Genomic DNA, 139,421 nt, shown 5'->3' on the forward strand with positions numbered 1-139,421 from the left:
GGCCCTGCCAAAGTGGGTGAACATTCGCTTCCCACCAGCGGGAGCCAGACACCAGGCCACGAGGCGGCCACACGATGGAGGAGGCGGTCCCGCTGGGCCACGTGGTCACCAGCCCCCCCAGCCTGGCTCGGCCACTCACTGTCTCTGGGGCTCAGTGACTTCTTTCCTATGGCTCCATTTCCTTATCTGTTCATTGGAAGCAGTTCCTAGGACGCAGCGAGGTGAGGTGGCATGGAGAGCACCTGCCGTGCCAGGGCTCCTGGCGGTGAGGCTGAACACGGCCACTGGGAGAAGCAAGCCCAGTCCGCGCCATTGCTCTTATCTGTCTGAGCCTGTTCGCTCCATGTGCCCCTCTCCTCGCTGCACCCTGGTCTCCATGGACAGACCAGAGTGGAGAGCTGCGGCCTCAGGGGCTCAGAAGGAGCAGGGAGCCCATGTCCACAGCCACGAGAGGGTGGGGAGACCTCTCCCGGGGGATGAGGGGGGCTGAGAGGCACACGGGGCCCACAGTCACATCGGAACTGGTTCCTGAGACCCACACTCTGCCCCCTTTAAGAAGCCAGCGCCCCACCCCCACATACCCCACACCTGCTCCCATCCCGTCTCCACTTCCATGAGAAACAGAGAAGCAGTCAGCCTTTGTTTTGCCAGTTCTGTTTCCACACACCCCTCCCATCACATTGGAAAACAAAGTTTCCCATCTTTGCGCTGATTTCTCAGCCTCCTGTTAAGCACAATAATAATAAGCTCCTCCAGGGCAGAGAGGAGGGTATGTGCCAAGACTGGGGTTTGGCATGGAGCCCATGCCTTTCAGGCCTGGTTACTGGGCGAGAGGTCGGAGAGATGGCAGAGGAGGAGGCCAAGGAGCCAGACATCTCCCCGATCCTTCCCCGGCCCCCTCTCCACTGCTCATGACCCCCATCCCCAGCTCCCAGGAGCCCCAAGTGAGCTGGGGAAGCTCACAGGCCCCTGCAGCTGACCCCCGGCTTGCCTGAGAACTGCCTCTTGTACTGGAATGTCTTCCCCCCCTCCCACCACCACACACACCATCCCACCTGATGCAGTCACCTGGCTGGCAGTCCCATGTTCTGCTCCTGGCGGGTAGAGCTATGGGACCCGGAAGGCAGGCCACACGTCGTGGGTGGGCCCATGGCCAGACATCAGAAAGGACTGTGCTCAGACTCAAAAGACCTGGATTCAAATTCCACGCTTGTGCCTGTCACTGAACACCATGAGCTTCAGTCTCTCGGCTCCTGACTTCACAGCTGTAGTGCAAGGAGGAGATGGGTGATGCTCTCAGGTGCTTGACACTTAGTAGGTATTTTTATTGCGTTTGCCAGAGGGCGCCGGGAGGTAAGTTTAACGGCCCTGAGAGGACATTTCAACTCCCTCGTCAGGGTCAACAGGGAAGATGCCTTGGTGATGGGGCTGGGGGCACGCTTCACCCCGTGGACGTGGACGTGGCCACCTGCCCGGCGGTCTGGCCTGGGAGAGGCTCCGAGGCTCTGTGTGCTGCGAGGGGAGGAGTGTTCACACCAGCGGAGAAGGAGCAGGGTCCGCACACCTGATTTTACACAGAGGGGAGGGGAAAGGAGGGGAGCTGCTGATGGAAGTCCCAAGTTGGGCCTCAAAACCCTAAGTCCAGGGAAGGGCGGGCCACAGGCCTTGACCTCCACTCAACGTCTGAGGACAGGGATGAGGACCGGTCATCCTGGTACTGCCGGCGTCAGGCACGGCGTCCAGCTCACCACGGGTGCACAGAACTGTGGGATGTGGGCACAGCTCTCCTAGCCTCCTGTTGTAATTAAGACTATTTTCTGGTAGAGGAAGGTGAGAGAGGACGCCTGCCGCATCTTTGGTCAAGGGGAGCATTGGAAAAGGATGCTGAACTAACACGAAGGGAGAGGGCTGGGAGCCATGGCGCTAGGGAGACCGGTTTCAGGGTAAACCAAGGTCTGGTGTGGAACTAACAGCTCTGGATTAGGACCACACAGTGATGGGGGAGGACACTAGGCCCACTCCCTACGAGAAGAGAATGAGTGAGGCCACTTTCCCCACCCCCGACCACCTCCCCTCCCCTCTCCCATCCTTGGTGGCCCTAAAAAGTTTGGTTGTTATCCAGTATGAGAGTGAGAATGGTTTAGAGCGAGGTCAGCAGACTATACCCATGTTTAAATAAAGTTTTATTGCGATACACTCACACTCATTCCTTTCCATATGGGTTAGCGCTGCTCTCGCACTATAAGAAGTTGCGGCAGAGACCGTGTGGCCTACAAAACACAAGTTGTTTGCTATCTGGCCCATCACAGGAGCAGCTTGCTGGCCCCGGTTTGGAGAAGGGAGAGGTGGGTGCCTCCCACCCTCGTGTCCCTCAGTGAGCAGGGAGCAGTGATTGGCCAAGCCCCCGTTTCTGGAAGTGGGATCCAGGCAGTTCTAAATCAAGCCAGTGGGGGTGATACAGACATTTGTGGACACCCCTGGCCCAGAAAGGGCCGAGGAGCGGGAACAGGAAGAAGATGGCTGGTGTGAGGGGTCTTTGTGGCCAAACACCCCCCCCAACCAGACACACACACACACACACACACACACACACACACACACACATACACATACACACACACATACACACACACACACACACACACAGACCCTGGCAGGTCAGCTGAGGCAGGGAGACCTCCTTAAAGAGGAAGGCCGTGAGTTTAGGTTTTTAAAAAGGAAAAGGGACAGCGTTTCCCTGGGAAAGGATGAGTGGAAAGAGCAGACGGGAGCCGGCCTGTCCTCGGCCCGAGGGCCCCTCAACCCCCACGGCAGGACCTGCCCGTGCCCGGTGCCCTGGCTCGCTGCTCACGACCTTACCCGGCCTGTGGGTCCCCAGCCACGGGTGGGCCCAGCACCTGGACAGAACCGCAGCTCCTGCTGCTGCCTTCTCACCCCTCCATCAAGATGACCTTGGTCCCTCAAACCCCGCACACCTGCTGAGCCCGCAGCCTCTCCCCACCCCCACCCCCACCCCCTACCGCCTCCACCCCAGGCAGCACTTGTCTCCTGGTCCTGTTCCCCCTCTGATCACGGACCCCCTCTGTCCCATCACCCAAACCAGAAACACTGGCACCCTGATGCCTCCCCCGCCCCCCCACCGCACGGGCAAATCGCTCTGCAAGTCCCCTGGGCTACTGCGCACACACTCCCCCAGCTTCAGACCGTGGGGACTCCGGCCCGTGCCCCTCGGACCCCACTAGCAGCTCTGCTAAACCAGCGGCTCCTCCAGGCTTCGCTCACCAAACCAGCGCCTCCGCCTGGGCTCCCCCGCGTCCGCCCACCCCACTTTCTGCAGAATATCCAGTGTCAGTGTGGAGGTTTGGGGTCAGGGCCTGGCCGGCCCCCCAGTGGCTGTGTGAACTCGAGCAAATGCAGCCTCCCAGGGTCCCCCTCATCTCTAAACGGGGGCCGAGCAGACCAGGTTGCTCCAGGGCTGAGGATCAAGCCCTGGGCCCGGGAACACCGCCGTGATCTCTAAGCCCTTCTCCTCGCCGGCGCGGCGCTCATCCTGTGCCAGGCCCCCCCCCCCCCCCGTGTTCACGGAACACAGAGGGCGCCCTGCAGGAACGCGGGTGTGGGGGGCATGCCACAGGGCCATGGTGGGGCACTTCCCAGCACTGTGCTGGCAGAGGAGCCAGCGTCTGATCCTGCCCAGGAGAGAGAAGGGGCCAGTGGCGGTGGCGGGGGGGGGGGGGGGGGGCTCTTTCAGGCACAGCGGCCAGCAAGCCCCGAGAGGGCACCGCTCACATGCCCACCACCCCCGGCTGATGGCCACGAGGCAGGCTGTGAAGGGCTCCTCGGCCGCGCAGGAGGGCCGCCCTCGCTCCCATCATGGACTCAGAGACGATGCCATGCGGATGGGCCCAGGGAAGCAGGAGACACGTGCTGGGAGGAGGGCGGGGTGAGGGGGCCTGCCGTCCTGCCTCAGAAGACCAGAGGAGCGGCAAGGCCAGACCTGTGCTCCAGGGAGCTCGTGTGCCCTCGGGGGGCGGGGAGGGGGAGGCCGCCCACCGGGCAGAGAACCACAGGCCAGCAGCCAGGGAGCTGTGACCGAGGGCAGGGAGGCCGCTGGTCAGTAATGCACTTGAGATGCTAAGGAAAAAGGAAAGACAGCAGACTCAGGGCAGGTCTCCCAGCCCGGGGGGCGGGGGGGGGGGGGCCGGGGCGGGTGCAGTGTCCACCGGAGGGCCAGCCCTGTGTCTGTGGGGCCATCAGGGCAAGAGGCTGCTGTAAGATAGCAGCGGGGAGAAGGAGAGAGTCCATTGCAGAAGCCGGGCGGCTGGGGGACAGGAAGGAAAGGATTATAGTTCAAAGGAAATGACATAATGATGGGGCAGCGAGCTGTGCTATGACGTGCACACGCGTGAGCTTTGCGGGGCAGGAAGCAGGTACTGACAAGGAGGAACACCGGGAAGAGAGAATGACCAAGAAGCATGAGGCGTAATCAATGTCCTGCCCGGATGGAAAAGGCTTGGGGGTAAGGAAAGGTGAGGACGTGGGCCAGTGGTTTGAGGACAGAGTTAGGCAATCGCTGCCCTGGGTTATTTGCCTCCTACACAACAAAGGTTCCCCAGGCCAGCGGGCGCTGGCTCGGGCCCCAGCATCCTTCCCTGGGCTGGCCCAGCGGCCTGCTGCTTTATTACCTTCCTGTTGTCTCAGAAGACCTGGCTGTGTCTGGTGTGGCTCTTAAAAATGTGCTTGGCTTTCTTCTTAAAAATAAACCCCCATCGAGGGATGAAAGGAAGCTCTGGAGCTGATCCAGAGGAGCCCTATGCTCAGGTGGGAGGGAGAGGCTGTGGAGAGGCCTGAGCAGGGGAGGGGGCAGGGCAGGGGCCGGGCAGGGGCCGGGCAGGCGGCTCTGACATAAGCACCAAATGAACAGGATTAGCCAAGAGATGTCTTCCGATGCCCAGACTCAGCCGGAATCTGTGATTCGGGAGGCGCAGAGGAGCGGTCCGGGCGCAAGGGGGAAGAGGTGTGGACGGATACAGCAAGATGCACGCAGCTACTTTTAGCTGGTAACACGAGGCTGCTATTAAAGTCTGCGTGGAAATTTAAAGCAGCATATGGTCACAGCTCCTATGTGCTAGGAGGCTGCTGCTGCTGCTGAGTCCCGAGGACCACAGGCAAAGCCGCCGTTGGGGGAAGCCCCCCCCCCCCCCCCCCCCCCCGCTCGGGCTGGCTTCCCACGTGGCCCACACTGACCGAGAACAAAATGCACGTGATGCACAATGGTCCCCGTGACCGCCCGCTCCTGGGCGGGATGCACAAGAGGCATCGTGGGTCCAGCTCACAGGCCGCGGGCAACCCCCTGGGACTGCCCGCCCCCACGGCAGGAACGTGTCGGCGCCACTGCCGCAGACCTCGGAGGCCAGCTTGTTTGGTCTACAGAGCAGTCCTTGAAGTAAAGGCCATCGCATTTGATCACAGCCAAGGGCCCGGGGCGCTGCTGAGCGGGGCTCCCGCGGACACCGGACACCGCGGCCGTGTGCTGGGAGTCAAGGTCTGGCGCGGCCGGAGCAGCCCCAGAGCTGCTGGTTCCAGGGCCAGCGCCCCCTCGCCTCGCGGTGGCTGTGACCCCTCCTGCCCACGCGGCGCAGACGGGGGCCTGCAAGGCTCTGGGGAGGGGCTTCAGCTCCCTTCACCGTCCAGATCTTTTCTCAGTGAACAGAACTCAGTGTGGGAAGAGCAGTCCTATAAGTCACAGTACAAATTGATTAATGCCCTAGAAATGCGACTGAAACCGCCGGCCCTGACGAACAGTGGGGCTTATGTTGTCTGCTCCGCTCCCCGCAGGAGCGTTCCCCTGAAGAGCTGGCGCATTGTTCGCACAGGATCCCAGGCCTGTAATAACGCCGTCGTTAAACCAAACAACTGCCCTTGGACCCCAGTCAAGGGAGTGACTCAGGCAGGCGCTGCTCGCAGCGCGGTGCGGTCAGAGGCTGCCTCCAGCGCCTCGGCCACAGCGTCCTCGGCGGAGTGGGCGCCCTGCGGCCACGGGGTGCAGGCAGCTGCTTAGGGGAGGGGCGGTGGGCCCCGTGCCATCGGACTTAGAACGAGGCAGCCTCTGTGCCCATCAGCACAGGTGGGGGCTGTGCTGGAGGAAGCCCCAGAGGGAACGGAGTCTGTCCTCACTTTCCCTGACGAGACAGAGCGGAGCGGGGAGCCCTGCCAGGCCCTCGCCTGCCCCTCGGTCCCGGTTAGCCTGCAGCCGCCTCCTGGGCCCAGCGTTTCTGGGAATCGGGAGGCCTGCACAGTTTGAGCCCCACCACTAGCTTCACCACCAGCCAGGGCCACGCGCGCACGCACCCACGGGCACCGAGCGCAGCTGACGCCGCCCGCCTGCGGCGCAGGCTGCCAGGAGCCCACAGCCCACGAGTGGGAACATATCCTGAAAAGACAAAGCACCCTTCAAACATAGACTAGTATTTTGTTATTTATGATCACAAAAGGGACCAGTAAACCGCAGAGGGGAACATAAGGCACTGACGGGGCAAGATGTGTCGTTTTCCAGACTTACACTGTCCGACGCTTTTTAACGTACATTCTCTTCAGTCCAAGTTCTTTCCCGGTAACTTTAAAAAGCAGACCATGGCAAGGGGCACAAGGCGGCCCGTGCTCAGAAAGGCCCGCCCAGGACGAGGCAGGTGCCTGCGGCAATGGGTGCCCAAGAGACAGTGCATTGCCTTGTGCACTGTTTTTTGAGGAATATCATCCCGGTGGAATGGAACATCCAGGCCAGTGTTGATGGCACTTGAGTAAGAATGCCCATCAACACAGGAGTGTGTTGGAAGCGGTGGCGCGATGGGAGACAGGATTGGAGAGGGAAGGTGTGGCACACTCACTGGGCGGTGTGCCGGCAGAAAGGCGAAGACCCCCGATTTGTTCTAAAACATTCCTCACGATCAAGCTCGGCTTCTGTTCTAGTGTAGTAGTGAAGTTTCAGTCCCGCTTTATGAAAGGTTTCTGAAAAGTCGTGTGTAAGTTAAGGCATTATAAACAAGTAAGTCTAGAACGCCAGAGAAGAAGGGATCCAGGAGCCGCGGCCTCACCGTCAGGTCTGTGTGTCTGCGGCGGCCGCCAGCGCCTCCAGCTCCGTGGTCCTCATCGAAAGCCCAGGGCAGGGAGGGGGGGCGGGCAGCCAGAGTGCAGAGCCCCAGAAACCGGCGTCCTGCCTCCCTCGTTTTCCAGGTGAGGAAAGCAGAGCACAAAGACAAAGGGGCTTTTCCCTTTCAACGAGGCAGACAAAGTTCTCCTCTGCACTGTGTTCGTCATTCTTGTCAAACGACTGTTAATTATATGTCAAAACTTTTTATAGCTTCAGACTGAAAGTTGGGTTTAGTGTGTCAAAGCCAGTGTTCAGAAGAACAGACCCAGTGGAGTCACCTTGGTGGGGCACCATCAAGACTTCACTCCTAGCCCAGCTTCAGGGCCCGCCTCCCCGGAGCACAGCCCGGAGGCAGCCAGCCCAGAATTCCCCGAGACAGCAGGCGGCCATCCGCCTGAGAAGACGCTGCTGCCTTCCCGGAAGAGGGGGCCCTGCCTGACCGGCCTGCCTTTCCTTTGGCTAGTGACGCTCTTGTCCGGCCCAGTGTCTGTCCATAAAGCCTTCCGTTTGCACACGTCCTCAGAAAACCTCGCTGCCTCGGCAGGACGCGCCCTCGTCAGGAGCTGGACAGAGCCAAGCAGGCCTTCTGGTCTACCACCAGGGAGGGGCTCACGGGAGCTCACGGCTCTGCCTCCAGGAGCTCCAGCAAAAGCCTGGCCTCCTCTTCGGCTCAGCTATGGCCGGGGGCCTGGCCCCCGGGGCAGGGGGTGAGGAAAAGCCGCATGCTCTAGGGGGGCGGCCTCGCCTGCTTCTGGCCACTGCAGGCTGGCTGAGACTGAAGCCAAACACCCCAAAAGGAAGCTGTCCCGGCCCTGCGGCCTCCCTGCACTGGAGGGCGACTAGCCTTCTGTGGGAACAGAGGTACGGCGGCCCCTGTGATCCTGGCCACCTGGTGGCCACACCTGCCTCCATGTGCAGACGGGAGCTGTGACTTGCCTCTGACCAACAGAACACGGCCAGCGTGATGATGTCACGCTGCTCACGGCGTCGCGTTGGCAGGTGCATTACCTTATGACTGACAGCCGTCATGGCGGAGCTGCCTGTGGGGAGGCCGCGTCAAGGAGCCATGGCGAGGCCCTGCAGTCCACAGCCAACCAGACCCTGGAGCCCTCGCCTCCACCCCCGAGGAGAGGAGTCCTGCCAGCCACCTGTGGAGCTGGAAGCGGTGCCGCCGCCTCAGGCCTTAAGGGGGGAGCCCAGCCCCGGCGCCCTGGTTGCAGCCCAGACGGGCTCAGCCGTGCCAGGGCGGCGACCCACAGGGTGTGTGAGATAACCAGTGTGTGCTTTCTAAGTCACACAGTTGTGCAGCGGTAGGTACCTAATCCACCACGTCTCGAAGGTGTCCAGTGTCAGAGGCTGCCCCTGAGATGCCCAAGGACCCAGCCAGTGCTGACAGCAGCAGAGCACATGCAGCGCATGGGCACAGCGGGGGTTGCCTGTGGGCACAGCGGGGGTTGCCTGTGGGCACAGCAGGGGCGTGTGTGGGCACAGTGGGGGGTGCGTGGGCACAGCAGGGGCGTGTGTGGGCACAGCAGGGGCGTGTGTGGGCACAGTGGGGATGCGTGGGCACAGCGGGGGCGTGTGTGGGCACAGCAGGGGCATGTGTGGGCACAGTGGGGGGTGGGCACAGCGGGGGTGTTGGGCACAGTGGGTGGGAGCTGTGTGGCACAGCACGGAGCCGCCGGCAGGAGGCAGCACTCAGACAGCCGATCACCACAGTGAGGCATCGCGGCGAGATTGCAGATCTTCTCCCTGTGGTTTGTCTCAGAGGGTGGCCGTCCGACCACCCACAACAGGAACCTAGATGGCATTGTGGGTCTCCTCCTTCCCCCACCCATCACAAAGTCTTTCTGATTTTACCTCTTAAATATCTCAACTCCAACCCCTCTGTTTCTCCTCAGCCCTCGCCCTCCTTCGAGCCCTCGCCTTTAAGTATCCCAACTGGTCACCTGGGAGAGGCTACCTGAGCTCACGCTCTCCAGTCTCATGCTCCTCTCACATGTTGCTGATGGAGATGAGTACCATCATGTGCCCTTTACTCACGGGTTGAGCACTGTTCATGTGTTCATACACGGACACTCATTAAATCTCTCCAAAGACCCAAAAAGAAAGTGCCCTTATCCCCATTTTAGAGTTGAAAATGATGCTCAGGGAGATTTAGCAACTCATCAAAAGGACATAGCCCTGTTGCTACGCCAAGGCTTGAGGTGCTCTATTCAAATCCCACATTCTTCCTCCCAGCGTCCCCTAAATGCAGCCAGCTGTGCGGCCAGCCTGGGGCGCTGCGTCCCCTGAGGAAGAGGCCCTGCGGGCAGCAGGAGGCGAAGGGTTGGACTGGTTCCTTGGGCACCTTGCCCTGCACCAGGCACCGCCATGGCCCCGTGCGGTCCACCCAGAACCTGACCTGCGGGTCACTCCCCGAAGGCGCTTCAAACACTGACCGAGTCCCACGCCCCAGTGTGCCCTCTGCAGCCCACGCCCCTCGGGAAGGCGGCCTCCGGGCTCCCTGTGGGGAGCTGGGCATCGCTGCCGTCATCTGTGCTTTGCCTCCTTCTCTCCTCTCCACCCTCAACACCTACCTTAGGATCACCTCCTCCAAGGAGCCGCCCTGCCCTTCCATCGCCCCCGCCATTCCGCACAGCAAGAGGGCGTCCTGCCAGCTACTGCCTGAGGCACGGCTGTGCCACCCGCATGCTGCCACCTGACCCTCAGCATACGTGTCTGTCCCCCAACAGCCCGAAGCTCCTTGAGGCCATGGCCATGCCACCCCGGGCGCCGCACCCAGGGCTCGGGCGGCAGGAGTGACCCCGGCGGCAGCACTCACGGTGCCGCAGCAGGCCTGTAAGCCGACTGGAGGCCAGGCAACGCCTATTTATCATGGAACACCCCCCCCCCCCCATCACCACTTCAGCACTCCCGGGCACAGGAGTTGCCACAGCCGCTGGATGAACACTTGCCGTCCAATGGCTCTCCTTTAGCCCACCGAGGAGTGTGCTAGGCTCACACCCTCCTCCCGGGGGGGAGAGTCCCGTCGCCCCTGACAGTGCTCACCTCCCCTCCCCGCCGGACACCCTCCTCCCCGCACTGTGGGGCTGCCCCGGGGAGTGGGCATGGAGAGGCCCCATACAGACAACCCTGACCAGCGTCCAAGTGCACCCGACAGAGGCAGAAGGGTGACCTCTAGTGGCCCTCGCCGGCATTGTCCGTCCATGGAGGAGCATTTCAGTGGGAAAAGATGCCACTGTCTAGAAAGAGCAGTTACTCGTATACGAGGATCCAGTCAACCACAACAGACTCATCGGCCACAGCCGCAGAGTAAATGTTAACTGTACCTCCTTATTATTGGTAAAAATACCTACCTCGTGTCACAGCAAATAAAGTAGATTTTTTAAATGTGTTTAAAGTCTATGGAACTTTCAATCCAAATAATGCTCTAACAAGATCTGATGAACATTCCAGAGAATGTAAATACAGACAACAGGTACAGCAGGGCATTGTTCTTAAAGGCATATTTTAAAATGACTCTTATATTTTAAAAAATCCTCCCCCCGCCGAAACCGGTTTGGCTCAGTGGATAGAGCGTCGGCCTGCGGACTCAAGGGTCCCAGGTTCGATTCCGGTCAAAGGGCATGTACCTTGGTTGCAGGCACATCCCCTGTAGGGGGTGTGCAAGAGGCAGCTGATCGATGTTTCTCTCTCATCGATGTTTCTAACTCTCTATCCCTCTCTCTTCCTCTCTGTAAAAAATCAGTAAAATATATTTTAAAAAAATCTTCCCCCGAAATAACCACTACTATTCTTCAATAAGAGGATTTGAAAGACATGTCTATTAAAACCAGGGTTAGGGGAGAAGTCTAAGGTACCATCTACAGACAGCCACGTCAGAAGCTGAGGCTTGTGGGAGCTGCAGGACAAGTAGGCACCACCACAGGGCTGCGATCCTACAGAAACCACGCAGTGGGCTGTACACATCAGCAACCCTCCCTACACATAGACGTTTAACCTTACATCATGCCATGTGCTATACTGTAGCAGAACTGATCACACCAGTCTTCTGCGCGCCCTCTAATCGGGTTGTCTTTTGTTTTTATTTATTTTTGTTTGTTGTTGTGGGGGGTTGTGGGTGTGCATGTGTGTGAGCATGTGTGTGTGCATGTGTGTGTGTGCGTGTGTGTGTGTGTGCGTGTGTCGGGGATGGCACGGGGCTTTCGGATGAACAGGTAGAGAAGAAAACAAGCTTAGTTCCTTTTGCTAAAGAGCAGTTCTACCAGATTACTGCCTCCCTGCCGTGGCTCAGAAACCAAGTTCATTACCATCGTGCATGGCGACATTCACGTGTACGTCGGTCCCTTTGGGTGTTTTCTGGACTGTGGCTTATAAACCCAGGGCCTCTGAAGTATTCTCTTCACACGCCCTGACACCCACTTTCGGTAACTGCCCGACATGCGACCTGGCCCGTGCCCTGCCCCATTCTCAGCCTGAGATGTACCCCAGGCCCCCCACAGGGAAGGTGCTCTGCTGGCCGTGGGCTGCAGTGGAGGGACAGCAAGCCGAGATCAGACCCCTCCAAAGCCCACAGAATCCGCACACAAAGCAGTAAAGCATGCCACGCCCATGGGTAACTACTGGGGGTTCAGGTTCACGCTGATGTGAGTGTCAGGTGCCCAGCACACCTGCCTCACACCCAGCCCGCAGGCCTGTGCTAGCCGCCTCGCTGGACGCCGGCATCACACGCACCGCTCAAGAGGGCTCAGAAAGCAAGTCCGCTTTTTATTTTATTTTTTTTTAATATATTTTATTGATTTTCTACAGAGAGGAAGGGAGAAGGATAGAGAGTTAGAAACATCGATGAGAGAGAAACATCGATTAGCTGCCTCCTGCACACCCCCTACTGGGGATGTGCCCGCAACCAAGGTACATGCCCTTGACCGGAATCGAACCCAGGACCCTTCAGTCCACAGGCCGACGCTCTATCCACTGAGCCAAACCGGTTTCGGCAAGTCTGCTTTTTAAATCTGCTTTCCAGGCACAGCTGGTGGCTCCTACCTCTTTGGTATATCAACTTCCTTCCCCCCATAAGATGGGAAGATGGCCAGAAACTTCAATAAAAGACAGCCAGGATAGCCCGGGGTGGGGGTGGGTGACGGGGGGCAGGGAGGGCACAGACAGTGAGGGCAGGAACCAGGAGGATCCAAAGAAAGGCAGGCGGGGTTGCCAAGGAAGGAAGTCAGAGCAGGGAAAGGAAAAGCTGGAGGGGAAACCCGGCTGCGGAGGGGTCAGGGCTGCTGCTCTGCTCCGCGCCGGGTGGGGCAATGGCCGCTCTGAGGGAGGAGCATCTTTCTAGGCTGGTGGCCCGAAAGGGGGGTGAACTTGGTTGGAAATTAAAGAGAAAGATTCCAGGCCGGATGAACTGCATGAGGGAGGGCGCAGAGTGACGGGGGAGCTCTTTGCAAAGTCTTTACCGTCCCCTCCGAGCGGCCATGACCATCTTCAGCTCCCAGATGCACGGGGTCACCAAGCCGGCGTGGGCAGAGCCAACATTCCAGCAGGCCTGTCTGGTCCCAGCCCGGCTGCTCCCTCCGGAGGGATGAGTGCTGCGCGCAGGGCGGGTGAGGGGACTGGATGTCAGGCGGTGAGGTCCCTGGGCTGAGAGCGCCCCACAATTCCCAGAGAGCAGGTTTGGGGAAAGGCCGGGTGGGGCACGGATAGGGCTTATCTTAAAGCTGCCTTTTCACAGCATCGAAGACCGTGACTGTAATGGAGGTGGCATGCTTATCTGGGCAGCTGCACCAATTGCCTTGCATGCTGGCTAGTCATTTGTCCTTACTTCTGTAGACAGCAGGCAGGGCACACTCTGAGGGGGGAGGGTGCCCTAAGCCGGCTGCTAAGGTGGGGTGCACACAGTGGATGGAAACAGGGAGAGACCAAGTGGGAAGACCACCGTGACCACCAGACCACCGAAGACTGGGTATCCCCAAGTGCGTGAGGACGGGAAAGAATTGGAGGGAAGGACGAGAGGAGAATTCAAGGTGAAAACTGAAAAGGTACCCTTTGGAGGGTTTCGGGGGCCGGGAGGGAGCAGAGCCAGCAAACATCGCTAAAAAGAACAGGGCAGAGAGAACGGGAAGGCAGCTCAGCCACAGCCCAGGCAGGGTGTCCGCCGGAGCAAACGCCCACTCCCAGGGCAGGAGGCTGGGCTGGGGAAGGCCCACACCTCTGAGAGGCACCAGCTCTCGGCCACTCTGCCTCTCGGAACCGGCCCTTAAAAGGCAGCGCCGCCCTGGAAGACACTTGAAGTGCTTCCTGGAGGCGCTGTAATTCTGCACTTGAACTATTTGGTGCAATTTAGCAACACTAGGGTCTACAACCAGCAGGCAGGCTCTGAGGCCCCAGCGGAGGGGCGCAGCGTGGCCTGTGCTGCTGCTGCCGGCGGGCGAGGGCGAGGGCGAGGGCGAGGGTTAGGCACACACAGCGCAGCGGGTCCTGGGGTGCTGATGTGGACCCCCCAGGAAAGCCCAAAGAAGTGGAGTGAGCCGGAAGCCCCTGGCGAGCGGCGGGACCAGCTGGCAGGGAGGATGCACGGAGAGGGGAGAGGGCGGGGAAGATGGGGAGGCGAGGGCTGCTGGCCAGGCCGGGTGGTATTCCGTAGCTACAGGCCATTTGCGGTGAAGAAGCTACCAGACCTGGGCTTAGAACGGTACTTTATTGTTTGTATATCATTCTTCAATAAACCTGAATTCTTTTAAAAAGAGCAGCTAAAAGTGAAGCCAATAAAGAAATGAGACCCAGACAGAGGAAAAAGGAGAACCAGACGAAAGGCACATCGGAAGCATCAGCAGCTGCTGTGAAAACTGAAAGGCCTGAGGACTTTGCAGCGGGAAGTCCGGGGTGGCCGCCCAGACACAGGAGGCACAGGGAGCCGGCCGCGGGCGCTGGTTCCCTGCCTGGGCCCGAGGTAAACAATGTGTTTTAACCATTAGAGACAAAGAGGGAGAAAGGAGAGATTCCTACACCTACACAATCCAAGCATCTCTGTGGGGAAAGCACACCTATTCATACACCGAAACGAACGTGGCCCTAGCGCAGAGCGCAGTTTGCACAGCGCGGAGTGCTGAGGTGGCCAAGGCTTTGGGCAGTGCAGCCAGCACTCAGCGCCTGAAGGAAGCCACCCCTCTGCCAGGCTCCGCACCAGGCCAGCCCAGCACCCCCCACCCCCCAGCAGCCTGAGCGAGAGGGCCAGCGTTCAGGGGTGCTGCGGAGAAGCCCGCCATCCGCTGTCAGCTCTCTCCCGGAAGCCGACGTGTGGCTACCGTAAGTCGCCGCCATGGCCCACTTTTACCATAATAATGCCACACACTTGTTTTCACCGGTAAATCAGATTTTAGAAAGCTTTTCCAGTTGTAACCACGGAAAATAGACAAGTACATTTTCCAATTTATCCTTTTGGTTCCTGGTGCTATACTGGCCTTGAGAAATACTTGTTTTAATTACTACAAATAATTACGTTTATTGTAAAATATAAAGTTGATAGAAGCTAACTTTCCTAAGGATTTTGGAACGTGAAGCTCTCAGATCCCTGGCTCTTCGATGCCTGGTGACCGCTCAGAGAAGGGCTGCTCCCCGGAAGCAGCTGGGCCTCGCCCTGCGCAGGGCCAGCAGCCACGGCCCGGCCTGGAGGGCTGGCTGCTCAGCTCGCCTCAGTCCCCGCTGCGCAGACACCAGCACGTGCTCTGTGATCCCAAGTGTGGCCGTGGTCACTCGGCAATACTTCCCACCGTCCTGTCGGGCACCTGGCTCCGTGGCACAGACTGAATGACTGAATGAGCAGCTAGCTACCCTGCGTCCGAATGGGCGCCAGCACCTCACTGGACAAAGACGGGAGTGGGGGTGTCACTGGAGGCAGCTTTCTCCACAGAGGAGACGAGCCATAGACCCAGGAGCCCACGTTAGTTTTCAACTTTTCACTACATCCTCTCCAAAGGGCCGCAAGAAGTGGGACGTCGGTAGCGAACACGTGAGAAGTCAGGTGGTCTATATTAGCGATATGCATGTTTTCAAACAGCCTTGCCGGGAGCAAGGCAGATGACCAACTCCATTGGCAAACAGGATTTTCCAAGCCTCGTGACAAAAAACAAAACATAAAATCACTGACAGCACAGGCAGGTTAGCTTGGATTGCTTGGCCACACTAAAGCTAGACTATCCAAAGTCGAACACATTTCAAAAAAGGATAAACAAGAAATTACTACTTCTCGTAGCAAGTAACAAACTCATCGCCCAAGAGATAAAAAACAAAAACATTTAACGGAGTCAAACCAGCCTCAGGGAAAACCCATGACACCCTCACTTTATTTTTGTTTACTTTTTAAAAATAGGTTTTAATTGATTTGGGAGAGGGAGAGAGGGACAAACTTCAATGTGAGAGGCGGGTGGGGCCACCAGTCAACACGCAAGTGTGACAGGCGTGGGAACGCTGAGGTCCAGACGGAACTGGCAGCTGAGAAGGAAAGAAGGGGCTGTAAAGGGGGTGATCCGCTTAGCGGGGTCCCCAAATCAGCAGCCTGAGCAGCAGGAGCGCGGAGCGTGGCTGAACGGTGAGCGTGCGTAGAGGTCTGTCTGGGAAACCGTCCCTCCTCCACCTGGGCTCTTAAAGCAGTGGTTCCCAAAGTGGGGCACCCCCCACAGGGGCACAATTGGATTTTAAGGGGACAATTCAAGAATGAGTTATGAACAGTGAATTTTTGGCATTTCTTATGGTTCTAGGGGCCTCTTATACAGTATATAAATATACATATACTAGAGGCCCAGTGCATGATTGAATCATGCACGTGTAGGGTCCCCTACCCGCTTTCGCTTTTCGCGGTGGTGCTGGGTGCCTGTCCGCTGGGGCACCAGGCCTTCCAGAAGCCTCCGGCTCGGCGGAGGCTTCTGAAAGGCCTGGTGCCGGAGCAGACAGGCACCCAGCTCCACCGCTTTTGATGGTCCGCGGCCGCTGAGGGGGGCTGCCGCGGACACCTGGCTACCCTGCCACTGAGAGGCGCAGCTGGGTGTCTGCAGCAGGCCCCCTCAGCGGCCGCGGATCTGGCCGTTGAGAGGCACAGGGGGCGGGAGTCCCGCCCCCTGCGCCTCTCAACAGCAGGGTAGCCCCCCTCAGTGGCAGCAGATCCGTGCTTCTCAATGGCCGGATAGGCCACCCCGAGTCCCGCCCCCCAGCCTCCCACTGCCCAATCGTGGGCGTAGCGGAGTGATGGTAATTTACATGTTACTCTATTATTAGATAGGATTGTGACATATTTATGCATTTCAGTTCTCTATTATATGTTTTGAAACTTTGCTATTTTTTCATATTATTTTTTAACAATTTCTTAGTGATTTCTTCCTCAGTACTTCAACTGTCCTTTTGTTCTTTTATTTTTCTCTTTGATGGATGCCATGTTCTTTGGAAGCTTGTTTAGACCAAGTTAATGGCCTTTTAGGCTTCCTCCACGTGGATAGGAGTTCACTTTTTTAATAATAAGAATTATATCCCACGGGGGAGGGGCATCAGAATTTTAGAGATGCTTAGGTGGGGCGTGGCCAACAAAAGGTTGGGAACCACTGCCTTAAAGAAACAGTGTCCAGAGTCGGGAGGCTGCCTAGCGGCTGGCCCGGAGTACACCTTCCCGGTTTAGGCACTAAGGGTCCCCAGCCCAGGGCTGGTTTTCCACGGTCACCCCAGTCCAGCCTGCTATTTCACAGCCCCACTTGTGTCCATGGAGCTTCCTATTCTGTAAGTTTATGGCTGGACAATGAGGTCACTGGATGTTTGAGGGAAATTACATCTTAAAAAATAAAGTACAGAATAAGAGAAAAAAACAAAAATTAAGCAAAGATAACTCTGGGAATTGAACTTTACAAGACTTAAGATCCTCAGAAAGTAAAGATATTAAATCCATAAGGCCAAAAACAGTTGCTATGAAAAAGGAACAATTAGAGACAAAGCAAGATTTTGTTCTCAACCACATACAGATATCAACCTAGGACGTGCACGAGCGGCTAACAGGAGCTCTGGAGAGAAAGCCCAGCCCGCAGAGGGAACTCTTCACAGGCTCCCAGCCACGCCTCCCGGAGCTGCAGGGCCAGAGCCTTCCCGGAGACTCCGCCGAGCGCAGGCGGGAGGGGGTGACGGGGAGGGGGGCGGTGAAGGACACGGGGACCATCCCGGAGCGGCCACACTGTGGACAGAGTATCCGCTGCCGCTCCACGGGCGGCACTGAGAGGAACAGCAGCTAAACAGCAGCAGGAGATGCTGAGGACACGCAGCAGAGCCTCCCAGGGCTACGGGGACAGAATCTGGAACCTGGAATCCTATTCCACGCAGACCAGCAGCTAAGGGCAAAGGTGACCACGCTGTGGGCGCTCTAAGAGACTCCGCGAGGGCACCCTGTCGGGAGGGCGCTCCAGCAACGTGAGGAGAGAGGCCAAGACAGGGAGGTGTGAGCCGGGAAATGCGAAGCAGCCCCGTGTCCGGTGAAAACCACCTGAGCCCAGCGGCTGTGCCGACCTAGACAGCAGAGGGTCTGAGCAGCCCGGCAAGCCGCGAGCTCCCAGTAGGAAGTCTCCAGGGCAGGACGAGATCCCAAGCAACAGGGAGAAAAAGTGGCGCCAGGGAATAGAGGGCACAAAATGATGCTCAACAAGAAAACAGCCATCCAACTTCAGAACAACACGAGAAGGGGCGCTGCGGGGGAAACAGTCACAGTGAAGCAGGCTGAGGTGTGCTGACTCAGGCCACTGACGGAGAACCCCCTCGACCGGACACAGGCGGCTCCCCGGGGTGGGGAGGCCAGACCTGTGCAGGGAGAGGGTGCTCGCCACGGGGCTGGCTCGCCACGGACCGCATCATAATCGCATCGTGTCGGCTGGTACTCGGCTTTTAGAATTCATCTACGGACAAAGCAGAAAAGCTTGAATTATGGCAAGAGAATGGAATATCCATGTCATCTACCTTGATAAGGCAAAAGTCAAAGTGTGACAGAGAAGGAAGAGCTGACCAAAGCGGGGAGGTGAGATCAAGAGGTGAGGGCAGGCGCCACATCCTCCCGTCAGCGTGGGGAGCCGCGGGATGCTGCCAACAGGCGATCGAGTGAGAAACAGAAGTTTAAATATAGTTTCAAAAAGTATTAATAGTCACCACGAGAGGAATTAAACACAGCGCTATCACTGTCAAAAATGGGATGGGAGCGAGGGGAGCAGTGAGCTAAACCCTCACCCACCACAGCAAGTCACCCCGGAATGTCTGCGACTGAGAACCAAGAAACCTTGGCGGCAGACGCAGACGTAGAGCCAGGGAGCCCCCACCCAACACCTGGGAACAGCCATGGGTCAACAGGACTCTCAGGAACCGGCTGCGGAGGTGAGAGCAAGACTAAAGGGCTCCCTCCACGAGCCCTCCCAGGCCCTTAGAATTCTAAAGCGCGTGCTCTTACCATTTTGATTAAATAACTTGATGAGTTTTTAAAATAGAAATATCAAAGTCAAGTTCACTACCATTAACACTAACCGCATATACTAGTCCCTGTCCACTGTCAATGTTCATCTGCTACTAAGCTTCTATGGTATTTCCTTACCATGTAATTTCTAGACCAAGGAAATGTTATATTTCAGGTGTCATTTAATTTAAATTTATGTATCATAATTCACCTAAGCTAAAGCATACAATTTCCCCACATCTTTAGGTCACTGAAATCAGGATGGATTCACCTAGTTGGCAGGCTCTTCTTTGAGGCACACACGTTAGGATGGTGTCATACAACCGATGGAGTCTTAGATCTGAGGAACAGGTACCTGCAGGTATTATATACCTGGGGTCTTCCCCGCATCACCTTCTGAAATCATGGACTGTGGCACCTCCTATCACTCTGCCCTTCCCGACTGCACTCCAGCACAGGCTGGGCTCTGAGCTTTCTTCTCCTGAACCCAGGGCCTCCGGCCTGGAGAGCTAGCTCCCCGCACCCACGGCCCCCCGGTCCCCGGTCCACGCTGGCCCCTCAGGTCATGAAGTTTCAGCTTGAATGTCATCTCCTTGGAGAAGTTTGCTGACCACCAAACTGAACGCAGCTCTACTGCCCAGAAGCAGTTGCTATCAGATTACCCGGTTTCATTGTCATCAAAGCACCGACCCTGACATTTTCATTTATCTGTCTCTGTCCTCACTAAAGCATCAGTTCCAGGAGAGCAGAGATCTTGCTTAACATATACCAATCATGGAATAATTTCCACAGCATGAAACATTTCATACCATCTTTTATTTCTTGTGCTTACTAAAATACCCTATCCAGCTCCTAGCACAGAGCCTGACAAAGCAGGTGCTCACCCATTTCCAGGATGAATGCTTTAGAAAATAATGCTAGGTATGGACACAACAGCGAACCATTTAGCGAGTAACTATGTTTCAAATTTGTAAATAACACTGCCTCATTTTTCTATGAAAAAGAATCTCATATGTACAAATTATTTTGTTAGAAAGATCCATTTCTGATTGCTATTCAGTGAAATATAACTTTAGGCATACACTAATAACATATACCAATCATGGAATAATTTCCACAGCATGAAACATTTCATACCATCTTTTATTTCTTGTGCTTACTAAAATCTACCTACTCATGATGGGAAATGATATCCAACAGGTGGCACTGAGAAGGCTAAAAGGCTAATTCCAATGTGACCCTGATGTCTGGGGGAGTGGGGGGCGGGGGAGGGCTAGCAATCTGAATCTGTGCCAGTAACCTAATGTACATCCTTGATGACCTATAATTAAGTCACTGCCCCTTTCTCCACAAACTGGTCTTGCAAGACCTGTTACCTAAATGCTCACATTTTACAAAGGCCATAAACCATTGAACTTTACAAAGACTTAAAATCCTCAGAAAGTAAAGATATTAAATCTTTACTGACAGGAGCTCTGGAGAGAAAGCCCAGCCCGCAGAGGGAACTCATCACAGGCTCCCAGCCACGCCTCCCGGAGCTGCAGGGCCAGAGCCTTCCCGGAGACTCCGCGGAGTGCAGGCGGGGGTGAAGGACCACACGGGGACCATCCTGGAGCAGCCGACACTGTGGACAGAGTATCCTCTGCCGCTCGTCTCCTGAACCCCAGGGCCTCCGGCCAGTGGCACGCCAGCCTGGAGAGCTCCCCGCACCCACGGCCCCCCGGTCCCCGGTCCATGCTGGCCCCTCAGGTCATGAAGTCTCAGCTTGAATGTCACCTCCTTGGAGAAGCTTGCTGACCACCAAACTGAACGCAGCTCTACTGCCCAGAAGCAGTTGCTATCGGATTACCCAGTTAACCCACAACCCCCGGGGGTATCAGTGCTGGCGCCAGGCCAGGCCCTTAGATATGGTCTCAAGACCCCCATCCCAACCCATGGGGCTTTTTGCAAAGCCCACGAAAGGTCTGGAAGTCCCCATCCATATTTGGGGGACAAAGAAACCAAAAAGGGATAAAAGAGGGGCTTCCACCATATTGGTTTGCTCAGACTTGGAGAGGCAAACTGCTCTGAGTCCGCCGGCGTAATAAAGCTGTGAAACTCCCTTTCTCTAAGCGTTGGTTTTTCTCCGGTCTTCTTTAACAGCACTGGGTTGAAAAGAACTAGGTTGTTTCAAGAGTGTGATTACCTTCTATTTTTTTAATTTTAAGAAGAAAGAGTAGTCATCTCTCCCAAAGGAACAATTGTTAAAATATACTGTTTGTATTTACAATTTTATTTCCCACAGTGCAGTTCAAAGAATGAATTGAAATAAAGTTTGTCTGAAGTTGCAGAAAATCACACAAGAATAATGAATAACTTACTGTCAATTTCTTTAATACCTGCATTTCACATGTATGACAAAAGGGTAAAATAATAAGGCTGAAATCCTGAAAATGTGTATTTGTCTGCTTTTTTTATTCAAAAGTCCATGATTCTTTGGGAAGTATACAAGATTTTTTTCCAGTCAAACCATAATTTCCACAAATTCCATATAACCATGAGTTTGAAAGGTTCCTGCTCCCCCACCCCAATTCACATTTGGCACCTGTGTGTGAAATGTCACTTCTGAAAAATGGGGGAAATGTGAGTACTGGGCTTTTATCACAGTACTCCTTTCCTGATGAAAAATTTTCTGATTGCTGAACGTAGAATATTGATTCAAGAAAGATTAACAATATCTCACCAATAAAAAATTCTTCTAACTAAGTATATAGCTGTCTCAGAAAAAAAAGTTAGAAACAGCAGCCAGTTCTCAGAGGTAAAAGAGCAATGGCTTATCCTTCCCAACTAATTACAATTTTAAATTCAGAATTACTCGGCAGCGCCAGGAGAGGCGGCAGGAGCCTGGCGCAGGCTGGCTTCCTGAGCTGGAAGGCAGTGCCGCTCTGGCATCCCCCGGACTCCGTGCCCGGCGAAGGTCTCCTGTGTGCAGAGGAGCGGCCGGAAGACAGAATGTGTTGATGGCCAGTGGAGACAAGGAGCCTAACCACTGGACTGGCAATTACAAGAGGATTTAGCCAAAGAATGTTTTAAAATCTCATGAGAAAAGTGCATGATGTATAAAGTATCCCAGTCTTGGCTCTTCACTCAGTCCATTAAAAAGAAGCTCCTACCAAACCCAGGATGCCACAGGAAGGAACAGCCAGCACAGACGCCCACTGGCCAGTACTCAAATGCGAAGAATACAGCTTCCATTTCTCTCATGAGAGAGGAGTTATGAGCTCCGTATTGACCCCTGCGGGCGAACTCAAGTTTATTTTTTAGCTATACTTCAAATCCACTGGGCATTGCCAAGAAACATATCCCCCCAAAATCTGGGTTTTTCAGCATCATTAGAGTTTCCTGGATTTTTCCGAGTAGTACTGTTAAGCCGAGAAGGGCTGGGGGAGTCTTATCCCACCCCTTCTCCCGAAACCTAATAAAATAAGACATTTTTATTTCAAAACAAAAGGTGCTAATGTTATGAAATTGGGGGGGGGGGGGAGATAAGACACTATGACAGTCCTCTTCCATTTTAATTAACATTGGACTATTTCCTACCTCTCGCACTACATACTTAGTTAAACTTCAGGGAGGGAGAGAGGGAGGAGGGAGGGAGGAGGGAACTGCAAAGCCTCCTGACCACATGGCCAGTCCACGCAAGGTCAAGGGCTTCTTTCTTCTGCCAGCCGCTGATTCACCAATATTTTCCCCATTGAAGAAGTCTGCGTGAAGAGGTTGGGGTGAGCAGGAAGCACACAAGTAGACTACAGTCTTCCCTCAACGACAGCCCTATGTCCTTAGTGGCAACTGACTCCGTCCGCCATCATGGCAACATCTCTTCACAGCAAGCAACATCTCTCCTTAAAACTTTTCTTGTTCTTGCTGCTTTTCTTGCCATTCTTGTCCTTGTTTTCTGACATCTTCTTTGCTCTGATTTCTCTCATTAGATCAAAGAACACCTGGGGTGAGGAGGAAAGGGTGAAAAGAACAGGAAGGAAAAGCCATTTAATGATTTTAGGAAGCAATTAGACCAAGCATAAAATCATACTCATTCTTATAAACTATATGCCATCAAAAACAAACCATCTAGAGCAAATAAGAATAAAAACATTAAAAACATATTCTGACTGCCCTGGCTGTTTTTCTCAGTGGTCAGAGCATCGGCCCAAGCATCGAAGATGTCTCGGGTTCGATTCCCAGTCAAGGCATGGACCTGGGCTGAAGGTTTAATCCCTGGCCCCGGGCCAGATGCATGCAGGAGGCAACCAATCAATGTGCCATCTCTCTCTCTCTCTCTCTCTCTCTCTCTCTCTCTCTCTCTCTCCCTCCCTCCACCCCTCCCTCCTTCCCTTCCACTCTCAGGATGATGAGGGATAAAACAGCATGAAACAGACCTACTACAGGTGGTGACGTCACAGATCCTGAGAGTGACAGGAGGCATCACACTCGCTAGCATGGCCAACCACCAGGAAAGGAAATGACGTCAGTGGCTGTTCCTGTTTAACCCTCACAAGGACCATAAGGAGGTGGGGATGTCATCACACATGACAGTCCCCACAGCAGGCCGGGCACATAGTTGGGGGTGGGGTCACAAACCAACAGAAGCTCCTGCATGTGAAAGTGGGGGACGGGAGGGAGACGTGCTGGCAGGCCACCCTCCCCATGCACACCCGCCCCGGCCCTAATTGTGAGGAACAACCCCTCCGCTGTTCCTTGCAATGTCAGCTGAAAGGGACTTTATCAAGAACAGACGAATCTCGTTCTTTGAATGTCAGTATGTTGTTTAGATACAGATTATCATTTGTCACAATAGTTTGGGTTTTGCCCTCTGCTACCAGCAATTGTGCCAAAGTACTGACTATACCCAAGCAGACAAAATATGCCCCAAAAAGAAACATCTGCCATCTTTCCTAGAGAAGGACGAGACCCAGTGGGGGCAGCGTGCAGGCTTGTCTTTGGCCGTTCAGACCACAGCTGCCTTCTCTGCCCAGCCCAGCGCCGCAGCAGGAAGTGAGCTGAGGCGTTCTGAGGGGGCCTGAGCCTTTCCACCAGCTCAGGCACAGAAGAGGACTCCCCCAAACTGGAGCAGGCTGGAGTCAGCACCCCACCCACACAGCACAGTGAAGCGCTTCAAACGTTACTGGTTTTCCTTTTTGTTCTAACAAATGGCGGAGGAGGGAAATGGAGGGTGTCCAACTTAAAAATGACAAAATAGTTCCTGGGCTGATCTTCCCAACAACCTCCCTTCCTGTAAATTGTTTCCCGAGGAACACAATGCCGCAGTCAGAAGCTCCTGCTGCTTCTTGTTTGGCAGGTCAAGCAGGTCCCGTGGAGGAAGGAGCAATGACAAGCTGCTGGGCGACAGCCCTCCCCTCCCCGCATCCCATCCAAAAACTGCATGGCAACAGAGTCCCTGAGGGGATAAATCGTCCTGGTTCCTTAAAACTAAAGTTTATGTCTGGACTTCCTGTATGGTTTCTAAGCTAGGAAACAATTGGATAGGAAGAAAGTGATTTGGCACAGCAGAGTCAGCTAAGAGTTGGGACAATAATAAAAGGAAAGTGGCAGACAGGTGAGCCCACCTCACTGCACAGACTACACCCGAAGAGCTCTGTGGCACCAATGGCTCCCTCTTCAGGAGAGAAGTCCAGGAGAATTTATCTCCAGAAGAAAGAGAAACAGAGGAAGCCGTATGGGGGGGTTGAGGGGGGAGGTTGCGGGGGGTTGGATGCTGATGCAGCGCAAGGCTGAGCAGACACGCCCACTGTGGCTGCGGAGGGCACTGGGCTGAGGCTTCACAGGCCTGAACCAGGAGCAGAACCAGGAGAGGGCAGAGGTGAGGGCACAGGGAGCACATCTGTAGCTGTCTCCTTTAGCTCTGTAACAACCATGTTGAACGTGTATTTTTTAAAGGCCTATCGATAGCAATCACTGGTAGGTGGATTTTCAAATTGTCACCGTTCATCAAGACCAAGATCATCCTTTCATTGGTTCCAGAGGTTTGAAAAGGAAAGTATGCTGATGGGAAGGAAGAGAAAAGAAATCCCTGGGGGGCTGACTCCTGAGGGCAAGCACTATTCAGAGGCTCAGTTCTAAGACAGAAGGCCTTGGCTCTGCCTGCGATGGCAAGATGAAAGGATACTAGTAAATCTAATCAATAACTCCATGAGTGCAAAATCACCTCGGGCCGAGTTTCTCGGGGGAACGCCCCAAGCTGTGCCTGGAGACCAGGCCCTGGGCTGGGAGAGCATGGGGAAGCTACAGAGAAGTCCTCACGGAACGCCGGGGTTATGTTCATGACTCAAAGCTGAAGAAACCATTTCACCACAGATTAATTAATACAAACAAGAGCTACGTTCCCACGGCATCTCAGCCGCTGTAAGGGAAGGACACTGAAGGAAACAAAAGGAAATGACTTACCCGAGGACCTGCGGCGCTGGTGCCACCTGCAGCATCTTCACAAACCATGCCCTCTTCTCCCGCCCTTCCCCTTCCGAGGCTGAGCCCTCGCTAAGCCCTCTAACGAGGCTCATGACAAAGTGACAGGACTCTGAGCTGTGTTAAACCCACGGTCAAACCCTCCCAATGCTTCTCATTACAGTAACATCGACCTGGAAAAATCCCCAGTTCCCACAAATGGTTCCCTTAAAACCAAACAGACGAGACATCTGGATTCTGCTGTTTCCAAGAAACTGGCGGAGAGCGCCCACCTTGTCCACGTTGGCCCGCGTCTTGGCCGAGGTCTCCACGTACTGCACGCCCCACGCCTCTGCTTTGCTCCGCGCCTCCTCCACCGGCACCTGCCTCCGCTCCTCCAAGTCCGACTTGTTTCCCACCACAAGCAATGGGATTTTATCTTCTTCAGCCTTCACGCGGAGGATCTGCTCCCTACAGCGTCACATCGGAAATAAAGCCATCCACAATGAGATGCTTTCCGAAGGCAGAAGAAGAAATGGCATTCTTGCGCCCTGTGCCAAAGATGCATTCCCTGGCCCAGCCTGCCATAAACTGGCCCAGGGTTTTCCAAGTCTGGTTCTCACAATGGCCTGGGGTGCTCATTGCAGATGCAGATTTCTGGGCCCCACAGTTGCCCTACAGAAGTAAGTACCTGCGTGGGAGCCTGGGATTCTGCGCTTCAACAGGTTCCCCAATTTATGCTTAGGTAAAAAAAACGAAAAAAACATAGGGACCTCTAGGATAAAAACAAGCTAAAGGAAGTATCTGCATACATAAAATGCTTAATAATTCCCCCGAAAAAAGATGGCATGATTTCTCTGTGAGAATAAAAGCTATGAAATCCAGTGTTTTTCATATTGAGTGTAGCAGTCAATTAGATCATGAAATCAATTTAGTGGGTCACAGCAGTAATTTTCCCCCTTAGAGAAAAAGAATATAAAGAAACACCGGAGGAGCCCCTGGTAGCCCGGTGAGCCTGGTCCTGTGCAACTTCTGCTGTATTACGTCTACATGTGTGTGTGCACCTGCCTTCCCCACCCAACCCCCAGGTCCATTTAGACACAATAAATTACAGGCCACAGAATGGGGACAGCTATGTTAGGCAGAAATTGTATTTAATGGGCATTAGTTTTCCACACAGTGTGGAAAAAAAAAAAAGGAAATACTCCAAGGCCCATGAAAAAGTACTTCAAAAACATCTTCTCAAAAAGAACTGCTACCTATAGCACACTAAATTTTACTTCCACTGAAAATAAACAGCTGTCTAAAGTTACTAATCAAAACCAAATATTTGAAAAAATTAAATATTCCACTTGTACTGTTCTGATCCAGTGGGGACACTTCTACATTCCAACACATCAGGGACCCTTCAAAAACGTACTTCATGGAGATTTGCACTGATTCGTATATGATATAGGATAACATTTCATAATAAAAATATTTGAAAATTTTTTCCATACAGTAGACTGAAGTACCAGATATCAAATTACTTTAAGAAAAATGAAAAAGAAGAAAAGTTAGAGATAGCTTGAAAATGCTATCCCCTACATTTCAACAGGGGTCAAAGAGCCTGCTACATTTAGAAGCTATGTGATCAATATAAACTATGAACAATAGAAACTGATAGCTTTCTGGCTCAGTCTTGCACAGGCAAGTAAATTAGCTCATTAATAAATATATTGATCCAAAAATGGGAGTACCAAGTACTGGTCTCCTGTAACAAAACCCATCTAGTTTATAGAATATATCCAGGGAAAATTTCAAAATAGAGTATATTAACCTTTTATTTTATGTTGGGTCTTCTAATGTGGAAGATAAGTACAGAAATGCTATGCTTTACAACTGCTAACAGGCATAGCGTAAAGGGCATGAGTGTAGCCACAACAGCTCAATCGCCTGAATCCAATGACATAAGGAACGGGAACAGCCCTGGGATTTGTCAGAGTTCAAGTCAGGAGAGCTAGCACCCCTTCCTTTTGCTTTTAGGGAGTCATCTGTGCTTTTCCTTCTAAGGATCCCTCTTCTCTAATCACAACCAAAACCCTTCTCCGAAGATGAGACGAGACTGCTCTAACCCTCTGAGAATAAATGAATGTATAAGTCGGGGGGGGAGGGTAACCCAGGGGAGACAGGACAGGGGTGGCAAGGGTGGCACCATCTATTCTCTGGAGATGACTCCAACTGTCCAACATTTCCTTTCATGGTGAGTCAAAGAGCAATGGGAAATCAAAGGCTTAGGAAAGGGAAGAAAAGAAGGTGGCATGTGCGTCTGTCCTGTTTTACCACGAGGAGACACAAAAACAGGATTCTGTAGCTGCACACACAGTTACGAACCCATGGGCTACATCCACATTCAGAAACCTCAAGGTGTGTCGGAGTCTAAAAAGTAATAGGACGTCTCACACTACAGTTTCAGAGAAGCGAGATGCTCAGCCTGAGGCCTTGCACTCTGAGGCCTCCCTTATTACCTCCCGCTCTCTCGGGTGCCCCGGAGGCCCCCCTGGCTTACGGAGGCTTCCTTCCAAATCTTAGCTTCCTCATTTTCACCTAAATTTCTGACCAAACTTGCTAAAGAATTAAAAGAAATTACCGTGCTTGCTTTTCTTTTTTAGTTTCTCTAGATCTGGTTCTTACAGGAAAGAGTCATCACGACAGATGTTTATGAGGAGGACAGATGAAAAAACTCAGTGTGTACAATGGGAAGGGAATGGGGGAAAGAGAAAGACTCCCTTCCCATTGGAATTCCTTAAGAATTATGACTAGGAGAGAAACCAAGATGGCAGCATAGGTAAACACCTAAACTGCAGCCTCACACAACAATTTCAAAACTACAACTAAAAGACAAAACAGACATCATCCAGAACCACAGGAAAGCTGGCTGACTGGAATTTCTACAACTAGAAGGAAAGAGAAAACCACAGGGAAAATCAGAGGAGCCGTAAAAGCCTGAGGTACGGAGACACAGGCGCATGCGTGCAGAGAGGACGGAGCTGGAGAGGACGGGGCGCTGAGTGCCTGGCTGGTGTTCTCTAGCGGGAAGGAGACAAAAGCTCCGGACTGCGCTGAACCCCAGCTCCGACTGCACTGAACCCCAGTTCCGGGTGAGACCCTGGGAAGCCAGATTCATTGGGGGAGAGACTAGACTGTCTGGCAGTGGGCGAAACTTGAGGGCGCCTTTCTCTCAGAGGTGCTTGCAGCGAGTACTGAGGGACACTGAGACCCAGGAACCTCATAGGGCGGGGCTGACGGGAAGCCAAGGCTGTAGGCTCCACCCTGAAACTCCGCCCCATCCAAGCTGAGCACAGAGGCTTTTGCAATTTTGCAAGTCTAGTTGAATAAGGCTGTCTCCAATCATAGACACAGCTGATCCTCACAGCCAATTGGCCTGGAGGTCAACTCCTCCCACTGATACCAACAACATTCAAGACTTAACTACAACAAAGCTGTATACACAGTCCACAAAGGTACACCAAGAGTGTCCACCTCAGGTAACTGGGGAGGCTGAGCCACTGGCTCATATAGGACACCTAGCACACAAAGCTACCCTACCAACTCAGGGAAGCAGCAAAAATGCAGAGACAAAGAAACAGATCACAAATGAAAGAAATGGAGGAAAACAAATTACTGGAGATAGAGTTCAAAACCATGGTTATAAGGTTTTTCAAGAATTTCCTAGAAAAGGCCGATAAATTTAGCAAGACCCTCGAGGATATGGAAAAGGACCAACTAGAAATTAAACATACACTGACTGAAATAAAAAATATTATACAGACACCCAACAGCAGACTAGAGGAACGCAAGAATCAAGTCAAAGATTTGAAATACAAAGAAGCAAAAACACTCAACTGGAAAAGCAAAAAGAAAAAAGAATCCAAAAATTTGAAGATAGTGTAAGAAGCTTCTGGGACAACTTCAAGTGTACCAACATCAGAATTATGGGGGTGCCAGAAGAAGAGAGAGAGCAAGATACTGAAAACCTATTTGAAGAAATAATGACTGAAAACTTCCCCCACCTGGTGAAAGAAATAGACTTACAAGTCCAGAAAGCGCACAGAACCCCAAACAAAAGGAATCCAAAGAGGACTACACCAAGACACATCATAATTAAAATGCCAAGAGCAAAAGACAAAGAGAGAATATTAAAAGCAGCAAGAGAAAAACAGTTAATTACCTACAAGGGAGCACCCATACGATTGTAACTGATTTCTCAACAGAAACTATGCAGGCCAAACAGGAGTGGCAAGAAATAGTCAAAGTGATGAATAGCAAGAACCTACAACCAAGATTACTCTACCCAGCAAAGCTGACATTCAGAATTGAAGGTCAGCTAAAGAGCTTCACAGACAAGAAAAAGCTAAAGGAGTTCATCAACACCAAACCAGTATTATATGAAATGCTGAAAGGTATCCTTTAAGAAGAGGAAGAAGAAGAAAAAGGTAAAGATAAAAATTATGAACAACAAATACATATCTATCAACAAGTGAATCTAAAAATCAAGTGAATTAAAAATTTGATGAACAGAATAAACTGGTGAATAGAATAAAATCAGGGGCATAGAAAGGGAGTGGACTGACAACTCTCAGGGGTAAAAGGGTGTGGGGGGTGCGGGAAAAGACTGGATAAAAATCGTACACCTATGGATGAGGACAGTGGGGGGGAGGTAAGGGAAGAGGGTGGGATGGGAACCAGATGGAGGGGAGCTATGGGGGGAAAAAGAGGAACAACTGTAATAATCTGAACAATAAAGATTTATTAAATTTTTAAAAAAGAATTATGACTAATGGCTCACTACTTCCTTATAACAAAATAAACACAAGGTATCGTCCCACATTTCAAATGAATGATAGCAGGGAATATTCCGCTCACCAGGGACCACACTGAGAAAAGGCTGGGGATTCAGCACAAGGGGCAGCCGCAGTTCCTGCCCTTAGGAATTCACTGTCTGAAGCACCATTTCATTTCACCGATTCGGGTAAAGATACAGCATCTCCGATGCTGAGTAAACTTGCCCGGGGTCACGAAACTGGTGAGTGGCAGGAACCCAAGCCCAGGTCTGCCTGCTTCTAAAGCCAGTTCTTTCCATTCAACTACGCTAAGTCCTTCCGGCGGCAGCAAACGGTCCCTCTGACTCACATCCTCCACTCTGCTGACCATAAGCCTCAAAACAGAGCAAACTTATTACTTTTCTAGCAACATTATAAAAAAGATATTTAACTCTTATCAAGCACTGTCTCTCAGCAAACGGCAGGTTCTTGAATGTATGGAGTGGCTTTGTCCCTCTCAGGGACAACAGTCTGAAGATAATTGATATTTAGAAATTATTATAAAACAGAGAAGTCCAAAGAGATTATAACCAACAGTGGACACTAATGTGCCAAGATTCAGAGTGCCAGGGAATTCTTTAGAGAGATTCTTCCTAATTACAAGCTCAGCGCCCCCACTGCCCCTTCTATGCCCAGGACAAGGGAAGGAAGGCACACGGACCTGAACTCGGCCGTGGCTGTGAAGGACTCGTGCTCGGTGATGGAGAACACGAGCAGAAAGCCCTCTCCGCTCCGGAAGTAGTTGTCGCGGATGGCTGCGTAGTCCTCCTGCCCCGCGGTGTCCAGAATGTCGATCTGCACTTCTTCTCCATCGAGAACCACTTTCTTCCTGTAACTGTCCGCTTTGGTAGGTTCGTAGTCTTCTACAAACTGAGGAGATAAACATCAGCAGCAGCCATTAACAAAGGTTGTAGGGAAATAAAATCTGCCAAAAAATAAATGTCAACATACGAGTGCTTTACCTATAAGCAACGCGTATTACTGGGTGGCTATAATGATTACACTATGTGTAAGACACTATAAACTAAAAATAACTTCCTATACAACACTTCTGTTCTTTATTGTTCAGTTCTACCATTTTTTACTTTGTTTTTAAACAGCAAGAGCAGAAATTCCCATCTTACACGTGAGGGAACCAAGCACAGAGCAGAACACTGGGCAGTATTGCTGTCAGTATTAACTTATAATACAAACACTGGCAACGTGAGAACAGCCCAGCTGGTGTGGCTCAGTGTTTGAGCGTCCACCCAGGAAACAAGAAGTCACTGGTTTGATTCGCAGTCAGGGCACATGCCCGGGTTGCGTGCTCGATCTCGTCCTCTCTCTAAAAATCAATAAAAACACTTTTTTAAAAAAGGGTGAGAAACAGGAGCTCCTATTTATAATCAACAGAAGTAAAAACTCATCTGAAAAGTAATCTGACAAGAAGTATCAAGAGACTTAAGTAGCTACACGACTTGACAAACTCCAAATGCGTCCACGATTAAATGTAAAAATAAGGCCGAGTACTAGAAGAAACATGGGCGAAATCCGTTTATTACCTTTAAGTAGGAAAAGCTGTTTTTATAACTATGACTCAAAATCCAGAAGCCAGGTAAAAAAAAATTTTGATAAATTGGACTATGTAAAATCTGTTTGTCATAACACACTATAAACAAAGACAAATGACAAACAAGGAAAAAATATTTGAAGCCATATTACAAGGAGCTATATATACAAACAGTCCGCACAAAAAGATCAACAATCCAATGGGGAAAAGTGGCAAAGGAAATAAACAATTCACAGAAAAGTACATGCATGTGATGTTAAACCTGCAAAAAGATGTTCTTCCTCACTAGTAAAGAAAACAAAAATTGTATCTACAATGAAATACCATTTTCACCTCCAACCAGCACCCCAAACTTGCCTGAGTCTGACAACACACCCTGGGGAGGAGGCGCCACGGGGAGGAGGGGTCTGGGGAGGAGGGGTCTGGGGAAGAGGGGCTCCAGGGAGGAGGGGCCCCGGGGAGGAGGGGCCCCGGGGAGGAGGGGCCCCGGGGAGGAGGGGTCTGGGGAGGAGGGGCTCCAGGGAGGAGGGGCCCCAGGGAGGAGGGGCCCCAGGGAGGAGGGGCCCCAGGGAGGAGGGACCCCGGGGAGGAGGGGCCCCGGAGAGGAGGGGCCCGGGAGGCGGGGCCCCGGGACACTGCCAATGGAAGCGGGACGGTCCAGTCCTGAAGGGGGTGAGCACAGCGGTATCTGACCGAGCTAGAGAAGCACTCATCCTCGGTCCTACCAACCTGCTCCTAGGAACCTCACCTACAGAAACACCTGCACAGGAACACACAGGGCTACTCACTGTGGCACTGCGTGTAATAGTAAAAGGTTAAAAACCACCCAAATGCCCAGCAATGGGAACCCACAGAATGGAATACTATGCAGCTATAAAAACCGAGGACGACAACTATGCACCGATATATAGTTATCCAGAATATAACAGTGTACCTTCGCATAAGAAAAATAGGGACAATAAAATATAAGACGTATATAATATACATATATATTAGTGTGTGTGTATGTGTGTGTGTGTGTGTGTATACACTAGAGGCCCAATGCACGAAATTCATGCATTGGGGGGGGGGTGTCCCTCAGCCCAGCCTGCACCCTCTCCAATCTGGGACCCCTTGAGGGATGTCTGACTGCCCGTTTAAGCCTGATCCCTAAACAGGCAGTTGGACATTCCTCTCACAATCTAAGACTGCTGGCTCCCAACTGCTCGCCTTCTTAATTGCCCCTAACCACTTCTGTCTGCCAGCCTGATCACCCCCTAACCACTCCCCTGCCAGCCTGATTGATGCCTAAATGCTCCCCTGCCAGCCTGTTTGCCCCTAACTGCCCTCCCCTGCAGGCCTGGTCACCCCTAACTGCCCTCCCTTGCAGGCTTGATCACCCACATTGCCCTCCCTTGCAGGCCCGGTCCCTCCCAACTGCCTCCCCTGCTGGCCTGATCACCCACAACTGCCCTCCCTTGCAGGCCTGGTCCCTCCCCTGCTAGCCATCTTGTGGTGGCCATCTTGTGTCCACATGGGGACAGCCATCTTTGACCACATGGGGGCAGCCATCTTGTGTGTTGGAGTGATGGTCAATCTGCATATTACTCTTTTATTAGATAGGATAGAGGCCTGGTGCATGAGTGGGGCCAGCTGGTTTGCCCTGAAGGATGTCCCGGATTAGGGTGGGGATTCCCTTGGGGTGTGGGGTGGCCTGGGCGAGGGGCCAGTGGTGGTTTGCAGGCCAGCCACGCCCCCCAACAACCCAAGCAGAGGCCCTGGTATCTGGGATTTATTTATCTTCTACAATTGAAACTTTGTAGCCTGGAGCGGAGCCAAGCCTCCTGTTCGCTCTGTGGCGGCAGCCATTTCTCTTGGGATTTATTTATCTTCTATAATTGAAACTTTGTGGCCTTAAGCAGAGGCCAAGGCAGGCCAGGGCAGGCAGAAAGCTTGGCTTCCTCCATTGCGGGGGAAACCCTAGCCTCCTGCTCTCTCCAGCTCCATGGCTGCCGCCATTTATGTTGGGATTTATTTATCTTCTATAAATGAAACTTTGTAGCCTTGAGTGAAGGCCTGGGCCCGCCAGGGTGTGTGGAAAGCTTGGCTTCCTCCATCGCCAGGGAAACCCAAGCCTCCCTCCTACTTGCTCCGTGGCCACAGCCATCTTGGTTGGGGTTAATTTGCATACTCCTGATTGGCTTGTGGAGGTGGCTTGTGGGCATGGCTTGTGTGTGTGGCGGAGTGATGCTTAATTTGCATATTACTCTTTTATTAGATAGGATATATATTACTGTGTATGTACGTGCCAAACAAAACAAATTTTAAAGCTGTTAAATAGAAAAACTGAAGCTAAATGAACCTAAATGATTATTACATGGGTAATGTAGGCACAAAGAGAAAGAATTCAAGAGACTTTAGAATAGAATATTTTATTAGAATGCATCCCACTAAGAGACTAAGGACAAAAAGTGTCAAAGGAATGGTAAAGAAACTTCCCTCAGTGCTTGTAATACTTAGTAATAATGATATTAATATTTTAAAGCTATTTTCTTTATATTGTATTGCACATTGAATAAGTTAACAAATGATGCTAGAATTCAAGCTATTCAGAAAAAAAGTAAATTAACGACAGCAATGTACTATTAAAATTGAACTGGAGTTGGTATTGTGGATATTCACATGCAAAATAATGAATTTGGACCCCCTATCACATACAAAAATTAACTCAAAATGGACCAAAGAGCTGATGTAAAAGTTAAAACTATAAACTCTTAGAAGAAAACTTAGGTGTAAATCTTTATGACCAATGCATTCTTAGACATGAATGCAAAAGCATATGCATCCAAAGAAAAAATAAACTGTACTTCATCAAAATTTAACAGTTTCATGCTTTCAATATTGCCATAAAGGAAATGAAAAGACAACCAACAGATGGAAGAAAATATTTGTAAATCAGACTCTATAAAGAATTCTTAAAACTCAACAATGAAAAGACAAATAACCCAATCTAAAAACTGTCAAAGGACCTGAATAGACATTTCTCCCATGAAGATATACAAATGGCCAAGAAGCACATGAAAAAGTCCTCAACATCATTAATCACTGGGGAAATGTAAATTAAAACCACAATGAGATACCATTCACAACTACTAGGATGCTATAATAAAAAAGGTGGACAATAACAAGTGTTGGTGAGGATGTGGAGAACTGGAACGCTCATCCACTGCTAGTGGGAATAATAAAAAGGTGCAGCTGCTGTGGAAAACAGCTTTGCAAGGTCCCAAAAAGTTATACATACAGTTACCACATGACCCAGGCAATTTCATGTCCAGATATGTACACAAGAGAATTTAAAACACATGAGTACACAAAGACTTTTGCATAAGCACACATAGCAATATTACCATAATAGCCAAAAAGTAGACACAATACAAATAGATAAAAGGATAAACAAAACATGGCATATCCAGATACTAGTCAGTCTTAAAAAGGAATGAAGAAGAATGAAGTTATTCATGCTACAACATTGATATACCTTGACAAACTATGGTAAGTAAAAGCCAAACACAAACGGTCACATATTATATGAGTGTATTTATATGAAATGTCCAGATAGACAATTCTGTGGAAACAGAAAGTAGATTAGTGGTGGCTGAGACTGTGTGAAGGGAAATGGAGAGTGACTGATAATGGGTATGCAGTTGTTGGGGGGTGATGTTCTGGAATTAGATAGTGGTGAGGTTGTACAAATTTGTGAATATACTAAAAAAAAAACATGGAATTGTACACTTTTAAAAGGGTAAATTTTATGGTATATGAATTATCTCATTTTTTTAAAACAAGAAATACTACTACAACATGGATGAACTTTCAAAACACTGTGCTACGTGAAAGAAGCCAGATATAAAGGTCACATATTGTATGATTCCATTCCTGTAAAACATCCAGAATAGGCAAATCCATAAAACCAGAGAGCAGCTGTCAGGGGCAGGGTGGCAGGGGAGCAGTAATGAGAAATTACTGCTGTATGTAGGGGTTGGGGCAGAACGAGTGATGAAATACATACAGTGGTGATGCTCACACCTGTGTGAATACACTAAAAATCACTGAACTGTGAGTTTCATGGTACGTGAATTATATCTTAATAAAACTCTAACTTAAACTGTTAAAGATTTAAAAATTGAATTGAAAATACCAACACGAACTTAAGGGACCTCTGAAGAAAACTCTTGAAAAGAGCCTTGCATTGCCAATTAGAAGCTACCAGCTCAGGATGTGAGGGCAATCTGGCTGCGAAATCTGTCACCCCATTGATCGCCAGGGTTGATTCGGCTGATCTGGCTGGCTAGGCGGGTGTCCCCCTCCTCCCTCACCGATCCATGTGCATCCCTCCACAGAGACAAACACCCGGCCAGCCCCTGCCCCCACAGTGCGATCTCTGATGCCTCAGAGCATCTCAAGTGCATATGTCTGAGCTTTCAAGGTTAACAACTACCAGAGCTGCACGGACTCCTCTGACAAGAGGAGTCAGAATGTCCCGATATGACTGCATACCTTTGTGCTAGGGCAGTGGTCAGCAAACTCACTAGTCAACAGAGCGGCAAACCGCGGCATGTGGCTCGTGAGCCGCAGTTTGCCAACCACTGTACTAGGGGAAAGGTGCTCATTATTAGAACACTAGTGGCCCGGTGCACGAAATTCGTGGACAGAGGAGGGGGGGACGGTTCCCTCAGCCCAGCCAGCACCCTCTCCAATTGGAGACCCCTTGGGGAATGTCCAACTGCCGGTTTAGGCCAAATCGCAGTCAGACATCCCTCTCGCAATCTCGGACCCCTGGCTCCTAACCACTCACCTGCCTGCCTGCCTGATTGCCCCTAACTGCCTCTGCCTGCCTGCCTGATTACCCCTAAGCCCTCTGCCTGATCGCCCCTATCTGCCTCTGCCTTGGCCCCCACTACCATGGCTTTGTCCGGAAGGAAGTCGGACGTCCAAAAGATGGCCAGTCAGCCCAGTCTAATTAGCATATTACCCTTTTTTTAGTATAGATAGATTATATAGGATAGGATTGCTTAAATGGGGGGGAGGAGCCTTTCTCAGCAGGAGGAGATGCTCTTGGCAGACAAAAATATATAATCCCTATATCTGGACTGATAGCCAGCCATATGCACTATACTGCCAAACCAGTCATTAAAAAATTGAACCGTTTTCTTACACCTTACACCAAACAGCTGTTGCCCTTAAAACCCCCCTCAGCCCCCACCTTAGGTTCTGCCTTCGTAGTTCACCCAAATTTGGTTCTGATTGGTCGGTTTCTATGCCAGTCAGCGTCAAAAGCTCTGCCTCCTAGGCAGCCATTGGCTCCTCGCAGTTCACCCAGATTTGGTTCTGATTGGTCGGTTCTATGCCAGTCAGCGTCTCCAGGCCTATCTCCAGGCCTGATCAGAGAGGCGGGGCTGATCAGCAGCCCCCATGGCTGCTGGCCAGGCCCAGAGAGAAAGAGAGGCGCGGCTGCAGGTGAGGCCCGGAGAGAAAGAGAGAGGCAAGGGCTGATCAACAGCTGCCATGGAGGCTGTGGATCAGACCCTGCTTCTCTCTCCAGGCCTGATCCACAGCCCCCTCAGCAGTCAGTGCTGGGTTGCTGCGCCCTCAGCGGCGGCAGTCAGTGCTGGGTTGCTGTGGCGCCTCAGCACTGACTGCAGGACTGATTTCCAGTGTTTGGTAGTTTGGACGTTACGGACCCTGGCTCTTTATATATATACTAGTAGCCCACTTGCAGGAAAATCCTGCAAGCGGCTGTTGCGGCCGAGTGCGCTGCCGCCGCCTTTGCAGCCACTGCGCCTGCACCCGCTCGCCACTGCCGCCCGCCCCACTCTGCCCCGTTCCACCCCGCTCCACCCCGCCCAGGCTTTCCCTCTGGCAGCCACCTTGCTTTCCACTTTTCCTCCCTCTTCCTTCTAAGTTGTCTTCAGTCTTCACTCCTCCCTCTCTCAGCGTATGCAAATTAACCGCCATATTTGTTGGGTAATTTGCATACTCGCCCTGATTGGCTGGTGGGTGTGGCTTTGGCTGATGGGCGTGGCTTGGACGTAGCGAAGGTGCGGTCAATTTGCATATTACTATTTTATTAGGTAGGATAGATTAGATCACAACCTTGACACGTTTTTCCACAGAATTAGGAAATCTCCAAAGTCATGTATCTGTTAAGATGAATCATACCACTGGCCTTGCAGGGTTGTGTGCGATTCAGTCCCAGACACCCAAGAAACGCAAGTCCAAGACAAACTTGACGCACACCCCTGTGCTGGGCCGGCTTTTCTAGCCACTCAAAGTCTGAAGTCTCCCCATCATCAACCTCACCTCACTGGAAACGGCAAATAGCTTCAAAAGTCTTCAAATATTTTAGGTCAAGGATAAAATGATTAAAATCTCCCTCTAATTTTCTCAAATTCAAAAGTAAAGAACTGTGGGACTGTGGCTCCTTCCATAATCCAATTTCCATGGCAATTCCACCATATACACAGGAATTTCTTCTGAACCACGGGGAAAGCATTGGACCAGGAACAGAGTGTGAACGGCCCATGTCACTTTAGACCACTGGCCTCCCCAAGTACAGACACAATTTCCTTTCCTCTGACACCAGGTTAACTAGCTGACCTTTCAGGCAGGAGCTGCCACACCGGCCACACGTCAGAACTGCCAGTGGGCTTTGTAACAAGAAAGATTCCTGGTTCCCAACTCAAGAAATGCTATTCAGAAGATATTTTTTAGAAGATCCTCCATGAGATTCTATGATCAGCTCGATCTGGGAATCACTGCTGAGGTCTCTTCAAGATCCAAAATTGTGATTCTGGAACTACACTGTCCATATGGCAGCCGCCAGGCAGGTCTGCAGTGCCCAGGAGCCTGGGTACTGGACATATAGGCACAGAACACTCCGTCACTGAGAAGGTTCTGCTAGACAACGCTGATGGAGCCATCGGCGAAAGACTTCCCCAAGCACACATCACTCCACTCTGTTCTTCCCTTGCTCTGATTTCATTTTACCGACTCTTCAATTACCGCTGCCTTCCAGTCCTCAAATATGTTAGTCTGTGAGAAAAATAGCCCAAGATTAAGCATAGCTTTCCTTTGCTTCTCTGAAGAAGCTAAAGAAAACACTGGACTTTTCAGCATGCATCATTTCCCTCTCTCTTGCCCTTCACACATACAAACATACATCATAGAAATGAACAATCCGGACGAGACTCCTGGTCTCCCAGGGTGTGCAGAGCAGAGCAGAGGGCTCCTGTCCCCAGAGCTCTGCCTCTGATCCAGGCTTCTCCACAGCGGCACCACGGACATCTGGATGGATAGTTCTCTCCTGTGCGCTGGAGGAGGTTAAGAGCATGCGTGCTAGTAGTACCTGCCCCCATCCCCCATATGTGACAACCAAAAATATGGGACATTGCCAATTATTCACTCTTTTTTGTTGTTGTTAATCCTCACCCGAGGACATTTTTCCCTTTTTTTTTTTTAAAGAGAGTGGAAGAGAAGGGGAGAGACAGAGAGAGAGAAACATCCTGACTGGGGCCAGGGATCAAGCCTGCAAACGAGGTACGTCCCTTGACGGGAATCGAACTTGGGACCCTTCAGTCCAAGGGCTGATGCTCTATCCACTGAGCCAAGCTGGCTAGGGCCAATTATTCATTCTTTTTTAAGAACATATTTTTTTTATCAATTTGAGAAAGGAAGGGAGAGGGAAAGATAGAAATATCAATGATGAGAGAAAATCACTGACCGCCTGCCTCCTGCATGCCCCCAAGCATGTGCCTTGACTGGGAATCAAACCACGATCTCCTGGTTCATAGGTCAATGCTCAACCACTGAGCCACACCGGCCAAGCCAATTATTAATTCTTTAGGGGGCAAAATCCCCTTCCCTCATTTCATTAACAAACTACACCTCTAATCCTGTCTCCTTCATCTTAATTCCTCTCCTCACCCTCTGTTCTTCCCCTGTTACAAAAGAAAAGCAAGGACTTTTTCCTAAGCAAATCAGGTTAATAAGCAAAAACAGACTCAGATTTCAAAATTTACATCTCTTCTTTTATGCAAAAATGTGTGGGCAAATTAAGGAGATTCTGCTAGATATGAGATAGAGAAAAGCGAGCATCAAAAACAAAACTTTCTCATATAAGATACAGCCAAGTATGACCCAGGAGAGATCCCCGGTAGGGGGCATGCAGGAGGCAGCCAATGGATGTATCGCTCTCACATCGATGTTTCTCTTTTCTCTCCCTCTCCCTTCCTGTCTCTCTAAAAATCAATAAAAAATCTCTTTCAGTTCAGCTGGCGTGGCTCAGTGGTTAAGCATCAAATTATGATCCAGGAGGTCATGGTTCAATTACTGGTCAGGACACATGCCCAGGTTTCGGGCTTGATCCCCAGTGTGGGGCATGCAGGAGGCAGCCCATCAATGATTCTGTCTCATCATTGATGTTTCTATCTCTCTCCCTCTCCCTTCCTCTCTGAAATCAATTAAAAAATACATTTTTTAATCTTTTTTAAAAAATCCATTGTAAAAAATTTTAATGACTGGCTTCTAACCAACAGAATATGGCAATGGGCATGAATGAGATTACCAATGATTACATGTACTTATGTAAGAAACTGTCATAGCTAAGCAGACAGACTTTCCTCCTGGCCTTGAAGAAACAGCGGCCATGGTGTGAACACCTGTGGAGAGGGCCTGGTAGCAGGGACCTCTAGGAGCTGTGCACCCCTATCCTCCATCTTCCAGCACCCAGGAAGGCTGGGAGAGGACCCGAGCCTCAGTTGAGCTCACAGCCACAGCTGACACCAAGGCAGCCTTGTGAGACCCTGGGCAGGACACCCAGCTAAGCCATGACATATTCCTGGCCCCTGGGAACTAGAGGTAGCAAATGCATTGTTTGAAGCTGCTGAATTTGTAGTAATTTGTTACAGCAATAGAAAACTAATACAAATAGCCATCACAGTACAGCAAAATAACACATTTTTATTAATTATCTGTCTGGCATACCTCTAGAATATGTTTCTACTTTTTTTTTTTTTGGTTGCTGTATATTCTTTGAGTATCTTATCATATGCCAATGATTTTGAAATATTTCCTATAAAGAACCTATACTAATAACAAATTGTCCGGGACGCCATCACGTAACGACTGTTCAGCAGGCTGCGTCCCCATCTCGTGCTCAGGCAGCTGTGAGGCCCGGGGTAGATAGGATAGGATACAATAGGAGGGGATAAGAAAGGAGAGGGAGAGGAAGGCAGGCCTGCATGCAGACAGGCTGAGAGGAGAAACAGAAAAAGACGCAGGAATGGAAAAGGTAAGGAAATGCGGGGCTGCACGCGGGAGGGGGTGGCGACTGCAGGGGGCGGAGCAGCTTTGCCCAGCCAGGAGCAGGGCGCAGGTGGCTTGGAGCTTGGAGCTCGGAGCCTCACCCAGACGTGGGAGGAGGGCGGTGGCCCCAGCGCAGGCCGTTGGGAAGGAGGCGTGGACAGTTCAAGGCCTTTCAGGCAGAGGCGCTCCTGCTCCACGGCAGCAGCGCCCAGGTTGCGAGGGCCTCCGCCACCCTCGCTGGGCCCCTCGCTGGGAGGGGAGGCTCAGCTTAGGAGGGTTCTGCTAAGGACACTAAGGAGGGTACCGCTTGCAACCCCGAGGGCTAGACCCCGAAGACACTGGCCAGGGTTAGGTTGGTGGCGCGTTAAGTGTACTTTGTTGACTAGAAGTTGGGGCGTCCCAGCAGGGAATGGGAGGAGGACAGCGGAGGGGAGGCCAGGGAAGGGGGGCAGCGAAGGCCTGGCCGGGGCTGGGCCCTGAGGGTTAAAGCCCCCCAAACGGAAGCTTTAATATCAAAGTGCGCTCAGGCGGGGCTGGAAGCAGGTCCCAGAGAGGAAAGGTTTAAAAGAGAAACCAGTGAACATGGGGCGGGGGGGGGGGGGGGGGGGTGTAATAATAGGGAAGGATGGAGAGAGGCAGGGTTCAGGCTCACAAGGGGAAGGCGAATGCGGGGGGAGGATGGAGTAAGAAGGAGACAGACACGGGAAATGAAGGGAGAGAAGGGAGAAAGGAGGGAGGGAGAGGGGCCAAAGGAGGTTCAAAGGAAGGGAAAGAATACAGGAAAGAGAAGGATGCTAAAATGGGGTGAGGCCAGGAAAATAGTTAAATAGCCAAAACCGGTTTGGCTCAGTGGATAGAGCGTCGGCCTGCAGACGGAAAGGTCCCAGGTTCGATTCCGGTCAAGGGCATGTACCTTGGTTGTGGGCACATCCCCAGTAGGGGGTGTGCAAGAGGCAGCTGATCAGTATTTCTCTCTCATCGATGTTTCTAACTCTCTATCCCTCTCTTTAAAAAATCAATAAAGTATATTTAAAAAAATAAAAATTTAAAAATATAAATAAATAAATAAATAAATAAATAAAAAGAAAAAACAGAATGCGAGAGTGAGGGGTGTTTAAAAAGAGTAGTAAGAAAATTAAGTACAGGGTGATTTTTTTTAAATGTAGTCGGACATCCCCTGAGGGCTCCCAGACTGTGAAAAGGGCGCAGGCTTGGCTGAGCGCACCCCCACCCCCACCCCCGTGCACGAATTTCGTGCCCCAGGCCTCTAGTAAAAATATAATTTAGTCTTTCCTATAGCCTAGTTGATCCAAATTTCTTTTTTATTAATAGTTTAGAAAGGTTTTTTTTCAGCTTCACAACTACTCGACATTACCAGTAATGAAACTTCTAGGACAATTATCAAATTTAGGATACCTCTATTGAGCTTTCCTGTAAGATAGGGAAGAACTTTCCAGACTAGTTTCTAGCTCCGTGTTTCCACCCTTGTTTCTCCTCCACCACCCACTCATTCAGTGCCAGGTGTCATAGGACACGCCCACACCAAGATACACCCCTGGGCTGCACTCAAGTCCCAGTGCCAGGTGCGTCAGCTCAGTGGGCGGGGGACTATTCCTGGAAGCCATTCCCACACTGGATGGCTGGTGATAACCACCACAGGCCAAAGCGACTCCAAACCACATAAACACATACCACCAATCCCCAACTAAACTGTCCTTAATTCCTCTTCCCTCAGCAAGGTCCCAAGAATGGCCATGGTCACTCCAACACCACCCAACAGCAGGGGAGGCTGGACAGACGGAAAGTCTGGTGAAAGGGGTGATGATCTTAATGGATGGTGGTTCCGACAGCTTTCAGTACAGTGTGTGTACAGTATTCTGTACAGTATGTGCCCATGTGAAATGTGGTCACATGAGAGGTCCCTGGTTTGAGCTCTAATCCAAACACTGCCTGTGGGATCAGTAACGGCCACCAAGCAGGGGCATTTGTGGCCACAGGAACCAAGACTGTGCTCCGCTCGACTCAGCATTACCCACCTCAAGGGATGGAAACCTGGGCAGGGATGGTGCAAGCTTTACCTGCTGTCTATCACTTGAGAAAAAATTACGTCTTATGACAGCTTAGCTGTCCCTTTCAACAGCTCCCAAAATCAACTGTCACGAAGCTATTATCAGACCCATTCTTCAGAAATCCCTGTACAAAGGTCTCTCCCCCGCTCTTGCTCCTGGCAGAAAGACAGCTCAAAGTGTAACAAGGGAAATAATGCAAGCAGGGGCCTCACATCCCTACCAGACTTAACAAAAATCAGCAATCCAGGGCGTTTGCTGGTTAGACCCCTTATGAAGCTATTTGGAAAGCACCTCACCACGAACTGGCCCATGATCCTCCCTGCACGTAGGTGGACGGCACACGCAAGGCTGGGGAGGGGACCCTGACCGCAGGCAGGAGAAGGCAGGGCTTACCTCATCGTACATGAACTGAAGCGTCAAGGCCGACTTGCCAACCCCTCCGCTGCCAACCATGATCACCTTGTGCAGGGCCAAGGAGCTCTGGCTCTTACTCTTGTTTGCAGCCATCCTGCTGGTTTGCTGAGGGAGCGACAGGCTGAGGAGCTGCCAATGCGGAAGACAGACATGAGAGGCAGTTTGTTTCTACCCAGCGCAATCCCTCCGCTCCAGGAACGCCTAACCCAGACATTCTCAGAATAACCCTTCTAGGCCCCGGGCCGAGAAAGCCCCCAGCCCTCGGAGTCATTCACCACACGCAGCCAGAGCAGCCAAGTCCAGAGAGAGCGGGGATGGGCCTGTCAGGGGGACGGCGGGGAGACGGCCTGCCATGAAGATCAACACACCCTCAGCACTGCCCCACCAGGGGGAATGCCCCGAGCCCGGTGCCCTACCTGCCCCAAGTCATCTGGAGCCACAGAGAACGCCGGCACTGGGACTCGCTCTCTGTATCCTCACTCCACCCCCCATCACACACCCCACACAGCCCTCGAGACTCGACACTCGGAAGTCACTGAAAAGGGTAAGTACATGTGTTTTTCTATAAGGACCCTTCATGAAGGAGAACTAAATTATTTACTTCAAGGATGTTTAAAGTGATGAACTGAGTTAAACTTTTCTAAAAATAACAATCTGATTAGTCAAAATTAGTTCAACTGCATCAGTGTGAGATAAAATGAGTGCCCCTGGAACTGTGGGAAGATAAGGTATTCTGAGTAAGTACATTTAATAGATACTACCTGGAACTTATTCTAACCCAAGTACCTACTTTTACTTTAATAATTTTATGGATAATCTATTTCCCATGTACCACAGAGGAAGGAAAAGGGCCTGGGCCCAAGTCTGGCTCTGCCATTTGTGAGCTGTGTGGCCTAGAACTAGTTATTCCATTTCTCCAAGCCAATTTTCTTACCTGTGAAAACCAGTAAGCACCACCTAGCGTGCAGGACTTTTCTGAGCATTAAAATAAGATAACACATGTGACAAACCAAGCACAGTGCCTAGTACACAGTAGGGACTTAATAAAGGCTGGTTTCCTTCCTATCTAACTTCTTTTTAAATCCTCACCCGAGAATATTTTTTCCATTGCTTTTTAGAGAGTGAATGGGAGAGTGGAGGCGGGTGGAGAGAGAGAGAGACAGAGAGAGAAACATCGATATGGGAGCGACACATCAACCTGCCGCACACGCCCCTTCTGGGGCCAGGGATCCAGCCTGCAATGGAGGTACATGCCCTTGACCGGGAATTGAACCCACCACCCTTTAGTCCACAGGCTGAGGCTCTAACCACTGTCCAAAATGGCCTGGGCCCTGCCTAATTTTAAGAGGATTTTTTTCTAATTACAATACATGAGCCCCTATTTCTATCACTTCTGACAAAGTAACTGAAAATAACCCCCTCGAAAAACAAATAAATACACACACCATGCACACAACACACATCACTGGGTAACATAAAACAACACTTCTAAATCGGCGGTTCCCAGGCACGGCCTGGGCTGGAACATCTAAACACTTCCCAGGTGATGGCGGACAACCTCCAAGGTGGAGAGGTCTTCAACGCACAACGGGCTCAAAAGGAAGAAATGCCCGCGCTGGGGAGAAACGCAGCGGTGCGAACGGACAGTCTGCAGCTGCTGTTGGTAACTTCGTATTTAATACACACACGGGAGCAGGCCAGCCCCGTGCCAGGTGGGCCTCAGGCCTGCGACCTTTTCTGAATGAGACTTGAGAAGCCAAGGCCTGGAAGCAGCACCTCTTCAGGCAAGGACTGGACTAGAAGAACATCTTCCGCCACCTGGGAGAGATGGCACGGAAGCCTGAGCCCCGACTGTGGACGTGGACTCTGAAACCCGTCACCACAGCACTCCTCAGGCCAAAACTCAACACAGAGTCACCGGCCGCACAGAGCTGGGGCGCGAGGCGGGGCACGAACACAGCCTCTCTGGGGGGCAACGTGCAGTGACAACAGCTCAGCGACTTCACAGCCAAAGCCCACGAGAGCACACCCCAGAGAAAGTCACCCCACACAGGAGGCAGCACACACAGCAGGGCTGCTCAGGCAGCTGTTAAAAGAAGTACTAGTGATCACTTTTAACAAAGACAAAATCAAAATGTGAGGAAAAGTGCATTACAAAAGACCAGGAGTTGGACAAGAAGCACTCTGAGTGTCTAAAATATTGTTTTAAGTATTTCAAATGAAACACATAGGGGAGGAAAAACAAACCCATCTTAGGTCATTGGCAGAGACTCCAAAATGAGACTGACAAAGACAGACTAATGAGAAAGCAAAGAGAAGAGAAAAGAAATAAACAAACAAGCTTATTAACCGTGCTCCCCGCACACAGGAGGGCAGTGAGGAGGGATCAAGGGGGCTGGCGCCTGGGCTGAAGGAGCATCTCAACAAAAGAAGGAGGCGCTTTGCAGAGAAGTGACAAGGCACGGGGAGGGACTGTGCACTGCAGGGGTGAACTTGGAAGGTAAGTCTGTGGGAACTAATGGGAGGTAAGGGCCATGAGCAGCCTACTGTGGAGACTCCCGGTGCTTTCCTTCTCTGCGCTCACTGGCATCTAGAATTATCTCAGGTGAGGCAGAATCGTCCTGCCCCTCCTGGTACAGGGGGGAGGATAGGCAGTTTTTCTTCGTGTTGCTTCCTTTCTCAATTGCCTTTATCTCAAAATAATCCTTATGCCAAAGTGGCAGATTTGGGGGTGGCATATTCTAAACCCCTTCAATAGTGAAAAGAAAATCTACAAAATATACAAAACTTTAAAAAAAAAAAATCACCTATGACCCTGCTACCCACAGATACTCACTATTAATAGGGTGTCTGCTGCCAGTATTTTAATCTATATATTTCTACTAGAGGCCCGGTGCACAAAATTTGTGCACAGGTAGGGTCCCCAGGCCTGTCCGGCTATCAGGCCAATCAGGGACTTCTGGCTGCCAGCTGGGGCCTTCCTTTGTTCTGTGCCGCCCCCTGGTGGTCAGCGCACATCATAGCGAGCAATCAAACTCCCAGTCTCCTGGTCGAACTCCTGAGGGGACACTTTGCATATTAACCTTTTATATATATAAATTATTTACTGTATTACTTTCCATATAAACAACTGTAAGCCTACTTTTGCCCCACACTGTATTTGTCTGTAGGCTTATACTGTATTTGCGTTTCCTGTCTTCATTGCTGAGACAGACATAAAAGCCAACCCAGAGGTTAAATGAGCACTTTGCTGACAGGCAGCATGCTCAGTCCCTAGTATTTGGGCTCTGGAATCTACTCAGCTTGTTTAGGTGAAACATTAAAAAAATTTGTGTTCCTCCAGTAACTGAATTTAGGAAACAGAGTGGACAATTACCACCTTAATTTGTAGAAATAAACAGGGTATAAAAAGAAAGTGGGGGGAGTTTCGACCAAAAACTCCACCTCGAAGATCATGATGGCATTACTTCTTGACCAACAGCCTTAACTTACTCAGCTTTCATATACTAAAAACTTGGGGGTGGGGGGAGTAAAGGTTTAGGGGTTTGGAAAAGGACCCAGGAGGCCTTTAAAATCAAAGCAATTTTAGGATAAAAGAAAACAATTACTATGATTCAACCTTCGAGTTTTCAAAGGTTTGCCATAGGGCCAAATTACAATGGTAAGTTCTTTGGGTAAGATGCACATTTACCAAGTTGAACATTTATAGCCACTGCCATTTGAAGTTTTGAACCTCCATTCATTTGAAACTTGCCTAATACTATATGACATCTTGTATTTGTTTTGTACTGTTTTTAACTCTTGAAATACTGAACTTTTTAACACTGTATGTCTTATTCCCTCCAACTGAGACTGTGAGCTCTTGGAAAGAAACGCCTGTATTATGCCCCTCACCCCATTCCTTACCAAGAGGGTCAACTTTGAACTGAACCTTGAACTCTTTCATTTTTTTTTTTTTTTGGAGCGCCCGTGGGATAGGCATTCTGAAAATGGACACAACATGTTTTTAGTGAAAAGCTAAGGGCCAAGAGCCCAGCCAGTGTAAACACATTCTTTCTACGTCTTCACTTTAATGACAAAAGATTGTTTAGATTTAGAAAGAAAAAGAGTGGATTTATTTTACAGCGTGTTAAAGTATTGGAAACGAAGCCACTGAGAGTTCTTTGGATGTTATGCGGCATCACGGTGCAAAGCCCAGGCCTCGCTGTTATCCTCAAAGCTGAACAACAGATCCCAGGTAATATAGCTCCCCCCACCCCACCCCCACCCCCACCACACGGGCACTTGAAGCTGACAGTTGTTTTGCATCAGGGTCCGCACCACCAGGCTATAGACCAAATGCAAACTCAGGGCTTTTCAGCGGACAGGCCCACAATGAGGAGTGGAGCCGCACGCAGAGGAGCAACCCCAGAAAGCAGTCAGACGCCGCCTTTCCAGCGTTCCGCTTCTGAGGATAACCCGCAGTAACAGAAGCGCATTTGTACATGCACAGAACTGTAAGCCCGAGAGACGGGCAGGCACACATGGACTGGGGACATTCAGAGCAAGAGAGCGAGGGCACAAACCAGGCCGGGTGATGAGAGTCCACCTGCGGCCAGGGTGCTGTGTGCTAGTGAGTATGTGGGCGTGTGAAATCTGCTCCGGAACCAGTGGCCGCGCAGTCTGGCCTGGTGTGGCTTCCAGGTCGAAGAGAAGCAGGTGGCTTTGCTCCCGGAATGTGAATGAGGGAGCGGAGCCCCGGCTTAGAGAAGACAAGGTTCCCTGGCGGGAACTCGTCATCTACGCCAAGGCTTGGACAGCATGAAACTCACTATCCAGCTTCCCGGCCCAAGCTTCGGACTGAGCCGGAAGCCTGCAGGGGGCACAGCCTCAATGGCCAGCAAACAGCGCCCTCGGGAAGTCGCGGTGTGGGCCCCGCCACGTCCCCCAGCTAGAGCGGCGGCTCCAAGGTCCCTGCCACTCCCCCAGATCTCTCCAATGGACTATTTGGGTTCTTAGCCAATAGCCAGCACTACATTCCATTTAAAAATAACACCCATGTGCACACCGGACCGGGCAGCTTCGCCCACCAGGCTTTGTCAGGAAGGACGTCTGTAAGACGTCTGGTCTAATTAGCATATTACCCTTTTATTAGTATAGCTATTTAAAACCTATTCAAGCATAGCTATGTAGTTTTTAATGTTTTTCACCTATTTATCTATCCATCTTATTAAACTGAACTTAAACCTTTTCTTGATGATTGAAGGATTGCCGTCACCGCAGAAATCAGCGCTGTGATCTGGGCCGGTCTGAGTGGGTCATGCCTGGGGCCCTCCCCCTTCAATGGGACCCACCCCCCACCCGTTTATCTGCCTCTACTCCCTTCTTTCCAGTCCCCTTTTCTAATTATGTACTTTTTAATAAGTGTCTTAAGCAATTAACTACGTAATTAAGCACATTTGAGCTGTGACCAAAATAGAATAAGTGGGATAAGGAGCAGGCCTCCCCAAAAGGCCTTGGTTTAGGAGGTGAAACTGCTTCTGGCCCACAGAGCTGAGGCTGGTGGCGGAGGCTGGAGCCTCCAGACCGGTAAGCTGTCACTCAGATTCTCTGAAGCAACCTTGCTGCTATGAATTCCTATAGCTGTATGAAAATGGAGAAATGATTTCCCAGGTGGGGGGCTTTTATAAACATGTGAGCTGTTTATAAAATTCTGAGCTGTTATTTAAAAAAACACAACAATTTTTCTAGAAGAAACCATAATAAACGAACTGAAGACTATTCAACAAACGCACAGATGTTGGCTGAAAGCTCAGAAATTGAATGACCATGGTGCCTGTTTCCAATCCACACACCGCTTCAGGCCACCTGACGTGATGAGGGAAGCAGGAGAGGGGCAGAGCGCCAGCCTGCCCACCCTGAACCAGTCCTGGACTGGACACTGGACGTGCTGGCCCCACACTCCTCTGTTATTGGAGATAATAAACTCATTTGTTTAAACTCCTGTTAGTCTACTTATTGTTTTCATTTTTACTTGTACCAAAAGCATTCCAGAAACAGTCTTTGTATTCAAGAAACTCAAAGTCGAGCGATTCAGGCAGATCAGTAAATGAACACAGGATACTAAATCCCACAGCTGAAGTACGCGAGGTGTGCTCTGGGAACACAGGAGAAACATCTACATTAGACTGAGGTCAGGGAAATTTTAAGGGAGCAACATAAGAACTGAGATTTGACTAAAGAGAGGCAAAGAAATACCAGGAAGAAAAGTAATTAAGGCTCAGGAAGTCCATGTTGATGATTTGTTTATTATAGATATGCCTAGCCAATATATGTGTTCTTAAAAATAATGCAAGTATCCTTTCCCCCAACATTATGAAAAGTTTCAAACTTTAAGAAAAGTTGACGGAACTGCACAGTGAATCCATGTTCCCACCACCTGGGTGCTACAATTCACATTTCACTCCATTTCCTTTATCACACACCCCGCCATCTGGCATCCCTCTGTTTACCCGTCAATCTTAAATTCTGACGCATTTCATGTAAGTTATAGACCCAGTACACTTCATCCCTAACTTCAGCATATACACCACTGTTTGCAAAGCAACTCTAATCCCCCCACTGCCTTTGCTAAAAAATTCAGAACTCTCTCTGAGGGGCTTGCAAACTTCCTGATCTCTCCAATGGACTATTTGGGTTCTTAGCCAATAGTTCTTAAAAGCCATACACAGACCTGGGCCCATAAGACCAAGTCCTGGCATAGCTCCTATAGTCAGAGAAGTCTTCTACAGGGGACTCGAGAAACACACCAACAGACACCCTTTAACATGTTCTACTCATCAACACACAAGCTCCGTAGCTTGATTCATTTTTGTCCCCAAAATACTGAAGTGCTACTTTGTACGACACTGTGGGTCTGTGCCCTTAGAAAACTCACCCTAAGGAAAGACAATTTCTCGCAATGATAAATGATAAAGACAGCACAAGGCATAGTGAAGCATAAGGAACTCTGGGAAAAGAGAATCAGGAAAGGCTTGAACATTAAACAAAAGTTCACTCAGCGGGTGGGCGTGAGAGAGGGGAGCTTCCCACGCATCAGAGAGAGCACATGCGAAGGCATGAAGCATCAGAGTGGGACCAGGCACCAGAGTACTGAAGCATAAGGTGCGGTGGGGAAGCGACTGGGTGATGACTCTCAAAAGATATGACATGTTCATCTACAAATGGGCCTAAAATGCTGTATTAAGAAATGTATCCTAGCCCTGGCTGGTGTGCTCAGTGGTTAGAGCTTTGGCCTGAGCATTGAAGGCTCATGGGTTTGACTCCAAGTCAAGGGCATGTACCTGGATTGCAGGTTTGATCCCCAGCCGGTAGGCAATCAACTGATGTCTCTCTCTCGCATTAATACCTCTCTCTCTCTCTCTCTCTCTCTCTCTCTTTCCCCTCTTTCTGTCTCTCTCTCTCCCTCTCCCTCCCTCCCTCCTTTACACTCTCTCTAAAAGTCAATGGAAAAAATACCCTAAGGTGAGGATTAACAAAAACAAAACAACAGCAGAAATGTATCCTAGAAAAAGTGAGGGGCCATTGCAAGGTGGGTCCTCTAGCCCAGTGGTCAGCAAACCGCGGCTCTGTTGACTCAGGAGTTTGCCGACCACTGCACTAGACTAAATGTTACCATGTAGTTGGAAGCTGTGAGGATTAGGCAATTGTGGCATATTGTATGCAAAGAGGTAAAGGGTAGTACATGACAGTGGTCGGCAAACTCATTAGTCAACGAGCGGCAAACCGCCGCATGTGGCTCGCAAGCCGCGGTTTGCCGACCACTGCTCTAGCCCAGCTTAACTTGTAAGGCATTGGATGGATAAGAATAAACACACACAGAGAAGCAAGGCACTCCCAACTAAGAATGGCTCGGCAGGGAGCTGGGAAATGCTTTTTAGGTAATGTTCTATGATACATTACCAGTAGATAACGCTCTCTACCATTTAGCATTAATTAAAATACCAGAACACATATTCACTTGAGAAGTAAAATTCTGAAAGCAAATCACAGTACATAAATCACGAAGCAGAGTGTCAGCAGGAACGGGTGGTCTTCAGTGAACCTTAGTCTCAGGCTAACCTAATCAGTAGTCTTTTGTTTAACAAACTGGGAGAAAATGAGTTGGTAGGTAGAGTCCAAATGCCACCTTGTCTGTATCACAGAGTTGTCACGATAATCAAATGAGAATCTGAAAATGTATCACATTTATTGACTTACGAATATTGTACCAGCCTTGCATCCCCAGAATAAGTCCCACTTGATCATGGTGTATAATCTTTTTAATATATTGCTGGATCCGATTTGCTAATATTTTGTTGAGGATTTTAGCATCTGTGTTCATGAGGGATATTAGCCTATAATTTTCTTTCGTTGTAGTGTTGAAGTTCCTACTATGACTGAAGTTCCTACTATGTCTTTAATCTGGTTTTGGAATTAGGATAATGCTGGCTTCTTAAAAAGAGCTTGGAAGTGTTCCTTCCACTTGATGTTTTGGAATAGTTTAAGGAGTCTAGGTGTTAGTGTTTCTTTGAATGTTCGGTAAAATTCACTGTAAATCCATCTGGTACAGGACTTTTGTTTGCTGGAAGTTTTAAAATTACTGCTTCAATTTCATCAGTTGTTACTGGCCTACTCAGGTTTTCTGATTCTTCCTGATTGAGTTTTAGAAGATGGTACATTTCTAGGAATTTCACCCAAGTTGTCCAGTTTGTTGGCATATAAGCTGTTCATAGAATTTGCTTACATTCCTTTGTGCTTCTGTGGTATCCATTGTTATATTGCCTCTTTCATTTCTGATTTTATTTGGGTCCTATTTCTTGATGAGTCTGGCTAGGGGTTCATCAATCTTGTTTATCTTTACAAAAAAACAGCTCTTGGATTCATTCGTCTTTTGTACCGTATGTTTTGTCTCTTTGTTATTTATTTCCGCTCTGGTCTTTATTATTTCCTTCCTTCTACTTCCTCTGGGCATGTCTTGCTGTTCTCTAATTCATTTAGTTGTAGGGTTAGATAATTTATTAGTTCTTTTTCTTGTGTATTGAGGTAGGCCTGTAGTGCTATGAACTTCCTCTTCGGACTGCTTTCACCCTGTCCCAGAGGTTTGGGGTGGTTGTGTGTTTATTTTCATTTGTTTCCGGGAAGTTTATAATTTCTTACTTGATCTCATTGGTAACCCTTTCATTGTTTAATAACATGCTATTTAGCCTTCATGTATTTGAGTGGTTTTGAGGTTTTTTTTATTGTAGTTGATTTTAACTTCATGCCATTGTGATCTGAGAAGATGCTTGGTATGATATCAATCTTCTTAAATTTGTATGGACTTGTTTTGTGCCCTAACATGTGGTCTATCTTTGAGAATGTTCCATGTGCACTTAAGAATGTATATTCTGTTGTTTGAGGATGAAATGTTCTGTAAATATCAGTTAGATTCATCTGATCTACTGTGTCATTTAAGGCCTCTGTTTCCTTGTTAATTTTTGTCTGGAAGATCTATCCAGTGATTCCAGTGGGGTGTTGAAGTTCCTACTATGACTGTATTGCTGTCAATCTCTCCAAGCCTTAAAGTCCATCAAGAGTTTTTTAATGTACTTGGTACTCCTATATTGGATGCATGTATGTTTATAAGGGTTATATTTTCTGGTTGAATCATTCCCTTTATTATTATGAAGTGGCCTTCTATATCTCTTGTTATGGCCTTTGTTTTGAAGTCTATATTGTCTGATATGAGTATTGCTACCCCATTTTGTTTTTCCTCTCCATTTGCATGGAATACATTTTTCCATCCCTTCACTCTCAGTCTGTGTGTATCTTTTGTTCTGAGGTGGGTCTCTTGTAAACAGCATATATATGGGTCATGTTTTCTTATCCATTTAGTCACCCTATGTCTTTTTTACTGGAGCATGTAACCATTTACATTTAAAGTGATTATTGATAGGTATTTACTTATTGCCATTTTTATTTTCTTTATGCCTATGATCCTCTTTCTCTCATTTTCTTTTTCTTCTTAAAGCAGTCCCTTTAACATTTCTTGTATTGCTGGTCTGATGGCAATGTACACCTTTAACCTCTTTTTGTCTGAAAAGTTTTTTATTTCACCTTTAATTTTAAATGATAGCCTTTCTGGATAAAGTAGTCTTGGATTTAGGCCTTGGGAAAGCGTAGAATTTTACCAAAAATAGGACAAAATAATGAAGATTGAAAATGGTATATTCACTTCAAGTAATGAAATATTTTTTTAAAAAAAAGTGATTCTGATTTGAAAATACATTGGATTTTAACAATTTAGAACAGAATAGGAACTCTAGAAACCAGAAAACAAGTTTTTAAAAATACTTTATTAAATACTATCAATACTTTAATTTTAAAACTAAATCAGGTGTGGAAGATTGTTAGTATACATATGGAGCAACGTTTTGTAGTCCTAGCTTAAATCATCCATAAAAACAAATGAATACGCCATGTTACATCATTAAGTTCCAGTGAAATGCTTATTATTTCTGATGTATACACTCATGGACTTACTACTTAAGTTTCCTGAGGATGGTTATTGCTGGAAGCAAAGATCAACAGTAATTAGTATACAAATTCGAGAAGGCTGAATGGACTTTGATATTCAGAAGGCTGAATATCTGAGTATTACTACCTGCTGCTGAATGAATGGCCGAAGGCAACCCCCCTAACCTGATGGATGGTCTTTTACTGTTTACTAAAAATTACCTTTGATATGCCTGTTTGCATTCCTACAGGGCAATTGTGTATTCTAGTAAATAAGAAGGAGATGGGCTGGAGATTCAGCAGAGCTTGGTCACTAGAACTAAGCTTTCTCTGGCTTCCCCATAATTTTCTAAATTTATATTTCTTGTCTTGTGTATTAATTTGCACATCAACTCTTTCTCCAGGCTTCTGAACCCAAGCCACGCGGGCCATGGCTTCAGTTATGAATCTTTACATTGAGAAAAAAAGTATAGGTTGTTCATCTTCTCTTGACAAAACCTAGAAATTCAATTCAGGACAATGTTTTAAAGATTTGCTTGAAGACTCTAAATCTTCCATTTTATGTGAAGAAGTCTCTATGACAAAATTCCAAATCTTCAGACTGAGTGCTGTCAAACCACACTTCTACCACTGTCAAACAATGGGCATATACTTTCATACGCTATTTTTATTTTTTGCCATAAATCACTAAAGCTTCTCTAAAATGCTCCCAACTCTCCTCCAAAATAAAAAAGCAGAGGCCTACTTTCAGTAATAACACATTAAAAACAGTAATAGGCCATTTGGGCAAAAGTACATCTGGTAAAAATGAGTTTAAGAAAAGATTTCACTAGAGAACACAATTTTTTCCAAATAGGAAATTTAAGAGACTGTCTGCCTAGCATCCCTTTTCTAGAAACTGCTCCCTTCCACCGCCTTCATGGTTATTCCAGGAGAGGTGAGAGGTAAGAGGTGAAGGGTGAGGGCGATAAGACGTGCCAGGTTAGTATGGCAGAAACTGAGTGGTCCCAAGGGGGCACTGGACCCAAGTCAGGTGTGGGCACCACACTGAGTGGGCCAGGTCCACGAAGGCTAAGCTGGGAGAGGGAGCCCCCAGGCAGAAGACTGCCGGCAGCCGGGCTGCTGCGGTTCAGACAGCGCAGCGCCCCCTCCGAGAGGAGGGCAGCTCCTCGGCCCCAGCTCGTTGCTGGGATTTCCCAGTGCCAGACTCCTGCTTTTTCAGAGATGCCAGCAATTTGGATTTTTATGTGAAATCTCCCCTTTTAAAAGCTAATAACCAAATCAATTTTCAAAAGCACTGTGAGCAAACAAAGCATGTCCATAGGCCGCTCATTTTTACAGGTTGGCAGCTATGGTGTATTTTTGGCCAAATAGTAAACGCTGAGCTACAGCAAGGAGGAGGGACAGAATCGGCCCATGAAGAGAAACAACACAATAGTCTTGGGCAGCACTCAGGTTGCGGATCCTCGGCCCCTTCCTCGGCTTGGTTTTTATTTCTCCTCCCAGCCAATGACACACTGCTATCCCCCGATAAGTCCCCTTTGTGGCATGAGCTCGCTTCCCTCGAGTTTCTATCCCTTCCAACCAAGGGAGTCCAACTGACTGTACTTACGGCTTTGAAAGTATGCATACAATTCAGTCCGGGGAGCCAGACCCAGGCAGGGCCCTGGGGGGAAATATGACACAAAACACTTCCTTCTGAATGAATAAGGCTTGAACTCTACATATGGCCAACTCCACTAAAGGTGTTTTCAGAGAATGCAAATATTCCGCCCCTTTGTATGGTTAGGGCTCTCGTCCACAATGAAAGAAACCCCAACTGAAAACAGCTTAAGCAAAAAAAGTTACTTACTGGCTCACATAACCACAGTAATGTGGTCCAGTAATAAAGCTTACGTCAGGCACAAGTGATGTCTCCAGAACCCAATTTTCTCTCCCTATCACAGTCCCCACGTCTCCAACCTCATGGCACCTAGTCTTACACCCCCCAACCCAAGCCTTTCGCAATCAACATTCACAAACTTCAGTGTCACTTTCCCTAAGCAGTGGTTCCCAGTGTGGGGCACACGCCCCACAGGGGGGCAATCTGATTTTTAACAGGGCAATTTGAGAATGAGTTATTAACAGTGAATTTTTTGCATTTCTTGTGGTTCTAGGGGCCTCATATACAGTATATAAATATTTACTGTGACATTTATGTATTTCAGTTCTCTATTATGTTTTGAAACTTTATTTGCTATTTTTTCATATCATTTCATATTATTATTTTTTTAACAATTTCTTAGTGATTTCTTCCTCACTACTTCATTCTTTGATTTTCCTCTTTCATGGATGCCATGTTCTTTGGAAGCTTGTTTAGACCAAGTTAATGGCCTTTTAGACTTCCTTCACATGAACAGGAGTTCACTTTTTGAATACTAAGAATTATATGTCATGGGGGGCATATAATTTCAGAGATGCTTAGGTGGGGCATGGCCAAAAAAAGGTTGGGAACCACTGCCAGAGCCTTCCTGGACCTCGGCACCTCAGAAAGGCCCCTGTGCACCAGCCTCCACTTCAGCCCTTCTGCTCCCTTCACTGCAGATCACTTGCAATTCCTTTCTTTCTCTGCTTTTCACTTACTTCTCCACTCCACCTCCATGAGGCAGGCACCAGGTCCACCTTCTCCTTCCTGTAGGAATATTTCCCTTTATGATCATATGAATCATGCTGCAACCTAAATAACATGAATCCTACCCAAACTATGGTCATCATAAAATCTAGTATATAGTGTAAATTTAACACTTGGATTCATCCATATCTTCTTTCCATTACTCACGGTCAAAAGCATAAAAAGTTTAAGGCACTATATGTTATTTCAAAAGCAAAGTTTGACAGGTAGGTAACATTAATTTTTGTTGTTGTTGTTGTAAGTCCTCACCCAAGGATTTTTTTCCATTGATTTTTAGAAAGAGTGGGAGGAGGAGAGAGAGAGAGAGAGAAACATCGAAGTGAGAGAGACACATCAACTGATTGCCTCCCACATGCGCCCAACCACAGCCAGGGATCAAACCTGCAACCCAGGTACGTGCCCTTGACCAGGAATTGAACCCATGACCCTTTGGTGCACGGGCTGACGTTCTAACCACTGAACTACACCGGCCAGGGCTGAGTTTTATTTTTTTAGTTTTGAAAATTTGTCACTAAAGAATTTGAATCTCTTAATAATATTTATTACTTAAATATTTATTTGAACTTACTATGAGGTTATCACTACCAGTTATGACACAGGCCCTTAAAACAGAGATTACCAGACCATCAAGTAAAGTTAAGTTTATTTATTAAACAAGTCTCAGAGAAAACAAAAAACTGTAGCCCTAGTGGTGAGGTATCTCAATACAATATGCAAAGTCCCTACAGTTTTACCAGAAAACTCTTCAAAGCAACCTAGTTTTTATAAGAACCTATCACTTCCCCCAAGGATTTAGATAAGGATTTCTGGCCAGCTGATGGCTATTCAATGGGCAGGTTTTTCTGACTGACCATCTCCTAAAGGAGCACAGGCCTCGCGTGGAGAGCCGACGCGGCATGGCCAAGCAAGGGAGCGGGGAAGTGGCGGCAGCCCCTCAGCTGCGGCTGCGTGGCCGCCCAGGGAAGACTCTGCCGTGGCTGGCTAGCATCTCTAACAGACACAAACTCGGCAGGGCTGCTGCGGGACCTGCTCTGTTTGGTAAGTTTGCGTATTTCCACTGCTTTTCATTAACTGGGGCATTCCACTAATGAAAGTCCAGGCAAGAATACTTAAGTTATCCCAGTTCTCAGAGTTTCTCTTTCTGTCCACTCAGCCTTCCCCACACACTTACTTAAAGGAGGAGACTCAATTTCCACTCCCCCTCACAGCTGCTACTGCTATTAGCATCGGGGAATAGAATATTTTCATACTCTCATACATGCATGACTCAGTTTCCATGCCTATCAAAATAAGGAAGTTGAATGATCTAAGGTTCCTCCCAAAACAACTTAAATCAGTGATGCTGTATGCCTAAGGAAATTTGTTTGCTATTTCAGTTCTCTAAGGAACATTTCTTTATCTGGTCTCCCACCAAAAGAAAAAAAAAATTAACAAACTCAAAAACAAACAAATCCAGAAAGCTCTAACGTTGCTCATCGAAAGCACCCTGCTTCTGGCTTATACCTCTACGACATGCTACTCCTCTGCCAGGGCTGCCCCGCCTCCTGATGAAGGGCCCTGTCATTTCACACTCAGCCGCGTGTTTCTCCCACCACCTTCCGCATCTCCCCCAGCACAGCTGCCTCTCCGCTCTCCACCCAGCCCCGGGCCCAGCAGCACACCTGTGCTCGCTCCCGTGAAGCAGAATTGCCTCCGAGATGCGGCCTGTCTCTCCCACCACACTGGGAGCTGCCCACCCATCCTTAGTGCCCAATGTGCTTTGGAGGTGCCCAGTACACGCTGAACGGAAAACCCGAGTTCTCCATCTAGGCTGTGAGGCCGCGAGAGACAGGTGACAACTGGTAAACTCTGGAAAGTTAATTCACTTTTATGATAACTTTCCTGAACTACAGGCAACAAGAAATGGAGGGAGGGGGTTTGCAAGCTCTGATATTCTCAAAATGTATAGTTTTTCTGCAGTGAAGTCCTTTCCCACCATGCCCTCCTCCTCAGTGGGTCTGGGGATCTCACTGGCCCTAGAGAGTTCTACCAATTTATACAAACTCCAGTTCCTCCACCGGCAGAGCAGCCTCGGGACATTAGAGCGACTTCATCTCTCAACAGCTGGAGGCTGAATTTGGAACTAGCATGCATGTCCCTGCTCCAAATTATTTATCCAAACAAAATCCTGTTTAGAGATGTACTACTATTTCTACTGCTACTAGGATCGCATGCACTCAAACAGAATCTGTGTAACTTCAAGATCACTTAGCTAACTAATGGCAGGGCCCGGATCGGAACCCCAGCAGCCTGGCTCCTGAGTCCACACTCTGAGCACACACTAGGCTGCCCCCTTAGTGGGCTGCAGTGGGGTGGAGAAGACCTTCAAACTTGGTGTGAAATACTGGAATGTCTATCAATGGATCAGAAAGCTCGTTACAGATTTTTAAAAATGCACAGGCAACTAGAGCACAAGTTTTAAAGCAAAGACCTGAGAGGAAATGTGTAACAAAAGGCAGTTATGGACCCAGAATATGAAAACAGGAACTTGAATAGATATTGGTACACCCATGTTCACAGCAGCATTATTCACGACAGTAGAGAGGCGGAAACAACCCAAGTGTCCACTGATGATGAACGGAGAACAAAATGTGGTATCCCCATACAATGGAACATTATCAGTTTAAAAAGGAAAGAAATGTTGACACATGCTCCAACATGAATGAATCTTGAAAACATTATGCTAAGTGAAATAGCCAGACACAAAAGGACCAATACCATGTGATTTCACCTATATGAGGTCATATAGTCAAATTCATAGCGATGGAAAGTAGAATAGTCATTGCCAAGGGCTAGCGGGAGGGGAGATGCGGAGTTAGTGTGTAATGGGCACAGAATTTCGGGATAAGATGATAAAAAATGTTTTGGAGATGGATAGTGACTGTATAACAATGTGAATGTACTTAATGCCACTGAACTAACTGTATAATTATAAATGGCAAATCTGGTGAATTTTGTTATGTATATTATAACAATTTTTTAAAGTAGGTATATACCAACTACAGTGTGGGACAAGAGGAAACACACCCGACTCAAAGTCTGGAGTCCGCTATTAGGAAACCTGGGCGAAGCTGCTTTTCTCGGTCTCAGTCTGTGTCCCCAGGGTTACTATGGAGGTGGAAGAAGAAAACCCTGTCCTAACACCTGGCTCTGAGTAAGCACCTACTGTTCTGTGGATATCATGCTGATACTGAGAAAGAAATTGGAGCCAAAGCTCTGCTAACAAGGCAGGAGGCGCTGCCAGTCCTTCAAGGAGGCAGAGGTCAGGCCCGGGGGATTTCTTTGCCCTGACAGCCGGGGTGACCCCTCCCGAGCACCACACTGGAAGGCAGAGGCCTGGCTTCTGGACCCCATTCAGCCCCTCACTCACTGTACTGACTAGGCAAGTCCCCTCAGCCCACTGGGCCTCAATTCGCCACATCTGCCCTGCCTGTCTCCCAGAGCACTGGGGAGGAACAAATGGGAAGGCGCTGCTAAAGAACAAATTCAGCTGAGTAAATGTGAAGGTCTAATTGGCTTTATAAGCACCCCATCTAACAGCTAGAAGGGCACAGGGAGGGGCTGTACAAAATGGGAGGTTTTTACAGGCAGAAAGCAGGTGGGCAAGGAAGTTCAAAGAGAGGATTATTCAGATGAGGTCACCTTCCTTTGGGGAAAATGTAGGGGTCTTGTCAGGCAGATGACCTCACCAGTGCTGACCAGGAAATTCCAGATTGATTGGTCTAAAATTCCATTCCTGGGAGAGGCTGGAACTGTAGTTAGGTTAAGTATTAAGTCTTGGTGGCGCCTAGCTAGCAAAAGTGACTCCATTTTCCATCTCTGGTTCCTTTTTAATAGTATTAAAGGCTTTGAGGGCCCCGAGAGCATTTTCAGTACAGAAATAAGAGTAGGAGTATTATCATCATCAACAGAGGTCCTTCAGACCCTCTTTCTTCTCTATCACCCCGAAGACAATGTCACTCGCCCTCAGAGGCATTATTGATGGGCATTTCATGACCTACCCTAAATTTCCCCCAGCAGGACCTGAAATTTCTCTAACAGAAACTGTCTTGCATTTCATTCTCTTCCCTGCTGTGTCCGTGTATGAGCCTTAGGGAGCCAGCACTAGGAAACTGTCACCTACCCAGCCAAGATCTGGGACGCACAGTGCTAGGTCAGGGTCCACCACTCTCTAGGAGGCCGCATACTGCAGAGCATCCCTCCACTGAGTCATCTCCAGAAGTGCAGGCATCCCCGCTCTTCCCTCTTCAGAGAGATTTCCACACCACAGAACTGCATCCACCCCAGATGGCTAATCCCACTGCTGCCCAGCCCTAAGTCCTTGGGAACACCAGCAAACTCTTCAGACCCTCCACCTCTTCTAAGAATGTCCCTCTACTCAGGCTTTCCCTGAGGCTTAGGTGTGCACATCTTAAGCTGTCTTTCCTCTCCTGCCATTGCCACAGGGTCAGGAGCGATAGGAGTCCTTCCTCTTTCCCCACTGTCACTTCCAATTCAGTACTTCTCTCAGTCCAATAATCTCCTTTCTTTTGCAAAAGCCCTGTAACTTTAGGGTTTGGTTAATACCCTTTTTCCCACCTTGCTGCTATCATCTGTGGACCTACTGATATTTGCTTCTGGGTCACAGACTTCCTTTCTACCCAACTCCTGGCATCTTCCTCAGTGACTTCTATGGTCATATGGATGACCTATCTAAAAGCCTGGTCTCTCTTAAGTCCTTGACCTTCTCTTCTCCGGAAACTTTTTCCTTCGTTCTACCTAACTCTGCTAGGGGTATACCATGAACTTCATCATCAGGGAGTTGCTTCCCCTAACCCTCCAGCCTCAGCCACCTCCTTCTAGGCCACTTGCTCAAATACCTACCTATCCCAATTCTCTGTCTTCTTCATACTTGCAAGCACCGACCTCCAAACCTTTCTGTGCACCAGCTCCCTCTGGGCTCAACTTCTCTCCTTAACCTTTTGCACTAGGATGTCGAGTGTGACTCGACAACTGTTAGCATCGGTAGCAGCTCTTTTTATACTCTTTGAATGTATCAATAATTTGAAATATAAAAAAATCCAAATAAATAAGTTTGTATGAAAAGAAACTCCAGTTTTTTATTCTACTGCCGCGCTTTGTAAAATCTGGGGTATTTAAAAAATTAAATCCCGAGTAGAATAAAGGAATCGAGAAAAAAGCAAGTGAGTGCAAAGGGTTAAGCAGCTTCAACCCCACAGTCCTCCCAATACAGTTGCCTCCCTTGCCCTTTCACCAGGCTTTTCAGCACCTGGGCCTGGCAAGCAACTGTAGCGGGAAAGAAAATCATGCGACCAGCCTTACGAACCTTCGCATTAAATGCATTTATGATCATAAACCAGAAACGAACATCCACTCAACACTTCCTAGAAATCTTACTGAGATTCTGCCCTACTCCCTCCCTACGCTCATTCTCCAGAAATGACCTTACTTCGTTTTTCCCAAACAGAAGCCTTTAAGCACGAACTCCCTCATTGCTCCTCCACCAAATCCACAAACCTACCAGCATCCATGCCCACCTCCTCCTTGTCTCTGGCTACATGGAGAGCATGCTCCTGCTCTCAGCAAAAGCCAAACCCTCCACACCGGCTTTGGACTCTATGCGGCCACCACCCCCAAGCCCAAGAGCGTCATTCCAGCCATTATCCTCTCTTCCTGCATCATTAGTCACTCTCTACCTCTCTACAGGATCATCCCCCAACAGCACACAGACTCAGCTATTTAATCTTCACCCTAAACACACACACACACCTTTTTAATCCCCACATGTCCCTAGCAGGTGACACAATTTCTATATAGCCCTGGTTATCTATACCAAGGCGTCTCAAACTTTAATGTAGATACAGATGACCTGAGAATCTTGTTCAAATGCATATTCTGATTCGGTGGGTCAGGAGTGGAGCCCAAGACTGTGTACTGCCAACCTAATCCAGGATGCTGCTGCTGGGCCCAGACCCCACTCTGGCAGCAAGGCGGATTCCTTCCCTCGCTACTCCTAACCGGGCTTCTCCCCCAGCATAACTTCATGGAAACTGGTCTGGTCAAACCGCCAATAAACTCTATGTTGCAAGTGCCAATGAAAACGCTTCTTTCTCCTCTTCCATCTCCTCCCCCTCCTCCTTTAAAAAAAGAGCACGTAGCAAGTGTGATAAAACTTTGCCTGGACTTTAGAAAACAGATAAAAACTCTTAAGACAAAGGACCTAGTGCTCATATACCTGTGCCTTGCCCCCTTATTTCCTCAGGCGTGTATCTGTGCTTTCTTTCTCCTAAGCTCTGAGGGTTCTCACTAGACTTGCAACCAGGGGGGTAGTGGGCAACAGGCAGTGGCAGCTTGTCCCAGGCTAACCCCCTGAATCTGTCTCCAAGGGCCCTCCTTTTGCCTCTGTAACTTGTTTCCCGAGTCCATGAAACGCAGCTGGCTCACTTCTTCTGCCTCTGTGACTTCTTCCTAAAGGGCCTGGGCAGCTCTGTCGAGGCTCACTCCCGTTTCTGTGATCTTGCCTCTTCCATCTTAAGCCTTTCCTCTGTTTTACTGTCCAGCTTTAATAAATGTAGTGTCAAAATCACCTGGACTTGAATCGTGAAATCTTTCCTGCACTAAGTCAATAATTCACACATTCCAGACCATGCCGGGGCATACCCACCTCGGTCCCAGTCCCTTTCCAGTGCAATTCTACTGACTCCATCTCCAAAACACTTTTAAATCCATCTGCTTTGTCCATCTCCTCTGCTACACCTGCGTCCCAGCCACCAACCACTGAACAGCCATAACTCCCTGACTGACTTCTCAGTGCCACTTTAGCTTCTCTTCCAACTGTTCTTCACAGAGCCCCGACTGCGAATTTTCTAAAAATGCAAATAAAAGTGTGCTGCTCTGGCCAGGGGCTCAGTGGTTGGAGCATCGTCCTGTACACCAAAAGTTGTGGGTTCAATTCCCAGTCATGGCACATACCTAGGTTATGGGCTCAATCACAGATAGGGGAGGCAACCAATCGATGTTTCTCACATTGATGTTTCTCTCTCTCAAATCAATAAAAACATATCCTCAGGTGAGGATTTTTTTAAAAAGTGTGCTTAAAGCCTGTAAATGGCTCACCATGAGTAAAATCCAAACCCTCTATTCACCATGGCCTATAAGACCCTACACCAAGCATGTCAAACTCAAGGCCCGCGGGCCACATGCAGCCCACAATGAATATTTTTGTGCCCAGCCAATATAACGGTAAGAAACGTTTTAATAAAAATTCCATAACTTAATTTTTACAATATCCTGTTATACATAATGACTGATTACTATAATCGTGTTGCATTCATTTCCCTTACGCGCCTTACGCGCCTTCCGTGCAGGCGCACCATTTACTAGTATCTCCACTAATACCAGCAGTGAATATTTTAGCAGCCGATTGCCACGTCATTAGTCTTGTACTGACTTGTTTGGTGTGCGCAACAGGAAATATTTTGCTTTCGGAGAACAAGAAAAATACGTTTGTGTTACGCTTATTAATCTGTGCAGTTATTCAGTGTCTGGTAAGTTAATGTTCAAGAAAAAAATATTAATTTTTATTAAAATGTTCTATTATTTTATGTTGACGATTACTCAATTTATTTCAGCTCTTTGTATCCAGCATGTCTCTATCGAAATAAACCTATGTTTCCATGAAAAGTGAAGCTTTTGTTTTTTTGTGGCCCACATACACTTAAACCTTCTTTATGTGGCCCGTGTTAGCCTGTGAGTGTGACATGCTTGCCCTACACCAACCATTCTCTAGCCAGCTTTGTCTTCTTCCAGCTCCGTGAGCTGCCAAGTGCTCCGGTCCCTTTCACAGGCTCTGCTCTCTTGCCTGGGGGAAGACCTGAAGCAAGAGGAATCAAGGTGCCATCAAGAAACTGAAATAAGTTTTTTGTGGTTGCCTGGAGCAGGAAAAAATGGCAGAATATGGTATGAGATGAAACTAGAGGAAAGTAAGGGCGCGGTCCTTTACCACGCAGTAAGTCCTACAGTTTAGGCGTTCTAGACTTTTTACTGAGAGCACTGGAGAGCCACTGAAGTGTTTCAAGCAAATAAGTGGCATAATTAGATTTGCATGCTGAGAAGACCATTCTAAATATAGTGTGGAAAACAGAGAGGTCTCGAGCAGATGTGGGAGATGCAGGAGGCCAGGCCAGAGGCAAGGGTGGCCTAGAGATGAGAGCGGACAGGGAACCTACCTAGCTTTTACACTATTTAGGAGGCTGCAATAGTGTGATTTATAAGAAATATATTTGATCTTGGGCCACAGTTCCTGGCTCACAGCTCCCCAAACCCTTGGAATGCCCTGAGTGATGAGAGCGGTGGGAGCATCTTTGGTTCTAATACTTAGTGTCTCCTCCTCCCTCAGTTCCTGAAAATGCCCGAGTCATAAAGGTGAGATGGTCTCATCCTATATAACAAAGAGGTGATATGCAAATTGACCATCACTCCAACACACAAGGTGGCCGCCCCCATGTGGTCAAAGATGGCCGCCCCATGTGGACACAATATGGCCGCCACAAGATGGCCGGCAGGGGAGGGCAGTTGTGGGCAATCAGGCCTGCAGGGGAGGACAGTTGTGGGGGACCCAGGCCTGCAGGGGAGGGCAGTTGGGGGGGACCAGGCCTGCAGGGAAGGGCAGTTGGGGGGGACCCAGGCCTCTAGGGGAGGGCAGTTGGGAGCAACCAGGCTGGCAGGGGAGGGCAGTTAGGGGTGACCAGGCCAGCAGGGGAGGGCAGTTGGGGGTGAACAGGCCTGCAGGGGGGGCCAGTTAGGGGCAACCAGGCAAGCAGGGGAGGGCAGTTAGGGGCAATCAGGCTGGCAGGGGAGCAGTTAGGCATCGATCAGGCTGGCAGGGGAGTTGTTAGGGGGTGATCAGGCTGGCAGGCAGAAGCAGTTAGGGGCAATCAGGCAGGCAGGCAGGCGAGCGGTTGGGAGCCAGCAGTCCTAGATTGTGAGAGGGATGTCCCAGATTGGAGAGGGTGTAGGCTGGGCTGAGGGACACACACACCCTGACCCCCGTGCACAAATTTCATGCACCGGGCCTCTAGTTATTCATAACAGGCCCCTTTCCACAACTGGGTTACTCTGCTAATGAAGTGACATTTGGAAAGCACCTAAGGGGGGCTGGTTGGCCCCTGAACTGGGGTTGGAACTTTCAGTCCCACCTGATTTCTGGGGAGCAGAGAGGCTGGGTTGAATCAGTCACCAGTGGCAACAATTCCTTCAGTCAGGACTGTGTAATGAAGCCTCCATGAGAGCCCACCCGAGGGCTTCGGAGAGTTTGCAGGCTGGGGACCCAGAACACTTTCTCGTGCCGCCACCTGGGCCCAGCCTCCTCGAGGACGGAGCCCCTTTGTTTGGGACCTCACCCTATGCATCTCTTCTTCTGGCTGTTAATTCATGTCCCTTAATATCCTTTGCCATGAATTGGTAATCTAGTAAGTAAACCAGTTTCCTCACTTCTGTGAGCTGCTCTAGCAAATTAATGGAACTCAGGGAAGGAGTTGTGAGAACCTCTGATTTATAGCCAGTCATGGGTCAGAAAAGTTCAGGTAACAACCTGAGCTGGAGACTGGCATCTGAAACCCAAGGAAGGGGTCATGGGAACCTCCAATCAGTAGCCAGTTGGTCAAAAGCACGGTAACAACCTGAGCTTATAACTGGTATCTGAAGTGGAGGGCAGTCTTATGGGACTGAGCCCTTAAGCTGTAGAATATGATGATGTCTCCAGATAGACAGTGTCAGAATTGAGTTAAATTGTAGGACACCCCGCTGGTGTCTGAGAATTACCGTACTTTCCGGCATATAAGACAACTGGGCGTATAAGATTTTCCTGGGTTAAAAAGTCATTTTATACGCCGGAAAATACGGTATATTGGACTATACTGATGGGATTAGATATAATGGATTAGATATATTGGACTACCATATTTTCTGGCGTATAAAACGACTTTTTAACCCAGGAAAATCTTATACGCCCAGTCGACTTATACACCGGAAAATACAGTACTTGGTGGTATGGAAAACTCCACCCCATATATAAAAACATATCACATTGGAATTGAATATAAAACCCTTTTAGAAGTTTTTAAAAACGTGGCAGAACTTACTGAACAAATATAATTTGAGATTTTTTTTTAAGGCTAACTATGCAAATAGAAGCACATTAGCTAAAACCCTCTCCTAATAACAGGATCAGCTAGTCTACAATAAATGACTGCCCACCAATCCTTTCCTGGTTTTTTAGGGGGGGAGGAAGGAAGGGGATGATGGGAGAGGTAGGATGAAAGAAAGGAAAGATATGAGACTATAAATTAGGACAGTGGATGGGAAAGAAGCCACAAACCAGAAGAAAGGAAATCAATTGTGCTGACTTTTCAGGTCTGCCTAACCAGATGGTGACCCTAAGCATCTTCAAGTGGGTCAGGATGAACAAAAATGATCCCAAGACTTCATTATCTGAAGTTACAGTTTAACATAATTTATGAGCTCTTGTCATAAATATGCTAAATTCGAAGGATATTTGTTACATGAAAATATTAGAGTCACAGAATTTTTAGAGATGGAAGAAACCGAGAGGTCATTTAATGAGGCTTCAGGCTCAGGATTCCTAAACTCTTCTTTCCACCTACAGACACTTCAGCAAGATTTCATCTAGAAGCTGAAAGAATGAAGCCTTTCTATCCACGTGGATAATTAAAATGTATCAGGGTTTCAAAAGAGAAATTAAGAATTGCTAAGCAAATAAATATTTATTGTCCAAAGATTTAAAATAACTGGGGATAGGGGGTTTGATTTAGGTTCACCAAGATTTTTTTCAGTTACTTTGCCAGTGAGTTTTCTTTTTCAAAAATACACAAATGACCCAGACAGCATGGCTCAGTGGTTGAGCACCGACTTATGAACCAGGAGGTCACAGTTCGATTCCCAGTCAGGCATATGCCCGGGCTCCAACCCCAGTGTGGGGTGTGCAGGAGGCAACTGACCAATGATTCTCTCTCATCATTGATATTTCTGTCTCTTTCTCCCTCTCCCTTCCTCTCTGAAATCAATAAAAATATTTTTCTAAAAGTACACAGATACACAGATGATTAATGACTAATTTTAAGCTGCTCATCAAGGAGATCATTTTGGCAATAAATTTTTACCAATTTGTTTTAGGATTTTAAAAAAACTCGGCTGTTCCATTTGGTCAAAGGATGAGCAAGATTTAAATTTCTAATTTCCTAACTTACTGCATATTTGGCTAATTAATTCTAGCATCTGACAGTGAAGAACCAGAGAAATAACAAAGTTTCCTGTATAAAATTAAAAGTTTCTAGAATAGTAAAAATTCCAGCTGTATTTTCATCTCCTACAGTACATACTTTAGTAAGCTTATAAAAGAAAAATGTTCTCAATAACATCTGGTCTAAACAACCTCTAAAAAGGAATTGTGGGAGCTGGCATCTAAGAATGCCAGCGGTCCTCAAGCCCCCTTGTGTAGTCAGTCCTCTCCCACATGGTACCAGGTTTGGTCTATGTGCCAGGAAAAGCTATGGTACATCACTTCCAAGATTAGATACCAAGAAACAGAAGTTTCCATCTTGATTATCCTCTCTCTTCCTCTCTCTTTGATCACTTGCTCTGGGGAAAACGTTAGCTACCATGTTGTAGAGCAAGCATGTCACACTCAAAGGCTAACACGGGCCACATAAACCAGGTTTAAGTGTATGTGGGCCACAAAGAAACAAAAGCTTCAATTTTCATAGAAACGTAGGTTTATTTCGATAGAGACATGCTGAATACAAAGGGCTGAAATAAATGAGTCATCATTAACATAAAATAATAAAACATTTTAATAAAAATTAATATTTTTTCTTGAGCATTAACTTACCAGACACTGAATAACTGCACAATAAGCGTAACGCAAGTAAACGTATTTTTCATGTTCTCCAAAAGCAAAATTTTCCTGTTGCGCACACCAAATAAGTCAGTACAAGACTAATGACGTGTCTTCATCTTTCTTTCCACTCTCACCCAACAAAAAGCTCAGACACCCTCTGGCCTACTGGCCCCTCTACTCTCAAAACATCTGAGAATATACACATACACACCCATACTTGTATTCCTAGGTACCAAAAGAACTGAAGAGCTAAAGGAGACAGCTCAGAGTCAAATATTATCTCCAAGGCCAGATACTTATCTGGTATTGGTTAGATCTGTGGGTCTGTGCCAAGCAGATAGCTGATGCTCAGTAAACATTAGTTCCCCTCTGCCTCCTTACCACCCCATCCCCCTCCACCTGAGTTCCATTTTCTCTAGTACTCTGCCTTTCTGAGTCAAACTCATTCTCAGCCACAAAAAGGACAAATCCAGGTGTCTTGCATATCTAAGAGCAAAGAGCAGGAGCTGTTTATTTAGAAGTATTTGGAGCCAATGAAAAGTGGGACTCATGCACATCTTGAGAAAAATACACTGGACATGTTAGAAGAGTTCACTAAGATCTCTTCCAACACAGCAGTTCTAGGCTGTTATATTGTCTCCAGATTTAGCTTTTAGAAAAGGTTTCCAATGATGTTCCCAAATTCGATATGCAAAACGGTGTCGTGCGGTTGGGTGATGTGGTACAAAGGATGATCTCAACTCTGGCTTCAAAATTTCCAGTCTCAAGCCATCTTCAGCCAAGGCAAGAGCCGTGAAGAATTAAGGCAAAGATTTAAAACCTTTTCACTTCTTCCACCTTCTACCAAGACCCATTTAGGTCCCATTCTTGTTTTCCTATCTTCATGTATCTAGGTCCCATAGTCCCTAAACATATCTAATAACTTCTATTCCCACTTTTTTCTACATAAAATCCTGAGAAAGGTTCTACTCCTCAGGCATAGGGAAACCTTGCTGAGATCTCAGATAAGAGTGCCTACTTTCCAGTGATAAATAACGTGAACAGAATCAGAAGGAAAGGCCCACTTGTGGTCAGAAGAAAGTAGACTGGCTGAATGGACTAAAACCACACCCATGAGATGCAGTACATCGCTGCCCTTATTCCCATCCCACCCCACTGCCACAAACACCTTCAACACTCCTTACTTCATTTAACCCTAAAAGTAGGACAACTATTATCACCTTCTTAAGCTGTGGACTCTGCAGCACAGAGAGGTGGAAGCCATCTCAAGATCACACCACACATAAAGTTTCAGAACCAGCATCACACCTAGGTCTTCACACCCTGCCCTCCAATCCTCCCAACAGTCAATGCTGCCTTTCACTGTCACCCCATTTCTGGGATCTTGGATATTCTAATTCTACTGCTCCAGGTTTAAGAAGCATTGCCGTAACCTGCTGCAAGCTTTGACATCCAAGAACCTTGCTGCTGGGCTTAGAACGGGGCTCGTTCACACATCTAAAAGATACGCTGTCCCCTCGGATAACCCCGTGCCCACTGCCCATCCCCAAAACTTAAAGAGAAATGAGGCTAGGAAACTGGGACAGAGTAGAAAGTTCAGTTCTACAAGGGCTGAAATCAAGGCACCGGTGACTCAAATGAACAATCAGTCAAGCCTCTTCCACGGGCAATTCTAAATCAGTCCGCCAAGCCCCAGAGCTTCTCCCCAGAAGACTCTCCCCGTTACAACATCCCAGTTACAGCGTTTCCAGGATTCCCCTGAAATTCGCACAGAAAGGACGCCGCTCCAGCAAGCAGCCCGGCGCGGCCACCTCTGCCAGCAGCCGTCCTGAGCCGAGGCGGGTGGACTCACAGACCCACAGGAGCGCGAGGAGAGGGTGCTGGCGCCTGGCCCAGGCTCACAGCTCAGTCCACGGTGCTCCTTCCTCTCAGAAGCCACATTGCGAGCCAGCCCCCATCAGAAAGACACTAAAGGGAAGGGGTGGGGGTGCAAAGAAACAGCTCCATGCTCATGTTCAAGACCGGACCCAACAACTTCTGGAGCACGGCCCCTGTTCAGTCCAAGTAGGAGTTCTGAAGGCACTTACAAGTTTTTGCAACACTTAGCTCTTCCCCTGCCCACAACGGCAACCGCGGGACTGAGGAAGTGGACATCCTGGGGCTGGAGGCCCCAAGGGCAGGAAGTGGAAGCAGAGGCCATTTGTGGGAAAGGGCAGGAGCGGCGAAAAGGGAGAGGCCGGGGCGCCGCCCCCACCTCCTCAGCTCCAAACCGCTCTAGGAGGCCCGGAGGCTTTCTCCAGGGGGATCCGCCCGGGCCACGGCTCCCGCGTCGCCCTCCGCCGGCCTCGAGGCGCGACGTGTCCGACCGCCGGCAACAGCCCTGCGCGGAGAGCGGGGCAAGAGGCCACCGAGCGCCGGGCGGCGCACCCCACTTCCTCAGCCCGCGCGCCCCAGACCGCCCCGAGGGGGTCCTGCCGGGCCGCACAGTCTCACCTGGGACACGTCCAGCGCCGCCTCGGCCGTGCGCAACCCGCACGCCGCTCTTAAACCCGCCCCGCCCTCTCCTTGGCCTCCGCCCCCGCCGGACCCCAGCAGTCCCCAGCCGATTTGTCATTGAGCTGCCGGGGATCGCTTCCCCACCCCTGAGCGCGCCCCCGGCGTCGCCTCGGCAACCCCGCCTCGAGAGCGCGCCCTCCCTTCCGCTCCCACTCCTGGAGACCACGCCCACTGGGCGCCTTTAGCCAATCTGAAGAGGATCTGCCAAGCCTCGGGAGGCTGGGGTACGCTTGGCCAATGATAAGCCGCCTCAGGCGGGAGGGGCGGGCTCAGCAACGCCGGCCCCGCCCCCTCCATTTCCTCCTCGGGGAGCCGGGCGCGCTGCACGTGACTGATGCTGCAGTGGAGGAGCGTGGAGCTGGTCTGGGGTGCGGGCGTGGACGGGCGGAGGGTGCTCCCCTCGTGGATTTAGGTAAGGGCAAGGCCAAAGCAGTGGAAAGCAAAAGGGAAGGACAGACCCGAGGCAGAACTCCAAGGAAAGTTACAATGCGGCTCGCGGGTGTGGAAGGGTCCCCGCGGCTGGGGCGGGTGGGAGGGTCTCCTGAGGAAGGACCTCCGCCAGCCGCCACGACTCGCTGGATTGATGACGACGTCCCATTAGCAGTAATGGAGTTACTTGACCAATTCCTGAAGGTACTTCACCCAGGTCACAGGTTAAGAATCCGAACCCCAGCCCTAGCCTTGATGCAGGAAGTGCAGTGGGAAGCTCATGGCCGACAGGTTTTTCTCCCACAACCTCTGTCATCGTCCTCCAAAGCCCGGGAAATTGCAACTTTCTATCAAATAGGGCCTCACCCCGGGTTGATTTTCGCAACTAACCGCCCCTTCCTGGAGCTGAATCCTCCCCCCACCGCCTCCGCAGGATCTGTGGCCCCACTGACCCCTACACACGCCTCACGGCACAACACATTGTATTGCCGTTAATTGTTTAAATATCCGCCTGTATAATCTTTGGGAAGGAAACTAGTTCTTGTTCAACTTGATATCCACAGCAGCTGGCACCATGTAATTAATTCTTTCGTTGTTGGTAATTATACATCAGGATACATGTGTATTATATGAGAAGCTTGTGCCTTGATTAGATTGTTATGTATAAGCAGCTAACAGATCCAGGCCCTCCATGAACAGCTGTATCAAAAAGCACAGAAGTTTGCCCTGGCTGGTTTGGCTCCGGGGTTAGAAAGTCAGCCCCTGGACTGAAGGGTCGAGGTTTCAATTCCCGTCAAGGTCAGGTATCTCCGTTGCAAGCTTGATCCCCAGCCTGGTCGGGTACATGCGGGAGGCAGCCAGTCCCTGTGTCTCACACAGATGTTTCTTTCTATCTCTACCCCTCCCTTCCACTCTCTCTAAAACTCAATGGAAAAAAAATATCCTCAGGTGAGGATTGGGAAAAAAAAAAAAAAAAAAGCAATAAGCTTAGCCTTAAGTAACAGGCTTAACCAAAAACATGTAACCAGAAGAAAGCAAGTATTCGGTTTTTACCCTTTTCGTATATATTGCATGCTAATTGTATGACAGAAGCTCTGCTAGGTACTATAAGGGAGAAGGGTAGGAGGCTTCTCAAAAAGGAAGCTCTCTGGTATTTATAACCTAGAAAAGAAAACAGACCCAAACCGTCTCCTGTAGAGTAAGGATTAAGTGCACAGGCTTGGAATCAGGAAGCAGGTTCAAAAGAGGCTCCACCATGTAACTAGCAATTACTTAGGAGGGTCCCCTCTGTAGCCCTCAGTTCCTCCAGCTGCCCAGTAGGAACAGCACCTCCCACTGCAGGCGTGAAGATGTAAATGAGATCACAGGTGCCTTTCTGGGAACTTGGTGAGTCCTCAACAGATGTTAGCTTGAATTGTGATTGCCACCAGAAACTGCGATGCACACTCAAGCCTGTTATAACCAACCTCGGGGCAGCATTTCCTTCCAAGGCCCATGTGGGAGTGTGCAACACGATCATAGTGCAGCCAAGCTCGGTGCAGCCTGGCCGAAAGGACCTGCGTGGCGCTGCCATTTTATCAAACCCACGTTTAGACAGGAGAGCCTGCAGCAGCCCGTCCAAGTGAGATAAGTGGTTCAGGGAACAGGAACAGGGTCATGGGCAGTGGGTAGGATTGAATTCCCAGTTACTGGGTGAGGCTGTGTGACCTACTCTAACCAATGACTTGAGAGTGGAGTGACACATTTTTGGACTGGAGAATTACTTGCCAATGAAAGGCACTCCAGAGCTCTCTTCTGTATAGTGTGACCACTGGGAATGTTTGGGAGTGTGGCTGCTCCATCGGCCTGGGACCTACCATGAGCACGCACCAACACTCCACCACCCGCCCGGGTGGACATTTAGCATGACTGGGAAACAAACCTTTGTGGTTTGCAGGCACTCAGGTTTGGAAGTTGTTTGGAATAGCCACATAGCTTAGTGTGCCGAGCTAGGGACACAGTGGTGAAAACTCAGAAGAACAGATAAATAAACCAGTAAACAAACAAGCAACTCCATAATTACAAACTGTGTCATTGCAAATGACTTGAGATTGGGTGGTCAAAAAGCTGTCTTGGCAGGTGACATTTAAGCTAGGACTTGGAGGATGAAAATGAATCAATCTCGGAAAAAGTTGGGAGTGAGGGGAGGAGAATGTTCCCAGCAGAGTAGTGAGCATGCACAAACTCCTAAGGCAGAACACAGCTGGTCTCAAGAACAGACAGGAGGCCGAGCTGGACTTCGGGGCAGGGGGAAGAGCCACACGAGAGGGAGGAGGGAGCTGGATTATGTGGGTGGGGGCTTCTAGGTTATGATAAGGAGATTGGAATTTATTCCATGTGTGAAGATATGGAAGCGGTTTGAGCCAGGAGGGTGACACACCTGATTTGGGTTTAAAAGGTCACTCTGGCTGCAGTGTAGAGTATGGGCTGTAAGGGGCAGGTGTGAGAGTGGACATTAGGAGGCTATTCCAGGGGTCCAAGCAAAGTGGGGTCCACAGGGCCAGAGGCTAGACGTAATAAGGCACAAGAAGATAACAGGAAATTTGGGGAGAGTGCGAGGGGAGAGGAGCGAGAGACCTGACCACTAACCCAGGGGTTTCTCCGGCCCAGTCCTGGAGGAAGCGGAGGCAGGGCTGGAAGTTGCCCCTCTCCCCCCAGGCACTTTGACCTCAGGGAGATGAGCACTCCAAAGCCAGGCAGGAGCGGGAGGGTGTGGGGGACAGCGGACCAGTTTCCTAGAGCAGCAGCCAGCGTTGGGGACTTCCTCCATGAGTCGGCAGTGCTATATAACAGCTGGTATTAGAAAGAACCTGCCACGGTCTAGCATCCTCTCTGGGCATTTGATACTTGGTGACCACTCAATTAGAAGATAAAGGAGGCTGCCAATCTGTAGATGGGAACAAAAAAGCCACTCTTGCCTACTGAAGGTTCTGGAAAAGATCTATAAACAGCAAAACTAGATGGTGTCCGTCTTCAGTGCTGTGGTCGTATTTCTTTTCTGTTTCTCCGGCCCTCGGGGTCCAAATGTTCTCTCTCCACCCCTGCTATCTCATCGTATTCTCAGTATATGGGCTCACAGGCTCATTCACACAGGCATAAACGATTCATGGTGTTGTATCGTAAATCATCGAATGAGATACAAGACGCCTTAATGAGCCAATTAATTAGGAGTCATTTATTGTGCGCGTCCAGAGGGAAGTGTTTCTTCCAAATCTCTGAGCCCCTCATACAGGAAGTCTCCCGTATTTATACGTTTCGAGCTTCTTTGTTTGCAGATATTACAAAGGGCTCTGTGTGAGTTATTGTTACAGACAGTTGTAACCTTGAATACATAATGAGTTTGTACTTGGCATAATTATTATCAGTATTAGTCTATTACATTGGATGGCTAGCTTGCAAGGTCAAACAGTTAAGTTTATCTTTTTCTATTATTTGAACTAAAAACAAAGTCGTTTTACAGAATAACAGACTGTCTTAAAGTGACAGAGTTTTTAATGACAGAGTTTACAGGACTAGGGACTATCTAACAATAGCAGAGAGTTTCAAACAGCAATTTTTATACAAGATGGAGGTTACTATGCTTCAATGGCAGGCAGCTCAGTGGGCACCCACTCCTTTCTATCATCCATTTGGTGAAAACCCGAAGACCTAGACCAGGCCAGTCCTTAGGGGAGGACCTGAGAGCCTCGATTCCCACCGCCCGGATGGAGAAGGCATTGAGCGCTCCTCTGCCCTCATTACCATCTTTCCGTGTCATCTCTGCAGCCCAGCCAGCCAGCAGGAACTACCCGGATGTTCCTGGGAATGGCTGCTGCCCAAGTAATTAGCTAGAGGATGAGCTTTCATCTTCCAAAAGAGTGTAATCTCCTTGGGAAACACGTGAGAAAAAAGGATTCACTTCTCTCTTAAATCATTGAACTAGCTGGACTTAACTTTCTGCCCTCGTGGTTTACAAAGCACTACCTCCCAGAAGTGAAGTCAGCCGGGTCTTGTCATTGAGTTTGAAGACTTCATTATTGCTAATCCCCACCACCTGCCAGCATTCTCACCTTCCTTCCGTCCGCCTGGAGACACGTGGGCACTGCTTCCAGAAATCACCATAAACAGCTGCCAGGGATCTGGTGCTCGCCTCCAGGTAACCAGATACCAGACCTGAAAGGTGACAGCTGCAAAGCACTGATTGTGAGAGAAAATGAGATTCGAGTGTGGAGTCTGTGCTGAGCTCTCTCCAATGTGAAATACAGGCTGGCCCCCAAAATGTACACACTGTAACAGCTGACAGCTCAATTTTGAAAATGAAATGTATTTTAACAAACACTGCCTTTATAATTATTCAAAGGGTGTGTATACGTCTTTGGGGGGACACCCTATGTTATCCACGGTCTCCCAGGAAGCTGGTCCCATCTAACAGCATGAAAGCACCTGGGAGCCCCTTCCTCTGGCCCAGCTAACGTTCTCCTGACTGCCTGGCAAAGCCTCTGGAAGCTGCCTCGACCACGAATGCAGTGGGGACTGGACCCCGCCACAGAACGCCTCCTCCACCTCCTTGGTGACTCTGTGGCTCCTTAGACACGGGAGCTCTTGCCAGTCCTGTCTCGGCGCCAGCCTTCCCTGGGGAACCACCTCTCTGTTTGCATCTCGCCCAGTTAGTGCATCCAGGCCCCCAGCCCGAGTGTTCCCCTGATGTGCAAACGCATGTGACCCCTGGAGTCATCCAGCTCTAGGCAGCTAGACAGACAGACAGACAAAGAGGACACAAAACGTGCATTAGGAAGAGAGATGAAAGCAGTGTTGGCTGAATCCCTCCCGCGTGCTGGACAGTTAGACATTGGCCTTTGCTCGCTTATGACAGTCCCTCACAGCAGTCCCTCAGAGCAGCTGCTCCTCTCTCGATGGATGAGGACCCTGGGCCTCAGGGGCTAACAGGTCACAGAGGACTCAGGGGAGGAGCCTGAGGCTAGACTCAGGCCTGACTCACTCTGGAGCTTGGCCTCCTACCACTGAGCCTTCCTGTGACGTCCTGGGGCCCAGGGTTCCCCAGACCCTTCATTCTCCTTCCCCTCCTGTGCCTGAGGCTGATTCCAGCGCCAGGGAGAGGCGTGGGCTTCATTCCAGCCCTTCTCTGGCCCCTGTCCTCCCCAACACCCAAGCCCAGGCCCCTGCTGCCCCCATCCCTGCCCCAGCAGCAGGGGAGGGGCAGTGACCCCCTGGGACTGGGCAGCCCCTCAGCCAATCCCCGTGCAGCCTCTGTCACTCTGCCCTTCCCACCCACAAATGTCAAGCCCTCCCAGTGACTTTTCATTAGCAACACTTTGGAAATGTGGTTTTCTTTTCATGGACAGCCTCCTCTCTTCCCTTGCAGCTGCTCAGGAGAGCAGGGCCAGGCCCAAGGGCGGGTCTGCCGAATGTGGGGGGGCTCCGGACCGGAAAGGGGTCCCTGAGCCAGAAGACCCTGCTTTGACAAGAAAGCAACACATCTGTAGAGTCACACACCCCGCCCCTCTCAGGGGTGTTGGGACAGTTCCCCTTCCTGGAATACGTTTTTCTGTGGAGTTTTAATTCTTTACAACGGCCAAGAAGAAATTTGGCAAACAGGACAAAATAAAGCAGCCCTGGGTTAGTGTAGCCCCAGGGGTAGGAGAGCTGCTTCCGCTGCAGGTCCCCATGGAGGCCAGGCCCCCACATGGGAAGTTCCAGAAGGATGGGGTGGCTAGGGTCACATTCCTGCGCGGGGGAGGGGCATGCAGGAAGCCTCCTTGTACAACCTGTGCGGGTTCAAGGCCTAGGGTCGTAAATCACAGGCAGCAATTTCCTCCGGGGGCCCTGCAGACCAGGCCTGGGGCCTCCTCAGCCCCGCTGCACCAACTGGCCAGAGGTCGGCTCCTGCATCGGCCCCGTGCCTGCCCTCCCCTCAGACAGGCAGGAGGAGAGGCCCAGAACTCAGAAGGCCCCAGAGATGTGTGTGTGTGTGTGTGTGTGTGTGTGTGTCTGTCTGTGAGGGGAGGAGGGGGGAAGGTGAGGCCGTGGGGAGCCTCTCAACTAATACTGGGGCTCGCCCTCTCCCTGCAACAATTCAAGCGGGCACCATGCCAGGCCCTGTGCCAAGCACTCTACAAGGCCCTCTGCCTCCTTCATTGCTGCACAGTCGAAGGGGAGGAGTGATTTCCATGTACAGATAGCTGTCAGGTTGAGAGGCCGGCCAGGCCTGGAGACAGGTGTGCCTGACAGCAAAAGCCACTCTTTACCCAGTCCCTACTGCCTTCCCCGCCAGGCCTGCAAGGCTGTGTGACCTTGGACAAGTCACCTCCCCTCTCTGGACCTCGGTTTTCTGGTACAGTGATAGTCTTACGTCTACACAGAGCACCAGCTGCCGAGCACCTCGGGGTCCTGCGCTCTAACCCTTTGAGAGGGAGACCACACCTTCCGCAGAGCCAGCTCAGCTTCCTACCTGTTGAGGCCTCTCAGGGTTCCTGGTCCCAGGGTTCCTGGTCCCATCTCATCACAGCCTGAAGCCATCTCCAGAAATTTCCTTGGAGGAGCAACTGGCGTCTAAAGGACTTGGCTAGAGAATCTCTCCCCAGATCGCTGGGTGATGAAACACAGGCCATCAGTCGGGGGCCTTGGGTCGACCAGAAGTCACACCTGATGGCTACTGTCAGCTGCTCGTGTTTAATATGAATTCCTCTAATCGTTTCAACACATCATAGTGCCTGCAACTGTGTTCCCATTGCAAGGCTCAGTACTTGTGGCTGGCTGGCTGGCTAGATGGATGAGGGAGTGGTCGGAAGAAGTGTCAGTAGGAGGCTCAGGGATGAGGATCACAAACTGGGGTGCCCTGATGAGGTCGGTGTGAGACAGACATAGGAGAGGGTACTTGGCAGCCAGAGTGCTTTCTGGGGGGAGCGGGGGGGGGGGGGGGGCGGGAGAGGGTCTCAGGAATACAGGCAGGAGATGGGGAAGGCGCATGCGGAGAACAGCAGGTCGGATCTGGAGCACAGCCCCAAAGGTGCTGCGAGTGCCAGTCTCCCGCTACAGGCTGTGCACGGTGCACAGAGCAGTGTCGGGCACCCGGCCCGTCTGACCCACATCTTACCCGCCGTCTGTACTGGGTGCTGGCTTGACCTCGGGTGTCTCAGCAGAGCCAGGACAGTCTGGGTCAGGGCTTTGATGACCAACAGAAAGATGATTTAAGTCTGTGGCAGGCCTGAGGCCAGCAAGCCCCAGGCCTGAAACACCCAGAGCATCCATCCACCTGCCCCTCTCTCAGTAGACAAAACCCCAAGACTACTATGGTTACCACATCAAATATCGATGCAATATTGGGGACATGCTTATACTACAAAGTATTCATTGTTGTCCTGAAATTCAAATTTAACTGGCACCTTGTACTTTCATTTGAAAAATCTGACGATTCTACCCAACCTCAGGGATCTCTGGGTGGACAAATCTCAGTGGCCCACCCATCAACACCGTCACAGCCCAGCTGCAGCTGGGGGAGAAGGAGGCCAGAGCAGCAGGCCAGAAACCTGGCCCCCCGTCAGAGGGACTTTCCCCAGGCGTGCAAGCACCCCTCTAGCAAGGACCGCTGGGGACCCAAGTGAGATAGTGTGTGGCTGGGCTACCCTCAGGGAGGAGGATGAAGGAAGGTGCCCCTCCAGGCCCAGCTTCTCAGGACTCACAGCCCTGCTTCTTCCCCCTCGCTCCCTGCAGCCCTTCTTCTAAGGAATCCCTCCCAGCCTGGGCCCGTTCATTCCCCCAGGACATGCCTCCCAGGGCGGGTGACCTTGGTGGACCAGCCCTACCTCCAGCCTTCCCCAATCCACCTCCTCTTCTAAGAAGCCTTCTCGGTGACTGATCTGTCCATCCATTTTCATCACCAGTTTTTACTGGCTCCTTGAATTCTGTTGTCTTGTGGGTACGAGGGCCCGCTACTGAAATCCTAAGACCCCTGCAGACTGAGTACCCAATGCTGCAGCTCCACAGAGGAACCAGCTCTCACCCAGAACATAAAGGTAATTTAAATCCTGGCCTGCCACGTCCCGGCTGAGGGGCGCGGGCAACGCATCAGGTCTCCGAGCCTCAGTCTCCTTTGCCTGCAAGGAGACAGCTGGTTCACAGAGGTTGATGGGGTGATTAAATAATACACTGCAGCCAATCAATTATATATATATATATACACACACACATACATATTCATATATAATATTGCAAAGGGCTTGGTGAGAGTCTGGCCTGTAGGAGCCTCTTGGTCCACATTCATTTCCTTTGTTTTGTTTTGAGTTCATTAATATTTCTTTTAAAGACCTAATTGGATTTATTTATTAAGTGATTCATGAATTGGGTAGCATTTAGCAACTAGAAGGGCCCTCCCTATTATAATTTTTAACTGTGGTAAAAAACACATAATACAAAATTCACCATCTCAACCGTTTTGAAGTGGACAGTTCTCTGGCACTAAATACTATCACATTGTTGTACCATCACCATCATCACCACCGGCCACCTCCAGAACTCTTCATTTTCCCAAACTGAAACTCGGTCCCTAAACACTAACTCCTCATTCCCCTCCCCCAGCCGCTGGCAACCACCACTCCACTTCCTGTCTCCAGGAAGGTGACAGCGCAGGTGCCTCATGTAAGTGGAGTCATACAGTTCTTGTCCTTTTGTGGCTGCTGCTTCTACTTGGCATCCTGTCCTCAAGGGTCACCCTAGTTGTAGCCGGGTCAGAATTGCCTTCCTTCTCGAGGCTGAGTGATAGCCCATTGTCCTTGCACACCACATTGTGTTTGCCCACTCGCCCATTGACGGACACGGGGCTGCTTCTACGTTTTGGCTGCTGTGAGTAATGCTGCTCTGGAGGGTGTGCCGATATCTCCTAGATCCCGCTTTCAGATATTTGGGTGCATATCCCGGTGTGGGGTTGCTGGATCATATGGCAGCTCTATTTTGAGGAACGTCCATAGCATTTTCATTGTGGCTGTACTATTTTATATTCCTGACGATAGTGTACTAATTTCTCCGCACTTATTTTCCATTTTTTTATAGTAGCCGCCGTAATGGTGGCCGTCTCTTCTATTTCAGGACCCTGTTCTCACCAGGCAATCTGTGGGGTTTGACCTGCAGACTGGAGTTTGTCCTGAGCTTTCTCCCTGGTCCTTAGGCTCCCTGGGAGGCAGGCGGACCACTTCTCTCCCTGGGGAGGACTCGGGCCTTGTGATTTCCAGGGATTATTTACAATTCAGTCCACCCTGACAGAGGGCAGGCCCAGGGCGCAGAGCTCTCACCACCAGCTAATCTCCCCGGGCTTTCTCTGGGGGCGCCCTTATCTGACACGCCCCGTCAGCTCTGACAGGGCAAGGACAAACAGGGCCCTGTGACTGATGGGAGGCAGGGGCCTGTGGCTGCTGCTTCCGTCCCAGCTTTCAGCACTGACCTGGTTCCTGGGCCTAGCTTCCCTCTTCCCATGGGACAGTGTTCCCAAGAGTCCCCACCACTCACCTTGGCGCCTGGAAGCTGACTGTTTCCTGACTCGGCCACACACACAGTCGAAGGCACGACACGCAGGCCAGGACGTGGAAATGGTAAGTTCTGATGGAGGGAAGGCATGGAATGATCTAGAACAAGACTGGGAAGTGCAGGCCTGTGTATATCTTTCTGCTCCTCCCATCGAGGGGGATGCTTCAACATGGCTTTGGAGCCAAGAGACCTGTGTTCAAATGGCAGCTCCATCCATACATGCTGTGTGACCTTGGCCAAGCCCCTTCACCTCTCGGAGCTTCTTCTATCACATGAGGATGATAACACCTGAATCGCAGGGCCACTGCCCAGCTTTGCGGGGCAATGTGGGTCTCCCTAGATGCACCCACCGGAAAGCCACTATTCATTTTTTATCCTCACCGAGGATATGTTTGTTGATTAGAGAGAGAGAGAAGAGAGAAAGAAACATCGGTGTGAGAAACATCCATCAGTTCCCTCTTGTACACACTCCGACCGGGGATGGAACCCACAACTAAGTATGTGCCCTGACTGGGAATCGAGCCTGCCCCTTTCGGTGTACGGGACGATGCTCCAACCAACTGAGCCACCAGCCACTATTTAATGTGGAGACTCTCCCTCTTCCAGCCCGACCCCCAACCACTGATAGCCCACACACATTTGGGCCATCGGTTGGAGGAACAAAACATGAGATTAAAGGATAACCGCCTTCCTTTTTCTGACAGGAGCTGGCTTTCTTAAGGGAAAAAACACCGGCTCTGCAGCACCACCTCCGCGCCATCCTTTCTTTGTGTTCGGGCTTCCAGGGAAACAACAGTCCCGTGGTGGTTTCCTCCCAGGATCCCCCACCCACCCAGAAATCCCCCAACAGCTGCCAAGCTCAGTGATAAGAAAAGCGAGCAATTTCCAGAAACAGGTCAGCACATTTCAGAGACCTGGAAGAGAAGCAACGCCTCTCTTGCCACCCCCCCAAGTGCGCGCTTGCGCGCGTGTGCACACACACACACACTTTCTCTCTCTCACACACACACACACACACACACACACACAGCCACCTGACCACACTCCCATGCACTGCGACCTCCTGAAATGCAGCAAGAAGCAGAGACACGGGCCAGATAAACTCTGATGAGGGTGACATGGTCTTCTCCTCCACTGCTTGTCGCGAGGTGGGGGGCGGGGAGGGTTGGGGGAGACTGTTGGGCGCCCGCTGTACATTGGAACTTAAAGACAGATTCTGGCGTGCCATAAGCACTCCCGTAATGATCATTACTGACCACAAACCAGCTGCCGGGCACTGTGCTGGGTATCAGGCCACAAGACTGAGCTAAGCAGACCGTCCTGGAATGCTGGGCTGGGACCCCAGAGGAGGGGAGGCCGCCTTTGCCCACCCTCCCACCCTGCCCCCCACCCCCACTTTGCTGGTCTTCAAAGCTCTGCACCCTCGGCCTGAAACTGCCTCCCTGAAGGAGCAGCGGCCACAGTGGGAAAGGAGTGAAGGGCGAAGTCCATGAGGAGAGCCTGCCCAGCAATAAACCAGGTGTGGATTGGATTATACTCATGAGCGCAAGGAAGTAGGGACGCACAGGGAAATAAAACCGGGGTCCGAGGGAGGGGCCTGTCCTCCTCCCTATCCAGGCCAAGTTCAAGAGAACGCCAAATAGCAAATCCAAACTTTCCATCTTTTGTTCCAGGAAAAGTAACGTGAGGCTCCAGGGCTCAGGGAGGCCTGGACCGGGGTCTCTGACTAAGCCTGAGCCAGGACCACCTGCAGGCAGCCGCCCCTGGGGTCGGCCCCCTCCCTCTACCCCCGCCCTCCAGTGTCTGCCTCTCCCACCCACGCCACACATAGTCCGAGTTGGGGTTTCCCCTCAAAACCTTCAGTGACTTCCCCACCGCCCCCTAGAGTCCAGGCTCTGAGCCACTGCAAGGCCCAGGTCACCAGCCTCCTCCCTGGCTGTTCCCAGCACTCCAGCCTCTTCCCCAGTCATGTCACACCCCTCCTTGTGCACTACTGCTTTCTCCTACTCCTACTCCCCTAGTGCTCTGTCTCCACTTGTCCTTCAAACTCAACCAGAGCCTTCCATGCTGCCCCCCCACCCCCGCCTCCTGAGAAGTAAGGTGTCCTCCTCCTGGCTCCCTTCTACCCAAGTGGCCAGAGACTGAATCTTACGTCCATATCGCCATGCCTGGCATTCAACAGGAAAAGGAGTGAAGCATTTATTGAGCATCTACTGTGTGCTGGCCACTTTCATGAAGGTCATCTCAAGTAACCTTCACAACAAACCCATAAGACGGTATTGTCCCATCTTACCGCTCAGGAAAGAGGCCTCAGAGTGAGAACTTCAGAGGACTTCAGAGCAAAGAGCCATCATAGTAGAGTGAAGCAGACAGCCAGGTGTGTCCTGAGAGAGGTGGAGCTTGAATTGGGCTTGAAAAACAAAGAGGACTCTGGCAAACACAGAGGAGGAAGAGAGAGGAGGGCATTCAAGGCAGGGTGTATGGAGAGAGACAAAAGCCCAGACTGAAGAAGCCCAGAAGCAGGGCTAACTAGTTCTGATTAATAGAGGGATTGGGGATCTATTTAGGAAAATCCATCAGGAGCACAAACGGGATGACAGGTAGAACACCTGGCCTGCCAGGGAAACGGGGGGGTTTCTGAGCGGGGTAGACGGAGTCAACCCTGTTGAGAGCCTCCATGTGGAAAGCACTCCCCAGGAGGAGGGGGTAACATGAGACGCCCTGGCATCTCAGCCTCCAGAAATGGCTCTGAAAGCAAACGCCACCTGGCCTCCAGGTCTCCCTCTCCTCCTCCCATGTGAGGGCCCTAACTAGGCTCCGCTGCGAGTGGGGTCAGTGTTCCCCAGGGAAGTGTGTGTGCGTGTGTGTGTGCGTGCGTGTGCGTGTGCGTGTGCGTGTGCTCGCACGAGCCCATATACTAGATAAACCAAATGTAGGCTGTTTGCCTCTTTCTCTGAGACCCACTGGAGAGCTGCACACAGCCATGGCTCCCCAGAAGCCGGGGCCCCTAACGCTGCAGAAAAAGCCCCGGCCCACCAGGCGACGGGGAGCACTGGCCCTGCTGCCCTCGGAGAGCTCCCAGCAGTCGTCGGGGAAAGGAGAACTAGCAGCCCCGAGACCAGGAGGGTCACCTGTCGCGCATTGGCTGCCAAACCCACCCAAAGGAAATGACCCTAATAGACAGCAAGGCCCCAGATGGTACAGTTTGGGGGTGGGGGCACCCCCAACTCCTGCTCACCGCACTTGTTCCAGAGTGATCAGAGGGGAGATGTGGTCCATGCTCTGCCCCCCCCCCCCCCGGTTCCAGGACTCCTGTGCACCCCAGATTCTGAGTCTGAGGTAGGCCAGGCCAAAAGCTGCCCGCTGCCTCTGCCCACCAAGGCTCTCCCAGGCACGGGCTCTGACCCTGGCTCACACCTCAGCGCTCGAACTGACCATGTGACTTGGCACTCGGAACTGCCAGTGAGTTGAACCGGGCTGCTGCTTGGTGTGCGAGGGAAGTGGGTCTGGGGGGACTCCGCACCTCCTCCCAGCCGCACCTCCACTGCCCCTGGGAAGGAGGATGGGACCTCGAGGGAAGGAAGCACCGCAGGGGCCGTCCTACTTGGCAGCAGCCAGTGCTGAGCTGCAGACACAGCACGCAACCCGCTCTTCTGTCTTAACAAGAGACTGAAGGTTTGGTCAGACAGATCTCCCCCCAAGCCCCACATTAATTGGTTTTTGGATTTTACAACCCAAACTGCCGAGTTGGAGCTCCTGGGTGTCCCCAGGGGCTTAGATGCGGAGGCCGTGACCCTGGAGCAGAAGCTGTCGGACACCTGGGCTGCGCCGCCTGTGCAGGGAGCCGGGAAAAGCAGCGCCGGGGGCTGTGCCCGAGGCGCCCAGGCTTCTGCGCGCAGGGAGGCCCCACAGGGCGAGCCGTCAGCCTGCCGCCGTCCTGGCGGCCGCTGCTGGGCACATGTGTTCCGGGTTATCTGCCCAGAGGGCAGCTGCACCTGGGCTGGGCGAGCTGCGGTCCTCTGGGGCTCTGAAGCCTCTGGCCGCCCCCTGGGATGCCCCGGCCCAGCCTGGCCCCACAGCTCCTTTCCTGTCAGCTCCACCGGCAGAGCCAGGCAGAGGAGGGCAGAGCCCTCTGCCGGCCCCCTTCCCCGTCTCTCCCTCTTTACGCTGCCTGGGGAAGAAGGAGTTGATCATGCATTTTAACTGTGGATCCTGCAACATGCTTGGAGCATAGTAGGTGCTCAATGAAGCTGCTTGCTCCACACGATGTTCAAAGCTGGACTCTGCAGTCAGACCGCCTGTGCACTGGCTCTGCTCCTTCCTAGCCGTCTGAGCCTGAACGAGGCACTCACCGCTCTGAGCCTCGGGGTCCTCGTGGACAAACGTTTGGACAATGACTGTACCTACTTCGCAGCCTGCAACAGAGCCTGGTTCACAGGACATGCCAAACAGGTGTTCAGTATTGTTTCTCTTAAGAGAGGAATCCAGCTGTGTCCAAATGAGGGGTTAGGACAAAATAAAGGCTCAAATCCAGTTTCAGGGGGTGGGGACACGGGCACCCTGGGTCTCGCCCTGACCACTGCCTCTTCCCTCTCCGATGCCATCTGGAGTCAGGGCCCAGGAGCCAGCCCCAGCGCACTCCCGGGGGACTCTGCAGGAGGTGTGCCCCCGCCACACAACGGGGCGGTTTTAGCACAGACGCCAACAGCAAGCACCTCTCCCACCAAGAGGCAGTGAAAGCCTGCTCCTCCTCCGAAGCTGAGCACAGCCTGGGGGTCTGGACAGAGGCTGGAAGGCAGCTCTGGAAGCCCTCGTTCTAATCCGAGAGCGGGAGAGGTCGGCGGGTTGGTGAGGAAGCCTTGCGTCTGGCAGCCAGCATTCCCCAGACTCTGCCGCAGGGAGTCGGCTGAAGGATAAAGGCTGAAGACAGCAAGGCCGCTACAGTCAAACCACCTTCCCAACCAGGAGAACGGCTAACCGCCGGGTAAGGCTTCCTGCACGCCAGCACTGGGCGGCACTCCAAGCCGGCCCTCGGCCCCTCACGGGCTCCCAGCAGCACCCATTGTACCGGAAAAGCAAACAGAGGTGCGATGACCACGCCGCTGGCCTGAGAGCTCCCAGCCAGCAAGCAGCGAGGTGGGACCCAGACTCACAACTCCACACCTCAGAACAGGCAAGCAGCCACCGCAGGACGCTGGGCCCGGAAGCAGCCTCGCCAGCAGCCAGAGGGCAGGACAGAAAGCTGGGGGCACACGACAGGGTGCTGGGGGCTGGAAGAGGGGCCTAAGCTGTGCCCTGCCAGCTCTGCTGAGGGTATCTGCTCTTAGTGAGGACACAAAGCCTGGCGCCAACGCCCGCTGTCTGTGCACAGGAGCCAGACCCAGCCTGCTAATGCCCTGTCCTCTCCATGAAAGCGGGGAGAGGGATAAGGGAGGAGGGCAGGGAAAGAAACGACCTGGTGATCACACCCAGACTTCCACATGGAGAGATAAGGACAACACAGCCGCCACTGCAGAACCCAGCTGGCTGACTCTGTGCTGTCCACGAATTTCAACGCTCTGACCAAGGTCACCAGAAAAGGAGAAAACCCAGCAGCTCAGGAGTGTCACCCCTCACTGCCCTGCCACCTGGCCACCGGCCTCACCCAACATGCTACTGCTGGTGGCTGTGATCAGTGAGCAAGGACCAGAGCAGCCTCTCACTCAGGGACCCCATGCTCAGGGGTGGACAAGGTCCCCTCCAGCCCTCTTTTCAAAATCCTAGTCCTGGGCACTGCCCGCTATTACATTAGAAAGGGGCTCTTATCCTCATCTCTCTATTCACCCAAGATCAAGACACAAATTTTTGGAATGGTTAGGAATTGCTTATCTATACTAATAAAAGGGTAATATGCTAATTAGACTGGGAGACCTTCCGGACAACCCTCCGGACGTCCTTCCGGACAAAGCCGCAGCGGCCGCCTGAGGCTCAGGCAAACAGTGGATGGCGGCTGCCGCTGCCCAGGGCCAGCCGAGGCTCAGGGAAGCAGGGGATGGTGGCTGCGAGCTCAAGCAAGGCACCGATGGTGGCTGCCCAGTCGCCCAGGGCTGGCCCAAGTCTCAAGCAAGCAGCCCAAGGCTCAGTTAGGGGGCGATCAGGCTGGCAGGGGAGCAGTTAGGGACATCAGGCTGGCAGGCAGAGACAGTTAGGGGTGATCAGGCAGGCAGGTATGCAAGTGGTTAGGAGCCAGAGGTCCTGGATTGCAAGAGGGATGTCCAACTGCCCCCAAGGGGTTCCAGATTGGAGAGGGTGCAGGCCGGGCTGAGGGACACCCCTCCATGCATGAATTTCATGCACCGGGCCCCTAGTCTATATATATATATATATATATATATACTAGTAGCCCATTTGCAGGAAGAATCCTGCAAGCGGCCACTGCGGCCGCGTGCGCTGCCGCTGCCGCCGCCTTTGCAGCCACTGCGCCTGCACCCGCCCGGGCTTTCCCTCTGGCAGCCACCTTGCTTTCCGATTTTCCTCCCTCTTCCTTCTAAGTTGTCTTCAGTCTTCACTCCTCCCTCCCTCAGCGTATGCAAATTAACCACCATCTTTGTTGGGTAATTTGCATACTTGCCCTGATTGGCTGGTGGGTGTGGCTTTGGCTGGTGGGTGTGGCTTTGGCTGGTGGGCGTGGGTTGGGCATAGCGAAGGTGCGGTCAATTTGCATATTACTATTTTATTAGGTAGGATAAAAGCCTAAGTGTCTGTCCAACCGTCCAACTGTAGCTATGATGTGCACTGGCCACCAGGGCGCAGGTGCTCAGGAGCTGCCATGATGTGCACTGGGCATTTAAAAATAAGCGGCACTGCAGACCTGGCACCAACAAACCAACACTCGGCTTCCCCCAAGTGGGACACAGGCCTCACCACCACCCCAGAGCGACAGCCCACCAAATCGCAGCCAACGCTGCCAAGATCCCATGGCAAAAAAATGGTCGCTGTGGGCGCTGGGTAATGACGTCATGTAGCAACGCCCGGCTTCCTCTCCCTAGCAACTAGCCTCCTTGGAGTTTCTTTAGCCCAGGAACAGGACTTGCTTTATAGCCAGGGGCAAACATTTTATACTTTAACCAAATGTCTGTGAAGCGTTTTCCGTGCCTCATCTCATTTGATCCTCACAGAAGTCCTGGAGTAGGTAGATAGGAGACTCGGTGGAATCCTATTTTCTGTTCATTAGCCGGAAAATGAGATTTAGAAAGCTTAGAAACTTGACCCGACTGAAAAGAAGTAAGACATGGTGGACCTTGAAAATGATTTCAGGTTTTCTCATTGAGCAGAATATAGTCAAACACTGCTGCCATTAAATATTTTACCCTTTGTTCTCCTGCGTGATCTACAATAATAATCTGCTTCATGTTGATATACTGCTGTGTTGCTGACAATTACCTGAAAGAGAAGTTGGGGTGCTTCACTGGGCTGGAAAAAGTTTAGCTACATCCGAATGCAGGTCTAATCAAGCAAGTTTATTCTCTCTCTATAAAAGGCTAAGTTGACTCGCGCTTGCATGATACATATAAAGCTCTCGCTAGCGCCAATCGCACGCGTGTGTTTCTATCTGTCATTGTTGATCATGAATTTAGTTGACACTTCTACTATAGAGAAAGGGCGAATAGCGATATTAAAATATTTCTTCTAATTAATTTCCTTTCAATGTGCACGAATCCATGCACCGGGACACTAGTTTAGGAAATAATTCTTTAAAAACAACTTCTAACCAGCTGTTTGGTAGAAACCCTCCAGAGTTTTTCCTAAACATACGCCCAAGTGGGTGTTACTCCTCTGGGTCCCTGCACTATTGGGGGACGAGGGAGTGCGGCACAGGGTGCCTGGGCTCCAGTCCTGGCTCCGCCCTGCAATGTGGCAGGCCTCCCCACCACGCTAAATAAACATGCTCTCTTACTATATCGCTCCATTGTCGTCACTGTCCTATGTAACACTGAAAACTGTTCTCCGGACCCTTCCCAAGCCCCTTCCAGCCCCAACGGGGAAAGTTGGGCCCTCTGTTTACTTCTAAAGGTGGCCCTGTTTTGTTTTGGTTTTGTTAATAATAAAAATTAAAAAATCCTAGGTATTCTCTGTACCTCTGCCCCACACCCCCCTCTGAAAGAGCCAGAGAATAAACCACAGGTCACTGGGCTGAAACCAATGAAAAGCCAACTGGCATATAATTTATGACACTCCCTTTTGCTGATACATCTGTTGTCCTGGTACTAAAGGTGGCAAACCATTTTTACTGCTTTTTACTTAGAAACTGTAAAGCCAAATCTCTTTCTTCACCGCCCTGCTCCGTAAAAGCACTTGGAGTTCCAGAAATTGCCGCCTTCCTGGGAGGTCAGGTAGTGCTGGGCTCGCTGTGGGAATGCCCTCGCCGCCCTGACGGCCCCCAGGTAGGCCGGGAAGGTTATTGCTGTTTCGGGCAGTTGGGGGAAACTCCGGACGGCAAACGGTTTTTATGTGAGGAGAGGAAAGTCTGCGCCCAGCAGGAACCCCGCAGGGGTTTTCTTTCTCGGCAAGAAGTGGGTACGTGAGAAGGAAGGGATTTCTGGGGGTAGGCTGCAATCCCACGATGCATCTCCAGCCTCAAAGACGCGTCTTCAGTTGGATTGGCTGACGTGGTTGGTAAAGCGCCCCAGGTCTCCCCGCCGCAGCGGGCACCCCGCCGGAGCTTGGTGCTCGGCTATTCCTGGACGTGGTCCCAGCCGCGGAGGACCCTCCCGCTGGGATGGAAGCCGCGAGCTCTGGGCCAGACCCGCTCATGGAAGACCTGCCCCCGCACGCGGCACGGGGTCTCCGATGGGGAGAGAAACATGGACTGTCAGGCTCAAGGCTTTTGGGGGGCCACGGGCTGAGGGCCCTGAAACCTGGCTGCTCACCGCCATCATCTGGGGCTTTAAACACCTGGGGTTCCGGCCCCACCCTCGCGGACCGGGACTCGGAGGACTGGGCTAGGCCAGGACCGCCCGTGGGCCAGCGGTGCTGCGTGTGCACCGGCACTGGAGGCCCAGCCCTGTGTATCAGGCAGAACCGGGACCAGGGTGGAAAGTGCAGCCTCCGGGTCGCTGAGCTCAGTATGTAATTTAAGTCCTTTAGTCATAACCCATCGGACCCTAATGTAGACCTGAGGGCGGCCCCGCCTCGTTCCCTGCCAGGCACTCTTCTCTCCAGCAGCAGAACAGAGAGAGGGCAAGAGAGAGCGAGGAGAAGGGGGAGCACACTGAATGTGCCAGGCCCTGTACCTCCATTATCCCAGCTCTATCCTGGGAAGCAGACATTATCCCCATTTTACAGATGAGAAAACCCAGCTCAGAGAGGCTGAGTCAGTTGGTCAAGGACACACCGCTGGTTAAATGACAGTCCTAGGAGTTGAATCCAAGTGGTTCCTTCTTTGGCTCATGCTTAAACACGCCAGGGAACCTCTCAGCATTGGTCTAGTTTTGAGTCTGTTACAGCCAACAGCACAGCCTTCTCCCAGGTCACCCAGCTGGCCCAGTCTTCACCCTACCGCTTATTGCCAATGCTTCTTTGTTGTGGTTTTCAGTTGGCTTTTCATTGGTTTCAGCCCCGTGACCTGCGGTTTATTCTCTGGCTCTTTCAGAGATGCTCAGTGTTTCGTGTTTGTACCCTTTGGCTGTGCAGTAGAGTAACGAGCCCTTGGGAACAGGGGCCACAGGGCCTTAGCACATGCCAGGTCCTAGTGGACAGTCTGGCTACAACAGATGAGTGACAAATGAATGGCTTGAAGCATGTGTGTGGGCCCCTGAGGCTCTCTCAGTTACATCTCTCCATAAAGGCAATGGCCCAAACTCACAAGTCAATGGCTGCCCCTGAGGCAGCAAGGAGTCAGGGTTTGAGGAACAGAAGGGAGCTGGTCTGGCCACAGAGGCCCCACAGTGGTGAGATGAGGCCAGAAAGATGGGCTGCGGCAGGTCAACCAGGGCCTTGAAGGGCAAAGTAAGGTGTTTGAATTTTGTGGTAAGAAATGAGAAGTCACTGAAAATCCGACACAGGGAGCGTCGCCCCTGGGGCCTCTCTGGCCCCGTGTGCTGTCTCCTGCACGGCAGACACACGGCCCCTATGGCAAGAACCCTGCTGTTCCTGGGCAACCCCAGGGCCTGGCTCCGAATGACACGCAGAGGGCTTCATTGAGATTATTTGGTTTTGTGTTTTATTGTTTGCCACTTTGCACCAGTCAATCTATAATAATAGAAGGGTAATATGCTAATTAGACCAGACATCATTCCGGACGTCCTTCCTGACGAAGCCCGGGTCAGAGGGAAGCAGCCTGAGTCCCGGATGCCTGCCGGCAGCCAGAGGAGGGAAGCCCCGGTCCCAGGTGCCAGAGGGAAGCCGGTGCCGGCAGCCAGGGGAAGGAAGGCCTACTCTTGCATGAATTTTCATGCATCGGGCCTCTAGTAAAACAATAAAAGGAAACCAGAGTGAAATTAGGGTTAAAATGTTACAAATGTCTGTTTCTGCCCCAGTAAACACAGCATTCATCCATGTGGCACTATCTTGGTTAGAGCAGGACTGAAGATTACCTTTGTACACAAAAAAAATATTTTGCTGAGTTCATTAACAAACAAGAATGGGAAGAAAGCTTAAATTACACATGCAAACTGCTCAAAATATTTTAGTGCCAATTTATGGTAAACGAAAACAATTGATACTTGATTGCCTATCATTCATTTAACAATACTCTATAATTTAGGAAGCTTCACACCCACACCCACAAAAAAAGTCCATTTAAATTAATAACTCTGAACTACATTTGGATGCCTAAACTAAATGACCCCAGTGCTCAGTATGTGGGTTTACAACATTTGGAGGTCACTGTGATCAACAACAAATGACCCGCTGACCCCCCACACACACTCCACACGTCAAACCCAGTCCTAGGTTTACTGACTTTTAATCTTATGCACCTCTTATACTCGAATCTACTTTTGATTTCAGCCTTTAACCTCATTCACGTTAACTGTTTGCCTTTGTGGGGTTTTCCAGACCAAAAAGCACTGGAGCAGGTCCCGTCAGTAAGGCAGAGTCACACCCTCCACTTGTGGGCACCCACACCATTCCTGCAGACAACACACCAGAAAGAAACCAACCTCTACAAACACTAGGCTTTACAGCACCTGGTGTCTCCGGATAGCCGTTCTGAGACAACCCGACCTCTGGGAATTACGGAAGGAAATCCTGTGAATGCGGAAGAAGCCGAGTGTAGTAAGCCATGGTGCCCGGGTCTCAGAGGAGACCAGACCAGCGCAGTGCGCAGCAAGGGAACAGGTGAGTCACGCGCTGGACAACCCTGGGACGTAACAGTATGGCCCGTTGAAATGAGGCTCACAATGTGTTTATGGAAATGGGAACTGTGTCTAGTTATGGTACTGCATCACCTTTAAGACACCTATCGGACATGCCACTATTCCATGGACCACGAAGGAAGGAAAAATACCCATGACTGGTTATCTAATACGAGGCACCTGAGTAAAGCTGGGACCCCAAGGGGCCATTCACTCCAGGTAAGGGGAGTGACAAACAGCCACCAAGCAACTCAACCTTGGCCCTTGTGCAGGCGGAAACGAAGCCGCCGAGAATGGGAACAGATCTGCACCTCCTCAGGGCAGAGCCTGAGTTTCACTACAGACGTGGCCTGAAAATACTCAAGAAAGTGCTATCACTAATTTCATTTAAGTTTAAAGTCCTCCGGGTGGGCAGGACCCAGGTGACCGTCAGGAGCAAACAGGAACCCCCTGTGGGAGATTGCATTTCCACACGGGCGTGCAGTGCACGCTCCAGAGACGGGAAAAGGGGAGAACAAGCAAGTCTTCGAATTAACATGAAGCAAAAGAGCAGGAGGAACTGAGATGTGGGCAATGACATGTCTAAGCAGAGGCGACCAACTGAAACTATGTTAAAAGGTTAACAGTGATTTTGTGTAGGTGGTAAGACTAAATAAAGCTTTATTTTTCTTTAAATGACTGCATTTACCAGATTTTCCTACGTGAGCATGTAGTTAGTGACCATGTAAGACACAGGAGATAAAACAGGATGACATCAGTAGTGACAGGGCCGACTTTAGGTGAGGTGGTCAAGCAGGGCATCTTGGAGGAGGTGACACCTGACCTGAGAAGCTGTGGGAACTGTTCGCTGCTGCATCCCATGTCAGGACAGGGCCTGGGTCACAGGGCAGATGATTGACACCCGTTAAATGAACACACGAGTTAAGGAAAAGCTCCTAAGTCTCGAGGGGCGCCAACCAGAGTCTGGCTCTGCAGTGGGGCCATTCCCACTGCACCGCGCCCGTGAGCAGGGCCAGGACACCAGATGAACCGACAGCAGGGCTCAGTGGAATGTGTGCAGCGGCCAGTTTAGCAGAAAGACATGGTCACGGTGCTGGGCCGCGTTTCACCTATTTTCCCCATTGGTGAAATGAAGCAGGTGCCTTTGTCACCACACCCCTCAAAGTTGGCTTCAGAATTGAGCTTTGAAATACTGAGCCCAGTGCGGCGTGAGGGGCGGGCGCGCTCCAGCAGGTCCTCGATCAAGCCTACCAACACCTCCCTGCAAACCCCAGCTCTGCTGCCCTGAAGCAAACCTCTTTATCTCCAGAAGCTGGCCTTGCTCCACCGCTCAGCACGGGGAAAAGATGCCACAGCAGCTCCAACTCCCTGCCACCGGTGCTTTCCCGGTACATTCCCTGTGCGCGCCTGTCTAGAACCTGCAGGTGCAGCGCTGGCAGGTGAGGCCCTGCCCTTGGGAAGCCACTGTGCCGGCAGCCAGAGGAGCCAGCAGAGGATCACGCGCCCTGCGGGAGGGCAGGCTTCTGGAAGAAGGCGTGCCTCACCGACCGCCAAGAGCAGCGGGGTCACTGTGCATATTCTGGGTTTTCATACATTGTTTCATTTTACCTCACAATTCTGGGAGATTATCTCCATCTCACGGATGGGGCGGAGCTGCTTTAGTTGCCAAGGTCATAGAGCTTGGAGACAGCAGTGCCCACACTTGCACCTTAGCCTGCGGGACTGGAGTCCGTGACCCTGGGCACACTACCACACTGAGGGGTGTGGATGGGGGATGGGGTTTGGGAGTGGGCAGGGGGGGTGGGGGGGAGCAGGAGAGTGGGAAGGAGGCTGTCGGGTCCAAGTTCCTCAGCCAGGGACCTTTTGGACGCATGGGATAGAACACGAGTGGCCGTAGGTAAGTGGGACATGCTTTATTACGAACAAAGCAGCCAACAACTGGTTGGTCAGTGTCACCTTATACACGCGCTCAGACGAAAGAGGCTTCGTGCCAATTAGTGACGTCCGTGCAGGTTATATGAGGGTGCGCCTGCGCAGTACATATAGTGCTACTGCTGAGTCATTGCCCTCATGCATGCGTAGGGTGAGTGGTCAGGGCCCCCACACTTGATCCCTTACACCAGATGGCTTCTACAGAGTACCTTGGCCTATATGCTAGCTCCTTGAACACAGAGCCTATAACAGTAACATAAACTGCAATATGTTATGACCAGTACTCTGGCCCTATTTGTAAAACTTAAGAATGCCTAACACTATGCTCCTGATAGTCTATCCTACTAATCTTGGAGGGGGTATGGGAAAGGGCTTGTATGGCCCGTACTTCCCTATATATCTCCTGTAGGGTACTGGTTACATTTTGTTGATTACCTATACTAATAAAAGGGTAATATGTTAATTAGACCAGATAGACCGGACGTCTTCCAGACATCCTTCTGGACAAAGCCACGGTGGCAGGGGCTGAGGCAGAGGCGGTTAGGGGCAATCAGGCCAGCAGGGGAGAGCGGTTAGGGGCGATCAGGCAGGCAGGCAGGTGAGCGGTTAGGAGCCAGGAGTCCTGGATAGTGAGAGGGATGTCTGGGCCTAAACCGGCAGTCAGACATCCCCTGAGGGGTCCTGGATTGGAGAGGGTGCAGGCCGGGCTGAGGGACCGCCCCCCCCCCCAAGCACGAATTTCATGCACTGGGCCTCTCTCTATATATATAGTCTCTATATATAAAAGGCTAATATGCTAAGTGTCCCTCCTGCCATCCAACCGGTCACTATGACATGCACTGACCACCACGGGGCAGATGCTCAACGCAGGAGCTGCCGAGCTGCAGTGACTTGGCCATGGCAGTTCTCGGGTGACACACCCCAAAACCAGAGAGGAGGGAGCCCAATTCCTTGCAGGGGCCATGCAATTTCACCTTCGACCGTGGGTAATGTTGCTGGTGCACTGTCGCCTTGAATCTGGTTTACTACACACTTGCATTTGTGTTCCACACCCTGTGTGACAGCAACTTTACAGAGTGCCCTCTCACACTCTGGGATCCCTTGGGGGATGTCGGAGAGCCAGTTTCAGCCCAATCCCCACAGGCCAGGTCGAGGGACCTCACCTGCTGGAGGGACCCTGCTCACTCCACAGACGCTGGGGCGGGAGGTTGGCTCCAGGGTGTGTCTGACCCGTCTCGCCCAGTCCCACCCCGCCGGCCACCTTCTAATTAATTTCCTTTCAATGTGTATAAATAAATCCATGCACCAGGTCACTAGTTAGGTATATATGTATAGGATTCTATGTGTGGGAGGGTACAAGTGCCCCTTTGTGTAGTAGCTAACAGATCTAGTGCTATTCTATTCTGTAGCACTACTTTGCGTATCTGCGTGGTTTTATGTTATTAGGGGAAGGGCTTGCCAGATCTGATTCAAGACTTTAGCTGTATGCTCAGCTAAAGCTGTAACTTCTAACTCTACCTTAATTGCTCCTCCTGCAGGAAGGAATACAGCTAAGGGGTAAGAATACTAGGGAGTCGGTTTAACTCGATGCTACTAGTGGTATACTGAGTCCTAGTTATGGGGAATCTCTTCTAAAGTCTTAAGGATCAGCCCAGGGATATAGGGCCAACCCTAGGTACAACATCTCGCATAATGCGCTGGGAGGTAGGGATAGCTATACCTTCTATATACCTACAAGTACGCTGGGATTAATATATCTATAGGTTTTGTGCCAGTATATCACTTTCTATTCTATTGCTTTTGGACCTTAGCATTAGTGGTTATGTTACAGTATAACTCTGGAGGCAGCCCGCTGACAGTGCGATTCCTATTGCTTCGCTGCTGCTCTATATATATGTCTGCGGATTCTCTTAATTCTACTTGTTCCCTAGTAACTACTCTTATCCATTCTAAACTGTATAACCTATAAAAGGGCAAGAATTGCTGTGGTCCTGTTGGATCCAAGTATTAATGGCTCAGCGTAAAGAGTCCTAGGAGACATTGCCAAAGTCTTGAGTGCTAACTATGTCTAATTGGTAGCGGTGGTGGATGGATGCACTATGGAAATCCACTGGCCGCTTCTGGGGAAATTTCTGTGCACACCTAATAATGGGAGGCATTATGTACTCAAGCATAGGTGTGTGCCTATGATACTACTAGAGGCCTAGTGCACAAAATTCGTGCATGGGTAGGGTCCCTAGGCCTGGCCGGCAATCAGGGCCAACCAGGGCCTTCTGGCTGCCAGCCGGGGCCTTCCTTCTGCACCACCCCCTAGTGGTCAGCGCACGTCATAGCGAACAATCGAACTCCCGGTCTCCCAGTCGAACTCCTGAGGGGACACTTTGCATATTAGCCTTTTATATATATATATAGATGCTTAGAGACAAAAGAGAAACTGAGACCATCATAGGGAGATCACAGCCTTCCAGCAAGATGCAAGCAACCGTGTCTCCTCTAGATAGCGCTGTGGCTGGAATCGGAGGACAACCTGGTGGTGATACCACACGGGATCTCCCCCTTCATAGGAGCCTGGCATCACAGGGAAAGCTATGGGAAATCTGGGCACTGGCCAGAGGGTAATAGGGTAAGTCCCCTTTAACAAAGTTCCCTTCACGTGTTTCCCGGCTTGGCCTTGCACAGTTACTGGCCAGGGCTGGATCTAGGGATGCAACGTAACTTTATCGTCATACCTGCTTCCCAAGGGGATAGGAGGGCTACCTAGGGCCCTGCCCTATGAACAGTCCATGGCCAGGTCTGCACGGCCTTTCCCCTGCTGCTAGGGGGCAGGTGTAGGCAGTAACAAGATGGATGTCCCTTGGGTCATTACAGTTCATCTGTCGTTTTTACCTGCACATGCAGTGTCTGAGGACACCTCTGTATCAAGTCTAAGGGGGAGGCACCCATCCTCCTGGGATGTTTATTCAGCAATCTGACGGCTGTATCTAATTCAGTGGTCGGCAAACTCATTAGTCAAAGAGCCAAATATCAACAGTACAATGATTGAAATTTCTTTTGAGAGCCAAAGTTTTTAAACTTAAACTTCTTCTAATGCCACTTCTTCAAAATAGACTTGCCCAGGCCGTGGTATTTTGTGGAAGAGCCACGCTCAAGGGGCCAAAGAGCCGCAGGTGGCTCGCGAGCCGCAGTTTGCCGACCACGGCTAGCCCAACCTTTTAGGCTAGGTGGGTCTGCCCCTAGGTGGAGCTTGTCTTTTAACAGGCCATTATATGGTTTAATTATCCCAGCAGCTTGGGGATGATATGGAACGTGAAATTGCCAAGCTACATCCTGGGCCTTGGCCCAGCTGTACCTCTCTCCCTGTGAAACGGGTTGTTACCACTTGCTATGCTAAGGGGACGCCCATAGGTGGCCCCCAAGTGTTCCAATCCTTGGACAACTGTCCATTGGGCAGCCTCCCTCGCAGGGTAAGCAAGGAGGCCAGTGGCAGTATCCACAGCCGGCCATACTTACAACCCGGTCCTGAGGGAGAGGCCCAGGGAAACCCACCTGCCAATGTTGCAGGGGGCACCCCCTCTGAGGACATGGCCCTCCTTCCCCTGGAGGCCTTATGGATGGGGTGTGCCTGAGCGCAGCGAGGACATCCTTGTACTACAGCAAGGGCTTCCCCTGTGGTCAGGGCCAGGCCCCACCGCTTAGCCACCTGCATCACTGTCCGTGGTCCCATGTGCCCCGATTTCTGATGGAGCCACCAAGTCTGATCTTCGGGGGAGGGTACTACTTCCTGGACCCTTGCCTAGGCTCTGCCATCATTCCCAGGGGCTAATAGCGGTCGATGGCTACTCAAACGATATATTGTCTCTTTGAAGGCCCTACTATATATACCCTACACATCCCTCTCTATTTCCTGTCCCTAGACAGGACGACGTCCTATTGCCTACTGCCGTTGGTGCTATGGTGGCAACTACAACGTTAAGCCTTTACAGACAGCCCAGCTGTCGGTTCTAGTGGCCACAGGGCTAGGCTCTTTTGTTGAAACTATCTAGCCTGCTCGTAATGTAGCCCATTGGCTACTTGGCTCAGTACTAGAATCGAGCCACAGTTCATCTGATCTAAATGGATAGCTACTGCGTCTGTGTAACAGGTTCCCCCACTAGACCCATCCGTATACACAGATTAGGGAGCACCTCCTCTATAGGGCTTTTATCCCCTGATGGGATCTTATGTTATAGGTCCCAACAGGGTTTGCAATTCCTGTGACAGAGGGCTGGTACTCACCACTGCCCTCTGTCCTACACAGGCCCCCACCGTGCTAAAGGTGGGGTTTGTGCCCCTCTGCCTGGGGCGTGGTCACCTAGGACCTCAGCCCGCCGGCTATAGGATAAGCTGCCTTTACAAGCACCTTGCTTTGTGCTGTGATTGCTTCACAGGCCTGCAGGGCTGTAAAAGTGGCTGCTGTTTCTCAGTGAGGGACTACCGACTCTCGGCCCTCTTCCAGAGCTGGGACCAGAACCCGATGGGAACCCTTCTCCGCCCATGCTGTTGCCACAGACCCCAACTAAACCCCGATGGGGTAAGTTACGTCCAACTGGAATGGCTGTCAGGTTTACATCCTGCAAGGTGTGGGCCTGGGCGACTGCCCTCGTGGCAGCTGAAAGGCCTCCTCAACCTCTGGAGTCCAGCCCCATGCCGCCCCTTCCAGGACAACTGGTACAAGGGCCGCAACCACCACACCAGGTAGGAACGAACACTCGCCAGGTAGGTCTGTAACTGTTTCACCGCTGTGGGTCGGGGATAAGCCTGCACCTTGTCAATGGCTGCTTCGGGTATCACTTACGTCTTATTCGACCAGACAACTCCCAAGAATGTGACAGATCCCTGGACCTTGTAGTCATTCACTGCTACCCCTGCCATAGAATACTGACAGCTGCGTTTAAATCGTCAGGCAAATTAGAGGTTAGCATGATGTCACCAATATACTGAAACATTATTACTGTGGGAGGCTTGCCCCAGGTGGCTAAATCTTGTGCCATCAGACCATGACAGATGGTAGGGCTGTGCAAATATCCTTGCGGGAGAATGACAGAAGTCCACTGTCGACCTTCCCACCGAAAGCAAACTGTTCTTGACGCTCCGGTGCTATGTCTATGGAAGAGAAAGTATTAGCTAAATCCACTATGTGGTGGCACCGCCCACGGCAGTGTCAAGGCGGTCCATGAGATCCGTTACAGCCGGCATCACGGAGTGTAGTGGGAGACACTTCATTCATGTCCCTGTGATCCACGGTCACTCACCAGGTGCCGCCGGCTTCCTCACTGGCCACACTGGAGAACTGCAGGGGCTGTGCGTGGGCGGATGATCTTCGCCTTTTCAAGCTGCAATCCTGTCTGTCCAGTTTCCTTATGGCCTCCTGGGAGGCGGTCCTGCCACACCCGCACCACCCGGTGGGACAGGGCAGTTTCACAGCCCAGGTGCCCCCTTGTGATGGGCTTTACCACATGCACCTGCAAGCAGAATTCACCCTGGGTCGTTGTCATCGTTAACCCTTTTAGACATCTATTCCCAAGATGTATTGTGGTATGGGAGATACACACTGTCCAGGCCTCTGGGGGGAGGCAGGCGATGCCTAGTGTCAAAGTTGTCTGCACACGGACGGTTCCGCCGCCGGGCCCGTCTATCTGTCCAGGTTACTACAGAGCAAACCGCAGTCCGCACTGGTACCCACCAGCCCCGGCACACGGTGCGCATTGCAGGGAGACAATATATAGTGAATTCAACATGCAGCCTCCGGCCCTCGGGGTCCCCCCTAACCGGGTGCCTCGGCCTGCTCCTTAGTTTAGGAGATGAAACTTTCTCCTCAGCTGAGTCTAAATAGTCCTGGAGGCGTACTGGTCTTCAGCAGCTTCTGGAAATGCTGTCCTACTGGTAACTGCCTCCAGTCGGCCAGCAGCACGTACGTCCTTGGGCTGCTGATCTATTTTCTCTTTCTCAAGCCCCGCAGCCAGCAGGTCCACCTATATTTGTGTGCAGGAGATTTTCACAGGCTGTCCCCGCCGCTATTCCAGATCCCGGGCCCATTGTCTTAGACATCGCCTTATGTACCTTAGGTTTCTGCAGTCACGGGTCTTGCTACCCCCTTTTCTCACTGCTTGACATCCCCCAAGCCGTGTACTTCATGTATATGACAGTCTAAGAAAGGGATCAAATGGCTGCCAGAGAGCCCAGCGCTGCTGGAGTGGCTGCAGTGAGAAGTAAGTCTTTCATATGCGTTGTAAAACACTTATTCTTAGGACCACGAGTACTTAAATTAAACATGGCTTGTCTCGTGCCCATTTCCCATATAACTTGCACTAAATCTGCATATATAGAGTCTATTTACTTATAGTTTCTGGCAATTCTCCGGTATCCTGCTGAATGCTTGGAGATGCTGCCATTAACCAGAATATCAGGGAATGATCTCCCCGATTAGCTCCCCAACAGTGACTGGCCTGCAGTCGCTGCTGCAAGGAAGGATGGGTCGTCATGGAGACGAACTCCTCCATTTCAGGTGGAGACAACTGTAAGCTATCTGTACCGTCATCCCACAACCTGAGGAGACACACCAATAGGCTCCCGGCCTCTGCTGGCTCTGACGTCCTAATCCTCCCCGTTCCGGGGGGTAGAGTGGAATATGTAGTTAATTCAGTAACCGTGGGCGGCCCTTGAGCCCCACCTCCTGGGGCCACAGGCTGATCGCGCTCCAGACGCCTTTTCATGATCAGTCATGCCTGTGGCACAGGGGCCGCTGCCCCAGCAGTAACACTGTCCTCCGAGCCTCTCCTGGCTCTAGTTCTGCTGGTCCCTCCTGTCCCAGGGAGGCTACCTCCTGCTCTAGCACGCGTACCGGCCTCCAGCGCCTCCTCCAGTCCCTGTACCTCATGCCTCTTGGCTTCCCGAGCCAGCGTCCCGCGGGCTTGCAGTTTCAAGGCCGTTAGGAGCAACCAGCCTACCTTCCCAGCAGCCGCCACTGGTCTTTGGGAACCTGATCCATCAGGGGTGACAAAGCCTTCTCCAAGGCCACTGGCTTTACCTCAACCTGCTCCCAGTCCTCTGGGGGGTCCAAGTCATCAGGACCACCGCTACCGGGTACCATAACCCCATGGGAGGCCACATGCCCTCTGGCGGGGCAGACGGGGTACCCACCCAAGAATCCTGCAACAACTATACCAACTGTCAGGTCCAAGTTCCTCAGCCAGGGACTTGACCCCTTTGGATGCCAGGAATTAGGATATTTGAGTAGCCATAGGTAGGTAGGACATACTTTATTACGAGCAAAGCAGCCAACATCTGATCAGTGGCACCTTATATACACACGCTCAAACAAAAGAGGCCTCGTACCAATTGCTGACATTTATATCACATTAACTTTAGTAGGTTATGTAAGGGTGCGCTTACGCAGTATGTGTAGTACTTCTACTAAGTCATTGCCCTCCCGCATGTGTAGGATAAAGGGGCCTTTAACATAGTAATACTGCTGTGTCATTACCTACGCACATACATATAGCGAGTAAGGCCTTTAACCTCCGGCATACTCTAGTCAGGGCCCCCACAGAGGCTACTGCAGAAAGAGGGGAGAGCCTGTGGCCTTTAGGGACTGGGGCCAAGGGGTGATAGTGGGGGCTAAGACTGACAAAAAGGGCCAGTGAGCCATGGCTTCCTTGTGGAGAAGCTCATGGAAACAAACCGGCAACTAGGTCTGAAAGGGAAGATGTCCTTGGGCTTTCTGTAGAGGTCACCCACCTGCCCAAGCCACCCATTTGGAGGACATTCAGCAACACAATCTGTCTCCTGGAGACGGGACCATGACTGAATCCTGATTCCTGTCCAGGGCCCAGCTGCTCAGGGAGCTGGCCTGGTATGACTGCAAGCTCGCCCAGGTGTCAGCAAGGGCAACCTGGGAACCCAGTGGAAACCTGGTCTGCGTATGGAGGCCCTGGGAAAAGGGCTCCCTCTGGAGTGCCGGGCCCTCCCACAGCTGGCTGTCTCCGAGCTCAGAGTAGGAAGAGCCATGCTGGCCCCACAGGCTACTGAGCAGAATGCTAAGGATGCCCCAGCATTCCCTCCATCCCCTGGTCATTCGGTCAAACACTAACAGAGGGACTGCTCTGATGGGATTACGATTACTGATCGGCTGACCTTAAAATAGACTATCCTGGATTATCTGGCTGGGCCCTATATAATCCCATGAGCCCTTAAAAACAGGAAAGGCAGAAGAGAGAGCAGCAAAAGGTTCAAAAGCATGAGGCTTGACCCACTGCTGGGGCTGAGAACTGTGGGTGGCTGAGACCGACCCTCAGCTGACAGCAAGGGGTCGGGAAGTTCGGACCTACAGCTCCACGGAAGTGAATTCTGCCAAGAAACTAAATGAACCCGGGAGCAGACTCACCACCAGCGCCTCCAGGAGAGCAGCCTGCCGACACCCTCATTCCTGGGAGGCTCCAGCAGAGAACCAGGGGCCGCCGTGCTCAGACTCTCTCCCTTACAGACTGCAAGATGATAAGTGGGCACTGTTTGGTGGCAATTTGTTCCAGTGGTAATTGGAAACTAATTACTAATTCATGAGGTGTCTGCAGACAGATCGCCCTGGCCAAGGAGTGCACGACACAGGCCTGGGATGCTGGCAGGGAACTCGTGGGCCAGAGGACTCGGACTGGCTGCTGGTTCCACTCTGCTCGGAGGGAGGGAGGGAGCCCCCGGATCTGGGACCTCACAGTCATGGGGCATCACAGTCATGAGTTAGGGTCCAATTCATTCACACATTCCCTCCAGCAACATTTCTCAAGCGCTTGTTATAATAAGCACTGGTTGGGTGTCTAGAACTTAGATCTCATGGGGAGAAAGATAGAAAAAAGACTCAAACCAGTGAGATGAGTCCTGTGATAGAAAAAAGTCCTGATCTAGTGGGAGGTCAGAGAAGGGTCACCAGTTCACCAAATGGGTTTCCCAGGGCCTGTGGCCATCTTGGGTCTTGGAGGTCCAGAAGGGGAGAGGGTATGTGGAGGTGGCCACTCTGAGCAGAGAGCAGCAGAGCATGAACGTGGAGACCGTGCCTGGAACATCCGGGGAGGTTAGCAGACGCGCAGGAAAGGGACTTAGCCGGCAGGTGGGCAAGCGCCAGCTCAGGAGGGCCTCCCAGGAGCTGGGACTGAGGATGGTAAGCAGTGGGGACACATCTGAGGAGGCCGGGTACACAGCGCAGACCTGTGCTGGTGGCCCGGAGCACCCATGCCCCACAACCACCTGCACTGGCTTGTATCCCAGCCTCACGGCGCTGGCACATAGGAGACAGTCCATGTGAACTTTAAGAGTAAGTATAGCCCGGCATGGCTCAGTGGTTGAACATCGACCTATGGACCAGAAGGTCACAGGTTTGATTCCCGGTCAGGGCACATGCCCGGGTTGCAGGCTCCATCCCCAGTGTGGGGTGTGCAGGAGGTAGTCGATCAATGATTCTCTCTCATCCTGGAAGTTTCTCTCGCTCTCTCTCTCCCCCTCTCCCTTCCTCTCTAAAATCAACAAAAAACATATTTAAAATAAAATTAAATATAAAGACAAAAGCAGGTTCCTGAGAGACTGACCAGCCAGGCAACACGGCAAAGAAGAGTGTTCAGTGTACAGACGGGGTCCCAGCCTGTAGGCCCAGGAGCCCCGGCGGAGGGGGAGCAGACAGCCCCTCCGGCAGGCTCTGGCGTCCCCCGGGAGCAGGCAGCAGGGGCACAGCACAGTGACGGCCACCTCACACCCCCCTGCCTGGATGAGGAGATGAGAGAACACTCCAAACTCCCGTCTTCGCCATGAAGCTGGCGCAGAGGCCCTGAGGTCGTCTGGCTACAGAGAGGAGACAGGGGAGGGTTTCCCACGGCTCCCACGGGTCCGGAGGGGCTGCTGGCAGAGCCCTCCCCCCTCAGGCTTCCCTCCCGTGTGGTCATATTAATAGTTCCCTTTTCTTTAAACACAAACTGCTTTCTATGTATTGACATCTAATCCTCAAACCAATCCGACGTGCTTTTATTAGCCCTTTTTATAGTTGGACTGTACAGGAGTTTTACATTTTTTTTAGCTGACAAATCCCTATTCGCAAGGAAATAGTGAAAAGAAAAGTCCATATGCAAAGCAGAGTAGAGCAACTCTGGATGGAAGGGGCTGAGGGGGAGACCACAGCCCCACTTGGCTAACATTCTCCCCACAACGACTCCCTGAAGACACATCTGTGAATCTGTGATATCTGACCCCCGAGGACTGGCAGGGCTCTCTCAGCAGGATCTCCCTCCCCACCCCACCCCACCCCCCAGCTAAGGTGGAAGCAGGAGACGTTGTGGGAGAGCTGAGGGCTGGGGCTGTCCACCCACACCAAACATCCGAACATCCCGCAGATGCCAGCCAGGGGAAAGCCAGCTCCTAGGTCTGGACCCCGGCCCACACTTCCCTCCGGGAAGCCCTCCCTTGTTCCCCCATGGAGACCCCGCCACCAGATGCGTTCTGCGTTCCTCTGATGGCCACCCCTCAGAGCCCACTGCTGAGCGCTGGTCTTCATACCCCTGCAGGGAATGGGACTGCGTGGGTGGTGGCGGCTCCCCTGAGCAGGGGAAGCGTGGAGAAGAGAGGAGCCCTCCAGGGTCCGGTGCTGCCAGAGAGGGCGTGCTCCACACCAGACCGGCGGCAGCACCATGGGCCCTTAGAGGCCACTCGGCCGCCCAGGAAACTGAGGCCGAGACAGAAGGAGGTGAATTTGCCCAGGTTTCTCAGCTGGTTGAGTGGCAAGACCTGAACTAGAACCCAAATTTCTTGACCTCTGGTCCAGAGATTTCCCCTGCCTTGTTCTGTGAGAATGAGACTGGGGCAAGGCCAAATGAGTCAAAATGAGGATTAGGGGCATCAAGTCAAGAGCCCTGAATGAGTCCCACCTGCTGGGTGACCTAAGGCAGGAAGCACCTGCTCTTTGGGCCCAGTTTCCTCAACAGCTGCCCCGGACCTTGCCTAGGGGCCATACGGGCCTAACACCCTCCCCCACACCCGCCTTCCACGTCTGGGAGCGAAGGGGCAGGAATAAGCACCGCTGCCGCCCAGGCGCCCTTCCGCGGCCTGAGAACCGTCTGCGGCCCCACCAAACGGAGTCCAGCCCTGGAAGCCATAGTTGCAGGCAAAGCCCCCCACTTCACCCTGTGCAGACTCCACACACGGGCCTCCCTCCCTCGCGCGCGCACACACGCCTCACACAGGCACGCCGCCGTGTGCATTCATGGTTACCCGCACCCACTCCTGCGGCCCGCACTCGTGCCCGCGCAATTCCCCCTCGGCGCTCCCGGCTCTGGAGCCACCTCCCGGCCAAGAATAATGCGCCCTAGGCGGCCGCGCACCCACGGACTTCCGGTGCGCCCCGGCCTCGCCCGGCCCCCGCCTGGGCCCCGCCTCTGGCCCCGCCCCGCCCCGCCCGCCCCGGCTCCGCCCCCGGCACAGCCGGGAGGATGTGAGCTCACTCCGCCTCTCGGCTCCCGGCACCACCAGGAAGCGTCCACCGAGGTCGCGGCCCGCTCGCTGCCAACGGGCCGGCTGCGGGGTCAGCAGCGCGCCGAGCCCGAGCCCGAGCCGCGCCCCCGTTCCCGCCGGCGCCACACGCAGGAACCGCCTTTGGAACCGGTATGGAGTGAAGGCGGGCGGCGGCGCGGCCCCAGCAGCGCCGCGCTCGTGGACCCCGCGCAGCCCAGGGCGGCGGGCCGCGGCGGCGAGGGGTGTGCACGCCACGCCCCCGCGCTTCCGCCGGCCACGTGACCGCGCGCACGTGCTCCAGCGCCTCGGCGCCGCGGGTCGCTCCCTCGGCCGGGCTGCCCCCAGCCGCGGCCCCCCCGAGGCGACGCGGGCCGGGCGGCGAGGACGGTAGACCCTGGGAGCGGCGGAGACTCGGCGCCTGCCGAGCGGAGCGGAGCCGCCGTCCCGGGTGGGCCAGCAGTGGCCTCGCCATGAACCCCAGGGGCCTGTTCCAGGACTTCAACCCGAGTAAGTTCTTGATCTACGCCTGCCTGCTGCTCTTCTCGGTGCTGCTGCCCCTGCGCCTGGACGGCATCATCCAGTGGAGCTACTGGGCCGTCTTCGCCCCGATATGGCTGTGGAAGCTCCTTGTCATTGCAGGCGCCTCCGTGGGTGCGGGCGTTTGGGCCCGAAACCCTCGCTACCGCACCGAGGGGGAGACCTGCGTGGAGTTCAAAGCCATGCTGATCGCCGTGGGCATCCACCTGCTGCTGCTCATGTTCGAAGTCCTGGTCTGCGACAGGGTGGAGAGGGGGACCCACTTCTGGCTGCTGGTCTTCATGCCACTCTTCTTCGTCTCCCCCGTGTCCGTGGCTGCCTGCGTGTGGGGCTTCCGACACGATCGGTCCCTGGAGCTGGAGATCCTGTGCTCCGTCAACATCCTGCAGTTCATCTTCATCGCCCTGCGGCTGGACAGGATCATCCACTGGCCGTGGCTGGTGGTGTTCGTGCCCCTCTGGATCCTCATGTCGTTCCTCTGCCTGGTCGTCCTCTATTACATCGTCTGGTCCCTCCTGTTCCTTCGGTCCCTGGATGTGGTTGCCGAGCAGCGAAGAACACACGTGACCATGGCCATTAGCTGGATCACCATTGTCGTGCCCCTGCTCACTTTCGAGGTCCTGCTGGTTCACAGATTGGACGGCCACAATACGTTCTCTTACATCTCCATATTCGTCCCCCTTTGGCTTTCATTAATAACTTTAATGGCCACGACCTTTAGGCGAAAGGGGGGCAACCATTGGTGGTTTGGTATTCGCAGAGATTTCTGTCAGTTTCTGCTTGAAATTTTCCCATTTTTGAGAGAATATGGGAACATTTCATATGATCTACATCATGAAGATAGTGAAGACGCTGAAGAAACATCGGTCCCAGATGCTCCTAAAATTGCTCCAATATTTGGGAAGAAAGCCAGGGTAGTTATAACCCAGAGCCCTGGAAAATATGTTCCCCCACCTCCCAAGTTAAATATTGATATGCCAGATTAAACTCTCTGTGGGAGTGTCCATAAATAAGTAGAAACCATACATAACACACCCAAAGCCTACCTTACTTTTGCCTCTTTTTCATCCATCCCAATCCTAGAACTGAAAACAGGCTCCAAACGCCGTCATCTCATGCCTTGGAGATTGATGCCTGTCAGTGACTCATCAGTGTATGCCATAGGTAGGGGGTTATTTGAAATGTGGTGATGTGTGTGGTGTGTGACATGTGAGAAAACTTGCTTCCCAGATTGGTGCTTCAAGAGCTAACGGGGAGCAGTAAGTTAAATTGTTATAGTAGGTCCTCAAATGGAATAATTACACAGCTAAGGCTTTTTTAAAGTGGTACTACACATATCAAAAGTATTGTTATAAAAAGTATTTTTATACACTGCTAGCCTAAAATTGTATTTCAGATTGTGCCTGTTGCGACAAAATTGAAAGCAAATGTAAAGACTTCTGTCTCCCTTTACCTGTTTATAAACCTCACGGTTGTTATTTTTAGTGTTCCTACTGTTAAAATGGTTTTTCTTTGGGCTTTACTGATACTAGTCTTTGATAGCCTACTAGATGAAATATTTTAATGCAGTGAGTCCATGCATATATGATATTTATATGACTATTTTAACACTGTAATATGTTGAATTCTAGTTCTGTGCAGTACAACGTTTTATGTTCAAGTATTTTTTAAGTTTATATTTGAAGATACATGTCTATTGTGATATTCTTCAAGATTGCTTAAACCATTCATATGTACCCAGTGTAGGATCTGTCAAAGTACAGGCATGAATATAGGGGTTTAAAATCCCAAGGACCTTAATACTCAGGTGTTAGGTGACCCAGTCTGCACAGTTTTACATTCTCTCTTAGAAGAAGGAGCCACCATCCTTTGGGAACAAGTGACATGCTCCAGTGTGGTACCAGATCATAAAGTGACACTTAATCAGCACCTTGAATTTTCCCACACAGGTTGTCACAACTGTTCAGAAACACCTGAAGAAAGCAAGTGGTTGGTCCATTTCTAGGAATTTTACAGTATTCATTGACCATAATGTAAAGTATTGCTTGTCATTGGAAGCTTAAGACAGTGACTTTAGCCAGAAATGGCCAACAGGATCACAGTATTATTTTAAGGTCCAAATTTTTTTATCTATCAGCAACAGAGAAATAATTTTTCCGGTGTAAAGAAAGCATAATATTTAAGTACTGGTGATGTACCAGAGAATCAGAAGGCAGAAGCTAGATCCTGGGAGAGTAATGTTCTTCTGACTGAGAACAAGTAAATACTTTCAGAAGGAGGTTAACGGAAAAATGAGTATTGATAATATTACTGGGGAGAAAACTGGAGGAAATTCCTTTTTATTAGCAACTTGGTGAAAATCTAAATTGTGCTTCCTGTGAATTACGTAAATAAGTTACCCGGTGAGGGGACATGCTCGCTACAAAAGCCGACCCCGGGACCCTGGCACCTGAAAGCCTGAGGTGCCGCAGCTCAGTTTGGTCAGTGAGGCCTGAGCCAAGGTCACCAGCGTGCACACGCGGTCCGTCCACACCAGCTGTCGATGTGGGAAGCAGGCCTGGACAGCGGTGGATCTAACATTTCGTAAGCAAGGATTCATTCATTCCTTGTTTCAAATATTCATTGAGGACCTACCTACCTACTCTGAGCCTCCCTACTCTGGTGTTGGGAAGTGCAGATACAGTGGAGAGCAATTCAAACCTGGCTGCCACATGCACAAAGAATACAATTGAAAGTGACAAGAAGGTAGGGCCGACCTGTGGGAGGGAACAGGCCAAGAGCAGGGCATGCAAAACGCACGGAAGGATGCTGCTGCCCTTGGGGTGATCTTCACCTGGAACTTCAGTCCCATCTCTGTTGTCCGGACCCCACTGTCCCCTGATTGACCTTCATCCCCAAGTAATATCTCCGACATGGACCTCAGTAAGGTCGAGGAGTGGAGGAGCCGGTTTCCGGAGGGATCGAAGGGCAGACTTGGGGGCAACAGTGGGATTCCTAGTCCCTCCTGGCCACAGTGTCAGGCCAGGGGCTGGTTGGGATCTAGAACAATCTCTCCTGACCTGACCTGCCTTACCTGCTCTACCCCAAGGTGGCTTCGTGTTGGAGAGCCTGTGCCTGAGGGTAATTGCAGGCTTTCTCACGCAGCTGGGTCGTCCCGGGTCAGGCCTCTTTCCGGCCTCAGGACCATTAAGTAACCTGGGAGTGATGCTTGTAGAAAGCTGTTTAGTCTGCATATTAACAGTCTCAGCTGTGCCTGGGGATTTACCTAATTGCCATGTACCTCTGACCACAGTGTTTAGCATGTGTCAGATTCTGTAACTGGTTTCTCCTGTACTAGTTGTATTTGTATTATTATGACTATGTTTTAGTCATATTTTGCGGAAAAATATCCTCAGAAATCTCAGTGGCCCGCAGTGACAAACTCTCACCCTCAGGGCTACCGGTCGCTGCAGCAGTTGGGCTGCAGGCTGTGGGTCTGACGAGGCCTCCACAGGCATCCCTTTTTCTGGTCTGGGTCCCAGGCAAAGGAGGAGCATTCCTTGGGGCATGTTCTCTCTCAGCAGAAGCACAAGAGGCCTAGCCAAATCCTGCAAGCAAAAATGTAGCCCCTGCTCACAGTGATGTGTGTCGAGTGTGCATGCTTTGTTGGCCACAGCACAAGGCCAAGGCCAACCTCCGTGGAGTGGGCCAGTACACACCCAAGGAATAGTAACATAGTCGGCACAGATGTTGCAAGATAGTTTTAAAGATGGAAGAGAACATTTGTGGACGGTTATGAATGACTTTTCCCCTCTGTTTTACAAGCATTCTTTAATTTTGGAAGTTAATTGTTTCGTACTGTAATAATCATTAGAAGAGTAGCTGTGAGGCACGGGGGTAGGTTTGAAGTGAGATAAGGAAGACCCTGCATTCAGACCCCTTTGTAGACTGGACGGGTACAGGGGGCACCGCACCAGAGTGTCATGACGGTGCTGTACCCGGGGCTTGCAGGGTGCCTTAGAAAGGGCAAGTGTGGGCACAAGGACACCAGCTGGGCAGAGTCGCCCTGGGAAACTAGGAAGAAGCAGTCTGGACAGGCCGGGCAGCACCCTAAATGAGGAAGGGGAAGCCTTCTCAGCCAGCCCTCCCCAGGGGTCTGGACGGCATACAACAGGCCCAGCTTAAGTAAACTGTCGGGATCCATGTGGCTCAGACTGAGAGGAATTCTGGGATCCTGCTCAGCAGGCACAGGGATGGAGAGACGTGCAGAAGGAAACCAGGCAAGGCTGTCCCTCAGGGACCATTGGTGAGGATGCCACTTGGCACTAACACCTGAATAGTAAGTGCCCCCGGTGTCACCCCACTGCCAGTTATTCCTCAGTTGTCTCGCCAAGTTAAGGTTCCAGGAAGGGGGACGTGACTGGGAAGCCGCAGGAATGCGCTCATTCTGCAGCTTCCGGAGCGTGGGGAGAGGTGGTCTGGCGTCTTTGGCTCCAGGAGGAGGCAGGACTCTGCGGAACACGCTCAGCAGAGGATTTGCCCAAAAAGGAGGGGTGTCCAGATGCTGGGTAACCACAGACAGTGATGGAGTGTGCTACGCTGAGTCCCTTGGCTGGCTGGCCGGCTGAAGTACATTCTTCCCGTGTCACACGGCAAAAATCTTGGCCCACCTCGTGTGCTACAGCTGGCCCTGCGGCACGGCAGGCTTGTCCCTTCCTGACGGGAGAAGGGAGACAATCGGAGCTGCTTCTTCAACTGCCTCATCCAACTCCTAACCGAGGACACTCAGAGGTGCCTTCCTCCTCTGGTTTGTCATGGTCCTCTCAGTGTATTCTAGAACGTGTGCACGAAAGCTAACTGCCACAGCCGCCTCCAGTGCGGTCCACGGACCCGGGAGCCCAGAGTCCTCCCCCAGTGACGCTTCTGGCAGGAGCGGACTTCCTTTGTGTTCTCCAACCAAGACCACACACTGCAGCAGGACGGGGACATGGGCAGATGAGAGTGCAACCCGCCTGTTAGCCAGACATTAAAGCTCTGCAGAGATGCAGGCCGATGCCACTCTTCCACTCACTGCTTTTGTTTTTGAAAGTTTGGTTTTTAAATTTTATATAAAGTGAATATGTAATGGATTGTTTTTAAATGAGGTAATACATTTTTAAAAGTTACTGGCTTTAATTTCTCTGGTAAATGTTGATATAACTCACATAAACAGAAGCTCATTGAAGCCCTCAACAATTTTTAAGAGTGTTAAAAGAAATCCTGTGACCAAAACTTTGGGCACTACTGTCCTGTATTATAGTGGGGGAAAGAGAGAAGAGAGAAAATTAAAATTGAGTGAAATATGTTAAAATCCATATGACAGCAGGGAAGAAAAAATAATAGACCACGGTCCTTGACCATTGGACGGCTTCTCTCTGAGAGAAGACATGCCCATTGTCCAGCAGAGGACACGCCCTGTGGGTGGGTGGGTTATGTAACCCGGCGGGGTGGCTCACACCTTCATTCCTGGTCCCTGAGCCCTTTGCCGCCTGCCGGTGTCCGTCTCTCCAGTTTCACCTGGAACGAAGAGGTCTGGCTCCTGGCCAGCGCCTCCTTCCACTTTGTAGCAGCAACACTTTCCCCTAAGTCCTTCCGAAGGCTGGCGGTGCTGCGGGCGGTTGGCCCTGACTACCAAGAGGAAGTAGGGATGGACAGTGCTCCCCTAAGCTCACTGGCCCCCCTCGCTCTGTTCTCAGGATGTCCTGCTTGCTAAATGCGTCAGAGGGGCAGAGAGGGGAAGTGGTTTTAAAGCCTCCATAACCAGCTCAGAGCTCCATGGCTCCCCTCCCAGGCCCTCGGCCTCCACACTGCCCCTGTGCCTGTCACCCTCCTCTCACCCTGTGCTAGGCCCCAGCACAGCCACACCCCCAGGGGCCTCGTGCTTCCTCCTGGGGCATCAGCCACACTCTGTGCAGAATCGGGGGTCACGTGGTCTATCGCTTCTCTTGTCCCACCCCAACCCCTGGACAAGGACCACCCCACCCAACACTGTCACCAGCCCTCCCCCTCCTCCTCCACACTGTGACTCACCTCCGCCTGAGCAGCTCCCTAGCTAGAGGGCATTCTGGCTGAAGTCCCCTCTCGGCCACTCTGGCATTGGACCCCGCCTTTCCCGGCTTTAACCAAGGGCAGCCAGTGGTATGGGAAGTTCAGAGACTTGTGCACCAGTCTGAGTGTGACCTTTCAGGAAGCCAGTTTCCCGCCAGCGCCCACCACACATACACACGCTGGGTAACCAGCCACCAATGAGAACAAAGTCTGGCCCCCTCCTGTGTGTGGCAATGGCCCCAGGCCAGTGCTGATACCCAGCAGGGCTGCCCTGACCTGTCCCCCGAACCTTGACTTCCCACCATCCAGCAAGTTTAATGCCAGGGCTCCCTGGTGGGGGAGGGGGCGGTGCTGTTTTAGCTGTGTGAACACCAGTTAAGGTCCTTTCTCTACTCAAGGCCTGGCTCTGCTCAGTCTCCACTTCGCCCTTAGTCTCTGACCGGCTCTTGTCCCCTGGGACAACACACCTGAGCCTGGTCTCCTGTTTACCCCGAGGACCAGGCCGGACTCTGCCCCACCCAGGGGTGCACGCTGTGACTCATGGGGCTCTAAACACATCAAGCACCCGCCCAAGAGCTGGCACATCAAGGCTATGCACACCTCGCGGCCCCAGCCCCAGCCTCAGGAGGCCCTACAGGGTTGGAATGTCCAGTCTGGGATCACCTCTGATGGCCACCATCATCCCAAGAGGCTTCAGGCAGAATCCGGGAGTGGGGGCAGGGCCTCGCCTAGGATGTCCCTGAGTCCCCAGCGACCCATGGACGCTGCTTGAGGAGCCTTAGCAGGTGAGAAGAGGCTTTCAGGGTGTGCAAGTTGCCCAGTGCCCCACTGGTGGCATCCTCCCCGCCCCGGGGATCCGTGGGAAGGAAAGGCCCAGAATAGAAGGTGCAACCCCACACCACAAGGGGAAATAACAGGCCGCCCTGTGCCAAAACACACTGTCAGTCAGCTCAGGCTGCCATACAAAATGCCACAAACTGGGTGACTTAAACCAAGCAAATGCAGTCTCACAGTTCTGGGGGCTGGAAGGCCAAGATCAGGTGCCAGCATGACCAGATTCTGTGGAGCGCTCGCTCCCTGAGCCCTCACAGGCAGAGAGAGAGCGGGTGCAAGCTCTCTGGTGTCTCTTCTTATAAGGGCACTAACCCCATCCTGGGGGCCCCACCTTCAGGGCCTCATCTAAAAGTGATTACCGCTGGCTAAGAGACCACACCATCCTGAAGGGTTTGCAAGGGCCTTCTTGGGAGGAAGCTGTGGGGACCAACCCGACCAAGACCAGGACACCCCGGCAGAGCCCAGCTCCGTGGGAGGAGGGAGAACAGCTCAGAACAGGGACAATCAAAGCGTGAGACTCAAGGCAGACCCAGCCTCTGGGCTAAGGAGTCCCCAAGCACGGACTACGAGGGGCTTCAACTTACTGGACCTCAGTCAGGTCGCCCAGGGCCAGACAGGGACAGTGACTCACATCCACCTGCACCAGAGAAGCTCCCAGGAGGCCCAGGATAGACACACCAAGGGACCAGATTCAACAACATCAGAGCAAAACCCAGCCAGCCCCACAAATAGCGGATCCAAAGGTTTTTGTGTGTGTGAAGATGTGTGGTTTTGTCTTTGGGGTGTGTGTGTGTGTGTGTGTGTGTGTGTGGTGTTTTTTTTGTTATTTGTTTGTTTTTCCCCCTTTTTTTTCTTTTTCTCTTTTTTCTTGCATATCTCTAGTTTCTCTTTTTTCTTTGATTCTATTCTCCTTTTCTCTCTTCTTGTTATTATTAATTTTTATTATTTTATTTTTCTCTTTTTTCCTCATTTTTCCATTTTACTTTTTCTATCTATATCTTAATATATCCATTACTACTATGTATTAAATTAATTATTATTTATTTTCTGTTTCCCTTTCTTTTTTCTTCCTATACTAGCTCTTTTAGTTTCCTCCTTGCTTCCATATAGCCATTTTTTCTTCTTTCTTCACTTTTCTTTATATCCCCTAAGTCTTTGGTCACATGTTTTTTAGTGTTCTTTTTATTTTTTCTTTGCTTTATTTTCTCTTCTATTTCCTTCTTAGTCTTTCCTGTTGTTGTTGTTGTTGCATTGTGTGGCTTGATTTTCATGGTGTTTTTGGTTTGGTCCTGCTGTGTCTTGTTCTGTTCTGTCAGCACCTATATAACAGCTGGCACGGCGATGTTGGGGTTGAGCCTCACTGTCAGCAAGTCAGAGGGAAGATCACTCCCACAAATGGGACATCAACAATCAAGTCCCACTGACAACAGGAGCGCCCAAATAATGCACACAAGGGGCATTCCTAGAGCACCCAGCGCAGGTGAACCAAGAGACTGCATCACTGGACCCCTCGAGACACTTTCTGCATAAGGCCACCCCACGGAGACGGGGAGGCAGAGCAGTTCTAATACAAAGAGACAAAGAAATGGGGAGACAAAGAAACAACCCCCAAATGAAAGAATCATACTGAAGGGAATGATTCACCAAGAAAATATAACCCTTGTAAACATATATGCACCCAAGGTAAGAGCAGCCAAATACTTTAAAATAACTCTTGTTGGACTTTAAGGGAGAGATTGACAGCAATATAGTCATAGTAGGGGACTTTAAAAACCCCTAACATTCCTGGATAGACCTTCTAGACCAAAAAAAAAAAAAATCAAGAAGGAAACAGAGGCTTTAAATGGCACACTAGATCAGATGGATCTAACTAACAGTTACAGTACATTTCATCCCAAAGCAACAGAGTATACATTGTTCTCAAGTGCACATGGAACATTCTCAAAGATAGACCACATGTTAGGACAAAACAAGTCTATACCAATTCAAGAAGACTGATAGCATACCAAGCATCTTCTCAGATCACAATGGCATGAAGTTAGAAATCAACTACAATAAAAAAAAAAAAAAACCTCAAAAAACCACTCAAACATATGGAGGATAAATAGCATGTTATTAAACAACTAGTGGCCCGGTGCATGGAATTCATGCACATTAAAAGGGAATTAATTAGAGGAAATATTTTAATATTGCTATTTGCCCTTTCTCTATAATAGAAATGTCAGAGATGAAAGAAAATTAGTAAAATGTATATGAAAATCTCCCTCCTGTCAGAGTCTGGGGCACGCCGCAGGACCCAGAGTCAAGTCCCCACTCACCCGTGCACGCCTCGAAATTGCACGAGACCCTGACCCGGCCGGCCCCACCCCTCTCAAGCCCCATAGGGTGGGGGGCACAGCCTCAGGTCCCCCAGCCCAGTGCCAGGTGGGGGGCATGGCCTCAGGTCCCACAGTGCAGCCTCAGGTCCTCCAGCTTGGCTCCAGGGCGGGGGGCGTGGCCTCAGGCCTCAGGTCCCCCGCGCCGGTCACAGGTCCCCTGGCCCCGGCACCAGGGTGAGGGACGCGGCCTCAGGTTCCCCAGCCCCAGCGCCAGGGGAGGGGGCGCGGCCTCAGGTCCCCTGGCCCGGCCTCAGGGCCCTGGCATGAGGGCACGAGGGCGTGATGACCATTTGCATATTAGCTCTTTATTATATAGGATGAATGGGTTACCAATGTGATGAAGCAATAAATAAAAAACTTCCTGGAAAAAAATGAAAATGAACAATCACCCAAAACCTATGGGACACAGCAAAAGCAGTCCTGAGAGGGAAGTTCATAGCACTGCAGGCCTACCTCAAGAAAGAAGAAAAGGGACTAATTCATTTCTAACTAAATGAATTAGAAAGAGAACAAGAAAAGCCCAGAGGAAGTAGAAGGAAGGAAATAATAAAGATCAGAGTGGAAATAAATGACATAGAGACTAAAAAACACAGTACAAAAGATCAATAAGCCTTAGCCACTTTGGCTCAATGGATAGAGCATTGACCTACGGATTGATGGTCCCGGGTTCTGGTCAAGGACACATGCCCAGGTTGCAGACTTGATCCTCAGTAAGCAGTGTGCAGGAAGCAGCCAATCAAGGATTTTCTCTCATCATTGATGTTTCTATCTTTCTCTCCCTTCCTCTCTGAAATCAATTAAAAAATAAAATGTTATATATATTTAATGTTTAAAAATTCAATGAATCCAAGAACTGGTTCTTTGAAAAGATAAACAAGATTGATGAACCCCTAGCCAGACTCATTAAGAAACAAAGAGAGAGGACCTAAATAAGTAAAATCAGAAATGAAAGAGGCGATATAACAATGGACACCACAGAAATACAAAGGATCGTAAGCAAATACTATGAACAGCTATATGCCAACAAATGACAACCTGGGCAAAATGGACAAATTCCTAGAAACATACAATTTTCCAAAACTCAATCAGGAAGAATCAGAAAACCTGAGTAGGCCAGTAACAACTGATGAAATTGAAGCAATAATTTTAAAACTTCCAGCAAACAAAAGTCCTGTACCAGATGGATTTACTGTGAATTTTAACAAACATTCAAAGAACTAATACCTAGCCTCCTTAAACTATTCCAAAACATTCAAGTGGAAGGAACACTTCCAAGCTCTTTTTACAAAGCCAGCATTACCCTAATTCCAAAACCAGATAAAGACACTACAATGAAAGAAAATTATAGGCCAATATTCCTGATGAACACAAATGCTAAAATCCTCAACAAAATATTAGCAAGTCAGATCCAGCAATATATTAAAAAGATCATACACCATGATCAAGTGGGATTTATTCTGGGGATGCAAGGCTGGTACAATATTCATAAATCAATAAATGTGATACATCACATAAGCAAATTGAAAGATAAAAATCACATGATCATATCAATAGATGCAGAAAAAGAATTTGACAAAATCCAGCACCCTTTTTTGATAAAACCTCTCAGTGAAGTGGGAATAGAGGGATCATACCTCAATATAATAAAGGCCATATATGACAAACCTACAGCCAACATAATACTCAATGGGCAAAAACTAAGTGTTTCCCTTAGGAATAGGAACAAGACAAGGATGTCAGCTTTCACCACTCTTATTCAACACCAGTGGCCCGGTGCATGAAATTCGTGCACTGTGGGGTGGTGTCCCTCAGCCAGGCCTGCACCCTCTCCAATCCGGGACCGCTGGCTCCTAACCGCTCACCTGCCTGCCTGCCTGATCACCCCTAACCACTCTGCCTGCCTGCCGGCCTGCTCGCCCCCAACTTTCCCCCCTGCTGGCTTGCTCATCCCCAACTGCCCCCCCCCCCCTGCTCACCCCCAACGACCCTCCCCTCCTGGCCTGATTGCCCCTAACCACCTCTGCCTCGTCCCCGCCACCATGGCTTTGTCCAGAAGGACGTCTGGAAGGTCTCCCAGTCTAATTAGCATATTACCCTTTTATTAGTATAAATAGTACTGGAATCCTAGCCAGAGCAATCAGACAAGAAGAAGAGATAAAAGTCATCCAAATTGGAAAGGAGGAAGTAAAACTGTCATTATTCACAGATGACATGATATTGTATGCAGAAAATCCTAAAGACTCCATCAGAAAACTACTAGACTTAATAAATGAATTCGATAAGGTAGCAGGATACAAAATCAATATCCAGAAATCAATGGCATTTTTATACACCAATAATGAACTCCCAGAAAGAGAAACAAACAAACAAACAAAAATACCATTCACCATTGCAACAACAAAAAATAAGATACCTAGGAATAAACTGAGCCAAGGAGGTAAAAGACCTGTACTTGGAAAATTATGAGACATTGAAAAAAGAAATAGAGGAAGATACAAACAAATAGAAATGTATACCATCTTCATGGATTGGAAGAATTAACATTAAAATGTCTATACAACCCAAAATAATCTGTAGATTCAATGCAATCCCTATTAAAATACCAATGGCATACTTCACAGAACCAGAACAAATACTCCAAAAATGCATATGGAACCATAGAAGTCCCTGAATAGCCATAGCAATCTTGAGAAAGAAGAACAAAGTTGGAGGGATCACAATACCAAACTATACTACAAAGCCATTATCACCAAAACAGCCTGGTACTGGCACAAGAACAGGCATATAGATCAATGGAACAGAACAAAGACCCCAGAAATTCAACCACACCATTATGGTCAATTAATATTTGACAAAGGAGGCAAGAGCATACAATGGAGTCAAGACAGTCTCTTCGATAAATAGCGTTGGGAAAACTGGACAGACACATGCAAAAAAAAATGAAACCAGACCACCAACTTACACCATACTCAAGAATAAAGTCAAAATGGATACAAGACTTAAATGCAACACATGAAACCATAAAAATCTTAGAAGAAACCGTAGGCAGTAAAATCTCAGACATCTCACATGGCAGAATTTTTGCCGATACATCAGCTAGGGCAGTGATGGGCAACCTTTTGAGCTTGGTGTGTCAAACTTCGCCAAAAAACTGAGCATAACTCGGGTAGTGTGTCACTTTGAGGAAAAAACATTATTTCGCAAATGTTTCATCCTCAGGAGCAGCAAATGTTTCATCCTCGCCATGCGGCCGCCTCAGCAGCCGCGTGTCATCAGAAATGGCTATGCGTGTCAGTGCTGACACGCGTGTCATAGGTTCGCCTTCACTGAGCGAGGGCAAGGAAAACAAAGAGCTGAGGGACAGAGACAAGGCGGCAGAGGGAGGAGCCGCCCGAAGCTCCGCCTCCAGGTTATCCTCAGCCTCACCCTTTCCCTACCGAAGGCAGTTTGCAGAGTTGGGCTGAGCTCCCCAGGCCAGGCCCGGGGTGAACCTGCGAGCCCACCCCAGCACCCGCCCTGCCGGGTCCGCTGAAGGTCTGCAGATGACAGAAGGTCCAGCTCCTGCTGGAGTGTCAGCTTGGCACCCCCTCCGCGAAGCCTTCCTTGCGGCTCCTGCCGCCTAGAATGGCTGAGGCCTCTGGCTCCCCCGTCTCTAGCGCTGCGGCAGAACCACATCTGTCTCCTTCCAGGGCGGGACCTCCCGGGGCTGGCCAGAAGGGAGACAGAGGGAGCAGGAGGGGTGCGGCTCCCGGGCACCTCTCCCTGCCCCGGGGGAAGACACTGGGACGCTGGCACAGAGGCCGGGAGGGCAGGCGGGCAGCGAGGGTGTCAGAAGCGCCCAGACGCCCTCGCAGGAGTCGGGCACAGCTGCCGGGGCCGGGCAGCCGCGGGGCGTGGCGCCGGGAGGGCAAAGTTTCCGATGCCCCGGGAGCAGATGGGCCAAGGCCAAGCAGAGCCACTGACACACGTGCGGGGCACCCCAGGGCCTCCGGAGGGTGTCACCCTGGGGGGGGGGGGGGCGGCGGGCATGGGTCCGGAGCAGGGCTCGCTGCCTCCACCCCAGAGGCCGCTGAGCGTTTGGTTCCAGGCCGCAGCCACAGGACAAAACCCCGCGCCCTCCCAGCACCGAGGCCTCGGCCAGGGCGACACAGACCCTCCCCCCAGACGGGGCCACTCTGGGGCGAGGCCTGGGCTGGCCCCTGACCACTGTGGAGCCGCCGGCAGGGGCAGCCCACTCTTCCCGGCGGCCGGGCCGCCTGTGTCCTGCCCCACTCCACCCGCTCACCTCCCGCCCTGCCTGTTCCTCTGCAGCGGGGACACACGGCATGGCCCTCGGGGCCGGCTTTCTCCGTGGTGCTCTCACCCCAGGGCCAGGACTGGCAGGGTGCTGCCTCGGCCAGGGGGCGGGGGGGCAGCAGTTCCTGCCACCCCACGTGCCTCTGAGGGGACCTGTTGCACCCCTAGTTCAGGGACACGCTTCTGTGCTTCTGTGCTGGTTGGGCTTAGGTCCCAGGAAAGGGGTGGCCGAGGGGACCTTGAAGGGGAAGCAGAGGCCACACCTGTCCTGGCAAACAAGTCCCTCGGGGTCTGCGAGCTCTTTCCTGCCGCCGCCTGTGAGGACTGACTTCACCCCACGGGCAGCTTCACCCTGGGCCACAGGCTGCCCAGCCCCAGCAGCCGGGGAGCAGCCCGGTCCCCTGGGTGGACGCTGCCCAGCAGCACTTCCTGGGGGGCCCGGGGGGCCCACAGCCTCCAGAAAGGAGATTACCTGCAGTCTCTCCAGTGCGGCCAGGGGCCCCGACTCTGTAACAACCCGCCATGTGCCAGGCGGGAAGGAAGTCGTTATTACAGTGATCCCCCTTCATCTGTCAGCCTGAGCCTGAAGGCATCTCCCCTGCCGTCCCATGGGGCCCTCCGGCTCCCTGGAAAGACTCCCCACATTTACCGGAATCGCCTCTACAATGTCTGGCGCCCCCACGTCGCTCTGGGAGGGCGGTGCTGCTGCTCTGGAAGGACTGGCTGCGCAGGAAAACTCACTTCTTTCTCGCCGTGAGTTCAGGAAGGACTTCAGTTTTCTGCAGAGCGTTTTCTGCCTCCCTCTTCCTTCCTTCCTCCTTTTTTGGGGAGTGAGGGGGGTTGGGAGGGGAGGATAAAACAATCATGTGCGCAGGATTTGTGGTCAGGAGGTGGGAAGTCTCAGCAGGCAGTTACAGGGAGCTGTGGGTTGGGACTCTAGTTATTTGAAGACTAGAGGCCCGATGCACGAAATTCGTGCAAGGAGCTCAGTCCCCCCTCCTGCCGCCGCAGTGGGGGGAGCCTCTGCCACTTCTGCTTTGGCCCCCACCACAGCGGCTTGGTCCAGAAGGACATCAGGAAGGACGTCCAGTCTAATTAGCATATTACACTTTTATTAGTATAGACTAGCTTTCCCATTGCAGGAAAAATCCTGCAATAGGATTTCCTGCTGCACTCTACCCCACCTCCGTTCCTCCCTTGTCGCCAGCCTCACCTTCTCCTCCAGCCCTCCCGAGTTTCCCTTCGCCCACGGCCCCACCTCCGCTCCGCCCTTGCCGCCCACCCCGCCTTCTCCAGCCTACCCGCGTTTCCCTTTGCCCACGGCCCTGACTTCGCTCCTCCCTTCTCCTCCCCCCGCCCCCTGGCTTGCTTGCTTCTTCGAAGCTCTACTCCCTTTTGCAGCTCTTGGCTTCTTTCAACACTGTCTTGATATGCAAATTAGCCGCCATCTTTGTTGGGGGTAATTTGCATACTCGTCCTGATTGGTTGGTGGGCGTGGCTTGGCTGGTGGGCGTGGCTTAGGTGTAGCGAAGGTGCACTCAATTTGCATATTTGTCTATTATTAGATTAGATGGCTCACTCACAGGGTCGCAGTGGTTGCTGCCCGACCGCTGGGCGCTCAGCTCAGACTGTCCGCTGGACACAGACAATAGGGTGGTGAAGGCCTGGGGCAGTGGGGGGGGGGGGTCAATGGGGGAAAAACAGGGGCATAGGTAATACTTTGAAAAATAAGGATTTTTAAAAAATGATAGAACATGCATTTTCCCACTTTAACCATTTTTAAGTGTACAATTTCATGCTGTTGTGTCAAAGTCAACACTCCCCATTTCCAAAATCCTCTCATCATCCCAAACGCAACTCCAGCCATCGAGCTGTCACTCCCATTCCCTTCTCTCCCAACCCCCCGGAACCTCAGTTCTACTTTCTGTCTCTATGAATTTGAACATTAGGTATTTCAGATAAATGAAATCATAAAACATTTATCCTTTTGAGTCTGGCTTTATTATGTTGTGGGAATTCCCTTGTAATTCCAGTTTTCTGAGTGTTTTCATCATGAAAGGGTGTTGGATTTTGTCTAATGCGTTTTTGTATCAATTGAAATGATCATGTGTTTTTTTTCTTTATTCTATTAATGTGTCAAATTACATTGATTTTTTTATGTTGAGCCACCATTGTGTTCCTGGAATAAACCCCACTTGGTCATGGGGTATAATTTTCTTGTGGGGTATAATTTTTTAATATGCTGTTGGTTTCAGTTTGCTGGTATTTTTAAGAGGATTTTTATATCTATACTAGAGGCCCGGTGCATGAAATTCGTGCACAGGGGTGTGTGTCCCTCAGCCCAGCCTGCACCCTCTCCAATCTGGGACCCCTCGAGGGATGTCCAACTGCCCGTTTAGGCCTGATCCAGGTAGGACTGCTGGCTCCTCTCACAATCGAGGACTGCTGGCTCCCACTGCTCACCTGCCTGCCTTCCTGATTGCCCCTAACCGTTTCTGCCTGCCAGCCAGATCACCCCTAACCACTCCCCTAACAGCTCCCCTGCCAGCCTGGTTGCCCCTAACTGCCCTCCCCTGCAGGCCTAGTCCCCACAACTGCTGTCCCCTGCAGGCCTGGGTCCCCCCCAACTGCCCTTCCCTGCAGACCTGGTTGCCCCCAACTGCCCTCCCTTGCAGACCTGGTCCCTCCCAACTGCCCTCCCCTGCTGGCCATCTTGTGGCGGCCATCTTGTGCCCACATGGGGGCAGTCATCTTTGACCACATGGGGGCAGCCATCTTGTGTGTTGGAGTGATGGTCAATTTGCAATTATTCTTTTATTAGATACTAGAGGCCCAGTGCACAGATTTGTGCACTGGTGGGGTCCCTTGGCCTGGTTTGTGGGGATTGGGCCGAAATCGGCTCTCTGACACCTTCCCCCCCCATCCTAGATTGCAAGAGGGCAGTTCTCGGGTGACGAACCCTGGAATCAGGCTCCCTCCTTTCTGGTTCTGGGTGTGTCACCCAAGAAGCGCAGCTGCCAAGTCCCCGCAGCTCGGCAGCTCCTGCACTGAGCATCTGCGCCCTGGTTGTCATTGCACATCATAGCTACCAGTCGGATGGTCAAACGGTCGCCTAGGTTTTTATATATATAGACTGGAGGCCCGGTGCATGAAAATTCATGCACTGGAGGGGGAGGGGTCCTTTAGCCCGGCCTGCCCCCTCTCACAGTCTGGGAGCCCTCAGGGGCGGGAGGCAACCCGATGATCAGGGGAAGGTGATGCCTCCATCACACCTCTGCTGCTGCCACTGATGGCAGCACAAGCCTCAGGCGACCCTGGGCAGCTGGGCAGCCACTACCCGAGGCTTGCCTGCGCCTCCGGCTGGCCCTGAGCTGAGGGGACTGGGCGCCGCCATCTTGTGGCTGTGGGTGCCACCATTTTTGAGGGCGTGACAGTCAATTAGCATATTCCCTCCTTATTGGCTGTGGGTGCCGCCATCTTTGAGGGCGTGACAGTCAATTAGCATATTCCATCCTTATTGGCTGTGGGTGCCACCATCTTTGAGGGTGGGACAGTCAATTAGCATATCCCCTCTTTATTAGATATGGTTCATAAGGGATATTGGTTTTTAATTTCCTTTTCTTGTGATATCTTTGTCTGTTTTGGTGTCAGGGTAACATTAGTCTCATGGAATGAATTAGGAGGTGATACCTGCTATTTTTTTTGGAAGAGTTTGAGAAAGATCAGGATTAATTCTTCTTTAAATATTTTGTATAATTCATCAATGATGCCTTGGTCCTCAGCTTTTCTTTGTTGGGAGGTTTTTGGTTGTTAATTCATTTTCCTTACTAGTTATAGGTCTATTCAAATTTATCTGATTTTCTTCATGATTCAATTTTGATAAATTGTGTTTTTTCAGGCATTTTTTCATTTTATCTAAGTCATTTAGTTTGTTGGCATACAGTTGTTCATAGTATTCTCTTATCTTTTTTATTTCTGTTAGATTGGCGGTAATATTTCTACTTTCATTTCTGATTTTAGTTATTTGTGTCTTCTCTCTTTGTTTCTTAATCTAGCTCAAGTTTGTTATCAATTTTGTTGGTCTTTCAAAGAATCAACTTTTGGTTTATTAATTCTCTCTTTTGTTTTTTTATCCTTAATTTTATTTATATTTGTTCTAGTCTTTATTATTTACTCCTTTCCCAAATCTTTGAGTTTAGTTTTCTCTTCTTTTTCTAGTGTCTTAAGGTGTAAAGTTAGATTATTACCGTGATCTCTTTCTTCTTTTAAAATGTAGGTTTTTATAGCTATACATTTTTTTAGAGTACTATTTTTGCAGCATGAGATATGTGTAGTAGGTTGTATTTTTCTTTCCATTTTTTAAATTTCACTTGTAATGTCTTTTTCAATCATTGATTGTTTAAGAATGTATTGTTTAATTTCCACATATTGGTGAATTTTTCCATTTTCCTTCTTTTGTTGAGTTCTGGCTTTGTTCCATTGTGGTAATAGAAGACACTTTGTATAGTTTCAATCTCTTTAAATTTATTGAGACTTGTTTTGTTGCCTAACATGTGATGTACCCAGGAGAATGGTATACACATTGTTGCCTAATATATGGCATGCCCAGGAGAATGGTATGCACATCCATGTGCACTTAAGAAGAATGCGTCATCTGCTGTTGTCTGTCTGTGGGGTCTAGCCGGTTTACAGTGCTGTTCAAGTTCTCTCTTTCCATGTTCATCTCCTGTCCAGATGTTCTATTCATTATTGACATTTTCAGTCACTATTTCTTTAAGAATTCTTTTGGGCCCTTCATTCTGTTCCGGTGTATTGAATTCTCACTCTCTTCTGGTGTATTGAAGTCTGCAATTATTACTGTAGAACTGCCTATTTCTCCCTTCACTTTTTCATATATATATTTTTTTGGCTCTGTTGCTAGGTGTGCACATGTTTATAATTGTTGTAGCTTATTGATGCATTGACCTTTTTATCAATATACTAGAGGCCCAGTGCACAAAATTCATGCATGGGGGGTTGTCCCTCATCCCAACCTGCACCCTCTCCAATCTGGGACCCCTCGAGGGATGTCCAACTGCCAGTTTAGGCCCGATTCCACCACGGGCAGTCAGACATCCCTCTCACAGTCCAAGACTGCTGGCTCTCAACTACTCGTCTGCCTGCCTACCTGATTGCCCCTAACTGCTTCTGCCTGCCTGCTTGATCACCCCCTAACCACTCCCCTGCCAGCCTGATTGATGCCTAACTGCTCCCCTGCTGGCCCAATTGCCCGTAACTGCCCTCCCCTGCTGGCCTGGTCACCCCTAACTACCCTCCCTGCCAGCCTGGTTGCCCCTAACTGTCCTCCCCTGCAGGCCTGGTTGCCCCCAACTTCCCTCCCCTGCTGGCCCAGTCACCCCTAACTTCCCTCCCTTGCTAGCCTGGTCACCCCTAACTGCCCTCCCCTGCTGTCCCAATTGCCCCTACTGCCCTCCCCTGCCATCCTGGTCACCCCCAACTGCCCCTCCCTGCAGGCCTGGTTCCTCCCAACTGCCCTCCCCTGCCGGCCTGGTCAACCCCAACTGCCCTTCCCTGCAGGCCTTGGGCCTCCCAACTACCCTCCCCTGCTGGCCTGATCACCCACAACTTCCCTCCCCTGCTGGCCATCTTGTGACGGCCATCTTGGGTCCACATGTGGGTGGCCATCTTTGACCACATGGGGGTGGCCATCTTGTGTGTTGGAATGCTGGTCAATTTGCATATTACCTCTTTATTATATAGGATAATGTCAATCTTTGTCTCTTGTACCAGTTTTTTCACTTTAAAAGTCTATTTTTGTCTAATCCTATCTAATAAAGAGGGAATATGCTAATTGACCATCACTCCATCACAAAGATGGCTGCACCCACAGCTGAGGCCAAGTTCCCATAAGGAACCTTAACAAGCAATCAGCAGGGACCTGAGGCTATGCCCTCCCCCACCCCCGTGGGGTTTGACTGGGGATCTCAGGCTGTGCCCCCCACCTGGCAGGGCTTGACAGGGGACCTCAGGCTGCGCCCCCCACCTGGCAGGGCTTGACTGGGGACTTCAGGCTGTGCCCCCCACCTGGCAGGGCTTGACAGGGGACCTCAGGCCGCACCCCCCACCTGGCAGGGCTTGACAGGGGACCTCAAGGTGCGCTTCCCATCCTGGTGCTGGGCTAGGGGGACCTCAGGCCATACCCCCACCAGGTGGGGCTTGACAGGGGACTTCAGGCTGTACCCCCCACCCCGGCACCAGGCCAGGGGACCTGAGGCCACGCCCCTTGCCTGGTGGGGCTTGATGGGGGACCTCAAGGTGCGCTTCCCGTCCTGGTGCTGGGCTAGGGGACCTCAGGCCGCCCCCTCCTGCCCCAGCACCAGGCCAGGGGACCTGAGGCTGCGCCCCCACCCCCGCCTGGTGGAGCTTGACGGGGGACCTCAGGCTGTGTCCCCCACCTGGCGGGGCTTGATGGGGGACCTCAAGGCATGCCCCCCGCCCTGGTCTGGGCTGGGGGACCTCAGGCCATGCCCCCCATCCTGGCACTGGGCCAAGGGACCTGAGGCTACGTCCCCTGCTCGGTGGGGCTTGACAAGGGTGGGACTGGCCGGGTCTGGATCTAGCCCAATGGGGGGGGGCGGCTGGGTCTGGGTCTCAGGTGATTTTGAAGTGCATGTGGGTGGGCGGGGACTTGACTCTGGGTCCCGTGGTATGCCACAGACTCTGACAGGAGAAAGGTTTTCATATACATTTTACTAATTTTCTTTCATCTCTGACACTTCTATTATAGAGAAAGGGCAAATAGCAATATTAAATTATTTCCTCTAATTAATCCCCTTTTAATGTGCACAAATTTTGTGCACCAGGCCACTAGTACTAATATAACCACCATAGCTCTCTTTTGGTAACTATTTGTATGGAATAATTTATCCATCAAGTTAATTTTAATCTATTTGTGTCTAGCATATAGTTGAATCATGCTTGTTTTTTAAATTTATTCTGTCACTCTGCCTTTTGACTGGAAAGTTGAAGCCGTATACATTTAAAGCAACTCCTGATAAGGCAGGACTTCTGCCATTTTGCTATTTGTTTTCAGTACATCTTATATATTTTTCCCTAATTTTCTCCATTGCTCCTTTATTTTGAGTTTAGTCGATTATTTGTAGTGAATTATTTTATTTCTTCTCATTTCCTTTCTTTCTTCTTTTGTTGTTTTTTAGATCATTTCTTTGTGATTACCATTGAGTAACATTTAATAGCCTATATTTATAACAATCTATTTTCAATTGAAACCAACTTAACTTCAATGGCATATAAAATCTCTGCTCTTACATAGCTTCATTCTACCCCTCTTTTACGTTGTTGTTGCCACAATTACATGAGTATACAATGGGTGCCTAATAACTTTAATTTATAACTATTTTTATGTTTGTCTTTTAAATCCTATAGGAAATAAAAATTCAAATTACAAATCAAAATTATAATAATACTTGCTTATATATTTGCCCATGGATTAATCTGTAGCAGAGGCCTTTATTTCTTAAAATGGTTTTGGGCTATGGTCTAGCATCTTTTCATTTTAACCTTAAGACCTCCTTTAGCATTTATTGTAGGAAAGCTCTAGTGGTAAATAATTCCCTCAGCTTTCATTTTTCTGGGAATATCTTAATTTCTTCCTCATTTTCAAATAGCAGTTTTGCCAGATATAGACTTCTTAGTTAACAGTTTTTCTTTCAACGCATTAAATATGTAATCCCATTATCTTCTAGCTTCTATGGCTTCTGATAAAATATTGCCTGTTAATCTTATTGAGGATCCTTTTGCATAATTGCCTCTATTGCTGCATTCAACATTCTCTCTTTGTCTTTGTCTTTCAGCCATTTGATTACAATGTGTCTTGGCTTTGGTCTCTTTGAATTCATCCTTCTTGGAGTTTGTTGAGCTTTTCAGATTTGTAGATTTATGATTTCATTGAAATTTGGGCATTTTCAGCCATTATAGCTTCAAATATTCTTTCTGCCCCTTTCTTTCTCTTTTTCTTATGAGCCTCTTATGCATATGTTGGTTTGCTTGATAGTGTACCACAACTCCCTTAAAATTTGTTCACTTTTCTTCATTCTTTTTTCTTTCTATTCCTCAAACTCAATATCAATTGTTGTACCTTAAAGTTCACTGATTCTTTCTTCCATCTGTTTGTTGAACCACTCTAGTAAAATTTTCATTTCATTTATTGTATTTTCAATTCCAGATGTTCTGTTTAGTTTCTTTTTGTAATTTCCATCTCTGTTTTGATATTTCCACTTTGTTCATACATTATTTTCCTGACTTCATTTAGTTTTTGTCAATGTTTTACTTGAGCTCTTTGAGCATATTTAAGACAATTGTTTTAAATCTTTGTCTACTATTTTGATGTTCAGACTTCCTCGGAGATGGTTTCTGTTGATGTATTTTGTTTATTTGAATAGATCATACTTTCCTGACTCTTTGTATGCCTTGGGCTTCTTTGTTGAAAACTAGACAGATGAATATTATAATGTAGTAACTCTAGAAATCAAATTCTCTACCTTCCCCCAGGGTTTGCTGCAGGGTATGCTGGATTTTTAGTTACCAAAGGCTACAATTGTCTATTTGTTTAGTAACTTTTCCAAACTATTATGATAAAGACTGTATTTCTTGTTGGGTATAGTCACTTGTGTTCAGTTAGTGTTTTTTGACAAACATTTTTTGAATGCCATACACCAAAGCAAAACCAAACAAAAAGCAAACAAACAAACAAAAATACAGAAAAAATTTTTAAACTTTTTCCAGTCTTTGCAGAGTGGCTCTGTGCTAAGGGTCTCTGTTTACACTGAGAAAATGGGTTCTAAGTTTAGGGACCAGCCCCAGGTGAGAGCTTATGTCTTTTCTGAGCACATGTGCATATGGCTGTCTAAATTCACCAGCACACAGAGCTGCTTTCGGATGTCCTAATTTCCCCAAGGAAATGTTTGACTCGGGCAGTCTATTGTGTTCACTGTGATCTTTTGCCACAGACATCTGAGGTTAGTTAGTTGGGCTTGTAGCATTTTTATTGATGCCATCCCACATTCTGAGTTAGGTGAAATAGAAATGAGCACCTTACATTACCCAGACAGATTAGAATAGACATACACAATACTTTGTCAGTCCTCTGGGTGAAGCACAGCCAAACGGCAGGGATGAGGGCTAATGGCCTCACAGAGAAACTAGAGTCTAGTCACACTGGTTTTTAACCAGCGGGTTTCTCCCCCACCTCCCAAAGTATATCCAGAATGAAGGGCATGCCCTTGGCCACCCAACCTTCCCCAATGGCTAAAACTAAAATAGGGGTGATGGAGGGACTTCCCTGAAGGTGTTAGTGGCCACACTAACTCCCCGCTTTGGAAGGGAAATCGAAATGTCATCTCACCTCTGAAGCTGGTTCCAAGGTCTACCTGTCACTCACTCCAGAGTGCCTGGATCTGTCTTTCTCCCTGGGTCCTCCTCAGTTCCCATAGCCCTAGAGCTGGGGCTCAATCAACTGCCCCCAGCCCCTGGGAGGAAGCCACCATTTCAGTGATTTGGGCAGGGCCTCACCTTGCTCAGGGCCTGGGTTGGGCCTGGTGACCCAGGTGTGAAGGTGGGATTCTTGGTTCTGGAAAGCTGGGGTCTAACTTGTGGTAATTTTCTTTATGATGATGTCATTTCATGGCAAAAGAATGTCATTACAAGGTAGGCCCATCTTACATGTTTGGTGATAACACAGGTATTTCTGAAATGTTCTACCCAAGTGGAAAGTACTTCTAACAGATACAATAGAGCAGCCCGGGAGCAGTGGAGGGCAAAGACATTTCGATTTCCCTTCTGAACAGGGGAGTTAGTGTGGCCACTAAGGACTGACTGGACACGAACTTTGGGTTTCCTGTGGGTTTTGTCAACACTAGTTAATGCAGCCAGCTCTTCCTGCTCCGGTGACGGCACCGATGTCACTGCCAGCCACGCCCAGCTCGGCTTTGGGAAACTTTCTCTGGTTGGAGAACATGCATGGGCATGTTCCGGTCCTCATTGGAAAAGTAATTTGTCCAAAACCACACCCCGCAGCCTGCTCTTGGGGGCAGCATGGCACCCACAGCAGGAGGTGGGGCTGGTGGGATCACGCAGCTTCTCTCCAAACCTGGTCCCAGCTGGGCCTCCAGCGTCACCTGTCTGAGGACACACCTGACTCACAGGCTGGGCCAGTCTCCGCTTTCCCGCAGAAAGGTGACCTCAGCTGCCCTCTGCATCGCTGCCACACAGGCCTGTCTCAGGGCTTGGGGGACCCCCTCCCTGCACAGGACTCTCTGCCACTCAGATGAGGTCATGCAGGGTGGAGTCTGGTAGGGGACCCCGGGGAAGGTCTGGAGTCACCAACATTCTAGTTCTTGAGCTGTGATGTGGTTATAGTAAGGTGACCAGACGTCCCGCTTTTGGCGGGACAGTCCCGATTTTTAACAATTTGTCCCGCGTCCCGCGGTGTTTTAAAAAAGTCCCGATTTTTGGAAAGAATGCACGACAAGCTAGGGAACGGCGGAAGAACGGGAAGGGAATATACGGTTTTCGGCGGCCATGTGGCTATTTAGCCAGGATATGAGTTTTATATTATTTTTGTTAATTTTATAATGTTAAACTTTAATAATAACAAATAATTGTTGAGAACTGCTTATCAAAGTTCGCATTGTTGATCAGTTGTTAGAATTCGACCACATTGTTTGGACTTAATGAACAATGGCATTTTTGGGGATTGGCAACGACGAAAACATTTTGTAACTGTCTCTCAGACATACACATCGTACTGCGTGCTAGTAAGCTAGTTAAACAAGTGATGTCATTACAAATCAGCTATTCTGATAATTTAGGTAAGTAATTTATTTATTTATTTCATAAATACACAAATTTTCTTGAATTTAGCAGACAGTACTCGTATTATTTATATTTTATAGTGGCGGCAAAAAGTCTAGCGCCGGCCTTGAAAGTGACACTTACTACTTACGGCAAATTCATGACCTTTTAAACAACGACAGCGATCTACTAAAAAAATTCACTCAAATGAGAATATGCCAAAGAATAAAATAATACTATACATAATTTTTTATTTATTATATTTGTAAATTGTACTTACGTTGAAATTTTAAAAAATATATTACAATACTATTTTTGCATTCTATGAAAATTTTTGTTGCTCCATATAGACCAAATTTTTAATCAAGAACCCTCACCCCCCACCCCACCCCCGGTCAATGGTGTCCCGCTTTACCAATGTTAAAATCTGGTCACCTTAGGCTATAGGAGCGTTTGTTTGATGATCAGGCGTTAGGCTGTGCCCTTCTGCTTGTGCACGTCTTGGTGCGCATCATATATCTTGTAACAGTGTTTAAAGCCCCTTTCTGTTTTAAAACACCAGCCTGTGACTAGCCTGGCTGTTACCCGCCGGAGAGACTGTGGTGGGCGAGGCCCAGTGTCTTCCCCATGGGAAGGAAGCTTACGGGGTCTGAAGCCCCACAGGCCACCCACCTAAACCCAAACCAGGGCAGCCCCGTGGGAGATTGGGAAGGAAAGCAGGAGAGCCAGGACTGGAGGTGGGGGAGGGGCCCCGGGGAGAACTCCGGGAGAGGCAGAGCCACCAAGCCGGCTCCAGGTGGTGGAGAGAAGACAGAAGCTAGGAAGACCCGGCCCTGAGAGGTGGCTGCAGAAATCAAGGTGCAGTGCCTGGTGCCCACGGCCCTGCCCGTGGCGGGAGGAGGGACAGGGAGGGCCTCCAGGACCCAGGGACGACCCTGTCTTGGGAGCTTTCCCTTCCTGTGAGGGGGGACCCAGAGAGCTGGTTTTACCTGTCCCTAAAGGGGAATAAACTCCACCCGGCACATTGGGGCCAGTGCCTAATTCCATAATATTGTCTCTCACTTTCCTAGGGGGCCCACCACCTCCAGGGGCTGCTTTCCTGCAAACGGGAAGTGACTCAGGAGCAGAGAACTGTCCTTCCAGCTGGACCTGCCGGGTGTCAGCGCTGCAGCGCCCCCTGTGGTGGCTGAGGACATGGTGGTGGTGGTTTCAAGGCCAGCGGGTCCTGCAGAGGCACCTCTGGGCTTCTGCTCCCAGCGGCAGCTGCTGTGACTGTCCGGGGGAGGGGCTCTGTGCAGGTCACCCCACCGCCAGGCTCTCCAGTCGGACTCAGAGTTGTTCCCGACAGTGCTAGCTGGGCTGCCTCCGACCATCATAATCCAAGTCCCACCCTCAGACCTGGGCACATCTCCAGCCTCGGGAGCAGGGACGAGCTAGGGTGGCATGAGGGAGGCGCACAGCGTGCAACATGTGAGGGGCACTCACTTGCCAGGTTGTGCACGTGCAGGTTGGGCTCTAGGCGCCCCATCCACCTCACCCTAAACCCAGCCCTGCTCAGAAAAGAAGTCGGAGAATGCCGCGAAACCATGCAGATCCGCGCCTAGGCTCAACTGTGGAGGCGGGGAGCCTTGAGTGGGTTCCACTGAGGCAGGCCTTTCCGCCCTGTCCCCAGGAATGGAACTTGAGAGGATGACCGTTAGGCTGCAGGCAGCTGTTGGATGATGGGAACTGTCAAGGCAGAGGCCAGAGGACTCCTGCAGGAGACAGAGGCTGGCAGAATTCTGAGCCTAGCCAAAGAGCCGGGCCTTCCCAGCAGCTGGGCCCTATCTGGTTCTGCCTGGGACAGGCCATGGCAGACCTGGGTTTATATCCTGAGACAGGTGTCAGCTGTGGGTCCAGAAACACTGCTTACCAACCCTCCCACCCCCAACCTGCCCCCCACAAACACACAGGCTTTGTTACTAGGTTACTCTGGTATCTATCGTAATAAAAGCATAATGTGCTAATTAGACCAGACAGCCGAACGACCTTCTGGACGTCATTCTGGATGAAGCTGCAGCGGCAGGGGCCGAGGCAGAGGCAGTCACAGCAGCGGGCAGCGGCCGAGGCAGAGGTGGTTAGGGGCGATCAGGCATGCAGGCAGAGTAGTTAGGGGCCATTAGGCAGGCAGGCGAGTGGTTATGGGCAATCAGGAAGGCAGGCAAGCAGTTAGGGGCGATCAGGCAGGCAGGTGAGCAGTTAGGGGTGATCAGGCAGGCAGGCAGAGTGGTTAGGGGTGATCAGGCAGGCAGGCGAGTGGTTAGGGGTGATGAGGCAGACAGGCCAGTGTTTAGGGACAATCAGGCAGGCAGAGTGGTTAGGGGCGATGAGGCAGGCAGGCAGAGTGGTTAGGGATGATCAGGCAGGCAAGCAGAGTGGTTAGGGGTGATGAGGCAGGCAAGTGAGTGGTTAGGGATGATCAGGCAGGAAGGCAGAGTGGTTAGGGGTGATAAGGCAGGCAGGCGAGTGGTTAGGGGCGATGAGGCAGGCAGGCAGAGTGGTTAGGGGCGGTCAGGCAGGCAGGCAAGTGGTTAGGAGCCAGTGGTCCTGGATTGTGAGAGGGTGCTGGCCGGGCTGAGGGACCCCCCCTCCCCACCATGCACGAATTTCATGCACTGGGCCTCTAGTCCTATATAATAAAAGGCTAATATGTAAACTGACCAAATGGCGGAACGACCAGTCACTATGATGCGTACTGACCACCAGGGGGCAGAGGCTCAACACAGGAGCTGCCCCCTGGTGGTCCATGTGCTCCCACAGGGGGAGTACCACTCAGCCAGAAGCTGGGCTCATGGCTGGTGAATGCAACAGCGGTGGCAGGAGGTAAGGAGCCAGGGGTCCCAGACTGTGAGAGCCCTGGACTATGAGAGAGATGTCTGACTGCCGGCTTAGGCCCGATCCCTGGGGGAATCTCATGCACCGGGCCTCCAGTCTACATATCCTATCTCAGTGGTCGGCAAACTCATTAGTCAACAGAGCCAAATATCAACAGTACAACGATTGAAATTTCTTTTGAGAGCCAAATTTTTTAAACTTAAACTTCTTCTAACGCCACTTCTTCAAAATAGACTCGCCCAGGCCCTGGTATTTTGTGGAAGAGCCACACTCAAGGGGCCAAAGAGCTGCATGTGGCTCACGAGCCGCGGTTTGCCGACCACTGTCCTATCTAATAAAAGAGTAAATGCAAATTGACCGTCACTCCAACACAAGATGGCTGCCCCATGTGGTCAAAGATGGCCGCCACAAGATGGCTGGCAGGGGAGGGCAGTTGTGGGCAATCAGGCCAGCAGGAGAGGCAGTTGGGAGGGACCAGGCCTGCAAGGGAGGGCAGTTGAGGGTGATCGGGCCTGCAGGGGAGGGCAGTTGGGGGCAACCAGGCCTGCAGGTGAGGAGAGTTGGGGGGGACCCAGGCCTGCAGGGGAGGGCAGTTGGGGGCAACCAGGCCTGCAGGAGAGGGCAGTTGGGAGGGACCAGGCCTGCAGGGGAGGGCAGTTGGGGGCGACCAGGTCTGCAGGGGAGGGCAGTTAGGGGTAATTGGGCCAGCAGGGAAGCAGTTAGGCATCAATCAGGCTGGCAGGGGAGTGGTTAGGGGGAGATCAGGCTGGCAGGCAGAAGCGGTTAGGGGCAATTAGGCAGGCAGGCAGGTGAGCAGTTGGGAGCCAGCAGTCCTGGATTGTGAGAGGGATGTCCGACTACCACATAAAGAAAATGTGGTATGTTGCAATGGAATACTACTCAGCCACGAGAAGGAAATCCTGCCATTGGTGGCAACATGAGTGGATTATGTTACGTGAGCTAAGTCAGACATAGAAAGAAGGCTGTGTGATCTCATGTGTGGACTCTGAAAAAGCTGAACTCAGACACAGAGAGTAGAATGGAGGTTGCTGGGGTTGGGGTTGAGGAAACGGATGAGTAAGGTCTAAGGATCTAACGTAAACGTGATTCTTTTAAATGTGAAAATAAAGACTCATGTATAGAAATACAAAGAACCAGTGGCAAGCCCCTTGAGAGCTAGCGCCCTGGGCACGCGGGGACGTTTCACGAACACCCGGCCGTCTGTTCACGAGCTCGCGGTTCCTCAGGGCTCGGGGTGGGATGGGACAAGAGGGCCTCGGGTGGCTGTGGAGAGCCGGCTGTGAGGCGGGCAATGCTGGCTGCGGCCCGGGAAGAGGAGGGGCTGTTTACCCAGGACCTCTGGAGACTCCAGACGCAGAGGCATGTGGGTCTCTCCAGGTCCGAGCTGTGAAAGGAGCTTCTCCTGTGGGAATCTGGCCCCAGGGAGGCGAGGCCTCGCGCAGCAGAACAGGGGACTGCCCTCATGGTGACCCACCAGGGAGCCCAGCAGCTGCGGGCAGTAGCTAAGCAGAGCGGCGGTGTCCTGGAAGCCCCTGAACGCCTGCGCTGGCCTAGAACAAGGGCCAGGGCCTTTCCCTCGCTGCTCCGGCTTTCTGACCTCCTCACGCAGGAGCTGGGACCGGGTCATCTTGCAAATCTATTTCCGCCCCAACGGCCCCAGTTCCTAGCCCGCCAGCAGCGCCAGCCTTACCCTGACGGGGCGCTGAGTACAGGGGATGGGAGCATCCCAGGGCACAGGGCCGGGGCGGCCCTGCTGTGGGAGGGGCTGCCCTGCCCCCTCTAGGCCTCAGGTGGAGTCAGAATCCAGGCACAGCTGGGTTGGATGTCTCCTGGGGCAGGTCACCCTAAGACAGGTCAGTGCCCCCCCCTCCACCCCCCCCCCCAGTTCCTTTCCTTGGGCTCCCCCACCTGAGCTGCGCTGCTCGCCCCTCCTGCCTTTCCTTGGTCTGACCACAATGCGCCCTGTGGGGCGGGCTGGGCTCATCTGCGGTTTGGTAGCCCATTCCCTTCCCTTTGGGACCTTGGCCTTGTCGGGTGCCCTACCCTGAGGCCACGGGGTGGGCACACGGTCAAGGTGCCAGTCGAAGCTCCCGGCTCAGCGTGGCAGCCGGCAGAGGCCAGGCTGCTCTGCGGAGACGGAGTCCTCTTGCTCCCCTTCACTCCCGCTGTCCTCCGCCTTCCGGCTGGTGCAGTTCCCCGCATCTTTCCAGGGGAAAGAGCTTAAGTTAGAGCGGCTTTGGTGGCTCCTTACCAAACCCACCCCTTTGGGGGCAGCTCCCAGCACAAGCGGCTGAGCGGGCTCCTGCCTCTCCCTGCTTTCCCGGCGGGAGAGGAAGGGGGCTGGGGCGGGGGGGAGAGAGACTTTCTCAGAAGCCGGGGCGCCGCCCAGCACTGTCTTCCCTGGGGTGGGGCCACGTGCACACAGGGAGGCGGCCGGGCCTGAGGAAGGAGAGGGGGGCCACCTCCACCCCTGCCAGAGGCTGCGCGGCGCCGGCCTCTCCTGCGGAGGCGGGGGCGTTGGGTATTGATTGGTCTCGGGGCTGCCAAGTAGCAGAGCTGAGCTGCCCCCGCCCCGGGCGGCGCTGTGTGACCCCCAGGCCCTTACACTTCCTTTCTCTGCCCCAAATGCACCCCAGACACTGAAATGAACGCCGGGACTGTGCGCTGTGCTGGCCACTCCTCACGTCCCCTGATCAGCACTCGGCCCTCCCAGCTGCTGCGGAGAGAGCACGCCAGCGAGGAGGTTCCGCTCCCAGGGCACAGAGGGGCTCATAAAACGGAAGTGTTTCTCGAAAGCTTTATTTGTGGTCACATCTACAGCTGTCACCTCAGCATACAAACGAGCTCAGTGCCGTGTTTCTCACATACAAAACCGCGGACGCGAATAGTGCACCCGACAGAAGAGAGATTCCACTTGCAAAGCTACGCGAAGCTTCACACGTGGGAAGTAAACACAGTGGTTAGTGAGGCCCCAACAGCTTCTGTCCGCAGGAGGGCGATAGGGGCGCGGAGGGGGCGGCCCCTCCCTGCAGGCCCTGGGGCGAGGCTTCACCTCAGCCTGGGTGAAGGGCCGCCCGGCTCCCACACGCAGCACCGCAGGGGCAGGGGCAGGGCCGGCGCCTTTCTAGTCCTAACACACCTGCATGTCCTGGCTGAGAGCAGGGAAGCTTCCAACTTCCTTCTGATCAGTGCGTTTAAATTTTTGAGAGGAGGAAAGAACAAATAAAACAGAAATGTACATTCTTTAGTCCACAGGAGATTCCAGCTCTCTAAGCAACTAGAAGGCTGACGGCAAGATTAACGGGAAACTGGCGTCTGTTCCAAAGGTTCCCAGAGCCGGAGGCCCATGACCACATCCTGTCGGCGTGGAGTGAAGATGCCCACGTCAGGGATGCCAGGTGCCCCCAAGTGACAGGTGATGAGGCTTGTGCATACCTGCCTGCCTCCCATGGAGCCAATCTTCCAACCACAAAGCTTGAGATCAGGGATCAGCACCTGTGCTTGTAAAATGTCCCAGGCACGCAGCCACGCCCGGCCCCTCCATTGCCTCGGCAGGAAAGAACTAGCTACCGCTGCTTTCTGGAGGTCTTTGCACGCCTCTCTGAGCCAGAAGACAAGAACCGGCTTCCCCAGACCCTCGCCACATCAGTGGCACCAAGGCAGAGGATGGGGCCAGTCAGAACCGGAGGCGGAGGAGAACAAGCTCCGAGATGCAACGACCCAGCTGTCGTCCAGAATTGTCCACAGAACATGGTGATCGTGCAAGAGAAGGCCAAAAGTTAGCAGACTGCAAAAAGTATTTCTAAACGCAATTTTTCTTAATGCAACGTAAAGTCTTGGGAAAGCTGCTAGGGATGGTCTAAATTCATCAGGATCAAAGGAGACCAGCCTTTCTTTGTTCAGCAGTGTCTCCAGAAGGCCAGGAATGAAAGAACCAGCAGCCGTCCCTGGACACAGGCGACACTGCTGACCAGCAGGAGAGAGGACCTTCCTTCCCCAAGCTCCGCAGAAGGGGCGAGGGCAGAACGCCGAAACCTACACCCTCCTCTACACGGGCACTCTCCCGCCCACCAGGGCTGGAAATCCTCTCATTTGAGGCTCTTGCCCTTTCTGCTCCCCCAAGGCCAGCAGCACAGAGGCCACTGCAGGCACCGAGCGAGGGAAGTGTCCCCAGAGCAGTGTGCACAGCAAAGCGTTAGAAAGCAGTGACAGCAACACTCACAGACCAATGAGGCAGTGGCAAGAGGACAACAGTGCCACCACTTCTAGCCCCGCCTGAACCCGCTCAGTCCCAAGTTCTATCGTGCTGCTCGCAGCGAGCTCCAGTCAACCAGGCCTGGACACTGGAAACAAAGTAAGCACAGCACAGGGAGCCTGTGGCTAAAGAGCCTTGCTATTTTTTGCATCTGGGTCTGTTATCTCAGCTAAAAGTCCACCCAAGCACCTCCAGAGGAGGAAGCTGACAGCTTTTAGCTGGGGTGCGCAAGTAAACCAGTTCTCCGCTGTTCAGGTGCTCTCACCACTCCGCGGGCGTTCATGCGCCCTGCTTCTTTCCAGCTGCACTGAGCTGGCATGGAACCTCATCTCCATTCAGGACTTCCTGCCTGGCTCAGTCATTCTCAACAGTGAGCAGGGCCATTTCCCCTCCTCTGAGGATCGGACCAGATGACTTAGATGTGGGTTTTAATCTTTGGAATGAGGTCTGTGCCCCGGAGGTCACCGGCCTATTGAGCCACCACAGCTGCCCCTGTTCCCACTTCAGGAACCAGCGCCTTCTCACCCAGTGCCATCGCAGCTCTCTGCAGCACCCTCTACTCACTCACACGGCTTCTCTCCTCAGAGACGGACCTCCCGCTCCCTATCTGACACGTCACAGGACCCGCAGCCTGCCCTCCTCCGCTCCATCCCCAGATGAGCAGAACAAGATGAGTGTTGCAGGGGCTCTGGGAGGCACCCGCAGTGGCTAGGACAGGAGAGGTGTAGCTGGCAGGTGTCTAATTGGTCAGGGCTAACCCATCATTAAAGCACTCATTTCCAGCCCGAGCTGGTTTGGCTCAGTGGACTGAAGGGTTCCGGGTTCGATTCCTGGCCCTAATCCAAGGCATGCCAAAGGCAACCAATCAGTGTGTCTCTCTCACATGGTGTTTCTCTCTGTCTCTTCCTCTTCCTTCCACTCTCTCTAAAAATCAATGGAAAAGAATATCCTCGAGTGAGGATTTAAAAAACAGCACTCATTTCCATGTTAACACCTCATGTCAGGACATGAGACGAAATATCCTTTTAGTTTGAGATTCACATGAATTTTAAGAAAGTCCCTATCACTATTCAGACTGGCAAGAATACAGGTGCCTGACAACACAAAGGCTATAGAATATTTTCAACAACTTAATCCCTAAATATTAGAAAGGACGGTGCTGCTTTACAAACTGGATGGAACTGTAGGCCTTCCAAGCCTGCAGTGCCTCCGCTGTGCTCTGCTGAGGCCAACCCGAGCCTTTGAGCACATCCAGGGTTGGGGGACCTGAAGCTCTGATGTCCAGGCCAATGTGTCCTGGGGCAAGCCCCTGCCCTACGTGTCACTTCAGCTTGTTTTGCAATTAAGAACTGGCAAGAGCTCCACCAATGAGATTCACAAGCTTAGCATAAGGCTCAGGGGAGGCAGGCGGCAGGAAGGGGAACTTTCTTTCCTTCAGCGGAACTGTTTTGTGCAAAAGTGATTTCCGATCTCTACAGCTCGAAACAGCACACATGGGAATTCCTGAGCTTTCCGGTCAGA

The 139,421-nt window shown here is 50.9% G+C and overlaps 2 protein-coding genes across 4 annotated transcripts; one reads left to right on the plus strand and one right to left on the minus strand.

Moving 5' to 3' along the window:
* Positions 1-21,055: 21,055 nt before the first annotated feature.
* On the minus strand, positions 21,056-120,630 carry RALB (RAS like proto-oncogene B). 2 transcript variants are annotated; one of them, XM_054723519.1, is made up of 5 exons: positions 120,528-120,630; positions 43,274-43,423; positions 30,582-30,790; positions 25,352-25,529; positions 21,056-22,600 (listed from the first exon to the last, which is right to left on the minus strand). In XM_054723519.1, exons 2-5 carry the CDS (start codon positions 43,385-43,387, stop codon positions 22,481-22,483), a joined length of 621 nt encoding a protein of 206 aa, XP_054579494.1. In that variant the 5' UTR covers positions 43,388-43,423; positions 120,528-120,630; the 3' UTR covers positions 21,056-22,480. The 2 variants fall into 2 exon arrangements, with proteins under 2 accessions (XP_054579494.1, XP_054579493.1); XM_054723518.1 differs by lacking the exon at positions 120,528-120,630 and adding an exon at positions 70,930-71,084.
* On the plus strand, positions 105,743-111,448 carry TMEM185B (transmembrane protein 185B). Of its 2 annotated transcripts, none has more exons than XR_008557542.1 (2): positions 105,743-107,468; positions 108,700-111,448. XR_008557542.1 is itself a non-coding variant. In XM_054723517.1 (2 exons), exons 1-2 carry the CDS (start codon positions 106,238-106,240, stop codon positions 107,391-107,393), a joined length of 987 nt encoding a protein of 328 aa, XP_054579492.1. In that variant the 5' UTR covers positions 105,743-106,237; the 3' UTR covers positions 107,394-111,448. The 2 variants fall into 2 exon arrangements, 1 of the variants encoding a protein (XP_054579492.1); XM_054723517.1 differs by having other exon boundaries at positions 105,743-107,218; positions 107,388-111,448.
* Positions 120,631-139,421: the final 18,791 nt, after the last annotated feature.

Source organism: Eptesicus fuscus, chromosome 11 (genome assembly GCF_027574615.1).
Source record: "Eptesicus fuscus isolate TK198812 chromosome 11, DD_ASM_mEF_20220401, whole genome shotgun sequence".
In the NCBI taxonomy this organism is placed as follows: Eukaryota; Metazoa; Chordata; class Mammalia; order Chiroptera; family Vespertilionidae; genus Eptesicus; species Eptesicus fuscus.

Excerpts from the sequence above, each read along its gene's own strand:
- RALB (XM_054723519.1), bottom strand. The coding sequence starts at position 43,387 with ATGGCTGCAAACAAGAGTAAGAGCCAGAGCTCCTTGGCCCTGCACAAG. Across the intron at positions 30,791-43,273 it reads TTCAGTTCATGTACGATGAG|TTTGTAGAAGACTACGAACC; the intron begins GTAAGCCCTGCC and ends TTATCTCCTCAG. Across the intron at positions 22,601-25,351 it reads CGCGGGCCAACGTGGACAAG|GTGTTCTTTGATCTAATGAG; the intron begins GTGGGCGCTCTC and ends TCCTCACCCCAG.
- TMEM185B (XM_054723517.1), top strand. The coding sequence starts at position 106,238 with ATGAACCCCAGGGGCCTGTTCCAGGACTTCAACCCGAGTAAGTTCTTG.